This window comes from Tiliqua scincoides, chromosome 3, assembly GCF_035046505.1.
Source record: "Tiliqua scincoides isolate rTilSci1 chromosome 3, rTilSci1.hap2, whole genome shotgun sequence".
In the NCBI taxonomy this organism is placed as follows: domain Eukaryota; kingdom Metazoa; phylum Chordata; class Lepidosauria; order Squamata; family Scincidae; genus Tiliqua; species Tiliqua scincoides.
This window is the reverse complement of record NC_089823.1, coordinates 228507-334274: the sequence shown is the minus strand read 5'-3', so window position 1 is coordinate 334274 and position 105768 is coordinate 228507. Positions and strand designations below refer to the sequence as shown.

The 105768-nt window shown below is 57.6% G+C and overlaps 6 protein-coding genes and 1 pseudogene across 8 annotated transcripts; 4 read left to right on the top strand and 3 right to left on the bottom strand.

The window, feature by feature from the left end:
* Nucleotides 1-5201: 5201 nt before the first annotated feature.
* Nucleotides 5202-9700, bottom strand: ILK (integrin linked kinase). Its single transcript, XM_066620289.1, has 12 exons — nt 9515-9700; nt 9020-9185; nt 8559-8654; nt 8258-8354; nt 7905-7988; nt 7698-7783; nt 7495-7604; nt 7272-7399; nt 6206-6327; nt 6015-6114; nt 5715-5845; nt 5202-5639 (listed from the first exon to the last, which is right to left on the bottom strand). The coding sequence occupies exons 1-12, from the start codon at nt 9601-9603 to the stop codon at nt 5490-5492; spliced, it is 1359 nt and encodes a 452-aa protein (XP_066476386.1). The 5' UTR covers nt 9604-9700; the 3' UTR covers nt 5202-5489.
* A 149-nt stretch (nt 9701-9849) lies between these two features.
* Nucleotides 9850-13606, top strand: RRP8 (ribosomal RNA processing 8). The gene is made up of 6 exons (XM_066619258.1): nt 9850-10144; nt 10330-10825; nt 10967-11096; nt 11267-11373; nt 13314-13410; nt 13484-13606. The coding sequence occupies exons 1-6, from the start codon at nt 9850-9852 to the stop codon at nt 13595-13597; spliced, it is 1239 nt and encodes a 412-aa protein (XP_066475355.1). The 3' UTR covers nt 13598-13606.
* A 141-nt stretch (nt 13607-13747) lies between these two features.
* Nucleotides 13748-23167, top strand: LOC136643980 (F-box/WD repeat-containing protein 7-like). Its single transcript, XM_066619427.1, has 13 exons — nt 13748-13833; nt 13914-14021; nt 14097-14267; nt 14952-15034; nt 15166-15304; nt 15672-15806; nt 20299-20422; nt 20511-20647; nt 21313-21426; nt 21517-21698; nt 21797-22022; nt 22106-22316; nt 22711-23167. The coding sequence occupies exons 4-13, from the start codon at nt 14952-14954 to the stop codon at nt 22977-22979; spliced, it is 1620 nt and encodes a 539-aa protein (XP_066475524.1). The 5' UTR covers nt 13748-13833; nt 13914-14021; nt 14097-14267; the 3' UTR covers nt 22980-23167.
* On the bottom strand, nt 23130-97151 carry DNHD1 (dynein heavy chain domain 1). Its single transcript, XM_066619433.1, is given in 42 exon segments — nt 23130-23669; nt 23764-24482; nt 24703-24855; nt 24987-25078; nt 33792-33993; nt 41197-41283; nt 41365-41539; nt 41635-42612; nt 42698-42876; nt 46959-47156; nt 47255-47401; nt 47495-47936; nt 48057-48491; nt 50226-50408; nt 50520-50669; nt 55983-56085; nt 66457-66661; nt 67291-67499; nt 67589-69368; nt 69869-70172; nt 70303-70495; nt 71306-71447; nt 71617-74650; nt 75183-75280; nt 75376-75501; nt 77088-77304; nt 77396-77487; nt 77677-77875; nt 79765-79892; nt 79980-80256; nt 80651-80776; nt 90354-90511; nt 90609-90852; nt 91444-91688; nt 92018-92090; nt 92226-92369; nt 92538-92789; nt 94725-94881; nt 94973-95083; nt 95211-95414; nt 95720-96671; nt 97050-97151. Coding segments are annotated over 42 exon segments (14286 nt in total). The 5' UTR covers nt 97078-97151; the 3' UTR covers nt 23130-23324.
* On the top strand, nt 53133-53246 carry LOC136646144 (5S ribosomal RNA; annotated as a pseudogene).
* A 239-nt stretch (nt 97152-97390) lies between the features above and the next one.
* TIMM10B (translocase of inner mitochondrial membrane 10B) lies at nt 97391-97930 on the bottom strand. Its single transcript, XM_066619432.1, has 3 exons — nt 97836-97930; nt 97657-97752; nt 97391-97578 (listed from the first exon to the last, which is right to left on the bottom strand). Exons 1-3 carry the CDS (start codon nt 97863-97865, stop codon nt 97405-97407), a joined length of 300 nt encoding a protein of 99 aa, XP_066475529.1. The 5' UTR covers nt 97866-97930; the 3' UTR covers nt 97391-97404.
* Nucleotides 97931-97938: 8 nt separating this feature from the next.
* ARFIP2 (ADP ribosylation factor interacting protein 2) lies at nt 97939-104208 on the top strand. 3 transcript variants are annotated; one of them, XM_066619428.1, is made up of 9 exons: nt 97939-98038; nt 99133-99246; nt 99979-100087; nt 100578-100673; nt 100867-100982; nt 101073-101294; nt 102519-102676; nt 102864-103038; nt 103212-104208. In XM_066619428.1, the coding sequence occupies exons 2-9, from the start codon at nt 99142-99144 to the stop codon at nt 103365-103367; spliced, it is 1137 nt and encodes a 378-aa protein (XP_066475525.1). In that variant the 5' UTR covers nt 97939-98038; nt 99133-99141; the 3' UTR covers nt 103368-104208. The 3 variants fall into 3 exon arrangements, with proteins under 3 accessions (XP_066475525.1, XP_066475527.1, XP_066475526.1); XM_066619429.1 differs by lacking the exon at nt 97939-98038 and adding an exon at nt 98072-98253; XM_066619430.1 differs by lacking the exon at nt 100578-100673.
* Nucleotides 104209-105768: the final 1560 nt, after the last annotated feature.

Sequence of the window (105768 nt, the reverse complement as noted above, 5' to 3'; positions counted from 1 at the left end):
TGGCACCTGTCAATCCTGTTTTGTGGGATTCTTTTCAGCTTGTAGAACCTGAGGATGTGGACAGACTCCTTTGGAGTGTGAGGCCATCCGCCTGCCCACTGGATACGTGCCCAGCATGGCTGGTTAGATCTGCCCAGGAGGGACTGGCTGAGTGGACAGAGAGGGTAGTAAATTCATCTTTGAGGGAGGGGGTGGTGCCTCTGGCATTAAAGCAAGCAGTGGTTTGCCCCCTCTTGAAAAAGCCCTCTCTGGACCCCTCTATGTTGGGTAATTATCGGCCAGTCTCAAACCTCCCATTTCTGGACAAAGTGATCGAGCGGGTGGTGGCGTCTCAGCTCGAGGATCCTGGATGAAGTGGATTATCTGGACCCCTTTCAATCTGGCTTCGGGGCGGAGATGGCCTTGGTCGCCTTGGTGGATGACCTACACCAAGGGCTAGATGGAGGGAGTGCATCCTTGCTAGTCCTTTTGGACCTCTCAGCAGCTTTCAACGCCATCGTGTCCTTCTGGGACGGTTGGCTGAGGTGGGGATCTGGGGCACTGTTTTGCAGTAGTTCTGGTCCTTGGCTGACAGATCCCAGATGGTGGTACTGGGGGACTCCTGTTTGGCACCATGGCCCTTGAGGTGTGGGGTGCTGCAGGGTTCTATATTCTCCCCCATGTTGTTTAACATCTACATGAAACCACTGGGAGAGGTCATCCAGGGATTTGGAGTTGGGTGCCATCAGTATGCTGATGACACTCAACTCTATCTCTCCTTTCCACCTGACTCCAGGGTGGCTGTCTCTGTCCTGGAGTGTTGCCTGGAGACAGTTAGGATCTGGATGAGGGTGAACAAGCTGAGATTAAATCCGGACAAGACAGAGGTCTTCCTGGTGCAGAAATCCACAATTTGGGTGCTGGACTATCGCCCTGCTCTGAATGGGGTTGCACTCCCCCCTGAAAGAGCAGGTTCTCCTAGACTCACAGCTCCTCCTGGATGTCCAGGTGTCGACTGTGGCCAAGGGTGCCTTTGCCCAGCTTTGGCTGGTGCACCAGCTGCGGCCGTACCTGTCTCGGGTGGATCTGGCCACGGTGGTCCATGCCATAGTGACATCAAGATTAGATTATTGTAACATGCTCTACATGGGGCTGCCCCGAAGACGGTCCGGAAGCTACAACTAGTACAGAATGCGGCGGCTCGGGTAGTTGCTGGGGGTTGGCAGTTTGACTGTCACGCCGCTACTCCGGTGGCTGCACTGGCTGCCCATCTGTTTCTGGGCTGAATTCAAGGTGCTGGTTATGACCTTTAAAGCCCTAAATGGCTTGGGACCAGCGTATTTGAGAGACAGCCTCCATCCGTATAATCTGGTCCGTTCTCTAAGGTCATCAGAAGGGGCCCTGTTGGTTGTGCCGTCATTGAGAGTGGTGAAGGGAATGCTGGCCAGAAACGACCTTTTCGGTGGTGGCACCTGCACTATGAAACTCCCTCCCCTTTGAATTGAGAGCAGCTTCCTCCTTATTAACATTCCGGCGGGGCCTGAAGACTTTTTTATTCAGGAAAGCCTTTGAGGCACTATAAGGGCTGTCTTTACAAATTTATAAATTATGTCTTTTACTCCGTGCTTTTACTCTGCTGCTATGTATTTTATCTTGTTTTAATTGTTTTTAAGTGTTTTGTATTTTTAATGTTTATCTGTTGCCTTGTATTTTAACTTGATTGTTAGCTGCCTTGGGTGCCCTTCGAGGAGAAAGGCAGAATACAAATCTAATAAATAAATAAATAAATAAACGCACCACTCCCTGTCCCTCCTGTAGAATTTATAGCCCAGGATTGTGGTATCCCACTGATTCTCCACATTCCACCAGATTTCCGTTATGCCCGCTATGTCAATGTTTTCCCTTGTCACCAGACATTCCAGTTCTCCCACCTTTGCTCGGAGACTTCAGGCATTCGCATAAAAGCATTTGTACATGGAATGCCCCAGGGTGGGCTGCCTATTTGCTCCTTTGTCCCTGCATCCTCTCACTGTGCCAAACCATCTATCACATCCCATCATGCTACCTTTCCCAATTTCTTCTCCTACTCTGCCTTTGTCTTGTTGTTCTCTAACCACCCCATCCTCATCCCATAGGGATGAGGAGTCCCAAACCGGATGCCCCTCAGCTCCTGTCGGCCTTCCCCCAGGGATCAGTTTAAAAGCTGCTCTGCCACCTTTTTAATGTTATGCGCCAGCAGTCTGGTTCCATTCAAGTGGAGCCTGTCCCTCTTGTACAGGCCCCGCTTGTCCCAAAACGTTCCCCAGTGCCTAACGAATCTAAACCCCTCCTCCCTACACCACCGTCTCATCCACGCATTGAGACCCCTGATCTCCGCCTGCCTAGCTGACCCTGCGCGTGGAACAGGTAGCACTTCAGAGAACGCTACCTTTGAGGTCCTGGCTTTCAGCTTCCTACCTAATAGCCTAAATTTGGCCTCCTGGCTACACTTGCCCACAAGTGTCGTGCACCACAACGTTCCCCAGTGCCCACATCGTGCACCACAACCACCACCTCTCCCCAGCACTGTCTAAGGCCTGACTGGACGAGGAGGGAGACCCCCCCCCAAACATGCCCCAGAGGCAGTCATGCACGGGGCACTAGAACAGTGGCCCCCGGCTGTCTCTGGAGCACAGCAGATTCCTGTCTGGTTGCCCCCAAAGCAGCTGCTCTGAGGCGGGGGGGGGGGGCTGCAGGAAGCAGCAGCCTTTCCTGCCTCGGTCTGTCTGGAGCAGCAGGGGCTGCCTGCGCGTCGAGGGAGGCCCTCCGTGCCCTGCCTCCCCGGACGCGTGGCCTCCCGCGCGACGCCAGGCATCTTGCGCCCCCGCTCCGCGGTCCCCGAGGTGCCGGGCGGGCGAGTCCTCGGCGGCGGAGCCTGAGCCGGGCCGGGGCCGTGTGCGCAGCGCCTCCCCACAGCGGCCGCGGGGCCCCGTCAACCTCCCGAGTACTCTCCGGCCGCGCCGGGGCGAGCTCCGGGGTGCAGGCGGAGCGGGCTGCCCCCTCCGAGGCCCGGCCCCTGCAGCCGCTCTCGGAGCCCCGCGGAGACTGGAGCGCCTGCGGGGCGCGCGGCGCGGAAGCAGCCGGCGACGGCCCCGCCCCGGAGCCTCCTGCAGGAAGTGGCGTCGGGGCGCGCGGCGCTTCCGGTCCTGCGGCAGAGCCTCCATGAGCGGCAGCAGCAGCGCCGGCGGCGTCCTGGAGCCCGAGCCCGGCCCCGCCCCGCCCCCGACGGCCGCCCCCACGCCCCCCCCTGCCCGCCGCCGCCGTCGTGGGGGACGCCGCCAGGGCCAGCCCCGGGGGGGCCGCGGCGGGGGCCGGAGGTGAGCCCCCCTTCCCCCTCCCCTCCCCCCCCGGAAGCGGCGCGCGGCCGCTGACCCGCCGCTCTTCTCCGCAGGCGCCTCCGCCGCCCCGCCGGTGCCGCCCGCCGCCGAGGGGCCCCCGGTGCCCAATGGGGTCTTCGTGCCGCCCGCCGCCAACGGGGACGCCAAGCCCGCCGCCTCCAGCGCGCCGCTCGTCGACTTCCTGCTGCAGCTGGAGGACTACACGCCCACGGTCGGTCTCGGGGGCGGGCGGGGGCGGGCGCGGGGTGGCCAGGACGTGCTGACCGCCTCTCCCCGCAGATCCCGGACGCCGTCACCGGCTACTACCTGAACCGCGCGGGCTTCGAGGCCTCCGACCCCCGCATGTAAGTCGGGGAGAGGGGAGGGCCGGGAGGGGCCTGCCCCTCCCCCTACTCAGGGACTGACCGCCCCTCCCCCGCAGCATCCGCCTGATCTCGCTGGCCGCCCAGAAGTTCATCTCAGACATCGCCAACGACGCCCTGCAGCACTGCAAGATGAAGGGCACCGCCTCAGGCAGCTCTCGCAGCAAGAGCAAGGTGGGGCTCGGGTGGCTGGGCGGGCAGGCAGGAGGCGTGCGGGGCCTGCTGGTGCCAGCTCTCTCTCTCCCCAGGACAAGAAGTACACGCTGACCATGGAGGACCTGGCCCCGGCCCTGGCCGAGTACGGCATCAATGTCAAGAGGCCGCACTACTTCACCTAGCCGCCGCCCCCCCCACGCTCCTGGTGCTGGTGGCTGCTGTGCATTAAAGTTCTTTCTCCAGCCTTCTCTTGCTCTTTGGCCGCGCCGGCACCGCAGCACGCAGGGCAACCACAGCTGGGAGCCCGCCTGGTCCCCGGGAGGGCTACCTGCAGGGCTTCTGCAAGAGCCAGCAGCAGGGACCAGCAGCTTCCTTCCTCTTGCCACCGGGGGGGGGGGGGGGCTGACCTGGCCTGGGTGCTTCCTTCACAAGGCAGACTGGCTTCTCAGCCCTGCTGGGCAGTTTTCAGGAGGGGTCTTTTCACTGCTCCCTTGCCAATGCAGAACCTGGCAGTCCCTAGGAAACTCAGGAGGGGAGTTTGCTCCAACCCCGTGGCCGTTATTTTGCCCCATAAGAGAGAGGTGTTTGTACTGCTGCAGGGTTGTGGAGATGTTGGCACCCACCTTGGCACAGTGGCAGCTGCGCTTTGAGGGGCAGAAAAGATAGCCAGGGGGGAGGAGCAGGCAGAGAGACTGTTTCTTGCCCTCGCAACTGGAGCACCTGAGAGCAGCCCCAGATGAGTCCATCCCTCCTCAGTGGGCTACTGGCCAAAGACCCGAGGGCCATCCATGGGTGTTAGTCAGGCGGGAGCCAAGGGCTGCCCTTTGCACCCCGTGACCAAACGGGGCCACGGCTTCCTTATGCAGGCAACTTTCGCAAGACCACCCAAACTTTTCAGCAGCTAAAAGTATTCTTGTCCCTCCTGTCTTATTTCTGCAGGTACCACACCATCAGCCCCCCATGGCTGCCTGTCCAGATTCACCTCTTCTCCACTGCCCCAACAGAAGGCCAGTGGAAGCAAGGCCTGCCTTCTTTATAAAGGCAGTTCTTGCAGTGCCTCCTCTGTGAGATCTTGCACAAGGCTGGAGCCTGCTGTATGACCAGCAAGGGTGGAGAAGACTCCTTCTCCTCAGAACACTGGTCCGCGCAACTGTGGGACAAGAGGGTTGGCATTTGGTGTGCACACTTGCCGTTCCCAAGGAAGCATGGATGGAAGGACACACCTGGGTTTAAGCCCCACCCCCTCCTAAGTAGGTTGGCCTGACCAGGGTTCCCCCTATGCAAATCTGCATCATGTGGCTCCAGGTAAGGGCCAGAACAAGTTGCATCTCCTTTAATAAAACTTTATTTCAAGCCCTGTAGCATGGCTGGGGGCTGACATAGAAAAAGTAGGAACTGTAGCAGTGTAAGAGAGGTGGGGGCAGCCCCTGGAGCTTGCCTTCTTTATAGTGTGGGATGTGGGGTGCAGAGAAAAAGTGGGGGGGTTGCTGCAGCGCAGGTGGGCAGGAGGCGGAGTGACAGCTCCAGCTGTACCGTATTGTCTTTGGGCACGGAAAGGCCTCCTTCTGAAGGCACTTGAGGCGAGCGGCGGCGGCAGGCCTGGAGGCTGCTCCCCTTACTTCTCCTGCATCTTCTCCAGGATGGGGACAATCATGTCAAATTTGGGGCGCTTGGCTGGGTCCTCATTCATGCAGATCTTCATCAGCTTGCAGATGTGGGGAGAGATGCCTGGCGGGATGGTGGGCCGCAGCCCCTCCAGGGCAACCTAGGAATGAGAAAGAGCTGGAGTGAGAGGGCCGGTCTTCGGGGGTGCAGGTACGCTGCCAGCTAGCCCACTCACCTTCATGCCAATCTCCATATTGGAGAGGTCGGCAAACGGCACCTCCCGTGTCACCAGTTCCCACAGCAGCACAGCAAAGCTCCACATATCAGCTGAGCGCCGGTTAATTTCCTCCGCTTTCTTCTGGAGAGCTGCGAGGAGGCAAAAGTGAGTGGGGAGGGGGGTACAGACAAGAGGGCCTTGCTGTGCATGCAGAAGGGTCCAGCCTACCAGGAAAGGCAGCACAGTATGTGTTGCTGCCCAGGCATGATCTGCAGCCTCCCACAACACACAGGTAGGGGGGCAACCCCAGGCACACACCCTCTGGTGCTACCCAGGCTGGGGCATACATCCTGCCTGGGCACTGGAATGAGAACTTGACGTCTGCCATGCTGATCCGGGCTGTCATGTCCTCGTCGATCTGTTGGAGAAGATGGTCCAATCTGAGCACCAGGAACTGCCTCGCGTGCACCCGCTCAAATAATGAGCACATGCCCCGCCCTGATACGCACCATGATGCTGCGGCTGTTGAGATAGTGACGGGGGATGAGCGGCTCCAGCGTGTGCAGGAAAGCCATTCCACGCGCAATATCCAGGGCAAACTTCACAGCCTGGGTCTGGTCTACCACAAAGTCTGCAGGAAAAAGAGAAAGTGCAAGAATAGGGGAGGCATAGCCAGATGGAGATGACAACCACTCAGCGTCGTCTACAAAGGTGAACAGGGCAGTGTCTGGGTTACATAACTGGTGGGGGTGGCCACAGAGCTGGGCACACTGATGAGAGCTGGGGGGGGGGAGTCATGGAGAAAGGCAGAGAAAGACCATGGGGGAGGCTGTGCTCACTGCAGGCCGATCAGCCAAGCGCCTGGTTGACAACAGCTTGGAATACAAGGACAGCTGCAAGAGGGATCTGAAGGCCTTAGGAGTGGACCTCAACAGGTGGCGAACCCTGGCCTCTGAGCGGCCCGCTTGGAGGCAGGCTGTGCAGCATGGCCTTTCCCAGTGTGAAGAGGCACTTGGCCAACAGACTGAGGCAAAGAGGCAAAGAAGGAAGGCCCATAGCCAGGGAGACAGACCAGGGACAGACTGCACTTGCTCCCGGTGTGGAAGGGATTGTCACTCCCGGATTGGCCTTTTCAGCCACACTAGACGCTGTGCCAGAACCACCTTTCAGAGCGCGATACCAGAGTCTTTTGAGACTGAAGGTTGCCAACTAAGAAGCCAGTGGCAAAGCCAGGCTCGGCAAATTGCATTCAGCAGTGAGCCAGCTGGGAGACCTGCAGAGATGATGTCAGGTGGAAAAGCAGTTTGGGCACTACAGCTGGACCCTCTGTGTAGGGTCTTTCTCATGGAAAACAGGGCAAGCAGAGATCCTCATCTCCAAGAGGCCTAGCAGACTTGGCTATCTCTAGGACACCCACTCAGCACACACAGGCCCCCACCCCATGCACACCATCTCTGTTTGCAGGTGCTGGCAGAGTTCCAGACCTCTGCCCACAGACCCAGGTGTCTGATGCAGGCTGGAAGGCGGCCCCATTCAGGGACAGGGCGGGGCACAACCCCCCACAGCTAGACTCACTTGTTCCTTCATGGAGGACGTTGTACAGGGAGCCATAGGGCATCCAGTGGGTGATGATGATGGGGTGAGGTGCAGGTGGTGCCTGGCAGGCGCCCAAGACTGGCAAGACATTGGGGTGGGAGAAAATCCTGTCAAGCAGAAGAGGGCAGAAGGTTCTGGCACGGGAGGCAGGTGGACCATCAGCCACCAGCCTAGAGAGTCCTCCTCTTCCCTACCACCACACCTGAGCTTGGGGTACTCCTCGTTGAAATCTCTGCTCTTCCGGGTGCTCCAGTCCCGGATCTTCAGCACCTTGATGACAATGTCATTGCCTTGCCAGCGTCCCTTCCAGAGCTGGGGGGAGCAGGGCAGTCAGTGGGGAGTAAGCAAAGGAGACCTTGTGCCCAGCCAGCCACCCTAAACAATGGGGAGGAAGGGGTTCCAGACCTCTCCCGACTGGTTCTCATTCAGCTTGTGGCCCAGGCTCAGCTGCCGGAAGTCAATCCCAGCCAGCTTGTTCAGAGTCCCATTGCCTGGGCGGGGGAGGAGAAGAGAAGGAGAAGGTCAGCACCAGGGACCAAAGAACTCGCTCCCCCTCCCCAGCACCTTGCAACCCCCTACCCACTCTCCCTCTGAGGATGTGGTCTTGCTTACGGGGCCGAGTCCTGGTGGTGCCTTTCCAGAAGGTGTCCTTGTAGGGAATGCGAGTCAGGCTCTGTCCCAGCTTTTCCGCACGCTCTAAGGGAAGAGGCGCATGGAATTAACACCACAGAAAAAAGATGCGGGGAAGGGGCTTCTAGGGTCAGTTGCCATTTTTGGACCCCTCCTCAGAAGCTTCAACAGATCACACAAAGGCAGGCCTCACCGAAACCAGGTGCCAGTCCTGCTTTGATCTTTTGGACAAGGGCAAGGGCGCAGGGGAGGAGCGCACACATGAGAGGCCCTCTGCTGCATGTCCTCTCCAAGGCACACAAGAGCTAAGGGGAAGGGGCAGAAACAACACTCGCCTCTCAGTGCGTCCCGCAGGGGTGCCTTGGCCTTGTCCAGGGGGGTCTCCCCATATTTGTTGCAAATACTGACAAGAGCCCCGCTGGTCACCAGGTCCTGGCCAGAGGAGAAAAAGGGGGGGTCACACTAGGGACCCCTGCAACAGCCCCCCTCTTCAAGCCCCCACAGAGCACGAATTCTGCCCTGCCCTCCAAGGTGGACGCGCACCTTCCTGTGTTGTCGTATGCAGGTTCTAGAGGGAAGTGAGTTGCCCTCAATGCAACTGTCCACCACCCACTCCACTCAACTTGCACCTCTTACCTCAGCCACCTCCTCCTGGCCCCAAAAGCAGGCGTAATGAAGCGGGCTGTTCCCGTGCTCATTCACAGCGTTGATGTCTGCCTTGAACTGGATGAGCTGATGGACAAGAAGGGACTTTCAGCCAGTGTGGGGGAAACGCCCCTCCCTGGGAAAGGCTGACCGCTGTCCCCCTGCTGAAGTGGTGCTAGAGTTGGACTGGGACCAGGAAGATCCCAGTTCAAGTCTCTGCTCAACCACAACACATAGCAGGCCAGTCGTGGTCTCTCAGCTGCACCCACCTTGCAGGGCTGTTGTGAGCACAAATAAGGAAAGGGACCAGTCCCCCACCCTTGGAGGAAGGAGGGCATGAGGATGCGAAGAAGGAAGCCAATGCTGTGCTCCAGGCGGGGCAAGAAGGAGGCCCTGGCCCCAGGCGGCTGCGGGCTCTTGGGCTCCCCACGGGGTTCCTCCTGCCTGCCTACCTTCTGGACGATGTCCCGGTGCCCATGGCTGGCTGCCAAGTGAAGCGGGGTGTCGTCCCCGCGGTTCATGACGTTGATGCGCGCGCCCCGCATGACGAGCATGTCCACCACGCTGGAGCGGCCCTCGCGGCAGGCCCAGTGCAGGGGGCTGAAGCCGTGGTCGTCCCTGCGGGGAGGGGCAGCTCAGTGCGGGCGGCAGCCACGGTCCGAGGCCGTCCAGGCAGCGGCTTCCTGGCATCCGCCCGCCGGCCGCGCAGGACCTTAAAAGGAGATCCTCGCCCCAGCCAGAAGGGGGACCAGGGCCGGGCCGGCCGCCGCCCCCCCCCCGGGCTAGGCAGGGCCGCCCTGCGCGCCCCGCAGCGGGGGCTGGAGGCGCCTGGAGCCCGTCCGCGCGAGGGGCCGGCCGAGACCCCAGCCAGAGGGAGCGGGCAGCGAGGCCGGCGGCGTCCCCAGCGGAGGAGCCGCGCCTGGGCCCGGAGAGGCGGGCGGACCCACCCCTGGTTGAGGTCGTTCTCGGTGTTGTCGAGCCAGAGCCGCACGGCCACCGCGTTCCCCTCGCGGCACTGCGTGAAGATGTCGTCCATGGCGCCCGCCCCGCCGCCGGTCTCCGTCCGCTGCTCCTGCTGCCTGGCCGGGCGCGGCTCGGCTCGCTCGGCTGGGCGGCTCCCGCGCGGCCCCTGCAGGCGTAGCGCGGAGCTGCCGCGGGGACAGCGCCGGCGCGCACCGCCCGCTCGGGTCTCCGCGGCCTCCGGGCGGCAGGGGCGCTCCCGGGCGCTGCTCGGGCGCAGGGACGGCCGGGACTTCCGGCAGCGGGGCGCCAGGCGAGCGCGATGTTCGAGGAGAGCGAGTGGCGCGACGGGGAGGCCGCGCCCCCCGCCGCCCCCCGCCGCCCGGCCCCGCAGGCGCCCCGCAGCCCCCGGCGCCTCCTGGCCGTCCTGCACCGCCTGCAGGGCCTCGCGTGCCGCCCCGGCGCGACAGTGGCAGGAGGCGGCGGCGGGTCCGAGTCGGAGGCCGAGGCCGAGGCGCGGCCGGGCAGGAAGCGCCTCCGCAGGGGCCCCGATCCCGGCCCTGCCGGCAGGAGGCGGCCCCGCGGGGAAGGAGGCGGCAGTGACGGCGCCTCCCCCGGTACGCCTCTGGTGCTCCTCCCGTGGGACGCAGGGCCCGCTCCTTCGCCCCTCAACCCGCACAGCCTCGCCAGGCCCCTTCGGGTTCCTGTTCAGGGGACGTGGCGCGGGATCCGGGGGTGGGTGTGACGGTGGCATTCGTTCCCCAGCCGGGCCATCATGCTGTCCCTCTGTCCCCCCACTCAGGTGCGGCGGCAGCGGCAGGACGCAGAGCCCCCCTCGGGGCTGCTGGCGAGAAACAGAAGCGTGTCCCCGGGGGGGCCCCGGAGGAGGACTCCAGGCAGGCACTGACCAGGAGGCAGTGGAGGAACCGGCAGAAGAACAAGAGGCGGCAGAAGAACAAGTTCAAGGCCGGGGTGGGCACGGGGGAGCCCCCCTCCTGCCAGCTCTCCCCCAAGGAGCCTCCCGGTGATCCGGACAGCCCAGCCCTCTTGGCCTCCCCAGCAGAAAAGCCTTCTGGTACCCGGGCAGCATCTCTGCGCCTGCGTGTGGAGGAGCGCCTGGACGCAGCCCGCTTCCGCTACCTCAACCAGCTTCTGTACACGCGCCCCAGCCAAGAGGCAGCCCGGCTTTTCCAGGAGGACCCCGAATCCTTTGCTGTCTATCACCGCGGCTTTGCCCGGCAGGTGGCGCGCTGGCCTGAAAGCCCCGTGCAGCGCCTTGCCCGCTATCTTCGCCACAGGTAAGTGGGGGAAGTGCTGTGGCGGCTGGGCACATCCTGGCTGCTGGTACAGAGAAATTCACACCACCTGTTCTGGGCTGGGAAGGGCAAGCGGGACTTGACCCAGCTCCTGAGTCTGGTCCTGTTACTCTCTCCCCATAGACCAGCTTCACTGGTGGTGGCAGATTTTGGTTGTGGAGACTGCACGTTAGCCCACAGTGTTCGGAACAAGGTGCACTGCTTTGATCTGGTTGCTCTGGACCCTCGAGTGACTGTCTGTGACATGGCCCAGGTATGCTAGAGAGGGGGACCTGGAGGTTCTGCGTCCTTGACTGCATGGACTGTACTCCTGCTGTGCTGATTGGTTGATGTCTTCTGGGGTTGTGTGCATGGGGTGCCTGTCCCCCCAGCCTCATTCCAGAGCATCCATGGGGTGACACTCTTCTGCTCCTTGTGCCATAGGTGCCTCTGGAAGCAGAATCTGTGGATGTGGTGGTCTTCTGCCTGGCCCTCATGGGGACGAACCTGCATGAGATTCTGCAAGAAGCCAGTCGGGTTCTGCGACTCGGGTAACTAGGCTCTGAGAGGGTCACTGGGAAAGAAAACCTGGATGGTCATGGAGGGGACAGCAGAGCTGTGGAATCAGTCAAAGTCGGTACTGATGCCATAGCCCTGGGTGACAAAAAGCATTTGTGGGGGTGGACTGGAAGGAGCTACGATTGCAGTACAAAAAACAGAATGGAAATAGCTCCTTTCCTTCAGAAGTTACGGCCAAAAAACCGGAAGGAAAAAATGCATGGATCCCTATGGAAAGTGAGCCATATCGTGTGTTTACTCGTGTTTACTTGCCATAGTCCATTGGAAAGGGCAGGCTGAGAGGAATCCAATGACACCAGAATGGTCCCGATCCAATGAATGTAGCCCCCAAAAAACACCTGAGAAACTCCCCCCTCCCAGCTTTGAGTCTGAGCCCGAAATGAAGCCACGTGGCTGCATTTACTCACAAGTAGGCAGATTTGCCTTAGTGAGGCAGGCTGAGAGGCTCCAAGGAAGTCAGAATGGTCCTCATCCAATGAGTGCAGCACCTCCCTCCCTCCCTCCCTCCCTCCCAGTCTGTGAAGCTCTATGGAAAGCAAAGCAGCCTCACAGTTACATTTACTCGAGTAGGCAGACCTTCCTTGGCTGCTGGTCAGGCCAGGCAAAGGGGAATGTGAGGACACCAGAAGGGTCCTGATCCAATGGAGCTGCCTATTCCCCCCCCCCCCCCCCAAAAAAAAAGAACAAGAAAGAGGCTTGAATGGTAAGGGGAAAGTTTTCTAATTTGCACTTGCAAAGCCAGGTGGGTCTTTATCTTGATATACCTGAAATAGAAGAACTTTAACTGGGCACTGGGGGGGGCTGGAAATCTCACTGATTCTTTTTGGAGGGTTGTTATTGCAGGCAGACAACAGAGTAAGCCCCATTGACCACTGTGGGACTTACTTCAGAGTAGACATGCATAGGATTGGGCTCCTAGGAGGCAATTCTATCCACACTTTCCTGAGAGTAAGACCCATTGACCACAATAGGACTTACTTCAGAGTAGATTCACTTGGTGGAACAGGACTAGTTCACCCTTATTTAATTATTTTTTATTTTAATTTGCTTGATGATGTCACTTCTGGCCATGACATCACTTCCAATGGGTCCTGGACAGACTGTCATTCTAAAAAGTGGGTCCCAGTGCTAAAAGTTTGAGAACTGCTGCAATAAGGTGTTAGTAAGTTGACAAGGGTGTGTGTGTGTGACTACAAGTTTTCAAAATCACTAAAATCAGAGTTTGGAGGAATAATCCCATCTGTGTAATTTCATGCAAAATGCAATGAAATAATCCACATTGAAATATCTGTGTTTTAACAACAGTACAGCCAAAAAACTAGTGGGGGTGGGGCGATGGTACATCACCGCGCCCACCTGGGGCGTTGCCCCGCCCACTGCATGGGGTGATGCGCAGGCCTCCCGAACCGGGTGACGCGAATACTAGTGACGCCACTGGTTCCCATTACTGAAGCTTCTGTTCTAAGAGTACATGCCAAGATGTAGTCTCCTGCCTGGCACTCTGCCATCCAAGGTCTGGTGGAAGGGTCCACTAACAGTGGGGGGGGCAGGCATCATCTGCAGGGTAGTTTAGGCTGTGGCACCTGCCCGTCCTTTCTTTTCCTGCCCACGTCTTCCCGCTGGTTTGGGAGCTTATGTGCCCGGAGGAGTTGCAGCAGCGCAGCACCCTGCCAGTCCCCCGTGTGCCTGGAGGGCTTGCCCACAGCCTGGCCGCTCAGGAGGTCTTGCAGAGCTCAGGCGCTGGCAGAAGGGCGGTAGAGAGCCCGCCCTGCTGTGGTCCAGCACTGCCTCCCGAGCAGTGCCAGCAGAGCGCTTTGGGGGCGCTTGCCTGGCTGCTGTGCGCCTGGGAGGCTGCTGGCTGGGCTGGAGCTGCGGGCTCCGGGAGCGCCTTCTGACTTCCCTCGGCTTCCAGGGGCACCCTGCTGGTGGCGGAGGTGGCGAGCCGCTTCGCGGACGTGCGGGCCTTCGTCGGGGCGCTGGCCCAGCTGGGCTTCAGGCTGCAGGCCAAGGTAGGCGGCGCTGCGGGCAGGCGGGGCGGGCTCTGCGCTCCCGGGCGCAGCCAACCCTCTCCCTCTCCCGCAGGACGTCTCCGGCAGCCACTTCTACATCTTCGAGCTCCGCAAGACGGCGGCGGCGCTGCCGCGGAAGACGCTCCCGGGCCTGGCGCTGCGGCCCTGCCTCTACAAGCGGCGCTGACGGGCGGGCGGGGCGGGGCGGGGCTGTCCGCGTTTCCAATAAAGGCCTCCCTCGAGCCTGCGCGTCGCCTGCTGGGAAGCGTAGTCCGGGCTGGCGGGCGGGCGATGTCGGCGCGCGGCGCGGGGCCCGGCGGGCGCGCGCGGCTGGACATCAACGGGGCGGGCGCGGCGGAGCTGGCGCGGGCGCTGGTGGGCGTCGGGCGCCGCCGGGCCAGGGGCATCGTGCGCAAGCGGGAGGTGAGCGCGGGTCGGGCGGGGGGGCGGCGGACCGGGCGGGGCGTGCCGAGGCCGGCCTGACCCCCCCCCGCTGCCCGTAGGAGCTGAGGGGCTTCTCCTCGCTGGAGGACCTGCTGCGCGTGAGCGGCGTCACGGCCCGCACCCTGCGGCTCAACAGGCGGCGCGTCACCTGCTCGCGCCCCGGCCAGGTAGGTGGGGCGGAGGGGCGGGGGCCGCGGCTGGGTGCCCCCCCGCCCCCCCCGACGCCGTCTCCTCGCCCGCAGGCCCCGGAGGAGCAGCCCAGGCCCGGCCCGGCAGCCCCGGAGGGCGCCGGCGACGATGGGGAGGGCGGCGGGGCCGAGGACCTGGACCTCTACTGCGCGGCCGACGAGCGCTGGATCGACTACCTGGAGCGCACGGAGGGCGGCCGGCTCGTCCGCCACGCCCGGCCCCAGGTGCGTCGGGCCTCCGCGCGTGCTGGGCCGGCCGGAGCCGAGCGGGGCCTGGCGCGAGAGCAGCGCCCACTCGGGCCGCCTCCCCTCTGGGCGGCGCGTGGCCAGCCCCGCTCTCCCGGTCCGGGGCGGGTGTGCGGGCATCCCGCGGCCGGCCGGCCGTTTCCGCGAGTGCTGGCCGGGCCGCTGCTCGGGACGGGTTCGGTCGTGCCTGGGGCGGCGAAGGAGCCCTGGGCAGCTCGGCTCACGCCTGGGAGCTCTTTTGGGGCCCCGCGTGCGTGCGACGGGCGGCTGGCGCCCCACCCATGCGGACGAGCGCCTCGGCGGCCCTGGCGGGGCTTTGCGGCCTCCGCCTTCCTCGCCCGTCTCCGTGGTTGTTTCTGCGCCGGCGAAGCAGCGCCCAGAGCTGGGCAGGTCTGGGGGGGGGCTTAGTTTTCTCGCGCTGCTGCCAGACCCTGGCGGGCTGCTGCGCCACCTGTGCCTGGGCGGCTCCCTTCAGCTCAGAGGGCTGCAGCGCGAGCCAGCTCTCTGATGCTCGCGGGACGGTCATAGGATTGGGCTGCGAGGGGCCCGGGCAGCACCTGCTCCTTTTCTTTTGCCTGTGGGTCCGAGCGGAAGGGGCGTTCTCCGAAGCCTTCCATGGCCACTAAGTCACGTGGCTCCTCCTCCCACCGCCTCATGTTGCAGATGAAACGGAAGCCCGAGAACAGCCCAGACGGCAGAGGTTTGTCTCCTGGCAAGAAGCTATGCAGGGGTGCCGAGAGAGGCAGGTAAGAGGGAGGCCTTTATCTGCGTATGGTGGGCGCTCTGCCCTGGTCACAGCTGGTTCTTGTCAGGGAGGGTGGAGGCGTGACCAAGAGGTGGTGAGGCGGACCTTGTGATGTGTCTATCTCCTCCCTAGAATGCTGGCTCCCTCTGTTGCCAGCCCCACTGCCACCTTTGGGGACTTGCGGAATGCCAAGGCAGGCCAGATGCGCTGTCGGCATGTTCCTCCCCTGACGCCACCCGTGGAATTGCAGGACTGGCTTCGGACTTTCCAAGTGAGTGGCATGCAGCACATGGGACTGAATTTGACAGGTTGTGGTGGGCAGGTGGACCAGGGAAACCATTGGTCGTGTGCTTGGAGCTAGAGAAAAGGTCCTGTGTTGAGGCTGCACGGCTTGCTGGGTGGTGGTCTCTGTGTCCTGCAAGTTTCTCCCACAAAGGGCCTGCCAAGCTAGGTTTCTCGATACAGCTGGGGACTCTGTGAGCTTTCTGAAGTTTTGGCAGGTTGATTTTGGGCTGGGTTTATAATTTGATTAATAGCCTGTGTTGCTATTGTATTTTTCGTGAGCTGCCTTACGAGGTCACTCCTCAGGGCATGACAGAAATGGATAAAATGTGGTGCACATTGTGCTCCCCCCACAGCGCTGGAGTGGCCCAGAGAAGCTGCTGGCCTTGGATGAGCTCATTGACCGCTGCGAGCCCCCCCAAATCAAGCACATGATGCAAGTGATTGAGCCGCAGTTCCAGCGTGACTTCATCTCCCTTCTGCCCAAAGAGGCAAGTGTGTTTGGCGGAGGTACAGGCAGGAGAAGAGAATATGAAGAAGTCGGAGGGGGGTGGGCAGGAGGGGAGGGCTCAGGGTGCGAAAGGTGCAGGTGGAAGTGCCTGCTGCAACAGCGGTCGTAGCGAAGGACCATCTGGCACTGCGCAGAGGCTCAGGAGGAGGATGGGCAGGGGTGAGATCGAGCCTGGCGGGGGTTGCAGGTGTACTGACCAGCACAGTCCCTGGGGAGGAGAGAACCGAGAACAGTGGAAGCGGGACGTGGAGCATACAGAGAGCGGGGGGGGGGGTTGGACATCCCGTGTCTCTCAGGTGGAGAGAACAGGCCTTGTGAGCAGGTGTTGTGGAGTGCCACTGTGGGCAGATTGGGCCCCTGTGCGCCACGTGCCACTTGTGGGTCAGGCAACCACTGCAGGAGCGCAGCGTGCTGGTGTTGAAACGGGGTGCTGGCCATGGGTGCACGGAGGCGCTGTTGCGCTCAGCCCCCTGGCTCCACCCTCCCTGTGGAGAGACTGTCTCGCTCTATACTTTCCACTGGGGGCAGGGCAGGGCAGGGCATTTTGTTGAACTCTTGCTTCTCACACCAGTTGTGCACTGTAAGTGTGATCGCACGGAGAGGTTTTCTGCAGGGGCTGTGGGAGGTGATGCCTCACTGGGAACTAGTCAGGAACATTCCCTCTTAGGGCAGGAAGCTGGAGTCTCACAGACCTGGGACGGCCAGCAGTCAAGCTGCTGCTTTTGAGAGGGATGTTTTGAGAGCTGGTGGAGCTGCTTCTTTTCAAAGAAGATTCTCCAGGACCCACCCAGCACCTGGCCCGCCTGCACCCTTTCCAGTTCTGTGCGAAGAAGTTTTTGCTAAGGAGTTTCCTCTGTTCTGCGCTTGTTGGGGCAGAAGCAACAGCCTAACCCTTTATGTTAAGGAAGGGATAGAATCCAGCAAAGTAGAGATTGAAGGTGGGTCCGACTCCACCGTAGAATCTCTGTGGGTTAAATTACCAGGCTTGTGCAGCAATGTAATACTGGGGGCGTGCTATCGTCCTCCAGACCAGAAATCTGATGGGGACCTTGAAAGGAGGAAACAGATCAGGGAGGTGACAAGGAAGGACAGGGTTGTAATCATGGGGGACTTCAATTATCTTCATATTGACTGGGTCAATTTGTGTTCTGGTCACGATAAGGAAACCGGATTTCTTGACGTGCTAAATGACTGTGGCTTAGATCAGCTAGTCACGGAGCCCACCAGAGGACAGGTGACTCTGGATTTAATTTTGTGTGGTACGCAGGACCTGGTTAGAGATGTAAACGTTACTGAGCCATTGGGGAACAGTGATCATGCTGCGATCCGTTTTGACGTGCACGTTGGGGGAAGAATACCAGGCAAATCTCTAACAAAAACCCTTGACTTCCGACGGGCAGACTTCCCTCAAATGAGGAGGCTGGTTAGAAGGAGGTTGAAAGGGAGGGTAAAAAGAGTCCAGTCTCTCCAGAGTGCATGGAAGCTGCTTAAAACAACAGTAATAGAGGCCCAGCAGAGGTGTATACCACAAAGAAAGAAGGGTTCCGCTAAATCCAGGAGAGTGCCCGCATGGCTAACCAGCCAAGTTAGAGAGGCTGTGAAGGGCAAGGAAGCTTCCTTCCGTAAATGGAAGTCTTGCCCTAATGAAGAGAATAAAAAGGAACATAAACTGTGGCAAAAGAAATGTAAGAAGGTGATAGGGGAGGCCAAGCGAGACTATGAGGAACGCATGGCCAGCAACATTAAGGGGAATAATAAAAGCTTCTTCAAATATGTTAGAAGCAGGAAACCCGCCAGAGAAGCGGTTGGCCCTCTGGATGGTGAGGGAGGGAAAGGGGAGATAAAAGGAGACTTAGAGATGGCAGAGAAATTAAATGAGTTCTTTGCATCTGTCTTCACGGCAGAAGACCTCGGGCAGATACCGCTGCCCGAACGGCCCCTCCTAACCGAGGAGTTAAGTCAGATAGAGGTTAAAAGAGAAGATGTTTCAGACCTCATTGATAAATTAAAGATCAATAAGTCACCGGGCCCTGATGGCATCCACCCAAGGGTTATTAAGGAATTGAAGAATGAAGTTGCAGATCTCTTGGCTAAGGTATGCAACTTGTCCCTCAAAACGGCCATGGTGCCAGAAGATTGGAGGATAGCAAATGTCACGCCTATTTTTAAAAAGGGAAAGAGGGGGGACCCGGGAAACTATAGGCTGGTCAGCCTAACATCCATACCGGGTAAGATGGTGGAATGCCTCATCAAAGATAGGATCTCAAAACACATAGACGAACAGGCCTTGCTAAGGGAGAGTCAGCATGGCTTCTGTAAGGGTAAGTCTTGCCTCACGAACCTTATAGAATTCTTTGAAAAGGTCAACAGGCATGTGGATGCGGGAGAACCCGCGGACATTATATATCTGGACTTTCAGAAGGCGTTTGACACGGTCCCTCACCAAAGGCTACTGAAAAAACTCCACAGTCAGGGAATTAGAGGACAGGTCCTCTCGTGGATTAAGAACTGGTTGGAGGCCAGGAAGCAGAGAGTGGGTGTCAATGGGCAATTTTCACAATGGAGAGAGGTGAAAAGCGGTGTCCCCCAAGGATCTGTCCTGGGACCGGTGCTTTTCAACCTCTTCATAAATGACCTGGAGACAGGGTTGAGCAGTGGAGTGGCTAAGTTTGCAGACGACACCAAACTTTTCCGAGTGGTAAAGACCAGAAGTGATTGTGAGGAGCTCCAGAAGGATCTCTCCAGACTGGCAGAATGGGCAGCAAAATGGCAGATGCGCTTCAATGTCAGTAAGTGTAAAGTCATGCACATTGGGGCAAAAAATCAAAACTTTAGATATAGGCTGATGGGTTCTGAGCTGTCTGTGACAGATCAGGAGAGAGATCTTGGGGTGGTGGTGGACAGGTCAATGAAAGTGTCGACCCAATGTGCGGCGGCAGTGAAGAAGGCCAATTCTATGCTTGGGATCATTAGGAAGGGTATTGAGAACAAAACGGTTAGTATTATAATGCCGTTGTACAAATCGATGGTAAGGCCACACCTGGAGTATTGTGTCCAGTTCTGGTCGCCGCATCTCAAAAAAGACATAGTGGAAATGGAAAAGGTGCAAAAGAGAGCGACTAAGATGATTACGGGGCTGGGGCACCTTCCTTATGAGGAAAGGCTATGGCGTTTGGGCCTCTTCAGCCTAGAAAAGAGACGCTTGAGGGGGGACATGATTGAGACATACAAAATTATGCAGGGGATGGACAGAGTGGATAGGGAGATGCTCTTTACACTCTCGCATAATACCAGAACCAGGGGACATCCACTAAAATTGAGTGTTGGGCTGGTTAGGCGTTTGGGCCTCTTCAGCCTAGAAAAGAGACGCTTGAGGGGGGACATGATTGAGACATACAAAATTATGCAGGGGATGGACAGAGTGGATAGGGAGATGCTCTTTACACTCTCGCATAATACCAGAACCAGGGGACATCCACTAAAATTGAGTGTTGGGCTGGTTAGGACAGACAAAAGAAAATATTTCTTTACTCAGCGAGTGGTCGGTCTGTGGAACTCCTTGCCACAGGATGTGGTGCTGGCGTCTAGCCTAGACGCCTTTAAAAGGGGATTGGACGAGTTTCTGGAGGAAAAATCCATTATGGGGTACAAGCCATGATGTGTATGCGCAACCTCCTGATTTTAGGAATGGGTTAAGTCAGAATGCCAGATGTAGGGGAGAGCACCAGGATGAGGTCTCTTGTTATCTGGTGTGCTCCCTGGGGCATTTGGTGGACCGCTGTGAGATACAGGAAGCTGGACTAGATGGGCCTATGGCCTGATCCAGTGGGGCTGTTCTTATGTTCTTATGTTCCCTCTGCTTCTTTGGGCCAGGGAGGACAGTTTTCCTGAGGCCTCTTTGAACCGGTAGTTGACCCCCCCAGGGAGGCCATTGCCCAGCAGGGCATCAAGCCAGGGCCCTGCTTTCTCACGGGGGCCACTCGACAGAGCCAGTCCTTCTTGGGTGGTGTCGGTCTGGCATCCTCTTGTTGAAAGCGTCCCGGCAGGGGTAAAACCGTCTTACTGTGGTTGGCGATTGTGCAGTGCTGGGAGTGGGGATTTTTACGTTGTGCTGCTTTACAATATTTGTTGCCACCTGTTGCTGCTGCTTCTCTGCTGGTGTTTGCCGTGTTACGTTTTTGCTTTTGATTGCTATCTTCTCCACCTATGTTTTGTAACCCTTTTGTGCTGTTACCTTTAGTTATTGAGGGGTGTCTTATGGCGGTGTGTGTTATACACCTGGCGCGTTACTGGTTGCTTTGGGTGTTGTACAAGTGGGGGAAAGGTAGGATGAACACGTGGTAGAGGAATAAAAGAAGTCCCCAGTGTTGGGGAATGGAGAAGGCCCTTCTTGTCCCACAGCCTGGGAGAGCTTTCCCAAAGCAGCCTGCCTGTGGGGTGCTGAGTTTGCATCTCTGGTGCCTCCCATGCAGCTGGCGCTCTACGTGCTGTCGTTCCTGGAGCCCCGCGACCTGCTTCGCGCTGCCCAGACATGCCGCTACTGGCGCATTTTGGCAGAGGACAACCTGTTGTGGCGAGAGAAGTGCCGCGACGTAGGTGAGAGCCTGCTTCTGCCTACCTCACTGCTTGCTCCCCGTTCGCACGCGTGGCTCCTCCTCGTCATGGTGCCCTCTGCTTCCCCCAGGCATCGACGAGCCGCTGAGCCTGCGCAGGCGGCGGCTGCTCAGCCCCGGCTTCATGTACAGCCCTTGGAAACTGGCCTTCCTGCGGCAGCACCGAATCGACATGAACTGGCGTGGTGGGGATGCCCGGCCCCCCAAGGTATGGCTGTGCCTTCCCCCACTGGGGCCAGGGTGCGCACATAACCCAAGCAGTGGTGTACGTGCCCAGTCCTATCCAACATTTTCGCACCGGTGCAGCCGCAATACGGTCCTGAGGTAGGGAGCAAATGTTCCCATACCTTGAGGCAGACTCTGAAACTGCCTCCCCTGCATAGGATGCAGTGCATACCCCATTGGCACAGCAGTACTGGCACTGCAAAATTGGATAGGATTGGGCCCTTAGTCAGCACAGCCTTAAGTGGCTGTGGTTGCGCGACTGTTCTCTTTGGCTGGGATCCTGGAGAACAGACATACCTTGCCTGAAGGAGGTCTTGCTTTTCTTCGAATGCCCCCCTTGCTTCCAGAGAAGGGACAAGGCCCAAGAGCACAGACCCACATGCGCCACTGGAGGCTGCTGCTGTTGTTCATTTTGTAAAAGGGGGCTTGGAGGGCGAGGCCTGCAAGGAAAGGCCTCTTGCTCTCCCCACTGGGCGGAAGAGCTGCTGGTGCAGCCTCCAGTCCTTGCTCGGCTTGGGCGCCTGCCGGTTGACCTGCTAAGTCAGGTTTCAGCCTGAGGGGCGGGAACTTGGGGCTGCCCACAGCACCCTCTCTGTTTAATCCTGGGTGGGGAGCAGCAGCTGCTCACATGGACTTTGTCCTGCCCAGGTCCTGAAAGGCCATGACGACCACGTCATCACGTGCCTCCAGTTCTGCGGGAACCGCATTGTCAGTGGCTCGGATGACAACACGCTCAAGGTGTGGTCGGCTGTCACTGGTGAGGTGAGTCTCAGGCCATCCTCAGGCTGCAGAGGCAGCGCCTACTTTGGTCTCCTCCCTCAGACGTTCGAACGTCTCTCCCTCCACCTGTAGTGCGTGCAGACCCTTGTGGGACACACTGGTGGAGTCTGGTCTTCCCAGATGAGGGACCATGTGGTGATCAGCGGCTCTACGGACCGGACCTTGAAGGTGTGGAATGCCGACACGGGCGAGTGCGTGCACACCCTCTACGGACACACGTCCACTGTGCGCTGCATGCACCTCCACGGCACCAGGTATGAAGCAGCGCATGGTTTGAGTGTGGGGGGAGACAGGCTGCCGCCCAGAAGCGCCTGCAAGCCTGAGGCTCAGCCCAGCCTCCTTTCCTTGGTAGGGTAGTGAGTGGGTCGCGGGATGCCACTCTCCGGCTCTGGGACATCGAGACGGGGCAGTGTCTTCATGTGCTGATGGGCCACGTTGCTGCTGTGCGCTGCGTCCAGTACGACGGGCACAAAGTGGTGAGCGGCGCCTACGACTACACTGTGAAAGTCTGGGACCCCGAGACCGAGAGCTGCATCCACACCCTGCAAGGCCATACCAATCGTGTCTACTCCCTGCAGGTAGGGAGCAGGACTGCCCGTGGTCTGTCTCTGCTCACAGCCCCAGCAGACGCCTAATCCTCCTTCCTCCCTTCCCGGTGCAGTTTGACGGAACCCACATTGTGAGTGGTTCTCTGGACACCTCGATCCGCGTGTGGGACACAGAGAGCGGGAACTGCCTGCACACACTGATGGGGCACCAGTCCTTGACCAGCGGCATGGAGCTGCGCGACAACATCCTCGTCTCGGGCAATGCGGACTCCACCGTCAAAATCTGGGACATCAAGACGGGCCAGTGCCTGCAGACACTGCAAGGTGGGGGGTGGGCCTAGGCCGCCATCCTGGGTCTTCTGGGGGGGTTGCTGTTGGGGTGCTGCGTTAGTGCCATTACTCCTTGCTGCGCAGGACAACTGAAAAGGCAGACTTCCCAGAGGGGGAGACTGGGAGCTTGCAGCCTCTGCAGGTGCTGGGAGCAAAGCCCTCCCTCTGGGAGCTGCCTGCCTGCCTGCCTGCCTGCCGTGGGGAGCAGAGGGCTGCGCTCCCCCAGCGCCCTGTTCCAGTGCAGCTGGTTCAGATGAGGGCACCTGTGGCTCTGTTCCAGAGGCGCCTCAGAGCGGGTGCTGTGGCACGGGCAGCTGCTGCTGCAGGGTCAGCCCTGGGCTGGCTCTGTCCAGGGACTCCACGCGTCTTCTCCCTCTTCCCTTCACAGGTCCCAGTAAGCACCAGAGCGCAGTCACCTGCCTGCAGTTCAGCTCCAAGTTTGTGGTGACCAGCTCGGATGATGGCACCGTCAAGTTGTGGGACCTGAAGACAGGAGAGTTTGTGCGCAACCTGGTGGCTCTGGAGAGTGGGGGCAGCGGGGGCGTGGTCTGGCGCATCCGTGCCTCCAACACCAAGCTGGTCTGTGCCGTTGGGAGCCGCAACGGGACTGAGGAGACCAAACTGCTTGTGCTGGACTTTGATGTGGATCTGAAGTGAGGAGGAAGAGAACTGGACTGCTGGAGGGGGGGCCCTGCGGGACGGGTGTCCCCCTGGTGAGGTGGGTGGCGCCCATCTCAGCAATTTATTTATAGGCTAGGAGTGTTGTATCCTGAGCTGCTGGCAGGATGGCAAAGCACCAGGATCTGGTTTTGTAAGCACCAATAATATATAACTTTATTTCTGTACTTGTTTCTGACTTCTTATGGGCTTTGCACCAGGGAGCTGCAAAGCCCCTGAGGGCTGGGGACAGGCAGGTGGGGGGCAGGGTTTCTGGAAAGAGCAACCTCGTCTCAGCATCCTCCTATTTTCCTCCTGCGGCAGCCGGGAAGTTCTTGGAAGGGGTCATTGCAGGAGACTGACAATGTGAACGCGCTGTTGGGCACACAGGTCAAGTGCCATCTTGGAGGGCAAGGGCACGTGCAAGATGGCCCGGTGGCTGTGGAGGGACACGGGCATGTGGGGAGCCCCCAGGTAGACAGGGCAGCGGTACGTGGGCAGAGTCAGGCCTGTTTCGCACGACTGGCGCTTGGCTTGGACCCAGATGGTGGGCAGTTGGCAGGGCTGTGCTGAGAGAGTCTCCTGGAGTTGGCCGCTGCGGGGGTTCCACAGGGCATGGTGAAGCTCTAGGCCGCTCAAGTAGAGCCCATTGTCGGGTGCGCTGCTGGGAAGCTGCAGGGAGGGCAGGACCTGGAGAAGAGAACAGGAGGCGTTTCAGGACTACCTGGAGGGAGGGGGCACCCAGGCCCCTTTCCTCCCCCCTGAGTGTGCTGGGCCTTCTCACCTGCTGCACCAGCTGGTTCCGCTCCAGCTCCTGGTCCCGCGCTTTCTCCTGCAGCAGTGCCACAAACAGGCGCCGCGGATGCTGGAAAGCTGCCAAGTTGTAGTGCGGCACCCGCGATCCCCCAATGGACTCCAGGTAGCTGCAGAGTAGCTGGCAGCGCCGCCGCAGCATCTCCAGCCATGCCTGGGGGGGTTGGGGGCCTGTCGGGGTGTGGAGCAGCCACGGGCGGGGCAGTCGGTCTTGCTCCAGGCTGTGCAGGATGGCAGTGCAGCGGGGGGAAGAGCAGGCCGTCCCCTGCAGGCGCTCCTGGGTACAGCGCAAGTCCTTGTCCACCTGCTGCAGCAGGGCTAGGAAGCTGCCTGCCTCTGCCAGGAGGAAGTGCTGCAGGGGCCGGCCCTTGAGCCGGGGCTGAATGCCTAGCAGGTGCACCCTCTCGCCCACAGCCCAGCCCTGCTGCTGTAGCTGCTCTTGCAGTCCCTGCACCAGCGCCAGCCCTTCTTGCACCAGCTGCTCCAAAGCGGCCTGTCGGCTGCTGGGTGGACTCCTGGGTTGCCACAGCCCTTGGGACACCTGCAGGGCTGCCAGCAGAGCCTTGCTTCGGCCTGCCAGCATGTGCTGCTGTAGCCCACTGCAGAGCCCCACCAAGGCTGGTTCCATAGGGCTTGGCAGGTGCGCGATCTGGGCCTGGGTGGCGGCAGTTGCCTCTTCCTCTGACAGCGCTGGGGGGAAGGGAGGGAGAGAGCGTGGGCGGTTCATGCGACTTAGGAGGGAGACCCAGCCCCGTTCAGGCACCGTCCTCTCCTCCCAGTCCCAGCCAAGGGCTGCTGAAATCTGTGCCTTGAAAGACCAGGCCAAAGTTGGCTCCCAGGGTGATCGGAGGGGAAGGGGGAGGGGCGCAGAGACACTGAAGGAAGCCTTGGGGTGGCAGCCTCCACTCACCTGGAGTGTTTCTGCTAATGACGGCCGCCAGGAGGTTGGCAAAGCCCTGGCCAAGTTGCAAGTGTGCCCCCGAGGCCAGGCACTGCTGACATAGGCTGCGCACCGCCTCGGCGTCTCCACTGTCCAAGATGTGGCCCCCATAGAGCATGGTCCCTAGAGGAGCATTGGAGAGTAGATGGTCTGCTGCTTGTACAGCTGTCACAGTAGCAGAAGTGGGGACGGCATCAGTGGGCACTGCAGAACTCTGGATCTGCTCCAGACCACCCTCCACTGGTTCTTCATACCTGCCAGCTCCTGCAGGGCTCCCTCAGGGTTGTCTGTCAGCCAACTCAGCTTCTCCAGGGCCTTGAAACCTGCCAGCAGTTCCCCTTGGCTCCTGGGGGGGGCACAAAAGAAGGACTTGCCTGGCACCCTCCCTCCCAGCGTGGACAGGCATTGGCCTGTTTTGCAGCCTTTAGCCTCTCTGCAACAGGCTGTCTGTGAGCCACGCAATTGCTGCACTGCAGAAGTCCTCCGTAATCTGGGCAAGAACGGAAATTAGGCCCAGGACTCACAACACACGTTGCAGGTCTGGAAGATCAGAACAGCCCATCTGGTCCAGCTTCCTTATCCCACAGTGGTCCACTCGAAGTCTCGGAGAACACAGCACTTTCTTCTGTTGCCACTCCCTTGCACCTGGCCTTCTGAGGTAGCCTGCTTCTAGAACCAGGAGGTTGCACAGACCCATCATGCTTTGTAAACTAATATTTATTTACCCAGCATGTAATTAGTCTATGGAACTCCTTGTCACAGGCTGAGGTGATGGCACCTGAAGGCCTAGATACTTTTAAAAGGGGATTAGATTTCTGGAAGAAAAGTCCATTTTCTTTTGTCTGTCCTAACTCTCCCCATAAAAACATAAGAACAGCCCCACTGGATCAGGCCATAGGCTCATCTAGTCCAGCTTCCTGTATCTCACAGCGGCCCACCAAATGCCCCAGGAAGCACACCAGATAACAAGAGACCTCATCCTGGTGCCCTCCCTCGCATCTGGCATTCTGACATGGCCCATTTCTAAAATCAGGAGGTTGCACATACACATCATGGCTTGTACCCCGTAATGGATTTTTCCTCCAGAAACTTGTCCAATCCCCTTTTAAAGGCATCCAAGTCAGATGCTGTCACCGCATCCTGCGGCAAGGAGTTCCACAGACCGACCACACGCTGAGTAAAGAAATATTTTCTTTTGTCTGTTCTAACTCTCCCAACAAGCAATTTTAGTGGATGTCCCCTGGTTCTGGTGTCATGCGAGAGTGTAAAGAGCATCTCTCTATCCACTATTGTTCCCATGCATAATTTTGTATGTGTCAATCATGTCCCCCCCCTCAGGTGCGTCTTCTAGACTGAAGAGCCCCAAAGACTATACCCATAAGGGAGGCAATACTGTTTGGACTTAAGCACATGGGCTGGAGAGGCTGCATCCAGCTGACACTGCAGTGTGCCCCCCCCCCCCCGCTAAAGGAGGAGACAGGGAATGTTTATGGCAGGAACGGCCCTGCCTGGTTCGTGTGGATGCCAAAGAGGCAGGGAGCTAATGCTTCGTGGAAAAGCTGGAGCGCCACTGTCCAGATGGGCAGGCTCAAACTGAACAGTGGTAGTTTTGGGTGGCCGGAGCCCTGATCCTGTTGCACCCCCCACCCCCAACTTCCTCAAGTGCGGGCCAGGCAGGGTGAGAAGGTATTGGCTTGCCCGGTGCTGGGGACAAAAGTCCTTCTCCCTTGGGTAAGGGGGCCAGCCTACAGCACCCCTCTCCCCTGTTGGGCTGCCCCAGATCGGTCTCTCCCCCCTCCGCCTGCCCTTTCAGCCAGCCTCAGACGTGGGGGGGGCAGGAGAAGTGAAGGCTGCCTGGTGTGAGCCTCTGCTTGCTGTGCTGCCCCCTTCCTTTCTCCCTCTGGGGCACCGCCCCTTCCCAGGTGTTTTGTCGGCTTGTGAAGGATCCTGGCTGGCTCCCAGTTGCCCTCTAGGGCTTCCCATCTCACTGCTACCTGGGAGGGGAACCTTTCTTTAGTGCGCTTTTAGTCTGCTTTTCCTGTAGTGTCCATGCCTGCACTGACAGCCATCAACACCTCAAGCTGAGGAGGGGAGGGAGACAGAAGGGCTCCCTCATTGTTTTTTGCCTTCCATCTCAACTGGGAGCTTCATGCATGAATGAATGAATGAATGAGCAGCATTCATCATCTCTCAGCTAGAGCAGCAGAGGTCCACCTTACTCCCCTGCCTCAGGGAGGCATTCCTGGCCGGGTGCCTGGGCTTTGCTTGCCCCAGGGGTGGGCTCCTTCCAAGCCAGAGCCCCCCTCCATCCAACCTGGCCTGTCTGCAGCTGCTCTTGCTCCTATCAGCACCCTCTGCCTGCTGCTTGGGAAAGAAATTGGGAAAGGTAGGGAGATGGGATGTGATAGATGGTTTGACGCAGTGAGAGGATGCGGGGACAAAGGAGCGAATAAGCAGCCCACCCTGGGGCATTCCGTGTACAAATGCTTTTATGCAAATGCCCGAAGTCTACGAGCAAAGGTGGGAGAACTGGAATGTCTGGTGACAAGGGAAAACATTGACATAGTGGGCATAACGGAAACCTGGTGGAATGCGGAGAATCAGTGGGATACCGCAATCCCGGGCTATAAACTCTACAGGAGGGACAGGCAGGGGCGTGTTGGAGGTGGGGTGGCCATTTATGTTAAGGAAGGCATAGAATCCAGCAGAGATTGAAGGCGGGTCCGACTCCACTGTAGAATCTCTGTTGGTTAAATTACCAGGCTTGTGCAGCGATGTAATACTGGGGGCGTACTATCATCCTCCAGACCAGAAATCAGAAGGGGACCTTGAAATGAGGAAACGGATCAGGGAAGTGACAAGGAGGGACAGGGTTGTAATCATGGGGGACTTCAATTATCCTCATATAGACTGGGTCAATTTGTGTTCTGGTCACGATAAGGAGACCAGATTTCTTGACGTGCTAAATGACTGTGGCTTAGAGCAGCTAGTCATGGAGCCCACCAGAGGATAGGTGACTCTGGATTTAATATTGTGCGGTACGCAGGACCTGGTTAGAGATGTAAATGTTACTGAGTAAATTTACTGAGTAAATGTTACTCAGTAAATGTTACTGAGCCGGGGAACAGTAATCATGTTGCGACCCGTTTTGACATGCACGTTGGGGAAAGAATACCAGGCAAATCTCTAACAAAAACCCTTGAGGAGGCTGGTTAGAAGGAGGTTGAAAGGGAGGGTAAAAAGAGTCCAATCTCTCCAAAGTGCATGAAGGCTGCTTAAAACAACAGTAATAGAGGCCTAACAGATGTATATAACACAAAGAAAGAAGGGTTCCACCAAATCCAGGAGGGTGCCCGCATGGCTAACGAGCCAAGTTAGAGAGGCTGTGAAGGGCAAGGAAGCCCTTCCGTAAATGGAAGTCTTGCCCTAATGAGGAGAATAAAAAGGAACATAAACTGTGGCAAAAGAAAATTAAGAAGGTGATATGGGAGGCCAAGCAAGACTATGAGGAACGCATGGCCAGCAACATTAAGGGGAATAATAAAAGCTTCTTCAAATATGTTAGAAGCAGGAAACCCGCCAGAGAAGTGGTTGGCCCTCTGGAAGGTGAGGGAGGAAAAGGGGAGATAAAAGGAGAGATGGCAGAGAAATTAAATGAGTTCTTTGCATCTGTCTTCACGGCAGAAGACCTCGGGCAGATACCGCTGCCCGAACGGCCCCTCCTGACCGAGGAGTTAAGTCAGATAGAGGTTAAAAAAGAAGATGTTTCAGACCTCATTAATAAATTAAAGATCAATAAGTCACCGGGCCCTGATGGCATCCACCCAAGAGTTATTAATGAACTGAAGAATGAAGTTGCTGATCTCTTGACTAAGGTATGCAACTTGTTCCTCAAAACGGCCTCGGTGCCAGAAGACATGGAGCTGAGCAGACTGCAGATGGACATCGTCGCCCTTCAAGAGATGAGGCTGCCAGATTCCGGATCTGTCAAGGAGAGAAATTTCTCATTTTTCTGGCAGGGAAAACCACCAAACGAAACCAGGGAACATGGCATTGGCTTTGCGGTCAGAAATACCCTGCTGAAATCCATCATCCCAACTACTGTGAGAAGTGAAAGAATTTTGTCCCTGCAGCTCCAGTCATCAGCAGGACCTGTCACTCTCATCAGTGCTTATGCACCGACTCTGTCGTCTCCAGCAGAAGCCAAAGACAAATTCTATGATGACCTGGCCACTACTGTCAAGAAAATCCCTGTAAAAGAGCCATTGTTCATCCTCGGCAATTTCAATGCTAGAGTTGGTGCTGATAACAGTTCATGGCCCACTTGCTTAGGTCAGTTTGGCACTGGGAGGATGAACGAGAATGGCCAACGCCTGCTAGAGTTTTGCTGTCATCACGGTCTCTGTGTCAGCAACACGTTCTTCAACACAAAGCCCCAACATTGAGTCTCTTGGAGACATCCAAGATCAAAGCACTGGCACCAGCTCGACCTGATCCTCACCAGATGCTCCAGCCTTCCCAGCATCAAGATCACACGCAGTTATCATGGTGCTGACTGCGACACTGACCACTCCCTGGTGTGCAGCAGAGTGAAACTGCGAACAAAGCAACTGTACCACACGAAAAAGGAAGGAAGACCTCGCATTGATACCAGCAAGACCCGGGATCAGAGAAAAGTGGAGGAATTTGCACAAGCACTTGAGGAATCTCTTCCAGGCCCGGCCGATGCAAACGCATCCAACAGATGGGAACATTTCAAGAATACCGTTTACAACACCGCCTTGTCCATATTCGGCAAGAAGACCAACAAGGCGGCAGACTGGTTTGAAGCCCACTCTGAGGAGTTGACACCAGTCATTGAGGAAAAGAGGAGAGCTCAAGCAGCATACAAGGCCTGTCCCAGTGAGCGCAACCTGCAGGTCCTCCGAACTGCTCGCAGCAAAGTCCAACAGACTGCCAGGAGATGTGCTAACGACTACTGGCTCCAGCTCTGTTCCGAGATACAGATAGCAGCTGACACAGGCAACATCAAGGGGATGTATGACGGTATCAAGCAGGCCCTAGGTCCAACACAGAGGAAAATTGCCCCTCTGAAGTCTGCCACAGGCGAGGTCATCCAGGATCGGGCACAGCAGATGGAACGCTGGGTGCAGCACTACTCTGAGCTATATTCCAGAGAAAATGTAGTCACCGAAGAAGCACTGAACAACATTGAGTGCCTGCCTGTGCAGGAAGAGCTTGACAGTGAACCAACCCTAGAAGAACTTCACGTGGCCCTGGACTCCCTTGCCTTTGGCAAGGCACCTGGAAAAGACAGCATCCCTGCTGAAGTCCTAAAATGCTGAAAAGAGATCATCGTCACTGAGCTGCATGAAATCCTCTGTCTCTGCTGGAGAGAAGGTGGAGTACCTCAAGACATGAGGGATGCAAACATCATCACGCTGTACAAGAACAAAAGTGATAGGGGTGACTGCAACAACTACCGCGGCATCTCTCTCCTTAGCGTTGTAGGAAAGCTGTTTGCCCGAGTTGCACTAAAGAGGCTCCAGGTACTTGCAGAGAGCGTTTATCCAGAATCACAGTGCGGATTCCGAGCCAACAGGTCCACCACTGATATGGTATTCTCCCTTAGACAACTGCAGGAGAAATGCAGGGAACAACGACAGCCACTCTTTATAGCCTTCATAGATCTCACAAAGGCTTTCGACCTGGTCAGCAGAGACGGCCTCTTCAAGATTCTCCCCAAGATTGGATGTCCACCCAGGCTCCTCAGCATCATCAGATCTTTCCACAAGGACATGAAGGGCACTGTTGTCTTCGATGGCTCCACATCAGACCCTTTTGACATCCGAAGCGGAGTGAAGGAGGGCTGTGTTCTTGCGCCAACCTTGTTTGGGATTTTCTTCACTGTCCTGCTGAAGCAGGCCTTTGGAACTGCAACAGAAGGCATCTATCTCCGGACCAGATCAGAAGGAAAGCTCTTCAACCTCTCCAGACTGAGAGCAAAATCCAAAGTCCAGCTGAAATGTCTGCGTGACTTCCTCTTTGCCGACGATGCAGCTGTCACTACCAACTCTGCCAAAGATCTCCAGCAGCTCATGGATCGTTTTAGCAAGGCCCGCCAAGATTTTGGACTGACGATCAGCCTGAAGAAAACACGTCATGGTTCAGGATGTGGACTCACCTCCCTGCATTACAATCTCTGCGCATGAACTGGAGGTTGTCCATGACTTTGTGTACCTTGGCTCAACGATCTCCGACACTCTTTCTCTCGATACCGAGCTAAACAAGCGCATCGGTAAAGCAGCTACCACGTTTTCCAGACTCACAAAGAGAGTCTGGTCCAACAAGAAGCTGACGGAACATACCAAGATTCAGGTCTACAGAGCTTGCGTCCTGAGTACACTTCTGTACTGCAACGAGTCATGGACTCTTCGCTCACAACAGGAGAAGAAACTGAGCGCTTTCCACATGCGTTGCCTCCGACGCATCCTCGGCATCACCTGGCAGGACAAAGTTCCAAACAACACAGTCCTGGAACGTGCTGGAATCCCTAGCATGTATTCACTGCTGAAACAGAGACGCCTGCGTTGGCTCGGTCATGTCGTGAGAATGGATGATAGCCGGATCCCAAAGGATCTCCTCTATGGAGAACTCGTGCAAGGAAAGCACCCTACAGGTAGACCACAGCTGCGATACAAGGACATCTGCAAGAGGGATCTGAAGGCCTTAGGAGTGGACCTCAACAGGTGGGAAATCCTGGCCTCTGAGCGGCCCGCTTGGAGGCAGGCTGTGCAGCATGGCCTTTCCCAGTTTGAAGAGACACTTTGCCAACATCTGAGGCTAAGAGGCAAAGAAGGAAGGCCCATAGCCAGGGAGACAGACCAGGGACAGACTGCACTTGCTCCCGGTGTGGAAGGGATTGTCACTCCCGGATTGGCCTTTTCAGCCACACTAGACGCTGTTCCAGAACCACCTTTCAGAGCACGATACCAGAGTCTTTCGAGACTGAAGGTTGCCAATACAAAAGTCACAGGGCCCTGATGGCATCCACCCAAGAGTTATTAAGGAATTGAAGAATGAAGTTGCTGATCTCTTGACTAAGGTATGCAACTTGCCCCTCAAAACTGCCTCGGTGCCAGAAGATTGGAGGATAGCAAATGTCATGTCAATCTTTAAGAGGGGGGACCCGGGAAACTATAGGCCGGTCATGCCTCATCAAAGATAGCATCTCAAAACACATAGATGAACAGGCCTTGCTGAGGGAGAATCAGCCTGGCTTTTGTAAGGGTAAGTCTTGCCTCACAAACCTTATAGAATTCTTTGAAAAGGTCAACAGGCATGTGGATGTGGGAGAACCCGTAGACATTCTATATCTGGACTTTCAGAAGGCGTTTGACACGGTCCCTCACCAAAGGCTGCTGAGAAAACTCCACAGTCAGGGAATTAGAGGACAGGTCCTCTCATGGATTGAGAACTGGTTGAAGACCAGGAAACAGAGAGTGGGTGTCAATGGGCAATTTTCACAATGGAGAGAAGTGAAAAGCGGTGTGCCCCAAGGATCTGTCCTGGGACCAGTGCTTTTCAACCTCTTCATAAATGACCTGGAGACAGGGTTGAGCAGTGAGGGTGCAAAGTCTGTGGACGACACCAAACTTTTCCGAGTGGTGAAGACCAGAAGTGATTGTGAGGAGCTCCAGAAGGATCTCTCCAGACTGGCAGAATGGGCAGCAAAATGGCAGATGCGCTTCAATGTCAGTAAGTATGTCAGGCACATTGGGGCAAAAAATCAAAACTTTAGATATAGGCTGATGGGTTCTGAGCTGTCTGTGACAGATCAGGAGAGAGATCTTGGGGTGGTGGTGGACAGGTCGATGAAAGTGTCGACCCAATGTGCGGCGGCAGTGAAGAAGGCCAATTCTATGCTTGGGGTCATTAGGAAAGGTATTGAGAACAAAACGGCAAATATTATAATGCCGTTGTACAAATCAATGCTGCGGCCACACCTGGAGTATTGTGTCCAGTTCTGGTCGCTGCTTCTCAAAAAAGACATAGTGGAAATGGAAAAGGTGCAAAAGAGAGCGACTAAGATGATTACGGGACTGGGGCACCTTCCTTATGAGGAAAGGCTACGGCATTTGGGCCTCTTCAGCCTAGAAAAGAGACGCTTGAGGGAGGACATGATTGAGACATACAAAATTATGCAGGGGATGGACAGAGTGGATAGGGAGATGCTCTTTACACTCTCACATAATACCAGAACCAGGGGACATCCACTCAAATTGAGTGTTGGGAGAGTTAGAACAGACAAAAGAAAATATTTCTTTACTCAGCGTGTGGTCGGTCTGTGGAACTCTGGCGATTGACCTGGACGCCCTTAAAAGGGGATTGGACAAATTGCTGGAGGAAGAATCCATTACGGGTTAAAAGCCATGATGTGTATGTGCCACCTCCTGATTTGAGACCTGGGCTATGCCAGATGCAAGGGAGGGCACCAGGATGCAGGTCTCTTGTTATCTGGTGTGCTCCCTGGGGCATTTGGTGGACCTCTGTGAGATACAGGAAGCTGGACTAGATGGGCCTCTGGCCTGATCCAGTGGGGCTGTACTACAATTGCCAGGAGGCCTTGCAGGTCTCTTGTTATCTGGTGTGCTCCCTGGGGCATTTGGTGGGCCACTGTGAGATACAGGAAGCTGGACTAGATGGGCCTCTGGCCTGATCCAGTGGGGCTGCCCTTACGTTCTTGGAGGCTGGGCGGCCTCCCTAGCGCCACTGCTCTCCTGTGGGTCACGCAGTGCTCAGTGACGGATGCATCCTGCCAGCGCAGCAGAAATGGGCAGCTGGGTTAAGGGGGGCAGCCCCCTCTGTGAAAGGGTGGTCTGGCTGTGGGCTGTGCTCAGAACTCAGAGCTCCAGGAGCAGCAGCAGCATCTGGGATGGTGACAAGGGCGGGCTGAGGAGCAGGCGGGTGGACAAGCAAGGGTTCTTGGTCTTGTGCCACAGGATGGGCGGGTTCCCCTCTGGGCTGCAGCTGTGGGCCCTCCCCGTTCCCTCACTTACCACATATACGTGGCTGCCTGGGTCCACTGGGCATAGTTCTGCCGGTAGAGCAGCGTGGCATAGAGAACGAGGAGGGCCAGCCGCTGACTGGTCTCGAGGGCCGGCACCAGGCCCTGCAGCAGCTGGTGGGTGCGTGACAGGATGCTCCTCAGTTCCAGTTGTGCCTCACAGAAGAAGATCACAGCGTTGCGATGCACAGGCCCTGTGGGCAGAGCAAGGACAGCCATGGCCATCGCCTGCCATCACCTGCCCCACTGCCAAGGGTGCCTGGCAGCCTCTCTGGGGTTTGGGGTCGTCTCCAAGGTTAGGCACCAGACCAGCTTTGCGTCCTTCCCAGAACGAACGTGCTGGGCTGGGGCACACCTTCTGCCTCAGAGGAGAGGTGCGAAGCGGAAGCAGGGGCAGTGGGAGCGAAGGAGCCGGGCCACCTTCACCTGCCCTCTGTCAAAGCAGCCAGCCCGGTCTCTGCACCGCCTTGGAATTCTGACGCAATCTACGGACAGTCTGAGGGGTCAAGGGCAGGGCGTCGTGACATGCCATGACAGCTGCACACCTGGAGTTCCAGATTTGCTGATGGCTGCACCACCACCATCTCCAATGTTTGCACAACTCCCACCAAATGGGGTACAGGGGATGTGGGCAGGACATAACCTCAGCCCCTCCACGTGACAGACATGCCCCAGATGCCAGCAAACCGCTGTGCCGGCATCAGAGTAGGCAAAGGAACCAAAACGTCCAGAGGAAGAAATGGGGGGGGGGGAACCACCTCCAACGTCACGACAAGGAAAAGGCTCTCAACCACGAAAACCACATTGCTCTGGCCAGGGAAGCAGGTGGGCCAGGGCAACACGAGTGCTGAGGCATGTAGCTGAGTGTAGTGGCAGGTCATTGAGGCAGCGGCCCCGCTCCTGAGCAACCATTGGCAGAGAGCAGAACTAGATCAAAGAGGCTGGAGTTGCAGGAGGTCACATTTCAGCAAGACAGCTGAGAATATCCTGCTTCAAGAAGGAGAGTGGACTAGCCAGCCTGAAGGTCACCTCCAACCGTATAATTGCATGGTTCTAGATGTCCTCTGCTCCTGTGTGTCTTCCAAATTTCTAGGACCCTATGTCATTTCTAAGTGTTGTGGGTTTGTGGATTGCTGCCTTGAAGTACACACTAGAAATGACAGATCTACATATTGCCTTCTGTCCCACCCTGTTTCCTACAGCACGGCATTAGGAGAAAGATGACACCAATCACAGCGCATCTGTCCAGTATAAAGACACTGTCAGGGAGACCACAATTCAGACAGGGCATCTGCCTGGCCTTTTGCTGTGTACAGAGCTCTCTCTCTCTCTCTCTCTCTGAATTTCAGAGACGCAAGGGATTGGCAACAGGATGCAGGTATCTTGTCTTGTGTGCTCCCTGACGCATCTTGTGGACAACTGTGAAGAAGTACAGGGAACTGGACTAGATGAGATTTTGGCCTGATCCAGTGGGGCTCCTCTGATGCTCTTAAAGATGCCCTCCCTTGCATCTGGCATTCGGACATAGCCCATTTCTAAAATCAGGAGGTTGCACATACACATCATGGTTTGTACCCCATAATGGATTCTTCCTCCAGAAACTTGTCCAATCCCCTTTTAAAGGTGGCCCTGAAGAAGGCCAATTCCATGCTTGGAATCATTAGAAAAGGTATTGAGAACAAAATGGCTAATATTATAATGCTATTGTACAAATCGATGGTGAGGCCACACCTGGAGTATTGTGTCCAGCTCTGGTCGCCACATCTCAAAAAGGACACAGTGGAGATGGAAAAGGTGCAAAAGAGAGTGACTAAGATGATTACAGGGCTGGGGCACCTTCCTTATGAGGTAAAGCTACAACATTTGGGCCTCTTCAGCCTAGAAAAGACACGCCTGAGGGGTGCATGATTGGGACATAGAAAATTGGAAGGAAAAAGTGGATAGGGAGATGCTCTTTACTCTCTCACATAACACTAGAACCAGGGGACATCCACTAAAATTGAGTGTTGGGAGAGTTAGGACAGACAAAAGAAAATATTTCTTTACTCAGCGTATGGTTGGTCTGCAGAACTCCTTGCCACAGGATGTGGTGATGGCATCTGGCCTGGATGCCTTTAAAACAGGATTGAACAGATTTCTGGAGGAAAATTCCATCACAGATTATAAGCCATGATGGGTGTGTACAGACTGAGATTAGCTGGTTGTTCATTATGAGGGCCGGGCAGGAATTTTTTTCTATCATCCAGATTGGCCATGGATGGCAGTTTTTTTGCCTCCCCTAGACTGGCAAGGGTGGGAAGGTATATTCTGTAGGTTTCATGCATTAAAAATTGGTCACTGTGTTAATAAATAGCGGAAGTTAAACCCAACGGCAGTCTGGTGTCTTCGCTGGGGGTGTGAGCGTAAATCGAACGCCAGATGCAGGGAGGTGGTAGCGAGATGCTGTGGTCTTGTGTGTGCTCCCTGAGGCATCCAGTGGGCCGCTGTGACATACAGGAAGCTGGCCTAGATGGAACCTGGCCCTCATCCAGCAGGGCTCTTCTTATTCCTGGTGCTCCTACTATTGCCCCTGCTGGCCACGTGCTCTCCTTTTGTTCTGCAGCACTGCCCCATTGCCACAGATGGCAGAAGAGTGCATTCTCCCAAAGTGCTACTTGGGAGGAGAGAAAGCTAATGCTCTGCGCCAGTAGGCGCTCACCCCCAGTGGGGCACTGCTCCATGTGCACCAGGCAGCTCCCCTTTTCCTCACCAAACACACTGAATGCACATTCCAAGCGAAAGCTGACAGCGTTGTCTCGTGGCACTCCTTGTGTTTCTCTTTCCATAGGCAGCCACCCAGCAGATGTCCAGAGGACACCCAGAACCATGAGATTACACAGTTGGGGGCAGCCCTCAGGCCATCTAGTCCAACCCTGACTTGGACAATCCTCTCCACAGCCTGTCTCCAAAAGCTGCCTGTCAAGCCACTGCTTGAAGACCTTCAGCAAAATCTCCCTCACTTCCCTCGGTAATCCGTTCCATTGCTAAGCTGCTCTTATCACTCTGAATTTCTTCCTGCTCTGCAAGTGAGCTCCTAACCCTCCTAGTTCTGCTCTGTGGGGCAGCAGAACACAAAACTTTGCCTTCAGCAGGTTAAACACACCTAGTTCCTTGAGCACCGAGCAAAGTGGAACCAGCACTTCTCAGGACTTGGAGGCTACAGTTATCTAATATTGGATTTGACTTCTTTGCAGTCACATCACACTGCTGGCTCATGTTCCATTTGTGAGTCACTACTCACCAAGGTCCGTTTCACATTTTGCGCTGCCAAAGCAGGCATCGCCCATTCTCTACTTGTGCCAAAATCACTGTGCCTAAATGCAGGCGCTTGCGTTTGTCTCTGCTAAACGTCGCTTTGTTCACCTCAGCCTGGCATACGCTTCTGCCAGGACCTCCTGAATGCTGCTACTGCCTTCTGTGGGGAGAGCTCTCATTTTAGCATAATCTGCAGAAAGGATGAGCTTCCTGGTATCCCTTCATCCACGTCCTGGGTCTCCAAACCTTTCGGCACAAGGGCCGAGTCCAATATTTTACACATTTTCACAGGTGGAAAAAATCATGTAAGACAGAGGTGAGCAGCGCAGGGCACACAGTCTCTGCCCAACCCGTTGCGGAAACCCTGTTTGTTTAGCAGGCACAAAAATGATGCTATGGTTGTTTTTTACTGCAGTTGTTTTACCACAATGTTGAAAGGTCAGCATGCAGAAACCTGATGTGTTTTTTCAACGGGGTGAGGTTAACACTGAACAATACGGTTTGAGGGTCTTCACACCTTTGGCCCAGGGGACTGAAAATGAGGGTTAGCCAGGTGGACACCACTCTGTCCGTATGGAAAGGAATGTGACAGACAGAACTGCCCATGTCAACTCCCTGGGCCCATGGCTGGGAAAAAGTGTCTGACAGCCAAATAAAGTCTTGTGGCCCCCGGGCCATAGTTTGGAGAACCCGATGAAAGTCGTTGATAAAGATGCTGAAGAGAAGCCCTGGGGTGCTTCACTCCAAACTGCCCCCCAGATTGCTGGGGAACCACTGATGACCACTCTTTGTGTGTGGCTGCCCCACAACTGCGAAGGTCATATCATCATATTCTCACTAGCCCATATTTTACTGGCTTGCAGACAAAGATGTTGAGGAAAACCTTGTCGAATGCTTTCTGAATTCAAGATAAATGACACCCACAGCACTTCCATCAGCCACCAAGCAAGCAACTTGATCTCAAAAAGGTGGGCCTTGTCCGACAGGATGTATCTGTCCCCTATCGAGAGTCTCTTCTAGTCACTATCAATCACTGCATTGGTCTCTGGAGGTGTACAGGCCACCAGCTCTTGATTTGCTCTTATACCTTTCCTGACATTGGTCAGGCAGCCAAGGCTGTATTTTGGGGGTGCTCCTGTCTCCCCCTTTGGATGGGTCAGCACTGCTGTGGCTCGAGCCTTGTGGCACCTTCCTGGGATGCAGTCCAACTGTGTAGTCCAATGCTAAAGTTGCTCTGTGAGTGCGCCACTGTTTGTGTCCCAAGCCACTCCGGCACAAAGGGAGGGAGGACAAGAGCCCAGGCATTCCCTCCTGGTGCAGCCCTCCTAGTAGTGGCCACCAGCACCCATGAAAACCCCAAAGCAGCCCACCAAGCATGGCAGTACAGTGTCTACCTGACATGTCACCACAGCACTGCGCCATGCGTGTTGTGGCTCCCTCTGCGTGCCAAATGCCATTTCTCCGTGATCCCCATCACTGCACTTTGTATGTGCCTGCAAGCTGCTCACACTGCAAGTGTATATCACCTGAGGCCAGAGCAATAGCCCTCTATGCCATAGGCCCTGCAAGACGTGCTCTGGTCTGCCTAGCTGGGGTCTGAGTAGGGGGGGATCTCTGCATGATCCCTCCCTCCTTTCTTTCTGTTTTCTGTGGGTTTCTTCGGGGCTTGAGGTGTCTTTCACCCCTCCCCCTGCAGCTTCTTTGCTAAACAGCACCTCATGGACAGCCGATCCCTTTGTCTGCAACCCCCCCTGTGCATTGCGTACCTGCTGGCTCTCCTCCAGGCAGGGTAGAGGTCAGGTGGTGTGGTGACCTCATTCCAACCAAGTGAGGGGCTGAAAATTTCAGCACACAGCTGTGGGGGCCAGAATGATTGCACCTCCTTGCTTTGTTTTAACTTTCTGCCAAACCTTTCTTGTCTCTCCTTTCCTGCACATTTGGTTCACCTTTTCTTTCATTAGACTTTTAATAAACGGTTTATATTTTAACCCGGAGACTGCTGTCCCTGCTCCTGGGAGCACAGGGGACTGTCAGGTTTCCCTGCTCTGCAGGCTCTAGTGTAGTAGTAGTAACTTTATTGTGATTGTGCTACAGCACAACGAAAGGGTGATTTTGTGATACCGTGATTTTGATAGGAACTCCTGAGGTTCAGTATTTTCCAAGGGGAGAGGTCCAGCCCAGGCAGCCGCTTTGGCTAGTCTGATCTCCTGGGCTGGTGGCACCAGATTCATTCTACCAAGGCTTTTCCCCAGAAAGCTGCATATCCAAACAGGGGAGAGAGGGGAGCAGGAAGGGAGTGAGCATGCAAACCACTTGTGTAATTAGTCTGTGGAATGCCTTGCCACAGGATATGGTGATGACATCTGGCCTGGATGCCTTTAAAAGGGGATTGGACAAATTTCTGGAGGAAAATTACATGCTGTAATGGGTATGTGCAAGCTCCCGATTTTAGAAGTGGGCTATCTCAGAATGCCAGATGCAACAGAGGGCACCTGGATGCAGGTCTCCTGTTGTCTTGTGTGCTCCTGGACACATCTGGTGGGCTACTGTAAGATACAGGAGGCTGGACTAGATGGGCTTTTGGCCTAATCCAGCGAGGCTCTTCTTATGTTCAGACAGTGCAGTTGCCAAGACCCCCTCCATCAACCCTGACAGTATCTTCTGCAGTAGGAAAATGGGCAGGAGGTGAGATGCGCTGGTGTATCGCTGTTTTTCTGATGGGGTACTGTCTCACACCAGCTCAGCATCATGTTCTGCTGACCCTTTGCGGTAATTGTGACCATTCCCTGGAGGGGATTTAGGATGTGGCAGATGTGACCTCTGCTGCACAGAAACAGAGTTGGAAGAGTCCTAGTAGGCCAACTAGTCCAGCGCCCTGCCTGAAGCAGGAAATCTTCCTAAAGCATTTCCACAAGGAAAGGTGCTTGTCCAGTCTTTTCTTGAAGCTCTCCAGGGAGGGAGATCTCACCACCTCCCCTGGCAATCTGTCCCGCTGCCAAACTGCAGCCCCTCCATGATTCTCCCTCATGCCCTTATTTGGAGCTTGTTCCGGCAGTGGTTGTGCTCGCACTGGAGGCAAGGACAAGTGCAAGGCTCTGCACTCGGGCAAAATGATTTTTGGCACCGGTGTGGAGTGAGCGATGCCTGCCTTGGCAATACAGTGTGTGAACAGCAGGCTCTTGGTGTTACAGAGGATCACAGGTGGAACATGAGCATCAGCGTGCCCTGACTCCACAGAGAAGGAGGAGCCGGGTGCCTCTGAGCTTCTAGTCTGTGGGATTCCGTCCCCTCCCCGACATACAGAGCAACACCACCCCCAAGAAGCCCCTGCCAGCCCTTCCACTGCAGCTGCGCTCCCGTTTGTGACCCAGTGCTCCAGCCCCCCATCCCACCTACAAGTGGCTCAGAGACCAGGTGTAGATCCGACATCAGTGCACTGCTCTGCCCTTTCCCGCTGGCCTGACTGTTTGTGACTGCCCTGCCCTAGCGCACTTCCAGCCCATGTTCTCCCCCTCCTGCACACTCGCCCCCTCCTCCTGGAGGGATGCCTGACTCTGCACCAGATACTGCCCAGCTCTTGCAGGCCGTGCCCTGGGGCTGCTGGGGAGCTGCCCTGCCTGCCTGCCTGCCTGTGTGGTGGGAAGAGCCAGCGAGCAGCCAGGCTCCAGCCTGGGCCACAGCATTGCTCCCCCTCCCCAGCAGTGAAGAAAGGGACACCACACAAGACCCCCTCAGCTCCGACTGCCCAGCCAGTCCTGCAGGTGCCACCAGACACAGCTCAGGACCAGCTGCCTGGGCGCCCCTGGCCTTCCACGTCCTCCCTGGCAATCTGCGTTGGGCTCTCAGGACCTCTCACCAACATGCCCCAAGACCGCTGGTGCAGGCATGCGCCACGACAGAGGCTGCCTCCTCCCAGCTCTCTCTGCCAGCCCTTCCAGGTGACGTGGAATGAGCTATGGCTGGCCCTCTTTCCCGAGCTGGGAACGGCTGTGGCGAGGCGGGAAGGGGTGGCACGTCTTTCCTGCCTCTGCCATTGCGTCCTGCTGAGCAGGCGGGCACCATCACCCCCACACCCGGCAGAAGCTGCAGAGGTGCAGAAGTACCTGGCACAGAGTGCGGTGCGTCAGCAGTGGTGATGAGCCAGAGGCGGAACTTGGGGTGGATCTCCAGGGCCCCTCCATCACTCGCACCTGTGCAGGAAGGGCGGAGGGAGCGGTGGAGGAAGGGCCACGTGGAGGCAGCAACCTCTCCTGTCTGCCCCTCCTCCTCACCTGCCTGCGAGCGGAGCACCAGCTCCAGTTGTGCCAGCACCTCAGGATCCCACTGGGCCTGCAGCTGGCAGTTGTTCAGGACCAGCCACTTGCCCTTGCGGGTGCAGAGAGGCAGGCTTCTCCAGACACGCCTGGCCGCATCCGGGGTGCCGAAGGAGATGACCACCACCTTCCCCTGCAGGCAAGAGGCAGCTGCCCTCACCCACTGCACCAGGAAGCAGCCCTGGCCCGAGCCTGCTCCAGGAGCCCCCGCCCCCCATCGCTCCTCACCACACGTCCTCGCTGGGCTGCCAGCTGCTGGATCCAATGAAGCGGGTGCGTGTAGGAACCCTGGTCGCCAGTGGGTGGCGTGAGGAAGATGATGGGCTTGCTGGCCCTGCTGTAGGCGTAGGGGTTGAAGTTGGCGAACTCCTCTGTCGTGGACCAGCCCAGCAGGCAGGTGGTGAGGTCCTCCAGGACTCTGCTCAAGGCGCCAGGGCACAGAATGCGCCAGAGGACGGCACGCTGGAAGGGGCCGAGGTGGGTGTGGCTGGGGCACAGGGCCAGCCCCACCACCGTGGACGGCAAGCGGAAGTATTCCTGCCACTGGCCCGACTGCTCGGCCAGAGAGGCCAGCAGCCCCTGGAAGCCAGGCAGGTTCTCCAGCAGGCCACACTCCTCCCAGGCCCCGGTGCTCACCCAGCCGGGACGGGGCGTGCTGTCGGAATGGGCGGCTGCGGGCGGCAGAAGGGCCTTGGCCGCTGGCTCCTGCAGACCCCCGCAGAAGGCCAGCCACTCGGCGGGCTGAAGCTCGCCCACAACCTGCAGGGTGGCCAGGGCCCCCAGGAAGCAGTAGAGGAGGCGATCCATCTCCCGCAGGAAGGGCAGGGCCTTGCTGAGCAGCTGGCGGAGCAGGGCCTTGCTGAGTTCCAGCAGGCGGGTGGGCAGGGTCTCCTGCTTGCTGGGGTCGGGGCGCTTGGTGGTCATCAGGGCCTGGCGCGTGTGGCTGATGCAGGCTTCGACGGTGAAGCCATAGAGCGGGTGGAGGCGGGCCACCTGCTGGAGGGCCTGATAGAGGGCCACCCCCAGGCAGGCCACCTGCCGGTACTTGTCGCAGAGGGCGGCCTGGTGCTGGTACTGGGAGAGCATGTGCTGGTGGGTGGCCTGCAGTGCCTGGATCTGGGTCTGTAGAAGCCGCACCATCGGCATGAAGTTCTCCTCCTCCAGCAGGGAGCGCTGTGGCTGGGAAATGAGGTCCACCAGCTCCTTCTGCAGGGGGTGAATGAGCAGAGGGGGGAGAGACGCAAGGCGGGGCCGGCCCCCCTCAGGCACTGCCACCCAGCTCTCCTCTCACCTCCGTGGCCTCCAGCTTGCCCTCGAGCTGCAGGACACCCAGCTGAAGAGCATGCCGGTGCTTCAGGATCTCCCGGCGCTCGGCCCGCAGCACCTCAGCCAGCAGCAGGTCCTCCAGCGCCCCTGGACTGAGGCGGAGGTCCAGCACGTTCAGCTTCTTCAGCAGGGCCTGGTCCAGTTCTGCAGAGGAGCAGCAGAGTCAAGCCCCGCGGCCAGCTGCCCCTGGCCCAGCAGCTCCGCATGAGACAGAGGCCAGCCTGAGTCCCACTGGCACAAGACCCCCTCCCCAGGACGAGGCGGGCCCTTCTGCCACTTGGACAGCCCGGCTGTGGCTGGACGCCTCCTCTTCCAGCCTGCCTGTGGGACAGAGAGGGGCTGGGAAGTGGCCCCCCAGTCGAGATCAGGGCTGCAAGGGAGGGGGAGGAGTCAGCAGCCTGGGGGCCAGCTGGGGAGAAGGGAGGAACCGAAACCTTCACTTATCTCCTCCACTGCTCCATGGTCCCCTATGGGCCTACTCAGACCCAGGCCAGCTCTGTTAGGGCGAAGGGGGCTTGTCCGGCCCAGGATGGGGTTCCAGATCCTGCACATGTTGCTGCCCCCAAGATATTACATCCTGGCCTGATCCCCATTCGAATCTGCCCCCACCGGTCAGGGCAACACTGCTGCTCCTCGCCTCCTTCACGCTCCACAGGCCACAAAAGTTGGCGTACTGAATGGCTACTGACAGACCTTGGGATCCACCAGCATACCAGGCAACCAGGGCCAGCCCTCCCAGTGCAAGCTGAGGCAGGAAGCCACACCTACTCAGAAACAAGACCCCTCAGAATTAATGGAACCTACTCGCAGGTAAGTGTGCATAGCAGTTCTCAGACTTTTCGGTCTCTGTAGCTCTTTGCACTCCGAAAAGGAGTGTTGTGTCCCAGGGAGCCTCAGAGCTCTGCTGCGCACCAGGCAGAGGGCAGCTAGTGCTTCTGCTTGGAGCCTCTGAGGGGGTCTCAGGGAGCCCCAGGGCCCTGGGAACACACCTTGAGAAGCCCTGGTGCAAGGGCTGCAGCCCCAGAACAGGCTCACTTGACTTCAGCAGCAGACGCAGCCGATGGAACAATCTAGCTCGTCCTCTTAGGTCATCAGAGAAGGCCTTTTTACAAGTGCCGCCGCCTAAGGAGGTATGTGGAGCGGCGGCAAGAAATAGGGCCTTCTCAGTAGTGGCACCAACATTATGGAACTCCCTTCCCCTTGACTTGAGAATGGCTCCCTCTCTTGAGACTTTTCGGCGAGGCCTGAAGACCTTTTTGTTTAAAGAAGCCTTCTGAGTTCATGGCCTTTTTAAACATCTTTTCTGTATCTTTTAGTATTTTTACAGGCCTGATTTGCTGTGTTTTGCTCTTTTTATCTGACTTTTTATCTGACTACGGTTTTTATGGGTATTTGTTAATGTGTTTTTAATATGTTTTTATTTGCGGTTAAATTATGTTTTTAATCTGTTGTAAGCCGCCCTGGGTCCCTTCGGGGAGAAGTGCGGGATATAAATATAGTTTATTATTATTATCAGGTGAGACTTCCTGCACACACACGCACAGCCGGAGGGAGAGGAGCCAGGTTTGTTCATCCCCCCCCCCCCCAAGGCCAAGATGTGTGCAGGTGGCAACTGGTTTGCAGAGAAAACCTTCAGGTTCCTGCTCCCCCGCCACACATCTGTCTAAAGAGATCCCTCTATCTGGGCACATGGTGGGGAGGCCGTCCAGCCTCTGCTGGGGGGGGCATTGCTGCAGGAGGCAGCAGGCAGTTTCAGGCTGGACAGCTCATGTCTCCCGTCCAGTTGACGTCCACTTTCCTTGAGATAGGGAGGGGCAATATATCAATGTGAAAATAAATCAAAGAAATAGTTTTTGATAAGGAGCATTTGTTCCCTGTTCTGTATGAACATAACCCAATGCATGTTTACTCAGAAAGGAGTCCCACTGGGTTCAGTGAGCTTATGCTCAAGTAAGTGCATGCATGAGTACTAAAAAGGTTTTTAAAAATACTTAAAAAGAAACATTATTTTTAAAAGTGTGGGAAAGACCAAGAGAAAGGGACCAGGCTGCAATTCGTTTCACCAAGCATGTCGGGGGAAGAATCCCAAACAAAGCTAGCACAAAAACCCAAAGGGCAGACTTCCCTCAAATGAGGAGGCTGGTTAGGAAAAGGTTGAAAGGGAAATTAAAGAGGGTCCAGTCTCTCCAGAGTGGGTGGAAGCTGTTTAAAGCAACAATAATAGAAGCCCAGCAGAAGCGTATACCACAAAGGAAGAAGGGCTCGATCAAGTCCAGGAGGTGCCCACATGGATAACGGCCTCTCTGCGTAAAGGGCAAGGAAGCCCTTCCGTAAATGGAAGACTTGCCCTAATGAGGAGAATAAAAAAGAACATAAACGGTGGCTAAAGAAATGTCAGAAGGTGATACGGGAGGCCAAGCGAGACTATGAGGAACGCATGGCCAGCAGCATTAAGAGGAATAATAAAAGCTTCTTCAAATATGTTAGAAGCAGGAAACCCGCCAGAGAAGCGGTTGTCCCTCTGGATGGTGAGGGAGGGAAAGGGGAGATAAAAGGAGACTTAGAGATGGCAGAGAAATTAAATGAGTTCTTTGCATCTGTCTTCACGGCAGAAGACCTCGGGCAGATACTGCTGCCCAAAAGGCCTCTCCTGTACAAGGAATTAAGTCACATAGAGGTTAAAAGAGAAGATGTTTCAGACCTCATTGATAAATTAAAGATCAATAAGTCACCGGGCCCTGATGGCATCCACCCAAGAGTTATTAAGGAACTGAAGAATGAAGTTGCTGATCTCTTGACTAAAATATGCAGCTTGTCCCTCAAAACAACCACGGTGCCAGAGGATTGGAGGATAGCAAATGTCACGCCTATCTTTAAAAAGGGAAAGAGGGGGGACCCGGGAAACTATAGGCCGGTCAGCCTAACATTCATACTGGGTAAGATGGTGGAATGCCTCATCAAAGATAGAATCTCAAAACACATAGATGAACAAGCCTTGCTGAGGGAGAATCAGCATGGCTTCTGTAAGGGTAAGTCTTGCCTCACAAACCTTATAGAATTCTTTGAAAAGGTTAACAGACATGTGGATGCGGGAGAACCCATGGACATTATATATCTGGACTTTCAGAAGGCGTTCGACATGGTCCTTCACCAAAGGCTGCTGAGAAAACTCCACAGTCAGGGAATTAGAGGGCAGGTCCTCTCATGGATTGAGAACTGGTTGAAGACCAGGAAGCAGAGAGTGGGTGTCAATGGGCAATTTTCACAATGGAGAGAGGTGAAAAGCGGTGTGCCCCAAGGATCTGTCCTGGGACCAGTGCTTTTCAACCTCTTCATAAATGACCTGGAGACAGGGTTGAGCAGTGAGGTGGCTAAGTTTGCAGACGACACCAAACTTTTCCGAGTGGTGAAGACCGGAGGTGATTGTGAGGAGCTCCAGAAGGATCTCTCCAGACTGGCAGAATGGGCAGCAAAATGGCAGATGCGCTTCAATGTCAGTAAGTGTAAAGTCATGCACATTGGGGCACAAAATCAAAACTTTAGATATAGGCTGATGGGTTCTGAGCTGTCTGTGACAGATCAGGAGAGAGATCTTGGGGTGGTGGTGGACAGGTTGATGAAAGTGTCGTCCCAATGTGCGGCAGCAGTGAAGAAGGCCAATTCTATGCTTGGGATCATTAGGAAGGGTATTGAGAACAAAACGGCTAGTATTATAATGCCGTTGTACAAATCTATGGTAAGGCCACACCTGGAGTATTGTGCCCAGTTCTGGTAGCCGCATCTCAAAAAAGACATGGTGGAAATGGAAAAGGTGCAAAAGAGAGCGACTAAGATGATTACGGGGCTGGGGCACCTTCCTTATGAGGAAAGGCTGCGGCGTCTGGGCCTCTTCAGCCCAGAAAAGAGAGGCTGGAGTTCTGCTCTCAGATTACCTGTAAGTGGCTCTGGCTGGTGGGTGGCCACAGGCTCAGGAGCTTTTCCCTCACTCTTCCTGCAAGCAGCAGGCGAACAAGCCGTGTATAGCCCTGGGGGCCTGTCCCTCTATGCAGGAGGGCCTTATTCCTGCCTGTCAGGGCCAAGCAGACTGGGCGACAGGAGAGGGAAGCTGCCTGAGCAGTGGGGGGGGGGCACAAGGCATGGGGCAGACCCCACCTCACTGCATGGCTCTTCAGTCAGCTGCCTCACTGGTGGGCCGGCCGGCCAGCCAGCCAGCCAGCCAGGCTTACCTTCAGCCAAAGCCTCAAGAGGCAGGGTGGTGCAGAAGTAGAGCTGGAAAGAGTCGGGCAGCAGGACGTCTTCCTTGGACTCTGCCTGGAGAAGCAAGGGGACCTCGGCTCCCTGCAGCGCCTCCTTCTCCATCAGCCGCTTGAGAGTGGGGCACCAGGGGACATTCTTCTCAAAATCCAGCAGCAGCACAGGCGAGCCTGCGGGAAACAGTGCAGCCCGCGAGCCGGTCTAGACCCACCTCCCACCCACCCCCAGGCCAGGAGCCCTCCCTCTGCGGGCATGTCCCTGAGCATACCAAGGCTGGCCGCATGCTGGAGGGTCTGCTCCAGGTCGGGGTCTGTCAGGGACACGACCGTCAGGTTGTCCTCGGGGATCTCGTCATTGCTGCCCTGCTCCACCATGTCTGGCACCAGCTCGGAGAGGACAAACGCCCGGGACTCCTCTGCCAAGGCAGAAGCAGATGAGAGGCTGGCCGAGGCACAGCAGGCCCGGGGCTCCCCGGCCTCCCCGGCCCCGGCCCCGGCCCCTCGCTCACCCTCGTCCAGCGCTCCGGCCATGAGCAGCCACACCAAGGCCTGCCTGTCGGGGTCCAGCAGCAGAGGCCAGCGGTGCGCACGGGCATGGGTGCTGGAGCGCAGCAAGACTGCTGCCAGCCGGCTGTCCAGGTCCTTGGGCTTGTTGGCCCGGTCCCAGACGCGCTGCTCTGCCGCGGAGCTCAGCAGCGACACCAGCTGGAAAGGCTGCTGCACCGGCAGCAACGGGGGGCCGCAGGAGGCGGAGCCCGGGCACGGCACCTCCTTCTGCAGGAGCCGGCCGACGTCATCCGGGCCCTGGGAGACCTGGGCGCCGGCGCACACGGCCTGCCACCGCTCCAGCAGCTCCTCTCGCCGCTGCGGGGGGAAGGGGCCCAGGTAGGTGAGGGCCGCGGCGCAGAGGAGGGCGTCGCCATACACGGTGCTCTGCTGCTGCTCCAGTTCCTGGGGGGGGGGAAGGCAGGAGCACCACTCAGGGGCAGGCAAAGCAGCTCCCAGCGGCTGCCCAGCCCGGAGCCCGCCCGGCCGAACGCCACTCGGGCGGGCGGAGGAGCCGGCGCTTGCCTTGGTCACGGCCGACCAGCTGCAGACGTGCTCGGCCACAGAGCTCTCGATGGTGGCGGCCTCCTCCTTGGCCTGCAGGGACTGGGTGAGCTGCTGCACCAGCTTCTCCTGGTGCTCCTGCTTCTGCTTCAGCTCCTGGATGCGGGCCTGGGTGGTGTCCCGCAGGTACTGGGAGTGGAGGCGCCGGTCGCCCAGCCGCAGCTTCTCCGTGTTGATCTGGGCATCGCACTGCTGGAGCTGCTCCATGGTGGGCTGCCAGTCGCGCAGCGCCCAGTGGTACCAGTAGATGGCGCGGATCCACTGGCAAAGGGCAGCCGCAGCTCGGCTAGCGCTCTGGGTGGTGGCCACCGTGAAGGTCTTGTCGCAGATCACCAGCCGACGCAGTGCCTTGAAGAGCTCGCTGGAGAGGTCGTCCTTGGGGTAGAACACCAGCTCCTGGAAGGGGAAAGGGAGGTGGCGGGGCGGCCTCTGCACGCGCCCTCGAGGGCAGGGCTTCGCTGGCGCCGAGCGTGCCTGGCTCGGCCTCGTCACACGGGCACACGGTGGCAGCCGCTATGAAGGAAGGACACTTGTGGCCAGGAAAACAGGAGCTGGGCAAGTGGCAAGGTGGCAGCACTGCTGGCTGGAAAAGGAATGTCCCTCAATTGCACAGTGCTGGAGGAGGGCTGGCTGTGGGGAGTCCTGAGGAGGTGCCTTCCCCTGGACAAGCTGCAGTTTGGGCCTGGGCCTCAGAGCCCCTGAGAACCAGAGTGTCTACTTGACCCTGCCAAGGGCCACTCACCTCCACCAGTAACCCTCAGCTGGGTCACTGGTGGGGGTGCATCACTACAACGGGGTCGGTCGGAGGGCTGGGGCTTGACGCAGACTCCCAGCATGGCCAGTGCCCCTTCCCAAGGCCTCGGGTAGAGCAGCAGGCAGAGGCCCCTGCAAGGAGCCTTGGAATATCCTCCTGCCCACGGGGCATTCTGTGCCAGAAGGGAACCCAGAGCGACCGGGGTAGGGGCAGCTCCGAGAGGAGGCTTGCCTCACAGCAGAGGGCTGCTGGGCTGCTGCTCTCTCTGGCCTCACCCTCCCCTCCCAGTGGCCACCTGGGACACCTCCCCCACCCCTTTGTCCACTTCCTCTGGGTGGCCGCGCAGAATCGGCCCAGACAGAGGGGAGGGAAAACAGGCAATGGAGATAGTGGTGAGAAAGAGATGGGTTGGCCCAAGAGGGTCCCCACACTGGGGCCAGCCTGGTCATGCCACACTTGTGTGAGTGGGGGCTAGTATCTCAGCAGCCCCCTCTCCCTGCCACAAAGGTAGCATCACCTCCCAGACACTGCAGTGCAGCAGGGAAATGGAGTCCCTCGGCTCCCTGAGACTGGGGGCAGCTTCGGGCGGTGAAGCCGTGACGAAGGAGGAGGGCCAAGCAGATGACGCTGGTGGCACTTCTAGCCCAGGGAGTCTGGGCCTTGGACGGAGAGGACGTTTGCTGGAATGGAGGCGCAGCTCCCTCCTAGGGCAGTGGTTCCTAAGCTTTTTCATCCGGCTACTTCCTTGGCCTACTGGGTCGCTGGCCGCAGCTCTCCATTAGGGCTACAGCCCCGTACATTGTAAAGGCCAGGCGGCACAGCTCACAGCTTGGGAACCACTGTCTTTTGTGGCATGTTCTTTCTCCACCATGCTGTAGGAATGAAGCTGCAGCAGGACCCAGCATGGTTCTTTAGTGCATTCAGGTGGGGGGGGAGGAAATGGAGGCTCGCAGTCTGTCCGATGAGCCAGCCACCCCTGCAGGGAAGGTGACCTGCATACCAAGTGCTGCTTTCAGCGATCTTCATGGCTCCCTGCTGTCTTGGACTCTGCCAGAGCCCCCACTTTTCTGCGTCCAGCGCAGCCCTTGCAGAAAAGCCTCCCGGGGAGCCCAGTTGGGCGGCCGGGGCTAGAACACACACGGAGAGGGCTCCAGCCTTTCCCTGACCAGGCTCCTCAGAGCAAGACAGGAGGGCCGGTGGGGGCGACCAGGGCAGCAGGGGCTTCCTTCTCTTCTGCCAAAGGCTGGGGCTGGCAGCAGCATGGAGCAGCTCACACAGAAGCTGCAGCCCACTTTCAGTGAGGAAGGGGCCTTGCAGGCTGGGAAAGGAGCCAGACCCCCCCACACACACACACACGGACCCCAACGCCCAGTGACCTGGTAGAAGTCTTCCCTGCTGAGGAGCTGCTTGCCATTCTCCCAGCCAGGCTCCTGGCCAAACATCAAGCAGAGGACGTCGACCACCTTAACCACAAGGGTTGGGGGCTGCCGGTAGCTGCGCAGCTCCTCTATGTCCTGCTCCCGAAGGGCCGCCATTGCCTCCTTGTAATCCTTGCTCATCTGCAAAGGAGAGGGAGCAGTTGGGGGTCACCCGGCCAGCCCCCTCTCCCCGAGCTGCCTGGTGCCAGGGAAGCAGCCAGCAACAGGCCCAGGCCCTGCCCACCCCCGCACCTTCTTCATGGCCAGCTCTTTCTTCTTCTCCAGGGCATCTCGCTCCTTGGTGAGGGTGTTGATGTGGGCCTCGAAGGCCTGGCACTCCTTCTCCTGCTCCTTCAGAATGGCCTGCTCCCGCTCCACCTCCTGCTGGTACTGGGCCACTTGCTGCGAGGCAGGAGAGGGACAGAGGGCAGCATCACTGGCCGGGCCGCCTGCAAGGTGCACAGCTCACTCCTCACCTCAGCCAGGCAGGGCCACAGCCCTTCCCAGAAACGGCCCCAGCATCCCCGGAAACTGGCGTTGGCACAGTTGACTGCAGCCGGGATTGTCTGACCACTTAAAACCTGTCTTAAGGTGAGCCATTCTCTTAACAGGCCTCGTCTTCATTCAGACAGCAGACTGGTAAATGAATGGCCACTAGGGAATAAGAGGCCTTGTCTTCACGCTTTATCTTTAAAAAGACCCAAAGTTCCTGACCTATTTTTCATAGGTCCTGTATTCAAATCTGTTCTGTTGACCTGATATTCCCATCTTGACCTAAGTATTTCAACAACCAAAACACGGGCCAAGCAAATTATTGTCCTGACCCAAAAACCCCTTTGGGAATTACAGAGGGACCCCTGTACCTGTGGATCCCATATCCATGAATTGGGTCTGTGCCCCCCCACATGTCCCCTGTGCAGGCCCCCTCTGGAGGCAAGGGGTGCTACACTCCCCTTGCCTGGACAGGCCTCTGAGCTCAGCAGAGTCTGCAGATGAACCTCCACGGGCTCCGCAGGGCTCAGACTGAGATTATTATTATTATTATTAATTTATACCCCACCTTTTTGCCCAGCGGGCACACAAGACAGCTTACAAACACCTTAAAAATACACTAAAAAAGAATTTACAATAATTAAAAAACACTAAAAACAAACAAACCCCGTAGATTCTCATATAAAAAAGCAAGAACGCCAGCCAGCCTGTCAACAATTAAAAGCTTTTTGAAATAAAAAGGTCTTCAGTCCACGCCGAAACGTTAGCAACGAGGGAGCAGTTCTCAGTTCTAAGGGGAGGGTATTCCACAGTTCGGGGGCCACCACCGAGAAGACCCTCTTCCTGGCCGCCGCCTCTCTCACATCACTTAGTGGTGGCACAGTCAAAAGGGCCCCCCCAGATGATCTAAGAGCACGGGCAGGATTGTAGGGAAGGAGGCGGTCCCTCAAATACCCCAGACCCGAGCCGTAAAGGGCTTTAAAAGTCAGAACTAGCACCTTGAATTGGGCCCGGAACAGAACCGGCAGCCAGTGTAGCCGCCGGAGCAACGGCTCAACAGAGTCAAACCGACGTGCCCCAGCAACCACACGAGCAGCCGCGTTCTGTACTAGTTGTAATTTCCGGACCGTCTTCAAAGGCAGCCCCACATAGAGCGCATTGCAATAATCTAATCTAGATGTCACTAGGCATGGGTTACTGTGGCCAGGTCCGCGCAGCTCAGGTACGGTCGCAGCTGGTGAATCAGCCGAAGCTGAGCAAAGGCATAATGGATTTTTCCTCCAGAAACTTGTCCAATCCCCTTTTAAAGGCGTCCAGGCCAGACGCCATCACCACATCCTGTGGCAAGGAGTTCCACGGACCAACTACATGCCGAGTAAAGAAATATTTTCTTTTGTCTGTCCTAACTCTCCCAACACTCAATTTTAGTGGATGTCCCCTGTTTCTGGTATTATGTGAGAGTGTAAAGAGCATCTCTCTATTGTCAGGGTTAGACAACAACCTGGGGAAATTTGGCCTGGATAAGGTAGGGCTTAAGCTGTGTAAAGTGCTGAGTCACCAAGAAACAGGTGAAAAGAGAGCTCACTAATGAGACAGGTGATGAGCTAGCATCAGGAGGAGGAGACACCACCCTTCCTGATTCATGCACAGGGCACATAAAGAGACTGTAAGAGCCCTCATGTGGTAGAAGGCAGGGGAGCCTAGTGGTCATGTATGCAGCACGTTCTGCTGTCTCTATTTTCTTTGCTATGCTGCTGTTATTTTCCGTTACCTTGTAAATACAGACTGAAATAATGAAGGATTTGTGTCTGACGTGCTCTCTATCGTGTGGGCTGAGTCTTTGAGGCTGCATTCCACAGGCAGCAACAGATAGGAGGCTGCTCCCTCCTCAATATCTATCCACTCAGTCCATCCCCTGCATAATTTTGTATGTCTCAAACATGCCCCCCCCTCAGCCGTCTCTTTTCTAGTCTTTGAAAGAGTTCTAAAACCAGAACCTAAACCTCTTGAAGTAACTTTGGATTGGGCCTCTTCAGCCTAGAAAAGAGGTGCCTGAGGGAGGACATGATTGAGACATACAAAATCATGCAGGGGATGGACAGAGTGGATAGGGAGATGCTCTTTACACTCTCACATAATACCAGAACCAGGGGACATCCACTGAAATTGAGTGTTGGGAGAGTTAGAACAGACAAAAGAAAATATTTCTTTACTCAGTGTGTGGTTGGTCTGTGGAACTCTTTGCCACAGGATGTGGTGGCAGCATCTGGCCTAGATGCCTTTAAAAGGGGATTGGACAAATTTCTGGAGGAAAAATCCATTACAGGTTTCAAGCCACGATGTGTATGCACAACCTCCTGATTTCAGAAATGGGGCAACTGTTACCCTGCACATGCCCAATCTCATCTGATCTTGGAAGCTAAGCAGGGTCAGGCCTGGTTAGTACTTGGATGGGAGACCACCTGGGAATACTGGGTGCTGTAGGCTTATACCATAGTCTTTCAAGACTGAAGGTTGCCAACCAACCTATGTCAGAATGCCAGATGCAAGGGAGAGCACCAGGATGCAGGCCTCTTGTTATCAGGTGTGCTCCCTGGGGCATTTGGTGGGCCGCTGTGAGATACAGGAAGCTGGACTAGATGGGCCTATGGCCTGATCCAGTGGGGCTGTCCTTATGTTCTTAATTCTCTCCACAAGCCATCCCCATGGCTCTTCCTCCTCCCTGCCTTCTTTCTGGTCCATCATAAGAACATAAGAACATAAGAACAGCCCCACTGGATCAGGCCATAGGCCCATCTAGTCCAGCTTCCTGTATCTCACAGCGGCCCACCAAATGCCCCAGGGAGCACACCAGATAACAAGAGACCTCATCCTGGTGCCCTCCCCTGCATCTGGCATTCTGACTTAACCCATTCCTAAAATCAGGAGGTTGCGCATACACATCATGGCTTGTACCCCATAATGGATTTTTCCTCCAGAAACTCATCCAATCCCCTTTTAAAGGCGTCTAGGCTAGACGCCAGCACCACATCCTGTGGCAAGGAGTTCCACAGACCGACCACGCGCTGAGTAAAGAAATATTTTCTTTTGTCTGTCCTAACCCGCCCAACACTCAATTTTAGTGGATGTCCCCTGGTTCTGGTATTATGTGAGAGTGTAAAGAGCATCTCCCTATCCACTCTGTCCATCCCCTGCATAATTTTGTATGTCTCAATCATGTCCCCCCTCAAGCGTCTCTTTTCTAGGCTGAAGAGGCCCAAACGCCGTAGCCTTTCCTCATAAGGAAGGTGCCCCAGCCCCGTAATCATCTTAGTCGCTCTCTTTTGCACCTTTTCCATTTCCACTATGTCTTTTTTGAGATGCGGCGACCAGAACTGGACACAATACTCCAGGTGTGGCCTTACCATAGATTTGTACAACGGCATTATAATACTAACCGTTTTGTTCTCAATACCCTTCCTAATGATCCCAAGCATAGAATTGGCCTTCTTCACTGCCGCCGCACATTGGGTCGACACTTTCATCGACCTGTCCACCACCACCCCAAGATCTCTCTCCTGATCTGTCACAGACAGTTCAGAACCCATCAGCCTATAGCTAAAGTTTTGATTTTTTGCCCCAATGTGCATGACTTTACACTTACTGACATTGAAGCGCATCTGCCATTTTGCTGCCCATTCTCCCAGTCTGGAGAGATCCTTCTGGAGCTCCTCACAATCACTTCTGGTCTTTACCACTCGGAAAAGTTTGGTGTCATCTGCAAACTTAGCCACTTCACTGCTCAACCCTGTCTCCAGGTCATTTATGAAGAGGTTGAAAAGCACCGGTCCCAGGACAGATCCTTGGGGCACACCGCTTTTCACCTCTCTCCATTGTGAAAATTGCCCATTGACACCCACTCTCTGCTTCCTGGCCTCCAACCAGTTCTCAATCCACGAGAGGACCTGTCCTCTAATTCCCTGACTGTGGAGTTTTTTCAGTAGCCTTTGGTGAGGGACCGTGTCAAACGCCTTCTGAAAGTCCAGATATATAATGTCCACGGGTTCTCCCGCATCCACATGCCTGTTGACCTTTTCAAAGAATTCTATAAGGTTGGTGAGGCAAGACTTACCCTTACAGAAGCCATGCTGACTCTCCCTCAGCAAGGCCTGTTCGTCTATGTGTTTTGAGATCCTATCTTTGATGAGGCATTCCACCATCTTACCCGGTATAGATGTTAGGCTGACCGGCCTATAGTTTCCCGGGTCCCCCCTCTTTCCCTTTTTAAAAATAGGCGTGACATTTGCTATCCTCCAATCTTCTGGCACCGTGGCCGTTTTGAGGGACAAGTTGCATACCTTAGTCAAGAGATCTGCAACTTCATTCTTCAATTCCTTAATAACCCTTGGGTGTATGCCATCAGGGCCCGGTGACTTATTGATCTTTAATTTATCAATGAGGTCTGAAACATCTTCTCTTTTAACCTCTATCTGACTTAACTCCTCGGTCAGGAGGGGCCGTTCGGGCAGCGGTATCTGCCCGAGGTCTTCTGCCGTGAAGACAGATGCAAAGAACTCATTTAATTTCTCTGCCATCTCTAAGTCTCCTTTTATCTCCCCTTTCCCTCCCTCACCATCCAGAGGGCCAACTGCTTCTCTGGCGGGTTTCCTGCTTCTAACATATTTGAAGAAGCTTTTATTATTCCCCTTAATGTTGCTGGCCATGCGTTCCTCATAGTCTCGCTTGGCCTCCCCTATCACCTTCTTACATTTCTTTTGCCACAGTTTATGTTCCTTTTTATTCTCTTCATTAGGGCAAGACTTCCATTTACGGAAGGAAGCAAACAGGTGGCAAACATCATGGGGCAAACAGGTGGCCTCCCCTTTCTGACAGCCCAAGCTGAATGTCCTTGGAAATTCCTCTCATCCACAGTTTGATTCTGCCCATTTTGGCTTCATGTGGGTGTGCAGATTCTTTGGGTGCTGCCAAAGCCTGAATGAGCTTTCACAGTGGTCAACGCAGCCTCCTCTCTCCCTCCAGAAAGGACTGTGTGAAGATGCTGGAAGGCTGCCCCTTGTCTGCTTGTGCAGGCTGCAAGACAAGGCTCCAAGAAGCCAAGCTCTGAGAGGAGAGTCCTCTCAGCAAAGCCTGCCTGGATGGCAGACATCCACTAGGAGGCTGGCTGGCAGGGCAGAGGCTTCTGAGGTGCCGGTCCAAGGGCTCTCGGCACTGCGCCTCACTCACCTCCTTGATCTTGGCCAGCTTCTGCTGGAGAACCTTCACGTCCCGCGTGTGCTCTTGCTGCTTCTTGCTCACTTCGCCCATCTTGAACAGGGCCAGCTTCATCCTGCAGCAAGGAGAGGAAGTCTCTGAGGAAGTCTGGCAGGGACAGGCTGCAGGCCACACCCCCCAGAGGCCACGAGTACAAGTGCCTGGCAGAATCTGTCCGGTGCCTTGGTGCACAATGGTCTCTGGAGGGAAGGAGGAGTGGGCAAGGAGGGAAGGAGTTCACTCTCCACTCCCCCCCCCTTCCTGTGGAAGCCTGGGATTGGAAGAGACCCTGGAGATCATCAAACCTCCTGCAAACAGTCCACAATCACCACATCCCCAACAGGTGGGGATGCATCAAGACCTCCAACAATGACAGACAGTGCACCAACCTCCAAGGCAGGTTGGCTCACTGCCAAACAGTCTGAACCAGCAGGAAGCTATTCCGAACATTTAAGGATCATCTCCCTTGCCTAGACCCATCTGTCTGGGTTCTGCCCTCTAGGGCAGTCAAGAGCAAATCAGCTCTCTCTGCCTCAGGCACTTGCAGAGAATGCTCTTGCTCCCCCCCCCCCCCCGTAACCATCTCTTATCTCAAGTGACCACACCAGATCCCTTCCACGTGCTCTCATAGGGCATGGCCTCCAGTCCCTTTGCCAACCTGGTGACTGTCCTTGGGACCCGCTCCAGTTGGTAAATATCCCTCTGAATTGGTGGTACCCAGAACTGGATGCCCTCCTCCAGGAGAGGTCTGACGTAAGGTTGCCATCACCCCTCGTTCTCTCAACTCTCGACTTCTTTTGAGGCTGCCCAGGACGTCGAACTATAAAAGTTTTCTGGGATAAGTGTCATGGTCCATACCAGGGGTCTCCAAACAACAAGAACAACAACAACAGTATTTATATACCGCTTTAAAACAAAAAGTTCACAAAGCGGTTTACAGAGAAAATCAAATATCTAATGGCTCCCTGTCCCAAAAGGGCTCACAATCTAAAAAGATGCAACACCAGCAGACAGCCACTAGAAAAGACAGTGCTGGGGTGAGGTGGGCCAGTTACTCTCCCCCTGCTAAATAAAATGCGGCCCGTGGCCAGTCTCTGATTCCCTGGCCTCTGGCCCACTTGACCAAACACAACCAGAGCTGTGCTTGTTGGGTGGGGGAATGAGGGTGCTTTAAGTGTGTGTGCTTTATTTCTTGGGCTGTGTTGGTGCTTGGAGAAATCCTGGACATTTGAGCCCATTCATTCATTGCAGTCATTCATCTAAGTTCCATCTCTAATGTATTTATTTAAATTTTGTATTTCATTTTTTTCCGGCCCTCGACACCTTGCCAGATATTTGATGCAGCCCTTCGGCTGAAAAGTTTGGAGACCCTGGTCTATCCTAAAAACGTAAGTGCTATAAACTAAAGATTAAAAACTAAAAACCCTGAAAATGAAAACCACACTCAAGAGCGAAAAACTAAGGATTAAAACTGAAAATTAAAAACTCATAAGAACATAAGAACAGCCCCACTGGATCAGGCCATAGACCCATCTAGTCCAGCTTCCTGTATCTCACAGCGGCCCACCAATTGCCTCAGGGAGCACACCTGATAACAAGAGACCTCATCCTGGTGCTCTCCCTTGCATCTAGCATAGCCCATTTCTCAAATCAGGAGGTTGCACATGCACATCATGTCTTGTAACCTATAATGGATTTTTCCTCCAAAAACTTTTCCAATCCCCTTTTAAAGGCATCCAGGCCAGATGCCGTCACCACATCCTGTGGCAAGGAGTTCCCCAGACCAACCACACGCTGAGTAAAGTAATATTTCCTTTTGTCCTAACTCTCCCAACACTCAATTTTAGTGGATGTCCTCTGGTTCTGGTGTTATGTGAGTGTATAAAGAGCATCTCTCTATCCACTTTATCCTTCCCAAGCATAATTTTGTATGTCTCAATCATGTCCCTCCTCAGGCGCCTCTTTTCTAGGCTGAAGAGGCCCAAAGGCCGTAGCCTTTCCTCATAAGGAAGGTGCCCCAGCCCAGGAATCATCTTAGTCGCTCTCTTTTGCACCTTTTCCATTTCCACTATGTCCTTTTTGAGATGCGGCGACCAGAACTGGACACAATACTCCAGGTGTGGCTTGTGCATTATAATATTAGCTGTTTTGTTCTCAATACCTTTTCTAATGATCCCAAGCATAAAATTGGCCTTCTTCACCACCGCCGCACATTGGGTCGACACTTTCATCAAGCTGTCCACCACCACCCCAAGATCTCTCTCCTGATCTGTCACAGACAGCTCAGAACCCATCAGCCTATATCTAAAGTTTTGATTTTTTGCCCCAGTGTGCATAACTTTACACTTACTGACATTGAAGCGCATCTGCCATTTTGCTGCCCATTCTGCCAGTCTGGAGAGATCCTTCTGGAGCTCCTCACAATCACTTCTGGTCTTCACCACTCGGAACAGTTTGGTGTCGTCCGCAAACTTTGCAACCTCACTGCTCAACCCTGTCTCCAGGTCATTTATGAAGAGGTTGAAAAGCACTGTTCCCAGGACAGATCCTTGGGGCACACTGCTTTTCACCTCACTCCATTGTGAAAATTGCCCATTGACACCCACTCTTTGTTTCCTGGTCTTCAACCAGTTCTCAATCCATGAGAGGACCTGTCCTCTAATTCCCTGACTGTGGAGTTTTTTCACTAGCCTTTGATGAGGTAACATGTCGAACGCCTTCTGAAAGCCCAGATATATAATATCCATGGGTTCTCCCGCATCCACATGCCTGTTGACCTTTTCAAAGAACTCTATATGGTTTGTGAGGCAAGACTTACCCTTACAGAAGCCATGCTGATTCTCCCTCATCAATGCCTGTTCGTCTATGTGTTTTGAGATTCTATCTTTGATGAGGCATTCCACCATCTTACCCAGTATAGATGTTAGGCTGACCGGCCTATAGTTTCCCGGGTCCCCCCTCTTTCCCTTTTTAAAGATCAGCGTGACATTTGCTATCCTCCAATCCTCTGGCACCGTGGCCGTTTTGAGGGACAAGCTGCATATTTTAGTCAAGAGATCAGCAACTTCATTCTTCAATTCCTTAATAACTCTTGGGTGGATGCCATCAGGGCCTGGTGACTTATTGATCTTTAATTTATCAATGAGGTCTGAAACATCTTCTCTTTTAACCTATATCTGACTTAATTCCTTGATCAGGAGGGGCCGTTCAGGCAGCGGTATCTGCCCGAGGTCTTCTGCTGTGAAGACAGATGCAAAGAACTCATTTAATTTCTCTGCCATCTCTAAGTCTCCTTTTATCTCCCTTTTCCCTCCCTCACCATCCAGAGGGCCAACCGCTTCTCTGGCAGGTTTCCTGCTCCTCACCTATTTGAAGAAGCTTTTATTATTCCTCTTAATGCTGCTGGCCATGCGTTCCTCATAGTCTCGCTTGGCCTCCCATATCACCTTCTTACATTTCTTTTGCCACAGTTTATGTTCCTTTTTATTCTCCTCATTAGGGCAAGACTTCCATTTATGGAAGGAAGATTCTTTGCCCTTTACGGCCTCTCTTACTTAGCTGGTTAGCCATGCAGGCACCCTCCTGGATTTAGTGGAGTCCTTCTTCCTTTACGGTATACACTTCCGCTGCGCCTCTATTACTGTTGATTTGAGCAACCTCCATGCTCTCTGTAGAGACTGGACTCTTTTTACCTTCCCTCTCAACCTCCTTCTAACCAGCCTTCTCATTTGAAGGAAGTCCACTCGTTGGAAGTCAAGGGTTTTTGTTAGAGATTTGCCTGGTATTCTTCCCCTGACGTGCATGTCGAAATGGATCGCAGCATGATCACTGTTCCCCAATGGCTCACTAACATTGACATCTCTAACCAGGTCCCTAGTACCGCACAATATTAAATCCAGAGTCACCTGCCCTCTGGTGGGCTCCGTGACTAGCTGCTCTAAGCCACAGTCATTTAGCACGTCAAGAAATCTGGTCTCCTTATCGTGACCAGAACACAAATTGACCCAGTCAATATGAGGATAATTGAAGTCCCCCATGATTACAACCCTGTCCCTCCTTGTCACCGCCCTGATCTGTTTCCTCATTTCAAGGTCCCTATCCGATTTCTGGTCTGGAGGACGATAGCACGCCCCCAGTATTACATCACTGCACAAGCCTGGTAATTTAACCCACAGAGATTCTACGGTGGAGTCGGACCCACCTTCAATCTCTACTTTGCTGGATTCTATCCCTTCCTTAACAGAAACGGCCACCCCACCTCCAACACGCCCCTGCCTGTCCCTCCTGTAGAGTTTATAGCCCGGGATTGCGGTATCCCACTGATTCTCCGCATTCCACCAGGCTTCCGTTATGCCCACTATGTCAGTGTTTGCCCTTGTCACCAGACATTCCAGTTCTCCCATCTTTGCTTGGAGATTTCGGGCATTTGCATAAAAGCATTTGTACATGGAATGCCCCAGGATGGGCTGCTTATTCGCTCCTTTGTCCCTGCATCCTCTCACTGCGCCAAACCATCTATCACATCCCGTCACGCTACCTTTCCCCATTTCTTCTCCTACTCTGCCTTTGTCTTGTTCTTCTCTAACCTCCCCATCCTCGTCCCATACGGATGAGGAGTCCCAAACTGGATACCCCTCGGCTCCTGTCGGCCTTCCCCCAGGGATCAGTTTAAAAGCTGCTCTGCCACCTTTTTAATGTTATGCGCCAGCAGTCTGGTTCCATTCTGGTTCAACTGAAGCCCGTCCCTCTTGTACAGGCCCCGCTTGTCCCAAAACGTTCCCCAGTGCCTAACGAATCTAAACCCCTCCTCCCTACACCACCATCTCATCCACGCATTGAGACCCCTGATCTTTGCCTGCCTCGCTGGCCCTGCGCGTGGAACAGGTAGCACTTCAGAGAACGCCACCTTTGAGGTCCTGGCTTTCAGCTCCCTACCTAATTGCCTAATTTGGGCTCCAGGACCTCCCGGCTACACTTGCCCACGTCGTTGGTGCTGACATGCACAACCACTACCTCCTCCCCAGCACTACCTACCAGCCTGCGTAGACAAGAAGTGATGTCTGCAACCTTCACACTAGGCAGGCAAGTCGCCATGCGGTCCTCACATCCATCACAAACCCCTCTCTCTATGTTTCTAATAATCGAATCCCCCACTACAAGAAGCCCCTGACCCCCCTCCCGCCAAGGAGTATCCTGAGTGCATTCGGATACGGGCCCGTCCCCTGGAGAAGGGGTCCCCCCTAGGGGATTGTTTCCCTCCTCCCCAGGATGTCGTCCTCCTACCCCAAGATTTCCCACCCGGGCAGCTGAGGAGCTGCATGCCTGAAGTTGGGACAAAGCCTGATCGTCCCCGCTAGTCTCCCCACGGTCCTTCTCTGCCTGTCTCTGCTTCTCCAGGTTGGCCAAGCCTTCAAGGGAGCGGACGTGTTCCCTGAGTCCATGGAGCTCCCTGCACCGAGGACACACCCAAGACTTATGCCCCAGTGGCATATAGCCATACATGTGGCACTCGATGCAAAACACTGGATAGCCCCCGCCCTGCTGCTGGCTGTCTGACTGCATAGGTGTTTTTGTCATTTTTATTTAGGGCTGTGCAGCATGGCCTTTCCCAGTTTGAAGAGACACTTGGCCAACAGTCTGAGGCTAAGAGGCAAAGAAGGAAGGCCCACAGTCAGGGAGACAGACCAGGGACAGACTGCACTTGCTCCCGGGGTGGAAGGGATTGTCACTCCCGGATTGGCCTTTTCAGCCACACTAGATGCTGTTCCAGAACCACCTTTCAGAGCGCGATACCAGAGTCTTTCGAGACTGAAGGTTACCAACACAATACTTAAAAACCCTTCACTGGTTTGCTGCCCTCTTCTCAAGGGGAGAGAATGGGCGGTGTCTGGGGCCCTGGCTTCCTCGCCCTGCTGCTGAACTTGCACAGATGCTAAACTCGCGGTGCCTTGCCTGGCACTTTGTACCCGAGGCACTGGGTTTTCCAGAGGCCATGCGTGCTTCTGCAGAGAGGCTCACGCCGTGGCAGGCACTAGCTTTATACTCCTAGCTAGCTCCTCCCTCTTTGCTGATTGAAAAGGGGCTGGTCTTCCCAGGTGAGATTTCCCTGAATGGGGTGCTTGGATTTGCCTAATGGGGCTCTTATCAACTCCTAAAGGTCAATTGCTATGAATTAAAGGATAATGACTATGCTAAATTGTCCTGGCTGGGTGGGAACTGGCCCTTCCTAGGTTCTTACCCTCCTACTTCAGTTCTCTGAGGCTGGACTGTTTTTTAACCTCAAGCTGGTTTTTTATTTGTTTAAACTGCACTGGTTTAAGAGATTTTTGGCTTGGCAGAACTTACACACTAAGGTTTAAATCCTGTTTAGCCCTGCTAAAATCCTGCTTTTATTAAGTGTGCACCTTTATTTTATTTATTTATTGCTCTCACCTAGATCCTGTGTCCTAATTTACTGAACCTTTAGATTATGTTCTAACGTAGGTTAAGTTTAACTTGGGTTAAGTATAGGGTTAATTTAAACCAAGCAGAAAAACTTGCTTTCTACTTTATCCTCCTCTGTTTTATTTATTTTTCCCAGTGCCTGTACCTTGGGCTCTTACTCACAAGTAGGACTTTGCTCCTGCTCAGAGTAGACCTCTGTACGCACTTACGTATTTATTTCTATTGCCCTCACCTAGCTCCTGTGCCCCAACTTGCTGAACCTTAGAATCCCTCCCTCAGGTTAGATTAGGTGCTAACTTGAGTAAAGCTTAGGTAAAGCTAAGCTAAAGGTAAAGCTAAATTTCAATGTTGATCTAAGGTTGACTTAAGGTTAAAAGACAAAGAGTTAGAAAGAGTACACTTCCCTTCTCTTTCTCTTCCTCTTCACAACTCAGGGAGTCTTCCCTCTCCTTCTCCAAAACTCAGAGGTCCACTTGCCTTCCCCTTCTCCTCGCCCAGATGCTAAACTCGTGGTGCCTTACCTGGCACTTTGTTCCCGAGGCACTTGGTGTCCCAGAGGCCACGCGTGCTTCTGCAGAAGCTCTTAAGTAAAGGCTAAAAATTTAAAAGACTAGAAGCTAAACTAGCTAGACTAAAAAGCTCAGAACTAAAACCAGCAACTAAAAGCTAAAAAATGGAAGACTAAAAACTGACAGTTGCGTCCCTAACTGAGTGGACAATCAGCTACACTCTATGTAAGAATAGGGGAGTCCTGAGTTTTAGGTCCTGAGGAAGTTGCTGTAGCCTCTGAGGAAGCTCACTAAAGAGGTTGTGGGTGAAACACCAGGTTTCCATTTTTAGTCTTTAGTTTTTAGCACTTAGTTTTTAGTTTTAGTATGTAGACCTTGGCACTTATCCCAAAAAATCTTCTATAGTTCAGTATGGAGTCCAGCCATGAACGCCTCAGCCCAGAGGTTTTCAGTCTGTGCGTGGTAACACCCTCGGGAGGCGGGGAGAGTCTCCACGGGCATCGCAGGGCATCTTGGGGAGAGAAGTAGCCACAGCAGTTCTGCTCAGCCTCCCTACTTGCTGCTTTCATGGGGAAAAGCAGCGGCTGCAGCTGTGAACAAGGTGGGTGGGACAGCATGAGGTGGGGGAGTGTGAAAGGTGGTGAAGCCTCCCCAGCATTGGGCTTACCTCCAGTGAGAGAGGTCAACAGCCAGCTTCCTGCGCTGCGTGTGCTTAGTGGCCAGGCCCTCTCTGGCCTTGGGTTTCCCTCCCAGTCCAGAGAAGGCTCAGCCAGCGATCCACACACACATGCAGCCTTCTCTGGGGTCCTGCAGAGAGGACCTGGCCAGTGAGCAAGGTCCTGCGCTGGGCATGGCCTCAGGCTCCTGCTCACCAGCCAAGCCCTCTCCAGAGCAAGGGAAGCCCAAGGCCAGAGAGGATCCCACCGGCAAGCACGCTCAGCCTGGGGCCCTGCTGACTGGCTGGGTCCTCTCTGCAGCAGGAGGGAAGCCCAACCCAGTGGCGTAGCTAATGATTGTGTAGCTCGGTGCCAAGCTCAAAATGTTGCCCTGGAAGTGATGTCACAACCTGGAATCAAAGAAGATTTGTAGCCCCCCCCCAAGACAAAATCAAATTTAATTAAGTAAATAAATAAATAAAAAGTGTGCCCCTGATAGGTTTGAGACACTGTGCTGGGGTGAAGAGGGATGGTTTTCCTCCCCTTGCTAAATATAAGAGGGGCACCACTTGAAAAAGTGCCTCTTTACCCACTTAGCAGGGTCACTGTATTATGATACAAGGAGATGAGAGCTGACTCATATTAACACCTTATTGGTTTCATGCTGTGTCATGATAACATGTCATTGCAACATGTCAGTAACATAATAATATGTCATTTCCTCTCAGAACAATCAGTTTCATAGGTTAATTGGCTGTAACTTTTGATAGAATATGGATATTGCAATGCAGTTTGTTTCACTGCATTCAGCATAAAATTAGGGTTTTATGCTAACCCCTGCTAATTGGGTAAGAGGCACTCTTTCAAGTGGGTGCTCCTCTTTTTAGCAGGGGGAGAGTAACTGGCCCTCCTCACCCCAGCAGGGTCTTTTCTAGTGGCTGTCTGCTGGTGTTCTTTTGCATCTTGTTAGATTGTGAGCCCTTTTGGGACAGGGAGCCATTAGTTATTTGATTTTTTTCTCTGTAAACCACTTTGTGAACTTTAGTTGAAAAGCAGTATATAAATACTGTTAATAATAACAATAACAACAACAACAACAACAACCTTTCCAATGATATATAACATGATGGTATTATTCATACATACCAAGATTTTCAATTTTGGTCAGTAGTGTCGAGCTCAGCTTGATGCCCGGTGCAACTGCTACCCCCTGCACCCCCTTACGCCACCCCTGCTACACCACTGGCCCAACCACGGAGAAGGCTGGCCGGGTGGAGCTGCGTGTGCTTACCGGCTGAGCCCTCTCTAGCGCCAGGCCTCCCTCTGGTGCTGGGGAAGCCTTGGCTGGAAACGCGTGCAGCACCTCTGAGCTCTGTTGCCAGCCAGCCAGCCAGCCTTCTCTAGTGCCAGGCTTCCCTCACGTTCCACGGAGGACCCGCCAGCAAGCATGCTCAGGAACAGGCTTCCCGTGGTCCTGCATTACCACACTGAGCATGCTTGCTGGCTGGATCCTCCCTGGAGCATGAGGGAAGCCTGACCCGACAGAAGGCTGGCCAGGCGACGGGGTGCTGCATTTGATCAGCGCAGAGCCTCCTCTAATTTCGGGCTTCCCTCCCAGTCAGGAGGGAGGTGTGCGCCTGACAGGCTCCAGACCGGGAGAGAAGCCTGAAGCTAGAGGTGGCTCCACAGATAAGTGGATGCAGCATAGGGCTTCCCTCCACCTAGGAGGGAGGGAGCCCAGAACTTAATCCTATTCACACTTTCCTGGGAGTAAGTCCCATTGACAGTAATGGGACTTACTTCTGTGTAGACATGCATAGGATTGGGTTCTCAGTCAAGGGTGGGGGGAGGGCCAAATGTCAGTCTGCAGTCCTCTGTCTAGTGGGGTGGCATCTGTGCGTGTGTGTTACAGTCAGGGTGTACGTGTGAGCAGGCTCCCCAGCGCCTACTATCTACTTTGGTGGTAGGTTGTGGTCTCACTCTGTCAGCTTAGCCAAGGATCATCACCTCCTTCTCTTCTTCCTTCCGTCCCCCACTTGATCAGTCAGCTTTGTCTCCAAACATGATTAAAAATAAACATACACATTACTTTTCAGCTATCCCTTTTTCCCTCCTGACTTTCTTTTCTTTTTGGCATCCCACACTGGCTGCTACTTAAAGACAAACAGTCTCTGGCAGCACGATCCTATGCATGTCTACTCAGAAGTAAGTCCCAATGTGTTCAATGAGCCTTACTCGCAGGGAAGAGTGTTTAGGATTGCAGCCTGGGTCTCCTCAGTTTGCAGTAAGCAGAATCACTCAAAACAAAGTCTTCCCCTCCCCCAGCAAGTTTCTTCACTTCTCCCCTCCCCCGACAAGAAACCCCTCCCGGGGCGCTGCTCACAGACTTCGGGTGCTGGCGGCTCCACTGCAGCTTGGGCTCCTCTAGTGTTCAAATTCCCCCTTTCTACGGCTGTTTGCATAACGCCTCCATCCCACTTTGGGGGGTGACGCAATGGGGAGCCGTTGGCTGAAGAGGCTGGAGAAGCAACCGCTGAGCCTGCCTGCCTTCTTTGCCACTGGAGCAGGTCCCGCCCGGAGTGCCTGATGCTGCTGGCGAGTCCTTGCTGCGCTCTCCGCGACTCACCTTGCTCCCCACAGGCAGCTGCGGCACAGGCGAGGAGCCCAAGGGAAGCCTGCTGCCTACCTGAAGGGGCCAGCGTGACCCCGGCTGCTGCCCAGCGAGGCTGCCGACCTGCTCCTCGCCACTCTGCTTGCGAGGCTGGACGAGGGCCTGCCGCCCAGGGACCTGCAGGCGCAGCAGGGGTGGGGCTGCTGGGGAGGAAGAGCCACACTCACCGGTCCATCTGCTTGGAATTCTGCTCCTGCAGGCTACTCAGCAGCAGGGCAAAGGTGTCCAGGAAGTCAAGGAAACTCCTTGGGGTGACGAGGGGCAGGCTGGCAGCCAGGTACGTGGCATAGACGGTGGCTGAGGAGTGGATCCAGGCCGCAGCCTTGGCAAGGCGAAGCACCAGCTCCTTGTGGGAATGCAGCGAGGCGGGCACTGGGAGAGAATGCGCATGCCCCGGTCAGAGTGGACGGAGACAGGAGGGATTCTTCTGGGAGCCCTGGCGGGGCACAGGTCAGAGGGAGTGACACTGCCCCACCATAGGCACAAATGCCACGGGGAGGGGAAGAGACTGCTGAAAGGGGTCAGTGCAGGGGACGCAGAGGAAATCAGGGTGAGGGCCCAAGCCCAAGCAGTAGCGAACCTGCCCTCAGGTTCACGACCTGCTGCTCCCCCTCCAGCATGCCACCCCCTCCCCAGGATACTTACTGGGGCGTACAGAGCCTCGCACAATGTTCCACGGCCATCAAGAAGCCTTGTGAGGCTTCCCCAGCTGTTTTGAACCATGTTTTAAACATCTGGTTTCCAGAAGTATTGCTTGAAACAGTTGGGGAAGCCTCAGAAGGCTTCTCGACGGCTGCCAAATGCCACGCAGAGCCTTGCCTGCCTGTGGAACAGCTTGGATGGGCAGGCAGGGTGGAGGGTGACAGCAGCAGCTGGGACACGGTGAGAGTGTAGCGAGCACAAGCACCTGGGGCATTTGCCCCCTACCCCAGATCTGCCACTGAGTCCAGGAGGGAGGAGAGCCTGGAGAGAGGGGAGTCCTTCATGGGACTGGCACCCACCTTGAGCAAGCCACAAGGAAGAGTTTGGGCTCCCCATCAAATGCTTGGAGGCCACCTCCAGCAGAGAGGAGTAGCTCCAAGCCTTGTAGATCTCCAGGCTGCAGAGCAACTGGGACAGCATTGTGGCTGTGATGGGGGGAAGAGCAGGGGACTCGGAGCCCCCCAACAGCAGCACCACATGGAGGTTGGCCCTCACAAACTGGAAGAACCTGCAAGGAGAGTGGAAAGAAGGGGCCGAGTCTGGGGTGAGACAACGCTGCCCCTCCAGCAAATGGCCCACCAGCACCCCACACAGTACCTTTGCAGGATGAGGTCATCCCTCATGGAGCGCTTGATGGCCTGGTTCTCCTGCAGCAGGGCCTGGATGATGCCAGAGCTCTCCTCTGGGCCGTAGAGTCCGGGGCAGGTGCCCTCCACCATCAGGGCCAGGGCCAGGTGCAGGGCGGCCAGGCTCACCCCAGCTGGCACCAGCAGAAGCACCTGCTTGCCTGCAATGCCCGCCTGCCAGCTGGCCATCCGCAGCACTGCCTGCGCCTGCTCCTCGTCCGCCTTCTCTGGCAGCTGCACCAGCAGGGAGGCAGTGGCCCGGGCAGCCATCGTCACCAGCGTCTGCCGCCCTGTGCAGCGGCTGCAGGAGAGGAGGGCGCCGTGCCGCTCCGGGCCCCCCAGCAGCCGGCTCAGGTGTGCCACGTGCCTCAGGCCCTGTGAGCTCAGCAGTTCGTCGGGGGCCAGGAGGGGGGCCAGCTGCTGCTCCAGGGTCCTCCAGAGCTTCTCCTGGTAGGGATTGTGGGCGCCGGGCCCCTGGAAGTCTGGGCCCAGGTCCTTGCTGAAGACAATCTCTCTGGCCGACTCCCCCGGCAGCAGCAGGAGGTGGGCTGGCAGCAGGGGGCCCAAGCTCTCCTTCTTAGAAGGGGTGCGGCGCTTTGTTCTCAGGAGACCCCCCCGCTGGGGAGGCCCGTGCGAGGAGGCCTGCGGCTCATGGATCCGGTGCCGGTCGGAGAGTGACAGCTGGAAGGCACTGCTCTGCTTCTTCCCCATATCCACCTCCTCGGAGTCCGGTACTTCTGCCTCCAGCTCCTCCGCTGGCGGCGCTGCAGAGGGGGCCGAGACTGGGGGGTCCAAAGCCAGGGCCGGGGCCTGCTCCACGGGATCCCATGGGTCGGGGTGGTCTGCAGCACTGCTGCTGCAAGGGAAGTCTTGTGCAACTTCAGAGCAAAGCTGCAGGAGGTCCTCGTCCTCCGCCCCCTCCTCCTCTTCCTCCTCCTCCACAATGGCTTCCGTGATGTAGGACCTGGACATGCTGGCAGCGTGGAAGGCCACACGGGCTCGGTTGGGCTGGTGAGCGGCCTGGGCCCCGAGGGAGGGCACAACCCGCAGGATGCTCTGCTTGGCACAGAAGGTGGTGGTGGCAATCTCCAGCAGCAGCCGCCCACAGAGCTCGCGCTGATGCTCCCCCCGCAGCGGGTCGCAGAAGGTGCGGAAAGACTCGTGCAGCCAGAGCCGGACGATCAGCCGGACACTGAGGAGCACGGCGTAGCTGGTCCCCACGCCCACCCGGCCCCCCACCCCGGAGCTGCGCCTGTTGGAGACCATCTTGAGGTTGAGCTCTTCCAGGGGGCTGCTGAGGTGGATCCCTGGGCGGGGCCGCAGCAGGAACATGCCCCGGAAGACCTTGTGGACGTGGTGCAGAGAGAAGCGGAGGAGGCCGCAGGCAGGTGAGGACTGGAACCGGCTCCGCACCATCTCGTATGCATCGACCGTTGCCCGGACAAGCCCAGAGGCCAGGTCGCCATGCCTGGTCAGCACGGGGAACTTCTCCAGCCAGGCCAGCAGGACTGGCACATGCATGCCCAGTAAGGACTCCCTGGTGGCAACCGGGAGCGCCACCATGCTGAAGAGCCGGCCAAAGCGGGGGCACAGGGGTGGGGCCCCAGTCCCTGGCACAGACAGCGTGCCGAAGCAGGTGAAGCCTGGGGCCGGGCAGTGCTGCAGCTCCAGGGTCTCGGGGTGGTAGAACTGCTGGTTGGTCAGAGCCTGGCGCAGGGTCTCAGTCACAGGGCTCGTTCCCCGGGTGGGGTCTGCAGAAGAGTAAAAGTGAAGCATGAAAATGGGGTGCAACCAGGTCCACGGCACTGGCAGGACCCAGACAAAGGGGGCTCTCAAGCCACGCCCCAGCCCCAGCTTGCTGCGCCTGCCTGCCCACCCGGCCCCACTCCTTCCACACAATCTGAGCAGGCCTCTCACCTGACCTGTGCTGAAGAAGAGGCCAGCCAGGTGGCAGGTGGCCAGAAGACGGGGGCGCCCCCTCCGTGCTCCGCCTGGCCTACTCTGAAGGGAGGCTGAGCACCACTGCAGGACTGACTGCAATTCACCAGCCCCCACCCAGCACTGCTGCAGACTGCTTGCTCGCAACAGCGGCACAGGAGAAAGATGTGGGGCACTGCAAGGGAGCAGCGGCTGGCTGGGGGGACAGCAGGCAGGCTCAGGTGCAGGCTCACCCCCCTCCCCAGCCTGCCGCAGCCCCATATGGGAAGTGCAGCCCACAGGCAGCCCTGGAGGAGCCCTGGCCTCAACTCACCCCAAGGAACCAAGTGCAAATCCTCCACAAAGAAGAGGAACCGCCCTCTCAGTGCTGCTGCTCGGGCAGGCTTGCCCCCCGGGAAGAGACCTTTCTCCCGGGCGGTGCTGAGGGACTTCCTGTGTAGCACGAGGCGCAGGTGGGCTGCCCCGAGGGCAGGCATCATGCAGAGGCGGTGGTAGAAGTGGTTGGGCTGCACCAGCGTCTCTGCGAAGAAGGACTTCCCACAGCCAGGCTCCCCCACCAGGAGGAGGGGCTGGTCCGTGCCCAGCAGCAGGTCCACCACAAACAGCACCCTCTCGTACTACAAGACAAGCACCAAGAGGCGGCCCAAGAAGGGTCTGTGAGGTCACAGGGAAGCAGCCCCCAGCAAGCGCTCTCCTAGCAACAGAGACCTACCCCCCCCCCCCCGTGACCACAGGGTTGGCTGTCACCTGTGGCAGAACAGTGAAGCTCGCAGGGATGCCTTTGACGCGGCTGGAGAGGTACCGCCCATCAAAGGGCTGCAGAGTGCCATTCTCGGGCAGAGGGCAGAGGTCAAAGACAGGCACCGCTGGCGGGAGCTCGATGGCGAAACGGCTGTTGCTCAGAGCCTGGCGGGCAAAGTGTCCAAACAGAGGCCGGTCTCTGGCCAGAGGGGGAGAGAGAGGGTGGGGGTGTCAAGTTCCCAAGCCGGGCGCTGTGACCTCCTCGCCCTGCAGCCTTCCACTTCCCCCAGCATCAACCTGGGACAACAGTGCTGGGTCCACTGCCTCCCCGACCCTCCTTGGAAGCTTCCCTCCACACGCCACAGAGCTGTAGCCAGGGGCTCAGGCCCAGGGAGGGGGCTGGGGTGCAGCTCTGACCAGGTCCAAGCAGCAGCTGCAGGCAGGCCGAGGGGCACGAGACGCAGCCAAAGCAGGGCACGGGGTGTGTGTGCATGACGCAAGGAGAGTGCGCAGGCCAGGAAGGGGGCTGGCAGTGTGCAAGGGCGAGCCTGGCAACAGAACTGCAATGGGGGCATTTTCCTCATGCGTCTCCGTTCCACTGTGTCCAGCAGACAGATAGATCTCAGATAAATCTGCATGAGGCTGAGCTGCATACTCAGGTAGCCTTCGGGAAGGAGGGCGTTGGCTCCTACAGCACATGAACAGGTAGCCCCGGGCAAGTGTCTCCGCCTGCCTCTGGCTGAGCCTGATGTTTCCTCTTGGCCAAGATCCTCCTGAAAAAAGTTTCTAAAGCAGCACTTGTGGGTGACTGCTGATGCTATCACAGAGGCCCGAGAGCTCTGCCCCTCCACCCCTGGCCCCGCAGCTTTAGGCACAGGTAAACAGAGGAGGCCCTGGGACCCTTCCCCAGTGCCTGGCAGAGGAAGGAGGCTTAGGGACTTGGCGCGCCCAAGAGAGACTCCACTGCCAGCCCAGCCCAGCCTGCTGCCTGCTCTGCCGTGCCCCATACCTGGGGTGGAGGTGGCCCCCAAAGCCCCAGATGTAAGCGAAGACGAAGATGCTCTGGGCCAGCAGGTGATGGTGGGCAGGGACAGCATCGTCCAGGCAGCGCGAGGCAGAGGCCATGTGGGGCGCCAACCGGCTGGGCTTGGCTGTGGGAGGAAACAACCAGGCCAGATGTCCCTGTTGGCTGCTGACCGTTGCCAGCGGCCCCTCCCTTGACCCCCAACAGACCCAGCTGGCAGGCTGCGTCCCAACTCCATCCACACACAGCCCTACCCCAAAGCCCACAGGCCCAGCACGCCCCCCCGCCAGCCTCACCTGCGGGCTCCTCAGCAACAGCCTGCCACTTCATCCTGTCCCGGCGCAGGTATTGCTCCAGCAGCGCGTGCAGCACCCTGGCGAAGGTGCTGGTCTCCTGGACTCCCTGGGCCGTGGGGTTCGTGGGACCGGAGTGGGGCAGCAAGACCGAGCAGCAGTGCTGCTGCAGGAAGAGCAGGGTGGCCGGGAAGAGCTCCTCCGCCAGCCCCTGCAGCATGGCCAGGCTCTCGTGGGTCAGGCAGTAGGCCCGGTACACGGGGGCCAGGGCGGAGGAGAGCACTGCCTCCCAGAGGGTGGCGCCGCCGCAGTGCACCAGGGCGCAGTGGGTGCAGACAGAGGGGGACACCCCCGAGGCATCTGGCATCTCAAAGAGGAACCTGACGCTGCGGGGCAGCTGCAGCTTCTGACCGCTGGGCAGGCCGAGGAAGGGCCTGGAGGCACTGAACAGTGAGGAGAGGGGGTCCAGCCACTCGGCGCAGGCAGCCCCGTCCAGCACCAGCCACTGCTGGGTGCTGCCGCCCCCCACCTCCCCAGAGGCGGCCGCTCTCTGCAGGAGCCGAGAGAAGACCCCCTCTTTCCAGGCGCCTCCCTCCAAGCTGCCCACAAACTCAGCCAGGGTCAGGCCGTTGGGCCAGAGGCAGACGGTGCTGGTCGGCTGGAAGAGCGCCGCCCTCTGGGGGCTGGAATCGGCCGTGCTGGGGGCCGTGTCGCTGGCTGCCAGGCGGCTCAGCACCTTGGCCAAGGTCCGCCAGGCCACGGTCTTGCCGCTGCCCGAGGGCCCCAGGAGCAGAACCCCTGGCACACACAGCACCGCCTGCGAGAGCTGGCACGCAGTGCTCAGCAGCTGTGGGTCGGGGTGCAGCTTGTCCTCGTGCAGCTGGGCAACTAGGGCGTGCTGGAGTCGCAGGGCTGCTGGCGGTTCAGACAGCTGCAGGGAGGCGCTGGGGAAGAGTTGGCGCAGCAGGTCCTGCACCAGGTGCAGCCGTGGGCACTCGGGGCTGCTGAGCAAGGACGAGAGGCACAGTGCCCGGACCATGGCTGGCTCCTCCTCCAGGCCCAGGAAGAAGGCTGTCCGGGCGGAGGGCTTGGGCACGGCAGCGGGAGGGTCGTGCCCGGCTGGAGCAGCAAAGACAATGCCGATGGCCGTTTCGATCACCTTCCTGAGGAGGGCCGGGCGGCTGGAGGGGAAGGCAGGGCCCAGTTCGGCCTCCAGGCAGAAGAAGGCATTCAGCTTCTCAGCCAGGCGGACAGCCTCCCGGAAGCCAGCAGCCAGCAGCGTGGCCTCCGCCAGCTGGGTGAGGTCTGGGGGCAGCAGGGCCAGGGGGCGCAGGGCCAAGCGCAGGGGCTCAGGGAGGTACGTGAGAGTGGCCACGCAGCCAAACGTCTCTCGTACACGCAGCAGGCGCCCCCCAAAAAGGATGTTGCCCAGGACCCGCGGGTGGTACGGCTCAGCCTCATCTGTGCCCAGCTCGGGCAAGGCCACTGCGGGCTGCCCCTCCTCCTCGCTCTCGGAGCTCTCCGACTCCTGGCTGGCATCAGAGGCCTTGGCCGTCGCCGAGGACGTCTCTGCCGGGGTGCGCTCTGTGGCGCCGCCTCGGCCGGCCTCCTGCAGGCTGAGGCAGAGGCGCTGCAGGTCGACCAAGCGCTGGCTGAAGGCCGAGAGCACAGCTGGCTCCAGGCGCTGGGTGGCCTCCAGCAGCAGCACGGCCCCCGCGTGCACTGCCCCGGAGAGGTGGCGGCTGAGGCAGCTGATGGACAGCTGGACGGAGCAGGACAGGGTGACCAGCTGGCGCCCCAGGGCCTGAGCCAGGCCCTGGACGGTGTGTGACTTGCCCACCCCCGGGCGGCCCAGCAGGCCTCCACAGCGGAACTCCTCCAGGGCCAGCAGCAGCCCCAGCAAGGTCCTGTCCAGCGAGGGGCTCCCCAGCAGCCGCAGGCAGGGCCCAAGGTACTCGTAGTCGTAGGGGAGGCGAGAGGCCAGGAACTCGGCCCAGCAGCCAGGAGGACTGCCCACCCAGCGGTCGGGAGGGTTCCCAGCCGCCCGGGCCTTCTCGGGGTGCAGGGCCACGCGGTACTTGAGGCGCTGGGCCCACTCAAAGGCCTGCGGGGAACTGACCCTGCACTCCAGCAGCCGGGCAAAGCTGTCCCGCTGCTGGATGGTGACAATGAGCAGCGCCCCCAGCAGCATGCCCAGGTGGTCGCCCTCTGGCTGCCAGGAATGGACGCTGCGGTAGTTGCGGAGGTAGTGGGCCAGGGCCTCCAGCTTCAAGCCCAGCTTCAGGCTGAGCCTCGGCTGGCCACTGGGGTCGAGCAGGGCCTCCTCCACCGCCACGTGCCACAGGGCCTCTTCGGCCACCAGCACGCACTGGCTGGGGAAAGTGTTGCCCAGCAGCGCCCAGTGCTCGGCCACCAAATGCAGGGGCAGATCGGTGGGGCCCGGGCACTGCTCAAAGGCCAGGTCCAGCTGGGGCCGCAGCGCCAGCCTCTGAGCCACACAGGCCTGCAGCTGGTTGAAGACGGCCTCCTTCATGCGCTGCTCCAGGGCGCAGAGCCACTGGGTGGCCTTCCGGCTGAGGGAGACCAGGCCGCAGAGCTTGAGCTTCTCCCCCTGCTCCCCCGCGAGGCCAGTCACCTGCACAATGGGGAACTGGGCCGACAGAGTTCCCGGCCACTGGGTCGTCGAGGGCACCAGCATCTGCAGCTGGCGCACGCCAGGGAAGCAGCGCTGGGCCCAGGCGGAGGCATCCACGGGCTCGGAGGCCGTAGCCAGCAGGGCAATCAGCTCCTCGTTGCTGAGGAAGAAGAGGCGGGGGAAGCTCATGCGTGTGGCCTCCAGCACGTACTGCAGCGCCCGGATGATGCTCTGCAGGTCGGCCGAGCCCTCCACAAAGGCAGCCTGCAGGGAGCTGCCCACAAAGTGGCTGTCCCGGCTCGAGCCAGCGGCTGGCCTCACGCTGGACAGCACCAGGGGGTCGTTGCAGGTCGCCTGCATGAACTCCCGGAAGAAGCTGTCCACCTGCTGGAAGCGCAACTCCTGCAAGGAAAAGAGACAGGCAGCTGCCCCACAGCAGGCACTGGGCCCACGGGAAGGGGGCTGGCCTAGGCACAAGGGGCCCTGCAGTGAGCAGGCCTGCAGGGAGTTCAACACGGGTGGAAGAGGGCACTGGCGGACTGCTGGCGAAGCAGGCCGCCAGTCTGGGTGCCAGCTGCAGGGCAGCCACGGCAGGGGAGGCAGGTTGCCTCCACGTCCCACTGTGGACTGTCCCACCCACGTGGCCAGCTGGAATGGCTGCCTCAGGCAGCAGACGGGGGGCACCCACCTGCCTCTCCTGCACCCCCACCACTCCCGAGACGGGAAAGGGAAGAGGAAAGACGGAGGAGTGGGAGGGGCAGAGGCTGGCACGCCTATGCCAGGGGAGGAGGGGGACTGCATTTGGCAGTCTGCCTCAGTCAGCTGGCCTTGTGGGAAAGGGGATGCAGGACTGGAGCCCCCACCCATGGGCCGATCCTGCAGAATCCTGCCAGGCAGCAGGCAGGGGTGTGCAGGGGATCCCTCAGCAACTTACCAGTTCAGCACTGGGGAGGCTGATGTTCATCTCATACAGAACAATATTCAGGAAGACCCACTTCTGTTGGAAACCGACCCAGGCATCCAGGAGGGATTCTGGGAGAGGATACGAATAATGTGGAGGCTGCCTGCCAACCCCCGCTTCCACCAGCTCCAAGGACCCCCCCCCGCCCCACCTGCCAGGTCCTCACCAACAGCACGCAGGATGGAGGCCCAGCTCTCCGCCTCTTCCTGAATGTCCGAGGAATAGGGAGACAGGATCATGTTTTGGAGGGTCAGGATGCTCTGCTCTAGGGCGGCCTTCAGTGCTGCAGTGTCTGGCGTGAGGGTGAGAGTGGGGTGTGAAAGAGGAGCCCCATCCATGGCTACTTTTCTGGGAGACGGCAGAAGTCGGGCGCTCAGACTGCTAGAGAGCACAGGGCCTGCAGGCACATGCCTCTGTTCCCTCCCCCCCTTGGAATGACTCAAAGTGGAGGGGGAGGGGCCACTTTCACACTTTAGTGAGGCTCCCTACAAAACTTACTGCTTTGCACCCCCTCTAGCTACACCACTGAACACAATAAATAATTGCACAGCCAGGACTGAGCAGCCAGGATGCTGCTCTCCAGGGCAAGAGCGTTTAACAGAGCTTCAACACCACTGGCTACCTGGGAGGGGTCAGGGGGGCAAATTTCCCCAATGGCATCCTGTGGGAGGCGGTGCCAACACAACCCTTCTCCCACCACCATCTTTCTCCTTTTTTGGGACCCATATTCAGGAGGCCTTTTAAGAAGGCCTCCTGAGGCCTTCAAAATGCCAAAAAATGTCATAAGAACAGCCCCACTGGATCAGGCCATAGGCCCATCTAGTCCAGCTTCCTGTATCTCACAGCGGCCCACCAAATGCCCCAAGGAGCACACCAGATAACAAGAGACCTGCAAGGCCTCCTGGGAATTGTAGTTTAAGAGCATACGAACAGCCCCACTGGATCAGGCCATAGGCCCATCTAGTCCAGCTTCCTGTATCTCACATTGGCCCCACCAAATGCCACAGGGAGCACACCTGATAACAAGAGATCTGCATCCTGGTGCCCTCCCTTGCATTGGCATTCTGACATAGCCCATTTCTAAAATCAGGAGGCTGCACATACACATCATGGCTTGTAACCCGTAATGGATTTTTCCTCCAGAAACTTGTCCAATCCCCTTTTAAAGGCGTCTAGGCTAGACGCCAGCACCACATCCTGTGGCAAGGAGTTACACAGACCGACCACACGCTGAGTAAAGAAATATTTTCTTTTGTCTGTTCTAACTCTCCCAACACTCAATTTGAGTGGATGTCCCCTGGTTCTGGTATTATGTGAGAGTGTAAAGAGCATCTCTCCATCCACTCTGTCCATCCCCTGCATAATTTTGTATGTCTCAATCATGTCCCCCCTCAGGCGTCTCTTTTCTAGGCTGAAGAGGCCCAAGCGCCGTAGCCTTTCCTCATAAGGAAGGTGCCCCAGCCCTGTAATCATCTTAGTCGCTCTCTTTTGCACCTTTTCCATTTCCACTATGTCTTTTTTGAGATGTGGTGACCAGAACTGGACGCAATACTCCAGGTGTGGCCTTACCATCGATTTGTACAACAGCATTATGATATTAGCTGTTTTGTTCTCAATACCTGTCCCCCCAGTCCTGCCCCCCCAGGCAGTACTGGAGCCAGGTCCACCCACCGCCCAGGCGCTGGACCCCCTTGGAGCACCTCGCTGGGGCCCTGCAAAGGCAGATCACTCTCTCCTTCTTGTCCTCAGAAGGCTTGCTCTTTAGCAGCCACTGCTGGTTGGCCATGACTATTGTCTTGTCGATGCGTGAACAGTGGTGCAGGCCCGTCCTGAGAAAGACTGACAACCGCAATGGCTGACTTCTCTGCAAGTCCTCACCTGACAACACATAGGTACCACTGTCCTTGGAGATGTACTCCATTTTGGCTGGACGCTGGCGCCCACCGACAGGACGGCGGAAGCGCTCTGGCTGCGGCTCCTGGTATGGCACGTCCAGGATGAAGTTGACCAGCCGGAACTGCTTCTCCGTCCAGAGCCTCTGTAGGCGGAGAAGGGTGTCCTGGGAGTAATGGCGGCGTTTCTCGGAGGCATAGACCTGAGGGGGGGTTCAAATTAGGGGCTGGAGCAGACCCTGCCAGGGGCTGGGACTGGCTCCCTCTGGTATGGCCCTGGGCCCAGCCACTCACCCTGAAGATGGCATCGCTGTGTTCCAGCAGCGGGTAGGAGAGGAGCTGGCCCAGAGTGAACTGCATGTTCAGGGGGCACTTGACGCCCATCACTGGAAGAGAGCAAGCGGTGGCTGGCCCTCCCCCCACAGGACTCCCTCCTTCCCTCCCCTCCCCCCACCAATAGCCCTACTCCTCCAGTCCTAGTCCAGGCAGAGAGAGCAGGCCAAGGACGCTGGCAGGACTGAGAAGGCCCTGCTAGAAGTGGGCCAACCCCCCCCCTCCCAGAACTGGGGCCTCACCCGCAAAGATCTCCTTCCAGCAGCTGAGCTTGAGGAAGGAGCTGCCCAGCTTCAGCAGCAGCGGCAGGTACTTCTGGAAGTTGCAGATGGTGCGCAGGCAGGCCTGCAGGACTGGGTGGTTGTTGGGCAGGCAGTGCTGGATACTGAGGGCCTCCTTCTGCCATTCCTCCGTCTTCTCCATTGCCAGGGCGGTGCTGAACTGCCGACATGCAGGTTGGGGAGAGAAGGAGGAGGCATGCTGGGACCGCTCTGCTAGGCCCGGGAGCACCTCCAGGTACTGTGTCAGTCTGGAACGCTGGAGAGCCCAGGCTTGTCTCCACATGGCTAAGCGAGAGGGAGCCAGAATCCCAGGCAGCCAGGAACCAATGCTGGCCTGTACATGTCACCGCCGTGTCTTTGCTCTGGATAGTGTTGCCGCTCCCCTCCTTTAGCAACAGTCAACAGCAGTGAGTGTCTGCTCTCCCGCTGGAGGTCATGGGCAACCGCTGTCCACATGCTCATCGGGAGCACACTGGGAAGGTCCCTGCTCTCACTCCCCAAAGGGCACTGCAGCACACGAACCCAGGTGGCACTGCTCTCCCTCCCAAACACGGAGAATATGTTCAGGAGATCAGGGTGCCCCAGATCAGGAGAGAGATCTGGGATGCTGGTGGACAGCTTGATGGAAGTGTCAACCCAGTGTGTGGTAGCGGTGAAGGCAACTAATCCCATGCTAGGGATCATTAGAAAGGGATTCAGACCAGCCAATATTATCATGCCACTGCACAAATCCATGATGAGGCCACACCTAGAGCACTGCGTCCAGTTCTGGTTGCCACATCTTAAAAAGGACATAGTAGAACTGGAAAAGGTGCAGAAGGGAGCGATCAAAATGATGGCTGGACTGAGCCACCTCCCTATCGAGGAAAGGCTGCAGCGTCTGGGGCTCTTTAGTCAAGAAAAAGGTGCCTAAGGGGCAGGAGGTCTGGTCTAGAGGGTAGAGCCTCCGTTAGCCTGAAGATAACATCAGAAGGTCACCAAGGATACCGGCAGCTCCCTGAAGGCTGAGAATGGTGAGACCTTGAAGCAGCTGACAAGCCGAGCTGAGTGATTCCACTTGCTCTTGGTGTGAGCAAGAGGCGTCTTGGCTGCCCTCCATGTGAGATGGAGCTGCTTGTCAGCCTGCGTGGGAGGCCAGAAGTGAGACCAAGCCAGGAAGATCCATTCTGAAGTGGATAGAGAACGTCTAGGATTGTAAAAATCCCCTTGAGGAATTTAGAAACACCTGCCTGCGTAAACCACCTTGAATAAAGTCAGAGGAGTAATCCGATGAGCAGAAAGGCGGTATATAAATACACAATTATTATTATTATTATTACGAAGGGGGAACATGACTGAGATGTACAAAATGATGCAGGGGATTGACAGAACTTAAGAGCATAATTAGAGCCCTGCTGGATCAGGCAAAGGCCCATCTAGTCCAGCTTCCTCTCTCTCACAATGGCCCAGGAGCACACAAGACAACAGACACAGCCCGGATCCTGGTGCCCTCCCCTGCATCTGGCAATCAGAGGCAGCCTGCCTCTAAAACCAGAGTTTGCACATACCGACCATGACTTGTAACCCGTAACTCCACAGAGTGGAGAGAGGGATGCCTTTTTCCCTCTCACACCACACCAGAACCAGGGGACATCTGCTCAGACGGAGTGGTGGGAGAGCTGAAACAGACAAAGGGGATATTTCTTGACCCAGTGTGTGATTAGCCACAGGATGCGGTGACTGCGTCTGGCCTGGATGCCTTGGAAAGGGGATTGGACAGATTTCTGGAGGAAAAGTCCCTCACAGGTGACAAGCCGTGATGGGTCTGTGCAACCTCCTGGTTTTAGAAGGGGCTGCCTCAGAATGCCAGGCGCAGGGGAGGGCACCCGGCTGCAGGTCTCTTGCGGTGCTGTGTGCTCCCTAAGGCATCTGGCGGGCCACTATGAGATGCAGGAAACTGGCCAAGGCGGGTCCCCTTAGGCCTGATCCAGCAGGACGCTTCTTACGCAAAGAAGCTGCCCCCGCTCCAAGGATGGGCTGGGGAGGGAGCCTGGACCTCAGCCTCCTCACCTTGACGAAGGCCAGGCACTTCCACTCCATGATCTGCTCAGAGACAAGGCGGAAGAGCTGCCAGATGCGCCTGTGTACCTCGATGACCCCCTGGCCAGCGGAGATGAAAGAGACGTCCATGCAGTCGCCTGTGGGGAGAGGAGGCGGGTGGCCTGGCAGTCAGGCAGGTGGGTAACCCCAAGCGCCAGCAGGCTCCTCCCCTTGCTGGGGCCCACCTGTCAGGATCCGCTGGGAGCGGCAGAGGTCGGTGATGCGCACCACAGTGGCCTGGAAGCGGAGGTGGAGCTGGTGCAGCTCCTCCTCCATGGTGCGTGGGTTCTGGGCCGGGTCCTGGAAGTGGCCCACCGCGACGCTGGCCAGCAGCTCGTGCAGTTCCCGCGTGGCTTCCTGGAGCGAGCTGCTGAGCTCAGCAATGATACTGAGGCGCCGCGAGACTATGAAGTCGGAGACCTCCCGCTGCTGGTAGGTGAAGGCGTCCCAGGTGTCCAGGAGCTGCCGGGGCAGAGGAGCAGCTGTGGGGCTGGCTTCAGGCAGGCAGCTCTGGACCGGGGCGGGCCATGCTTGGGACAAGCAGGCTGGCACTGCAAGGAAACCTAAGACTGCTCTGGGGTGGAGGCTGAGGTCAGTCGGTGGTCCCCAGCCCCACGCCAAGAGCTCCTCTCCCTTCTGCTCTCCAGGGCCTTCCCCACAGAGCTGGCACCCCAGAGGCAGGTGGTGGGACACTGTGGGTGAGCGTGCCTGGGACAGAATGGCCCCGCTGGCCACCCTACATGCTTGCCCACTGTGCCTCAACAGAGAGCGGGCACTCTGTCTCCTGCAGGGCTGCTGGCAGCAGGTTCTGTGCTGCCTGTCCTCAAAACCTTTGCCAGGAGCCCCGGCCCCTCACCGCGTTCTCCAGGTTCTCCTCGCTGGGGGTGAGTGGGCGGAAGCACTGCTGGATGACCTCGTTCAGGGCCCGCACGTAGTCAACGTGCTCCTGCAGTATCGCCATTTGCCCCTGGTATTGTTCCAGCTGTAGGCAGAGGACAGGCAGTCAGGGCACACGTGTGGCAGCAGGTGGACGGGGGGGGGGGCGGGCACCCAGCTTGGTTGTCGACCCGACTGACAGTTCCAAGCAGATTTCTCTTGGGATTCCCACTTTCCCACGCAGTTCCCCCCCCCCCGGCCTTTCCCTGGAGCCGAAAAAGGTTTGACCTCTGGACACAGTTCCACCCCACTCTGACAAGCTGGGAGGAGGCGTTGGCAGGACGAGGGCTGGAGAGGCCAAGTCACCGAAGTGTAGCTGCCCTTTGGGCCTGGGGACATGCTGGGGCCCAAAGACTTCCCAACACAATGCTGCCCCCTACAGGCCCAGGCCCCACCATGCTCTCCTCCCAATCCTAGCCTTGGCAGGGGGCCACAACCACCAAAGACCGGTTGTTCCTCGCAAGAGTTTCTGGCGGGGCCCTGGGCCATCCACACTCCCTTCAGAGCTGCCAGCACTTTGGGAGCTCAGCTTCATCCATCCAGGCAGGGGGATGTCTTGGCAGCAGGCCTGGGAAGCGGACTTGCCTTGTGCCAGAAAGAGCCTTGAGGCCCATGGCCTTCTGCAGCAACGTGAAGCGCCTTCCACTGCCTTGGACTGCTGCAGCTGCCTGGCCTTGCAATTCCCCAGGCTTGGCCACTGCAAGTGGAGGAGCGGCAGGAGACCTGGGACCCCCAGCCCCACTGCTGCTACCTGGGCCAGCAGGCCAGGGAGACCAGCCAGGAGGCGGTGACAGCCTTTCTGGCTTTGGAGCAGAGGCTCCAATGGCCCGCCTCCTGGGCTCAACACGCTCTCTCTGGTTGGAGTGGTGGAGCAAGACCTTTTCCTGCAGCAGAAGGGAGAAGTGTCCATTGGCAGCCCTTGAAGGCTGCATCAGAAGCAGTCAGACTCTGGCCTGCCACAGGAAACCTGTCTTGGCAGCTGGGCAAGGGTGCTGGCTTCCAGTGTCTATATTCTAAGTTCTCAAGATGGGAACCTGTGATGACACCAAAAGAGCTGTGTGAGCTGGCAGCACTCGGGCTCCCGGATCTTGGCCCTTCTGGCTTAGCTCACTTGACTCCCTGGAAGGCTTGCCAGAGGGAGAGTGTGGTGGTCTCGCCCCTGCTCTAGTGCTCTGTGGGGATCTGCAACACTCCACTGCTGACTGCCCTGCCGGCTTCTGCTGGAGTTTATTGCCTGTCTGGCTTCAGTGCGCACTGCGAGGCTCGGATGCTGCTCGGGCCTACCGTGGGGTTGACTGTTTTGCTTGGTCTTTTCTTCTTTTTGCATATTTATTTATAAACCAATACAAAGAATAACAAATGAGCGAAATCAATGAACATCACAAATTAAAGACACCACTATATCTACATACATAAAATATCTCCAAATACCACATAAGCAGGGAGCATATCCTAATTCAAGACAAATTCTGCACTGCCAATACAAACACACTACAGCTGGGGCCTTGGTATCTGCAAGGGATCCGTTTCTGGACCCCCCCCCCCCCCACAGGTACTGAAAACTATGGTTAACAAGATCTGGGGTTTTGGCCCCTTTAAACTTCTGAAGGCAGCTGGAGCTGCACCAGCTGCCTCCAGAGGACTTTCTGGCTGTGGCCTCTGGAGGTAACAGCTCCAATCACCCTCGGAGGGCTCAGGTTGGGTCAAGCCCGGGAGACCTTCATTGAGGTAGATCTTTGGATATAAAACCCACAGACAAACAGGCTCCACCTGCACACTCCCTCACTACAAGTGCAAATTTTGCTCTTTTTAATCATTTTTCCTTATCAGTCACCTTGGAAATCTTCAGGCTGCAAAGCAAGAGAAAAAATCTTAGACAAGCAGACAAAAAATGTGCAACAGAGGAAGGACGGCTGGGACAAAAAAGGACCTGGATCTCATCACTGTCCCGTCCCCCGTCCCCCCCGCCCTGCAGGAAGAAAAGCTGCAGCCCACATCGCCCTGCCGGGGGCTGCTCCAGCAAGCCGTTCACCGCAGTTCCCAGCCTTTGGCATCCAAGATCTTATCTGCTGAGCGAAGATCTCCTGTTTTTCTGCTAACAAATGTTTGATGCTCGCAGTCACCAGCATGAGCAGAAGGACACATTCCTGGGTTGTTGCCAGCACTTGCAGCGGTCGGTCTTCGCAGTCAGCTTCCTCCACTATGCAAAAGCAGGTGTTTTCTGCAGCTATGCAGGACACCTCCTCACCACGTTCCCCAGCAATCCTGGAGCAGCAGAGGGCCATCGGATGCCTTCTGGATCATTGCCAGAAATGCCTGCTGAGTTTGTCTACCAATTTCCTTGGCTTTACAAATGCCTTACAGAACATCCTCAAAGACGATCTCTGGAGGTCTTGTTCCAACCTTCCCTACGCAAACCTCGCCATTTCTGCCTGGTTGCAGTTTGCAGAATTTTGGTTCTACTTTTGTTTGCTTTTGTTGCTCCTTCCCTCGAAGGTTGTGTTCCTCATTCAACTTCCAGACTAAAGGGTTAGAACCAGAGTTGGAGGATCTCCATGATCCCAGAGGCTGGCCCTGCCAGCACAGCCTGCTGCCCACATCAACAACGTCCCCTGCTGCTGGATCTCTAGCCTCTGCCTCAAGACCTCCACCGATGGACAGGCTTCTGCCCTCTTCCGAGACAGACTGTTCCAATGCTGTACAGTCTGTACTACTGCTCAGGGAAGGGTTCCTCATCTTGTGGGTGTGCTGCTTTTTCCCACTCAAATGCAGAACTTTACACATATCTCTGATGAGTTTCTCCATTTCTCTGCTGAAGTGAATTGTGTTTGCTCTAAAAAGCTCCCTGTATTCAGAGAGGGGGCGATTCATGGCCCAGGCAGATGATGGCACCTCTGCCAGGGACTTGGGTCCCAGCTTATTGGAGCGCTGGCAGACACTAATCACCAGCCTGGCCCAGAAGACAGGAATAATTATGCCCTCTGTCATAATTGACCGGACGAGGGAAGACTGGGACTGCCCCGGTTTGTGGACCTGAGGCCGAAAAATGACTCTGCAGCATCAGACAGGGATCCAAAGAACTCTCTCCTCAAGCCTGACTGCGCCCATGAGAGGTGGGTGGCAAAGGGCAGGGGCTAAGCCTGGGGGGGAGTGGTCATCCCTCCGAAAACCTGAGCAACCGACACCAGTTTTGTTGGATGCACAGTGGCATACTAAGAGGGTGCTCAGGTGTCCCATTCCTGGGTGCCAAGCTGCGGGGTCGGAGAGGCTGCCCCAAGATGTTTATACTTTTTCCAGAAAATGTATTTCTTAACATAGTTTTTAGTTGTTTACTGTTATGATATTATATATATATATGTGAAGTTACAAAGTTATATATAAACAAGCAGGTGCACCCTCGTATCTGCAGGGGTGCCATTCTGGATCCACCCCCCCTCCTCACCGGGAACAGATACCGGGAACACCCTTTGAAAGGTAGGGAAAGTAAAGGAAAATGCCAAAAACACCCGTCCCTACCTTTGTGCAGTGAAACCGGCGTTTTGAGGGCTGCAGGCAGTCTTCTGAGCTGCCCGCAGCCTCTTCCTGGTTGCACCAAGGCTCCTCCCTTCACGCAGTGTCACCCCAGATCGCATTGTGAGGCAGGAAGAACTGCAAGCAACTCAGAAGACTGACTGCAGCCCTGAAATCGCAGTGGTTTCACTGGGCAAAGTTAGGCACAGCTATTTTTGGCATTTTCCTTCACTTCCCCAACATATTGAAGGGCACTCACGGCATCCTCACGGCATCCTCCGCGGACAACTGAAACCACGGATACCATATCTGCAGATCCTGGGGACCACCTGCACAAATACAGGTGCAACCTTGTTATACACAAATTTTTATACACAGATTTGACAACACAAATGACCCCTGCAAGTGAGAAGGAATGTGCTGATCCCTGGAGAAGGGGGAAAATGCACCCCTTTAAAATCACAGTTTAAAAAACTGCTTTTCCTAACTATTGTAGAGAGACAGTCATGCAAGTTATTACACGTATAACCTAATTATCCACAGATTTTTCACCTGTGAAAAAATCCAGTTTTTCTATCTCATCCCAAGAAGGGCCCTTTAAATTAAAGGAAAACCGTCATTTAACAATAGCCTTGTTAATGCAAGAGAGGGCAGCCGGCTGACATCCATCAATCAGTCTCTCCAGGCTTTACCCCAAGGCAAAGAGACCCTTCCTTCTCCATGAGCATGTGAAAGAAAGATCACTTTGCTCTGGGTGAAGGGAGGGGTAGCTGGCTCACCTGGAGAGAGACTGACAGATGGATTCTTTGCCTAATGACTCTGTCTTACATCAAAAAGGTCAGCAAGGCTGTTTTTAAACCACGGAGCAAGGAAACTTCGTTTTTTAAATGGATTTGCTTTTGTGCGATTTTTGCCATCCACATGAGTTCTGGGACTGGAACCCTTGTGAATTATGAGACGCAACCTGTATAAAGGTACAAACTTACAAAGCTAGGAAATGGTATATGCATACACAAAGTTCAATTTGTGAACATGTTCACGGTCTGCGTTCCTTCTCTGGCCATTATTATTATTCATGGCATGACTATTACTGAAAATAATTTTGTCACGAGTGGGGTTTGCCAAAAATTTATGGGCCCCGGGTGCCAGATGACTTTGGTATGCCACTGTGGAGGCCATTCAGATGCCCCGCTCCACCAAGCCCCCCAAACGCTCCAGAAGGCAGGGCGGTCGGTGGCCTGCAGGCTGCACTTGTCACCTCCCACCTTCCAGGGCCTGCAAGTTCACCCAGCAGCCACTTCACTGCCCCCAAGCTGAATCGCAATGACTCCAGTTCTGATGGTGCTACTCCTCCCTCCTGCTGCCAGGCCCTCTGGTCTCCTGCCTGGGGCAGTACCCAATTCTGCTGCCACCCCGTGCATGAGTGAGCGTGCCAGCAAATGCCCCCAGGGCAGCATCAGTGCAAGTGGCCCTGTCCTTGCTCCAGCCTTGCTCCAGCACTGCTTTCTTGAGGCTGGCGGCAAGGAGGCTCCTGGGAGAGGAATTTCTTCACAGAGGATTCCTGTTCCAGGGAGAGGGACACTCCTGACCCTTGGGAGGTGCTCCTCCTACCACTAGGGGGCAGGGCCAGTCAAAGCTTGTCTCCCCCTGCTGGGGAGTGTGTCCTGCCTCCAGATCCCCCTGGAGAGCTGGAACATCCCTCTGACCCCCAGCAAATGAGGATGCCAGTTGGGAAACAGGCCATGTGAGGGCAGCAAGCATGTCCCAATTGCGAGGGACCACATATGAAGAAACAAGAAGGCCCCACTGAGGGGCTGCACCCAGTGGCATACCTAGCCCATCTGTCACCTGGAGCAAACTAACATTTTGGCCCCCCCCCCGAATTAATTAATTAATTAAATTTATTATTACCGAATTATAGAAGATAGCAATGTAAAAATGGTAGATGAAATAACTTTAGCTTACAAAAACTTGTGCCACATTACTTTGTTAGGGCGCAATCCTAAGCAAGTCTACTCAGAAGTTCAATAGGTCCTACTCCCAGGAAAGTGAGGTTAGGATTGCAGCCTTAGGGTCCAATCCTAGCCAACTTTCCAGCACCAGTGCAGCCACAGTGCAGTCCCAAAGTAAGGGAACAAATGTTCCCATACCTTAAGGAGGCCTCTGTGTCTGCCTCCCCACCACAGGATGAAGTGCATGCCCCACTGGCATAGCTGCACTGGCACTGGAAAATTGGATAGGATTGGGCCCTAAATTGTCACAGGGTCGTGAATATTTTACAATCTTGGCACATCTCCCACACATACAGTTCTGTCTTAAGTAGCATTATGAACTCTGAAAATATCTGATCAAAAGCATTCTTCACAGATAACTGCATCCTAAAGTGCTGTCTCTTTAAAATGCAGTGTAAGAAGTTGCCCATAAATCATAATCCTGAGCACATTTATTTGGAAACAACACCTCAGTTACCCCCAAAATGGGGATGAAGGTGTTACAATTATACACTAGAAACAAAAAAACAGCTGCCAGCACTCTGAGGCTGCAATCCTAACCACGCTTACCTGAGAGTAAGTCCCACTGAACAAAATAGGACTTACTTCTGAGTAGACCTGGTTAGGATTGTGCCCCAAGTTTGTTAGCAGCACAGAGGGGAGTGATGAATTTGCTGGGGGAGGGGTAGACTTTGTTTTGTGTGTATCTGTTAAATGCAAACTGAGACCAGAGGCTGTTTGGTTGCAATCCTAACCTCACTTTCCTGGGAGTAAGTCCCATTGAACACAATAGGACTTACTTCTGAGTAGACCTAGCTCAGACTGTGCCTTTTGTCTTACAATAGCAGCCAAAATGGGAAGTTCCCCCCCAGGAGGAAGGAGGGAAAAGGGGGGGAGGCTGAAAAGGAATGGGTATTTTTATTTTTTAATCAATTTTTGGAAGCAAAGCCATCAAGAGTAGCTTTTTTTTCTTTTTTGAAGGGGGAGGAAAAAGAGAAAGGTGAAGATCCTTGGTTAAGCTGACAAAGGCCCTAAGTGTATGTAGGTCTACTCAGAAGTAAGTCCCATTTGAGTCAATGGGCCTTACTCCCAGGAAAGTGTGGATAGGATTGCAGCCACACAGAGTAAGATTACAACTCACCCCGGAAGTAGATGGGTGCTGCTCACACACATACACCCCAACAGGCAGATGCAGATGCCACCCCTTCCCCCAGGCAAGACAGAGGAATGCAGGCCGGGGCACTTGGAGCAGGCTGGGCTCCCTCCTTCCCAAGCAGAGGAAAGCGCTGCACTGCGCTGCCTGTACGTACTCTTCCGTCCCAGTTTGAAGCCTGCCAGGAGCTCGCCCTGTGCTGACGAGATGCAGCACCTCAGATGCTGCCCAGCCGGCCTTCTCTCCCACCTCCCCCACTGCCCCACCCACCTGTCCACAGCCCAGAAAAGCAGCAAGTGGGGAGGCCACAGGTGCAGCTGAGCTGAGCAGCTACAGCCACCTCTCTGCTCCAGATGCCACGCCCCCCAGGGAGGCCCCAGGCACAGAGTGAATACCTCAGCTCAACGCAGTTACCTGGGAGTAAGACCCATTGAACACAATGGGACTTTACTTCTGAGCAGACAGAAATTGGCTGAGGGGTAGGGCTGCAGAAGCAGGTCAGCTGCTTGGCTGATACTCAGTCAGTGGAGAGCCCTGAGTGCCTTCAACAATCCCCTTTCTGTACAGCCTCCCTCCCTCATCCACTCCCCACGTGTGGCCTCGCCCCAAGGACTACATTTCCCAGCGTGCCCCTCGCCCTGGGATTGGTCAGGGCTGGAGGAGAGGAGAAGAGTGCAGGGGGTGCCTAGAGGACCCTTGAGCATTTTGCTGCTTTTCCAGCAGAGATCATGAGCACCCCTCCTCCTTTAAGAAAAGGACAAAAGGTCGGGGAGGGGGTGAGGCTGGTGGAGCCTCCCCCAGAGGGTGAGCGCTGGGGCACCTGCCCCGTTTGCCCCGCCCTGGGTCCGCCAGTGGCGGCACCACTAGCAAAGACTAAGAGCCGATTTACTAGGTGGGTGAGGTAAGGCAGAAGCCCTTCAGGGCCTCACCACTTTCTGCAGCATTTGCCTGTCAGGGCAGCTGCTGCTGACGCAGCCACGTCCACGTCTCGAGAAGGTCTGGGTGAAAGACCAGATGGGTGCTCTACAGCACGCTGCTGGTGGGGAACAGCTCTCAAAGGTGGCTGGAGTTACCACCACCCCTGAGTGAGCGGGCTGTGATCCTGATGGAGGCTGTCTGAGCCACCTCCGTGCCAGCGGGACAGAGTTCTCCCCCTGCGAGGCCTATTAAAGGCCACAAACAGGGAAGCCTTCCTCCTCAGCTGCCAAGTCCTCTCCACACAAAGCACAAGGCTTGCCGGCTGCACGCCACGCCTTTCGGGGGTGGGGGCAGAACGAGGCAAAGACCGACGGCTGCGTTTTCCGACGGATGGAAAATGGACTGGCCTTCAGGTCTCAGCACCAGCTCATCTTCATGGAGAAAGTTCAAGTCTGGCCTGAAGACAGAGCTCCCAATTCCAACACCGGCCCCACTGATGTGGTGGAGGAAGAGCCTGTTTGGAGTCAGTCCTTCGCAAGGGCCCACGACAAAGTTTCAGCCCCAACTGGGAAGCCAGCAGTGGGGGGAACTGCACGGTGCTACTCCTGTATGGAAACGCCTGGCACGGGGATGGCTACTGCCTCCAGCCCTCAAGTGCTGCCATCCCGGGTCTGCTGAGGGTCAGGCCTGATTCTCACAGGAATCTTCAGTCTCACCCTATGGGAGAGACGCCGGGAAACTGACCGCCACTGCTGGCAGTGACTGGCCCAAGGTCACCTAGACAGCTTTGTGGCTGAGCAGGGCTCTGAACCTGGATTTTCCAGGTTTAAGTCCAACTCTGGAAGCACAAAGCCACCCTGGCTTTAGACAGCAGTGTGAAGACCGGACCAGGCTACCACCCCCTGGCAGGGTGCCAGTGTGCCCAGGAGATGGCCAGGAGCAGGATGTTGCCCTGAACCGCCTCTTCTGGAGCAATGCAGGACCCCGCGTTTCCTCTCCTCCAACACCAGGTGCCTTTGTTCAGGCCCAGAGGTTCTAACGCCTGTTCTGCGATGAGGAGGCTGTCCGGTGTTGCGCCAGTGCTGAACCTGCCTGTCCCCGTACTTCCTGGGTACGAAAAAGGAGACAGAGACCTGGGACCGCCCAGGGCTTTGTGGGACTGGCTGTTGTTCTCCAGTCCAGCATTCACCATGGTGTATCTGGACACGGGCACCTTACAGCACCTGCCCCAAGAGTCCTGACAAACTCCAGAGAACGGCCCACACTCCCCGTCCTCAGCACCCCCCTCTGCCGGTGATGGTCTGCCACTGATCCACAGTGGGCAAGGACAGCCCTCCGCAGGCATAGGGTCGCAGGCAGCCCTGTGTCATGCTGACCCCTTTCCCCCTTTGGGGCTGCTGAAGAGGGCCCTCACCTTACAGACCTGCTGGTAATAATAATAATAACAACAACTTTATTTTTACCCTGCCTGTCTCCCCGAAGGGACTCCAGGCGGCTTGGCCAGTTTGGTTCTACCTCCCTCCAGCCTCAGAACCTGCCCTGCTCCCTGGAGCACCAGGACTAGACTCCACAGCAGGAGGAGACAATGCTTTGAATTAGCCCTGCCTCCTGGTGGTGGAAGGGACATCTCCTAAAGTGAAGAACAGGAGAACTTTGGGACCGATGGTTCCTGGGAGAGCATTCCAGGTAGGATCGCTCTGGCTCTCAGGTGGGAAGTCCAGGCAGAGGCAGGCAGAAGGGCCACCCCCTGCACCAAGCTGGAGCCAGGCGCTCCCAGTTCAGAACACCTGCCTCCACTCTGCTGCTGACTGGCTCTCCCTCCGCAGATGGTACGAGGTCAGGGCACCGCATGCAAGACACAGGGACACCAGCCGGCCCAATCCACAGCATGGCCGCCACTTCTCTCTAGTGGCAACAGGCCTGCAGCCCAGGCAGAGATCCCTGGGCCCACAACAAGAGACTCCTTCTCCCTTCTCTGCTTTGAAAAGCCAGAAATCTGGGGGGGGGGGGATCACGTCCTGCTCGTGGAGAGGAGGAGGAGGAAGGCCTACCTTCTGAGAGCACCTGGCAATGGTGAAGATGTCGGCACCCAGAGTCATATACAGCTGTAGCACGGCAGTCAGCTCTGCAATGAGTAGCTCGCTGCGCTGGACGGTCTCCTGGTGCAGGAGGGACAGGATGTCCTCGCTGATGGAGGCCAGCAGAGGCACTGCAGGGACACGGGGGGGGGGGGGCTCGGTTCAGGGACCTGGTCTTTGCCAGGAGGGGAGAGGAGGGGGGCCCCTGCCCTAGCCCCCGCCACTCACGGACATCTTGGTGAACGCCGCTGCAGTCCACAAAGAGAAGGCAGTTGTAGGTGGTGACCACTTGGGGCACCTTTTGGACCTGGTTCACCCACGTCCGCAGCTTGAGGATGCGGTTGACGTACTCCTCAGCTGGCCAACCCTTCATGCTCTCCAGCTGGGAGGGGCCCCAGCTGCGTACGAAGGCGCAGATCTCTGTCAGCCAGGAGTACTCTTGGCAGAGCTGCCGTGTCTCTGTCAGCGCAGCCTGCGGGCATGGGGGGACCACACTGTTCAGGGCCCTGCATTCTCCACCCCCAGTAGACCCCAAACAGAAATGCCCTCTGTACGTGCTCAGAGGCATAGCTTCCCTTGGACACGGGCTTTCAGTGGGCCACCGCTCCCCCAACAACATGCCCAACTACTCCCCAAACACCCGGTTTCTGTTAAAGGGCCAGGCCTGTCCTTTGCAAAGCTCCATGGAGAAGAGTGTGAGGAAGGTGGTCCTCCCTGGGCCTCTGCACTCTGGCTGAAGAGCACAAAGGCACCAAGCTAGTCCCCAGAACAGGGAGATTGGATTTGGAGTTGACAAGGGAGAGGAAGCAAGTTCAGAAGCCTGGCCTGAGGATCACCCCACACACACTCCGCCTGCGCACCCAGAGGCCCCTCAACACAGCCTCTTCCTGTTCGCTCCGCCCCAGCCCCACCACTGGGCCAGGAACACAAGCAGACCACAGAGGAGGAGGAACCGCCTCTGAGGCTAAGGGCACCAATCTCAGCCCCCTGTCAAGGGGGCCTTGGAAAAATGAGGACAGCGCTGCCCCCCACAATGGATGGAGCTTCCCCTTGCCTCACATACCGTGAGCAAGGCCCACTGCTTCGCCAGGGCCTTCTGGATGATGCTGTCTGTCTGCAAGTCCTTCTCCAGCTGCGCCCACGACAGCACAGGGTACTGGCCCCTCAGCCGCTGGCCCACCACCTCCAGGCCACCAACAGTCCTCAGATCCAGCCGGTTCACCAGCTGCGGCTCCTCCCCAGCCTGCCCTGCTGCAGGCTGTTGCTGCAGGTGCTTGAGGATCCAGGCAGCGTCCCGCACCCTGCGCACTGTAGGGTGACAAAGCAGGCACGTCTGCACTGGACCCGACGACAGCGGCAGCCAGACCCTCCCACTGCAAGGGTCAGGGCAAGAGTCCTCCGTCAAGGTCAACGAATGGGGGCAGTGGCATCAGCACGCGGAGCACCCGGGGGCACTCCCTGAGCCCCGCGAAGGAGCGGCACCTTTGCCTGGCATGACAGGCCTGGGAAGACGGACTGGGGAGGCAGGTGGCCCTCCATTTTGGAGCCACTGCAGAACGGGCCCTGTGCTGCAGTGGCTCCACTCAAGGGTGAAGGGGGTGCTCGGGGTGCCCACCACCTCCCTGGTGCACTCTTGCCTGACTGGCCCGGCTCCTGCTGCTGCTCCGCTCCCTCCTGCGCCTCTGAACTGTCCCTTCTTAACTGGGTGATCTGAAGGAGACAGAAAGCACTGGGGTGGAGGTTCTTTGGGGCCGCCACCTGCTTGGCATGCAGGACAGGGCACAGCCTGCTCTGAGCCCTCAGCCCCCCCATCTGACCTGGAAGAAAGAGGAGAGGCTGGCCCACCTGCAGGACGGACTGCACCACTGTGCTCACAGCTCCCATCAGGCAGGCCTCCAGCTCCTTGCTGGAAGGGAAGAGGATGAGCTGGTTGTCGCCACTGAAGACCAGCTGCACCCGGATTACGGCCTTCCGGCTGATGCCATCCGCCTGCAGGAAGGAGGCCAGAAGGCTGGGTGAGCAGGAGCGCTCGGGGCAAGGTTGGGCTTCCAAGGGACTCCACAGGCCAGAGGTGGGGTGGGACCCCTGCAAGGACCCAGGGAGCCACAGCCAGGCCCGAGGGGTGCTCCCTGCCTTCCCGACACACATGCACAGGACCTTCATGGTGTGAGTGACGAAGGCCGTGACCTCCTCCTGCACTGCGGAGACCAAGTTCTGGCTAATAAGGAAGTTCACCAGCATGGCCAGGAAGCCCAGCTTCTGCAGCGAGGACTCTGCCTCCTTCAAGCGGCAACGCAGCCCCTCCAACTGCCTGCGCTGGTGGTAGAGTGACTCTTTGGTGAGGTACAGTTTGAAGTCCTGCACCTGCACCTGCAGGCCAAGCACCATCTGGTAGGTGTCGTCACGCACCTGCCACAAAACACATGCACACAGATCAGGCTGCCGCTGTGGTTAGGGAGGTCCAGGGCAGGCTGTAGGCGTGGAGCTTGCAGAGCCGGCCAGGCCAGAGCCTTCTGAGTTGGCCTGATCCAGTGGGGCTGTTCTTATGTTCTTCTGTTTCGAGAAGTACAGCAACCAGGAACGGGAATCAAAAAGCAATACAACGAAATAGTATTATTATCCCAAACCACATGCAACACAAACCACAACCCTATGCACTTCTACTCAGAGGGCACCAGGATTCAGGCCTCTTGTTGTCTTGTGTGCTCCCTGAGGCGTCTAGTGGGCCACAATGAAATACAGGAAGCTGGACTAGATGGGCCCAATCCAGCAGGGCTGTTCTTATGTTCAGAAGTTCCATTGTCTTCAACGGGGCTAACTCTCAAGAAAGTGTGCATGGAATTGCAGCCAGTCAACAAGGACAAAAATTTGAAAATGCTGTTGACTGCCTTTGAGTACTTGATGCAAGTCTCAGCCCGAGACCTCTGTGTCAATTAGCTGCTCTCACAGTACGGACAATGTTCCTCAAAGCGCTGGTTTTTGCAGATCAGATAGCGTCATTCAGAAAGCTGCAGTGGTTCAAAATATGAAATTGTTCTGAGTTCCCCAAATGACAATGACACTTTGGTGTGTTCTGTCCATAATCACGTCACACCCATGACCAAGTCTCAGTCTCTTGTGATGTTTCTGTTCGCGTTGTTGCCATTTTTGTCATACGATGAGGACAGCGATGATGACATACTTCTTTCAAACAAAAACTAAAAGTACTTCACAAAGCTGTTTCCACAGGTAAACAGCTCCCAGTTCCCAAGACTCGCAATTGGAAAAGATGCAGAAAAGAAACCAGCCCCAGCCCCTGGAAAAGCTGCCTGGCGGATTGGGGGACGGTGGTTCCCCCCTGCTAAAGAGCAGAGAGCAGTGCCTTGCTTGAGCAGCACCAGCAGAGGAGCTCCTTTCTACATTTCCTGGATCAATCAGTGACAGGCAGCCAGGCCCTGACGGCCCATCTCTTGGTGGAGACTGCTCTGTGTAGAGGGGACTCCCCCTCCACCCAGTCAGAGATCCGTGCCTCGCACACGGGCCACGGGCACAGGTGGCACATCCAAGCCTGCTCCTGGCCGTGCTCACCTCCTAGTCAACAGGCTCCCAGGTCACGGGTACATCATCAGGCTTGAGCTCCCAGACCAAGCAAGGTGGGGTGCAGCAGAGTTCTCCAAAGGCAAGACTGCTCCCAAGCCAGCTGGCAGAAGGGGGTGCACATGTGCTCCAACCAACCAACTTGCATGACTGTTGGTGCAAAGGCCCCTTGCCTATTAGCCCAAGCAAAACAGCAAGAGCCTGGCCTGGGTGATGCCCACCTGGCACGCAGGACCTAATGCAGGCAAAGGACACCATGCCACCATTTCCCAACCTCCATCTCAGGGCCACCATGGGGCGCAGCCTGTTGTCCGAGCCTGCTGAAACAAACAACCAGGGCCCTAACCCGGCCTGTGCATATTGGATTGCGCACGTTTCTGGAGAAGTTCATTCCGGGTTACAAGTCATAGTAAGTCTGTGCAAGCTCTTGGTTTGAGACACAGGCTGCCTCCGATTGCCAGATGCAGGGGAGGGCGCAGGGATGCAGGTTGTGTCTGTTGTCTAGTGTGCTCCCTGAGGCAATTGGTGGGCCACTGTGAGATACAAGAAGCTGGACTAGATGGGCCTTGGCCTGATCCAGCAGGGCTCTTCTTACGTTCTTATGCGGCTTCTTGCATTTCAGAGAGATCAAAATGCCCCTTTGGGAGGGCGTTTTGTCCAACAACAGATGACGCACCTCACCCTCGCTATGGCCAGAAACAGTGGGCGTGGGAAGGGCACAGCTCCTCTGCCTGCCCAAGTCAAGCCCTCCAGGACTCATCCACTCACCAGCTCCAAGATGCTGGAGCAGAGGGTCAGGAACCTGCTGAGAAGCCCTCGGGCACTGTTGTTCTCCTGGGCCAGGGCCCACTTGAGCTCTGGGAAGTCATAGCACCGGGAGTTGTCCATTGGCAGCCAGTGGACAGACCGCAGCTCCTGCAGGAGTCTGCAAAGGAAAGGGGGACGCCTGCTGGGTCAAGCAGACCTCCCCTACCACCACTACAGTGACGCTGGAGGTGCAGGGCCCTGCCCCTTACCTGGAGATGTGAAGCAGAGCAACACCAAAGTGAGGAATGGCGTGGAGAAGTCGGCTTTGCAGCATCTCTCGGCGCTTCAGGTACTGCAGGTGCTTGACATTGTCACACCAGCTGCAGGCAGGAGGGCCCACGATGAGGACCCACCCTTTCCACGCCCCTCCTTGGCTCCCTGCAGCCGCAGTCCAAACAAGCAAGGCACAGCACGGAGAAGGTAGTCCCTCCCTCTGCCCATCCTTACCAGGCAAACGCCTTGCGGACGAGGAAGAAGCGGAAAAAGGGGATGTGCTGCAGCAGCTGCCACAGCAGGGCCTCGCGGTGCCAGGCGCCCAGCGAAATGGTCTCGGAGCCCTCCTCTGGGTGCACACGCAGCACCCCAAAGGTCGAAAAGATGTAGTGCTGAGGATCACTCAGCCACTTAGGGACGGCCACCAGGTCGTAAGGCCTGTGGAGAAGTGGGTGGGGGGAGAACGGCTGACAACATGCAGAGTTGAGGAGGGGCTTGGGGGGCCCATAGCTCAGCGGCAGAGCAGATCCCAGGTAGCCCCAGGGCTGGATGCAGGGACCCTTCTGGGCCAGTCAGAGCAGGCAGCAGTGGCCTGGACAGATGGAGGGCTGGCCAGGAGCCTGAGACAGCTGGTACAAATGGCCAGCCTGAGCAGAAAAATCTCTTTGCCCCCAAGCAAGGAAGGGGGTTGCGGCTGGGACGGGACGGGGCCACTGAGTGGGGGCCAAGGCAGAAGCGGGCACCTGAAGTGCCGGTTGGCAGCAATGTTGAAATACAGGAAATGGACTTTTCCCACGTGCCGGTTTCTGGCAAAAACCTCGGCTGCTTGGAGACCAGTCAGGGGCTGGCCCCTGTCCGCTGCCGGGCCTGGAGCGGGTCCCGGGACTTCTCCTCTGCCTGGCTCCAGAGAGCGCCTGCAACAAGCCAGAAAAGGGTGACGGGGCTGGCAGCGACACCCCAAGGGCCTCCCAGGGAAGCGGGGGCCTCACCTCGCAGGGCTGCCGTCGCTGCTGCCGTCTGTCTCTGCGCAGGGAAACTCGGCCGGCACATCAGTGGAGAGCGTCAACGGCATGAGGCTCAGGCTGCCGGCCCAGGGGGTCTCCCCCTGAGCCAGTGCGCTGCCCACCAGCCCCACGCACCTCTGCAACTCCTGGAGGGAGACCGGGTCTGGCTGCAGCACCCCAGCAGCCTCTCCCAGAGCCCAGCTGGCAGTGAAAGGGCAGGGCAAGGCAGCAAAGACAGGCTGGGGGCTGGAGAGAAGCACTGCAGCGGAGCCAGCAGGCTCCTGGGAGGAGCAAGAGGCCTGGGCAGGGGGCCCCAGCACAGCGCGCCCCCTGGGGAAGGCTTGCCCCAGAGCCCCCAGGATGTCCAGGTCGGCAACCAGGGCCTGGCTGCTGCGGTACTGGTAGCAGAGGCCCTCCAGGTAGGGTGCCAGCTCTGCCCGCTCGGCCAGCAGCTCCTGGAAGGGGGTCAAGAGCCGTAGGACGTCCAGCAGACGCAACCAAGCCTGGCGGCTGCCCTTCTCCAGTACCGCCCCGAAGACGGCGACCAGCTCTGCCACCAGCACGTCCACCTGCTTGGGCTCTGCGCGCCCGGCTTCACGGAGCTGCGTGGCCAGGCGCTGGCGGATGGGCCAGGCCCAGGCACGGTCCACCTTTGCCCTGGCCAGCGGTGGCCTGCCAGGCACTCTGCAGCCTGCAAGAGACACACGCTGCTGGCTGCGGGCACGGCTTCTGCGGGGAGCGTGTCAGGCCTGGGCCTCAGCAGCGCACACGGCTCGCCACCTAGAAGCCGGGCCAGGCAGCGTCACCACAGCCTCTGGGGAAAGCAAAGCCCCCTGCCTAGTTCTCGCTGTCCCGGCCCTGCTGATGCCAGCCTCTGTCGCTGCCGGGGGAGCACACAGGCGGCAAGCCCCGTGGCCACTGCAGAAGGAGCCGCTGACCCCCCCCCCCAGCCCCAGGCCGGGCCTGGCAGAGGCTTCCAGGCGGCCTGGAGCAGCCAAGACCGCTTCCCGCTCTCTGCAGAGAGGAGCGCTCTGCACGCGCTCAGAGGCACCTCTCACGGGGCCCTCACCCTCGGGGGCGGCGGGGGGCGGCTCCATCTCGCCTCCGCTGCAGTCGGAGCGCCGCGCTGGCCGGCTCGAGTCCGCCGACGGTTGGCGGCTCCACGGCCGTTGCCGGCTTCGCGCGCCCGTCGGGGAGGGGCTCTGGGGCCGCGCCCGCCCGCGGGGCTCCCAGGCGCGCGTCCCGCCTGCCGGTCGGCCGGCTCGCGGGCGCCCTCGCTTCCTCCCCGGCTCGCGGGATCGGGGGCGGGAAGGGGGCGCGGGCTGCGGAGAAGCAGCGGGAAGGCGGAGCGAGCCCTGCCGGGCATGCGAGGACGGGGGCGGCGCGCAACAGAGAAGCGGGGGCGGCGGGGAAGGACGAGGCCTTTATTGGACGGGGCCGACTTCGTGCGCCGCCGGAGGCCCGTGCGCGGGGCTGGGGGCGGGCTCGTGGTCGGCGATGCGGCGCTGCACGAGGGCGGGCATGAGTCGGACGTAGGCGGCCATCAGGCGGTGGCTGGAGCGCACCAGCTTGCCGGCGCAGCCGTCCAGGCAGGCCTCCTGCGGGAGCGAGAGGGAGTGCGGTGGGCGGAGTCCCGGCCCCGCCCCGCCGGCCCGCCCGCCCCGCCGGCCACGCACCTCGTCTCCGGTGAGCGCCCGCTGGCCCAGGCTGGCCACGCAGCGCTGGAAGCACCGCTCGGTCATCCGGTTGTAGACCAGCAGAAAGTCCCGCAGCTGCAACGAGAGTAGGGGGAGGGTGAGCCGGCCGGCCGGGCCGCGCCCCCGCGCCCGCCCCGCAGCCCCCGCGCCCCACTCACGCTGCGCAGCTGCTGCTGGGGCTGCTCCATCTCGCCGCTCCGCGCCCGCCGCTTCCGGCGGGGCCGCCAGACGCCACTTCCGACCCTGCGGGCGGGGGACGCGGCTGACGTCGCTTCCGCCTGCCCGCTCGCCAGCTGCTCGCCCGGGCCGCCGACCCGCGCCGGAGCCTCCGGGACCGGCCGGCCGCCGCCGGCGCAGCCAGGTACGCGCCCGGAGAGAAGGGCGGGCGGAGTCGGCCCCGCGTCCGGAAGGGCTGCTCCGACGTGGCGCCCAGCTCCGCGCTGCAGGCCGCCTGTTGCTCCGACGGCGGACCCGGACCCGACAGAGGCCGCGGCCGCGCTCCGTGCAGAGGAGGCGCGCGCAGCCCTGTGCGCTCCGGGCGGCCGGGGCTCCTGCCGCGAAGGGTCGCGGTGGCCGGTGAGCGTCCCTGTTGTCCGGACGCTGGCCGGGGCCCTCGGTCCCCAGAAGCCCTGGCGGGGTCCGTGGAGGGCTGCGGGGGGCCCGTTTCCGCCCGCAGGACCGGCCCGGGCGGGGGCTGCTTGTGGCCCGCGTGGTCGCTGCGGGGCTCTGGAGCCCTCGGCGGGGCGCTGTGTGCTTGTCCTGCGAAGCAGCAGGCGCTCTCCCTGGGGACTGGTGGCTCAGCTGGGGGGCCTGCGGTCAGAAGCTGCGCCCCCACACCAGGGCTGCTCGGGAGGCCGCCCGCTCCTGGCTGCGTTCAGGGGGCGCAGCGTTTGCCACTCGGAGGGCCTTGGGAAGCCCCCTGCCCACAGCAGCAGCCCTCGCCCAGAGGCTGGAGCAGGGACTGGGGTTGCCTCCGGAGCTACTGGCCTGGGCCCTGCCTGGGCCCTTGAGTCGGAGGAGAGCCGGCCTGGGGGCATCTTGCTCCTCCTGGGGGGGGGCCTCCCTTCCCCAGGCTGTTGGAGGTGGGCCTTGGGTAGCAGTGCGATTCGCGCTGCTCCCAGTTTCTTTGCTGGGCGTCTGGGCCCCGTCGCTGAACGAGTGGGGAATGCCCCTGCTTGCTGAAGGGCGGAGCGGGCGGGATCCTTCTGTTTGCCCGTCGGGATTAGCAGCCTGGCCTGCTGCAGCTAATCCGGTGGAGGCATCGCAGGCAGCGAGGTTGGTTCCCCGCTCCAAGGGCAGCGGTTGGGGGAGGCAACCAGGCGCCCAGGTCTTAAGGGACCAGCATTGGGGCGGGCAGGGCTTGGTCAGGGAAGAGACCTGCGAGGCTTCTGAACGGGGAGGGGAGGGGAGGGGCCAGTGCCAGCAAGCGGCTCAGCAGCCCTCTCTGCCCCGCAGACCCTGAGTATGTCGGACGGGGGACTGATGAGCAAGGCGGCAGCCACCATGGAGATCCCCATCCACGGTAACGGAGACTCCAGGCGACTTCCGGAAGATGACGGTCTGGAGCAGGTGATGCGGGTGGGGGGGGCACTTGGGGCTGGCTGGGCTGGACAGGGAGGACAGTGGCTGGGCTGGCCAGCTTAGCTGCTGGCTGGCTGGCTGGCAGCTCAGCCTGTCTCTGGGAGGCAGCCAGCAAGTTTCCTTGCCCCAACGCAAGCTCTTCAAAGAAGAGCGGAGGCAGACGGGCCCTGGTCTGTGCTGCCCCAGGATGGGGCTGAAGTCCTGCGGGCAGGCACTCCCCAGCACCCCCTGTCTGGGACCAGGATGGGCACAGCAACGCTGGTGAAAGCAAGCAAAGAAGCAAGATGGAGAGAACAGTCAGGGTGTGTTGAAGGAGTGAGTAAAAGATTGGACACAGGAGCAGTGAGTGCGAGAAGCCAAGTTGGCCGCCTCGCAAAAGTGTCCGCGTGGCCATGGCCGCTCCTCAGTCCCGTGTGACCTGCTGCAGTTCTTTGTGCTCCAGAACTCGGAGAAGCCCCCCATGCTTTGTAGGTGGGAGTTTTGGTTTTCCCAAATTGGCACATCAAGCCATATTAGCCTGCTGTCTGCCAGGTTAGCCAGCCTGCCCAGGCACTTGGCACCTCCCAGCCAGTCTTTGCACCCGTGTGGTGGAGTTCGGATCCTGACTTTCCATCTTGTCAAGTCTGTTTGCAAGCTGGCTGCGTGTGGGGGCTGAGACTCTCCCTGGCCGTTCCCCAGACGGGAGCCTCCACCTCTCTCTCTTCTTGTTGCCTACTGCAGGACCTGCAGCAGGTGATGGTGTCAGGACCCAACCTGAACGAGACCAGCATTGTGTCTGGGGGCTACGGGGGCACGGCTGAGGGCATCATCCCTACCAGCACCATCAAAGGTCAGGGTCCAGAGGGCAATGGGGTGGGGGGTCTCTCCACTCTTGCAAGCCTCCTCTGGGTTGTCCTGCCCGTTTAGAGGCCTTTGCCCCTGGATGGCCGGGAAGAGGGTCCTCCCACCCCCACCCCCACTTGGAGCTGGGTTTTCATGCCCCGGGCAGAGCAGCCACCAGCGAGCCCTTCTTTGAGAAGGCGTCTTTGCTGCCCTCCTGCCTGGGCCAGAGGAGTCCAGGTGGGACCACCCACTCCCAGGGGAAGGAGAGGCTACTTGCTATTCCAGCAGCGCCTGCTGGGGCGCCCACTGCCAGCTGTCTTCTTTCCCCCCCGGATTGGGTCTTTGCACCTGGCCTTTGTGTCCATATCTGTGTTTGCCGTGGCTCATCACTCCATTTCCCTCATGTTCTCCTCCCTCTGAGGCTCCTCACCTACCTACCTACCCCCCACCCACCCTGATGCCCATGTCTGCCTTGCCTTGGGTCCCCTCCATTTCAGGCACTCTTGTTCCATCTCACCCACCCCGTGGACTGCTCATCTCCCCCAGTCCATCGGCTGCCAGTCGGATAGCCAGCCAGGCTGCCGCTGTCTCAGGTACTGACCTGCCTGGGGGTGGGCGGGTCAGGGATTTCTGTGGGTCACTACATGGCCGGGGGGGGGCAGGCCAGACCTTTGGCAGGCAGAGCCAGTATTTCCATGTCTTCTTTTTTTACTGTGGGGTGCTTGACATAGTGGGGGGGAGAGTTGTGCATTCCCTGGTAAGGACCCCCCCCTTTGTGAACTGCAGGCTCCAGTTTGCACCAGCAGCACCCAAACCCAGCCATGACAGGCGAGGAGGCCACGAGAGGGATTGCTGTGGAGAAGTTCGACATTGTGAAGAAATGGGGCATCAACACGTACAAGGTGAATGAGTTTTCTTGGAGGGAGGGGGTGAGCAGCAGCGAGGCCTCCTGCACCACCCTGACCTGCACCATCCCGTGCCCTTCCCCCCAGTGCACAAAGCAGCTGCTCTCAGAGCGCTTTGGACGTGGCTCACGCACTGTGGACTTGGAGTTGGAGACGCAGATCGAGCTGCTGCGTGACACCAAGCGGAAGTACGAGTGCGTCCTGGGCCTTGCACGGGCCCTCACCAATCACTTCTACAGCCTGGTCCAGACGCAGCATGCCCTGGCTGACGCCTTCTCCGACCTGAGCCAGAAGTCCCCAGAGCTGCAGGTGTGTGCGTGCTTGCCACCCCACCCCCGCCACTGTGGGCAGCTCTGGCCACAATCTGCGTGCCACGCAGCATGGCCCGGTGACCAGCACCAGAGCTCCCCCTCCCGTGGCCTTTTGCAGGAGGGTGCGTGTGGCTCCAGCAGCTGCTCCGGCAGGACTCCCTTTGTCCCTGAGAAAAGTCCCCGCCTGGAGGGGCCTGGAGCATCAGCGCAGGCCAGGGCAGGGAGCAGGTGCGCTCAGTAGTGGCCGGGGTGCAGCTTCAGCAGCACGTTCCTGAGTGGACTGTCACAGCCCGCTGGCGTGGCCTCGAAAGGGCGCTGGACACAGCCACGGAGGGAGGGAAGGAGGGAGGGAGGGACACGCCTGCTGCTAGCTTCTGGCCATGCTGGCTGCATGCCCCTTCCCAGCTGAGATGTTGCCTGCCTGAGTGATTCCTGGGGGGAGCAGTGCGGGGGGGGGCACCTTGGTCTCTCACCTGGGGACTGCTGTCTGTAGAGGTGCTCGATTAGATGGGCTTGATCCGGCGGAGCCAGAAGCTTGGAAAAAGATGGCGGTGTGAAGGTCCTTGGGGGGAGAGAGAGGTGGCACCCTGTTGTTCTGGGGCTCACCTACAGAGATTGGGGGCAGCAAGGGAGGTCCACCGATTCTTCTAAGGAAGCTGTGGGCACCAGGAACCCAGGGGGCCGGGTGAGGAGAGGTGCTGAGCCTCTCGTGGGAGACTCAGCAACAGCAGCAGGGAGGCCGGCCGCGTCAGGATTGCTGACATGGGCAGGGAAGGAAGCAGCTGGCCTGGTGCCGGAGAACCTGAGTTGAGTGGAGCAAATCTCCCAGGTACACGGAAGAGGCACCTGTCTGAGCAGAGGAGGACTGCAAGTGTGCCCGTGGCACTTCTCTGGCGGGGGGGGGGTCATGCCAGGAGACCTTTGTCAACTTCTCCTTGTACAACAGGAGCCTGTCTCTCATATTGGTCCTTTCGTCATTGAGAATGCATGGGCAGTGCCAGGATGTTGGGAGGGGGGGCGGTTTGGTTCCCCCAGAGGTCTCTGTTAGCAGAAGTAGCCCCAAACACTGGGATGTGGGGGTGGATTTCCTGCCTTGAAAAACATCCCTGGTGTGCTGGCCATGAGTCTCTTGCGCACCCTGGTGTGATGTTGGCTTGTGGCTCTGGCAAGGGACTTCTTGCTGAGCAGTCCTCCCCCTTCCCCCCCCCGTCATCTCCCACAGGAGGAGTTTGGGTACAATGCGGAGACACAGAAGCTGCTGTGCAAGAACGGGGAGACCCTCCTGGGTGCCGTCAATTTCTTTGTCTCCAGCATCAACACGCTGGTCAACAAAACTATGGAGGACACGCTCATGACCGTCAAGCAGTACGAAACCGCCAGGTAGGGGCTGCGAAGGGAACGTGCACTCCTCCCCACCCTGTCTGTGCACGTCTGCCTGCCAGGAAGGTAGAGGAAACCAAGAAGGCCCCTTTCTCTCCATTCTGCTTGTGGGGCAGCAGGGGCAACGACATACTTGCATTTGGGGGGATAGCAGCAGCCATTTTGACCCCTTGCCCTGGTGGCGCAGGCTGGAGTACGATGCCTACCGCACGGACCTGGAGGAGCTGAACATGGGCCCTCGTGATGCAGCCACGTTGTGTCGCCTGGACGCTGCCCAGGCCAACTTCCAGGCCCATCGCACCAAGTACGAGAAGCTGCGGGCAGATGTGGCCGTCAAGCTGAAGTTCCTGGAGGAGAACAAGGTGGAGGAGTGAAGAGGGGGGAGGGAGGGAGGGAGGGTCTGCCAGGGGGGCATAGACAGCCCCTCTGACCAGGAGACTTCTCCTGAGCTGGAGGATGAGGCAGGACTGCGGCTGGGTGGGGGTGGAGGGTACCGCTGACTGACTGACTGCCCCTCTGGTCCTTCCCCGGCCAGGTGAAAGTGATGCACAAGCAGCTGCTCCTCTTCCACAACGCCATCTCAGCCTACTTCGCGGGCAACCAGCAGCAGCTGGAGCAGACCCTGAAGCAGTTCAATGTCCGGCTGAAGAGCCCTGGCGCAGACAAGCCCTCCTGGCTGGAAGAGCAGTGAGAGCTGCCGCTGCCCGCCCCCTGCCCGCCCCTCCACCCCTCCTTCCATGGACCTGGACTCTGAGCGAGGGCAGCAGGAAGCTGCGCTCAGCCCCGCTCCTCTCTCCTGCACCCCCACCCCTGGGGCAGGGGTGGGCGCAGGGCAGCTCAGCGGCTCCGCAGCAGGAGCAACTTTTTTCCTCCTCCTCGCGCAGGCTGGTGTCGTGCGTGGAGGGGGCTCCCCAACCTCACATCCCCACTGGGTTGGGCGCCAGGGAGCCCCTCGCCCAGCCGTTTTGCAAAAGACGATGGGGGGGACAACCTTGCTTGTGAGCCTCCAAGCACTCCAGCAAGCGGGGGGGGGGGGCTGCAGCAGTGGTGTCCTGTTCCCTCCGTGATGGGCACGCGTATCGTGTTTCTGGGTGCTCCCTTTTTCCAGGGCCACGGGGACTGGCAGACGAGCCTGTCCATGTGTTGTCCCTTGTCGGCCACAGCCAAGCCTGGCGTCTCGCTGGGCAGAGGAGGGCTGGGCTTTGATTTGCTGCTATGGTTGTGAGGGTAGGGGGAGGTCATGAGCCCAGGCTGGAGTTGGCCAAAGGGAGGAGGACCACCGCCCCAGCCTTGCCCAGCTCTGGCTTTGGAGGGTTGTGCGTGCCTGGGTGGGTAGGTGGAGTGAGAGCGCGAGTGTGTGTGTGTGTGTCATGGCCAGTGTCCCTGTGTTACGTTCCTGGGCTGTGTGTGTCTGGGGGGTTCAGGCCTTCTGCTTTCACCAGGGCAGAGGCTCTGGGGCTTCTTCTGCGAGTTCCAGCCCCGGGCCACGCTCCAGCCCCTCTGTAAAGATTCCCAATAAAGGGTGAAAAACAGTCTTCTGTGGTCCTGCTGCAGGTGGAGTCAGGTGTGTCCTCTCCTCATCCTGGCCTGTGCGCCCCCCCCTCCCGCTTAGTCCATGGTGCGGGAAGGGAACTGTGGCCAGGGCTTGCAGGGTGCTGGGGATGTGACGGGAGGGGGGTTGAGGCCTGATGCCAGTAGATGGGGGGCAGAGCCATCCCAGCCCCAGCTTGGGGTGTCTTCCCCTCCCAGCAGAGGGCTGCTTGCTGCTTTTTGAACACCCAGCAGTTGCTGTTCCGAAGTACCAAAATGCAGGGAGTTCCAGGTTGGGAGGATCTGTGCTGGGGTGGGCCTCAGGGTGACCCCAGTGGCCCCCTCCAGGGCTGCCAGCAGGGCGGGTCCCTCTGTCCCAGATCAGCTGCCTGCCCCCACAGAATTTAGCTCTGGAGTGTCGCAGAATTCTCAGGAACCTGGCCCGGGTGGGGACAGCAAAGACAGGTGGTCTGCTTGGAGCCCGGCCAATAGCTTGCCCCCTGCTTTCCCTGTGCCAGTCCTGTCCGTGTCGCGCCCCCTCTTGCTTGGCGGCGAGGGCAGGCAGGGGCAATAAAGACAAGACGACCAGCGGCCACCCCGGAAGTGCTACTAGCACCCCCCCTCCGTTCTCCTGAGCAAGGGAAGGGACGCCTCCAGCAGCCCTCGGCTGCTCCCCGAGGCCGAAAGCTAGAGCCCCAGGCGGGCCGAGGGTCCCCCTCCGGCTCATTCCTCCCCGCCTGCTCTCCAGCCACTCGGTCGCGGCCGCCCCCCGCTCGCCACGACCCCCACGTGCTTCCCAGAGGGGGCGGACGGCCGTTTTCGTCTAGCAGACCCGCTGCGCGGCCGCCGGAGCAGGGGGCAGCCTCGGGCAGTGGGCGCTGGTGATGGCCTCGCCACGGGTGGGCCACTGGGCCAGCCAGGCTGCGGACGCGTCTCTGCAGCCCAGCACTCCCCGCGACCCTTCCGTCCCCGGAGCGGGACGAGCAGCGGAGGGGCCTCCGGCGCCTTAGGCCAGCGTCCGGCGGGCTCATGGATGGGCGGGCCCTGCTCTGCTCCCCCTTCGGCCGGGCGCGACGGACTCGCCGCAGCTCGCCCTGGAAGGGAGGCGGCCTGGAACGAAGCACAGGGTCCTGCACTGGCCCGCGCGCGGCCCTCCCTCGGCAGATCCGGGTGGCGGGCAGGGCAGGCAGGGGTCGCGGCCCCGAGTGGGTCAGCGCCGGAGGACAGCTTCTCCCCGGCAGCCCCTCGCCTGTTCGCCGCTTTTTCAGGGTGCGTCGCTCCCCGCCCTCGAAGCGGGGGCTGGGCACCGCCCTCTCTCTGACAACCACGGCGGCTCCCCGCACCAGACGAGAGGCCGGGCTCGCCCCGCACCCAGGCGTCCGACTCCCTCCTCTCTGGCCGTCGGGGGCGGGGCCTGCCCCCTTCTCCGCCCCGACGGTCCGGCCGCACCTGTGGCGGGGGAGCTGCGCCGCCAGTCAAGGCCGCCGCCTCGGCCGTGCTGTGCTCTGCAGGCACTCAGAGGCCGGCGGCGGCCTGGGCGACCAGCTGGCCGGAGCTCGCGG

Excerpts from the sequence above, each read along its gene's own strand:
- LOC136643980 (XM_066619427.1), top strand. The coding sequence starts at position 14,952 with ATGAAACGGAAGCCCGAGAACAGCCCAGACGGCAGAGGTTTGTCTCCT. Across the intron at positions 21,427-21,516 it reads GGTCGGCTGTCACTGGTGAG|TGCGTGCAGACCCTTGTGGG; the intron begins GTGAGTCTCAGG and ends CTCCACCTGTAG. Across the intron at positions 22,023-22,105 it reads ATCGTGTCTACTCCCTGCAG|TTTGACGGAACCCACATTGT; the intron begins GTAGGGAGCAGG and ends TTCCCGGTGCAG.
- RRP8 (XM_066619258.1), top strand. The coding sequence starts at position 9,850 with ATGTTCGAGGAGAGCGAGTGGCGCGACGGGGAGGCCGCGCCCCCCGCC. Across the intron at positions 10,145-10,329 it reads CAGTGACGGCGCCTCCCCCG|GTGCGGCGGCAGCGGCAGGA; the intron begins GTACGCCTCTGG and ends CCCCCCACTCAG. Across the intron at positions 11,374-13,313 it reads AGTCGGGTTCTGCGACTCGG|GGGCACCCTGCTGGTGGCGG; the intron begins GTAACTAGGCTC and ends CTCGGCTTCCAG.
- ARFIP2 (XM_066619428.1), top strand. The coding sequence starts at position 99,142 with ATGTCGGACGGGGGACTGATGAGCAAGGCGGCAGCCACCATGGAGATC. Across the intron at positions 99,247-99,978 it reads AAGATGACGGTCTGGAGCAG|GACCTGCAGCAGGTGATGGT; the intron begins GTGATGCGGGTG and ends TGCCTACTGCAG. Across the intron at positions 103,039-103,211 it reads AGTTCCTGGAGGAGAACAAG|GTGAAAGTGATGCACAAGCA; the intron begins GTGGAGGAGTGA and ends TTCCCCGGCCAG.
- ILK (XM_066620289.1), bottom strand. The coding sequence starts at position 9,603 with ATGGACGACATCTTCACGCAGTGCCGCGAGGGGAACGCGGTGGCCGTG. Across the intron at positions 7,605-7,697 it reads ATGAGAACCAGTCGGGAGAG|CTCTGGAAGGGACGCTGGCA; the intron begins GTCTGGAACCCC and ends TGCTCCCCCCAG. Across the intron at positions 6,328-7,271 it reads CGTCCTCCATGAAGGAACAA|ACTTTGTGGTAGACCAGACC; the intron begins GTGAGTCTAGCT and ends TTTTTCCTGCAG.
- TIMM10B (XM_066619432.1), bottom strand. The coding sequence starts at position 97,865 with ATGGAGCAGCCCCAGCAGCAGCTGCGCAGC. Across the intron at positions 97,753-97,835 it reads CCCAGCAGCAGCTGCGCAGC|CTGCGGGACTTTCTGCTGGT; the intron begins GTGAGTGGGGCG and ends CTCTCGTTGCAG. Across the intron at positions 97,579-97,656 it reads GGGCGCTCACCGGAGACGAG|GAGGCCTGCCTGGACGGCTG; the intron begins GTGCGTGGCCGG and ends TCGCTCCCGCAG.